The 144,179-nt window shown below is 36.0% G+C and overlaps 1 protein-coding gene and 2 non-coding genes across 10 annotated transcripts; 1 reads left to right on the forward strand and 2 right to left on the reverse strand.

Annotated features, from left to right (window-relative positions):
- The first annotated feature begins 3,217 nt into the window (after positions 1–3,217).
- On the forward strand, positions 3,218–113,282 carry Yap1 (Yes1 associated transcriptional regulator). 8 transcript variants are annotated; one of them, XM_078046918.1, is made up of 9 exons: positions 3,218–4,325; positions 7,610–7,860; positions 51,123–51,238; positions 73,421–73,540; positions 90,296–90,489; positions 93,331–93,378; positions 103,413–103,543; positions 107,502–107,614; positions 109,469–113,282. In XM_078046918.1, the coding sequence occupies exons 1-9, from the start codon at positions 4,005–4,007 to the stop codon at positions 109,705–109,707; spliced, it is 1,533 nt and encodes a 510-aa protein (XP_077903044.1). In that variant the 5' UTR covers positions 3,218–4,004; the 3' UTR covers positions 109,708–113,282. The 8 variants fall into 8 exon arrangements, with proteins under 8 accessions (XP_077903044.1, XP_077903046.1, XP_077903048.1 ...); XM_078046920.1 differs by having other exon boundaries at positions 3,219–4,325; positions 90,296–90,477; XM_078046919.1 differs by having other exon boundaries at positions 3,220–4,325; positions 73,421–73,534.
- Positions 78,028–78,139, reverse strand: LOC120890222 (U5 spliceosomal RNA). Its single transcript, XR_005734463.1, has one exon. It is a non-coding gene; the product is annotated as a U5 spliceosomal RNA (small nuclear RNA).
- A 5,491-nt stretch (positions 113,283–118,773) lies between the features above and the next one.
- On the reverse strand, positions 118,774–118,846 carry Trnav-cac (transfer RNA valine (anticodon CAC)). Its single transcript has one exon. It is a non-coding gene; the product is annotated as a tRNA-Val (tRNA).
- Positions 118,847–144,179: the final 25,333 nt, after the last annotated feature.

Consider the following 144,179-nt stretch of genomic DNA (forward strand, 5'->3'; position numbering starts at 1 on the left):
TTGGGTAAGCATTGCTGTCATGGGGACAAAGAAATGGGAGACACTGTTGCAGAAGCACTCAGAGGAATGTTGAGGAACCAGACACATATATAAATACTTAAAAAAAAACCGGTAGTAGATTCCATGATAGAGGCAATGGCCAGATTCTGTTAGAGCCCAGAGAGGAAGCCTGTTGACTACTATGAGGTGGCAATCTCTGAAAAGGGGACTACCAAGGAGGGCTTCCTATTAGAAGTTAAGTCTTGAAGTTTGAGTACCGAGGAAAACCAGGTGAAAGGTAAGAGAGACACAAACAGCTGTAATTACATCTGCAGAGGGAAAACAGCTTGTTCAAGGAAACACAAGTGACTCAGTATGCCTGGAAAACAAAACAAACAGATGTGTGGTAAAAGACTGAGGAGAAAAGCAAGGACTAGGATGGTTAGAGGCCTCCATGCCATACTGTGGGGGTTAACCCAAATTTGTTCTAAATGGTACCAAACCATGAACAAACTTGCATGTTGGAAAAATCGTGCTGACATCAGAATAGAAGTTTGATGGAGCCAAATTACACTAGAAACAAGAATATGATTTTGCAGGTGCTGCAAAAAGTGACAGGAGATATAATAGACCTCTTTTATAAAGGCCTTAATCACATTCATGAGGGAAGAGCTTTCATGACCTAATCACCACCAAAAGGCGTCATTTCTCAATACTAATGCATTAGAAATTAACTTGTTTTGTCCTATTGTCTCAGATGTGAAACACCTATAAAAACGTAAGTATGGCATATAGTATATGATTATATAATATGTAATATATAATAAGCATATATAGTACTTATATTAGCTAATATAACATTATATATAAATTTTTAGATTTATATATAATGATTAGATTACAACTTCCAACCTATTTAAAATTTTTAGATTTATCTATTGATTAGATTACAATTTCCAATCTATTTTATCGCACCTGTGTCAATTTCATTTACATATTCACATAATTGAAAACTTGGGACTTAATAGGTTAAATCGAAACTTGAATTTTTGGGGACACAAACATTCAAACCACAGCAGAATGAAAAGAGGAGGGAATGATAAATTGTACAAAAGGGAAAGAGAGAATTTAATAATAAATGAGGTTGAGTAATAAAACAACAGAATTCAATGGCTATTAAGAGAATGTTTTAACAGTCTGATTTAACAACTGGAGTAGTTCTGGATGATGACAGGGACTAGATTTAGAAGCAGGTAGCTAAAGTGAAGTAAAGATGAGGGTCCACTGTAGTTGAGAGGTTGAGGAATTTTCTAAGAATAATGTTTTGAGATAATAATCTCCATAGATTTAGATAATGATCCAGGATAAAGGTGTACCTTTTTTATGAATAAGATGACTCTCCATTTCAAGGTGCCTTAAACGGTAATTACCCCAAATGGGGAGAGGGGAGAAAGAAAGAGGACAAAGAATCACATAATATTGTCTTTATCCCTTGTATGTGACTGAAATTTTATAGACAAGGAACAGTAAATTACAAAATCTTGGTTGATGATACAGAGGCACTTATAGAAGATAAAAATCACTCCCAAATGCTTTCAATCCACTTATCAAAGTAATTTAGTTCTCAATTTAATGTCAGATGAAACAATATTGAACAAAGCAAACTCTTGCTGTATCTTAAGCCCTTTAATTATAGTGTTCATAGTAGTAAATGCTCTAGTTAAGGGACAGCTTCCATTACAACCTCATCATTTTAATTATTGAAGTTTTCTTTTAGTTGAAGTGTTTAATGTATACTTTTCCAGCAAAGGTTTTGTTTGAATTGATCACTGGAAGGGAGTGCATACAGGGTTCCTGAGACTGCATTAGAAAGGGCTGCAAAGGAGGAGCTGTGTCATTACTTGTGAAGTAACCTATAAACAAGGGACAATGATGATAGCTGACATTTACTCAGAACTCACCATATGTCAAAAACTGGGCTAAGCACTTTATATCCATTGACTCATTTAATGCCTCAACAATGTATGAGGTAGGTGTTGTTACCCCTGACGCCCATATTAAAGAACAGGAAATAAGTAACTTGTCCAGTGTCTTACAAGTAGTAAATGCTAGAACTGGAAAACAAGCTCAAAACTCTAGCTCCAGAATCTGCAAATTTGTGGTTAAATACACTTGACATTTGGGGGCTGGTGGCAATGAAACCAAGAAGCAATCATGGGGGTGATTTATACCAATTCCTTTCTTCAGAGGGGAAACTGGAGTTCCAGAACAGTTCATAATCTTGCGTGTCTGAAGCCTGTTCACCCAGCTCTACTACACCAAGTGATATGGATTTCTTCTCAGAATTCTCTTGGGCATGTCCTGGCTGGAAGAAGATTATCTTTTTGCTCAGGGGCCCTTTCCTTGCATAATCCTATTTATACCTCTGTTTCACTAGCATTGCAGACAAAATCATTAAAAGCAGCAGCCAGGTTTCTTTAGAAAGGGTTAGATTTAAAATTAGAGTGATATTGCACAATCCTGTGAATGCACTTTTAAAAATGCCCAATTCTGTGAATATACTTAAAAAAAACCCAAAAACTACTAAATTGTTTAAATAGACCAACTGTACGGTAAGTTTTATCTCCGTAAAGTTTCTTTCCCAAAAGAAGTGTATAATTTAAAAAAATAAAATTCCATTGTTTTTGAGATTCCAAATGGACTCCTCGCATGTAAAACACGGTGACCTCCTCACCCATTTATTCTTCTTATTTCACATTAGAAATTCAACTAAGAGGTAGGCTCCCAGCGCCTCCAGGATGAAAGATAAGTACAGAGGAATGTTTGTTCCTGAAGTTAAGCACTGATTTTAGATGTTTGTGTGTTGAGATTTCCAGTGACTACGTTGCAAATTTCACTGCTTAAAAAAGCTGAAGAGATTTTCAACTTAATTTTTTTTTTTAGTAAAATACATTGGGTTATAGACCTACTCCCAAAGTTTTAATTACAGCAATCATTTATTCCAAGTTTTTTTTCCATATTAAAGGTAAGTGAAAAAATTACAAAATTAATGTTTTAAAATGGACTTTTATTAAAGATCGGTGCCTGTTAACGGTATCTATTTTTAACTGGAACCTCTTTGCGGCTTTAAGCGCGGACAGCCACTCCGCCGGGTGCGAGTGAAGTGCCTGTCCACGTTCTCTCCCGATTTCTTTCGGCCTGGGTCAGTTCATTTGTTCCTGCGCGCTCAGAGTCTGTCCTGACCGCTGGCCGGGAAGGGGCCAGGCAGGGTGGGCGGACTTCCTGCGGCCAAAGGCAGCCCAGCCGTCTGCAGAGATCTGGGGGGTCCGAACTAAAAAAAGTTTCTCAAGGAGCCTTACACAGGTCCCTGCTCGGTGAAGCGCTAGGGGAAGACTGGATGGAGGACGAACTGATCACGTGAGGCCGGGAGAGGAGTGGGAGGCCGGGAGTCTGGAGGAATGTAGTAACTTGCAGGGAAAGTTTTCCTCCGAGGCCGGCAGCAGATTCGGCGCGGGCGGGCGCGCAGAGGAAGGAAGAGCCGGGAGGAGGCGGAGCCCGCCAGCGGCTCGGGCGGGCGGTTCTCTCAACTTTAGTTTTGGCGTCTGAGGCGAGTTTCTGTCTCAGTCGGGCGCAGCCGCCGCCGGGAAAAAGAAAGGGAGGAAGGAAGGAACAAGAAAAGGAAATAAAAGAGAAAGGGGGAGGGGAAAGGCAACTGGCTGTCCGGCTTCAGTCAAGGGAGTTGAAGGGAAAAAGTTCTCAGGCGCCGCAGGTCCGAGTTTCTCGCAGCCCCTCCCGAGGCGCAGCCGCCAGACCAGTGGAGCCGGGGCGCAGGGCGGGGGCGGAGGCGCCGGGGCGGGGGATGCGGGGCCACGGCGCAGCCCCCCGGCCCTGAGAGCTAGGATAGCGCCGCTCCCGCCGCCCAGCGCCGCCCTCGCCGATTCTCAGTCTCGGCCCGTCGAGCCGGGGCGTCCGGGCGGAGCCCTCGCCGCCTGGCCAGGGGGTGCGCGTCGCGGGAGGCCGAAGCCATGGATCCCGGGCAGCAGCCGCAGCCCCAGCAGGCCCCCCAGGGCCAAGGGCAGCCGCCCGCACAGCCCCCCCAGGGGCAGGGCCCGACGTCCGGGCCTGGGCAGCCGGCACCCCCGGCGTCCCAGGCTACGCCGCAGGCCCCCCCAGCCGGGCACCAGATCGTACACGTCCGGGGGGACTCGGAGACCGACCTGGAGGCACTTTTCAACGCCGTCATGAACCCCAAGACGGCCAACGTGCCCCAGACCGTGCCCATGAGGCTCCGGAAACTGCCTGACTCCTTCTTCAAGCCGCCGGAGCCCAAATCTCACTCCCGACAGGTAACCTCGTCGCCCTTCTCCCTCCTTCCCGGGCGGGCGGGCCCCAGGCTAGGGGGGGCGCTCGGGAGCCGCGGTTTCAAGCTCGGGCCTGGGGAGGGGGTTCCGGAGCTCCAGCGGGGGATGGGGGGGTGTCTCGTGGTGAAGTGGAAAAACTGGAGGCTCCCAGCCACGGTTGCGGGCCACTCCTCCCAGAGTCCCAAGCCGAGATTTGTTTTTCCCTTTGGAGTTTCTGTGGTTGCAGCCCCCCCCCCCCACGGGGGGGGCGTGCTTTCCCCCTTCTTCCTTTCTTTCTTCCCGGGGTTCCCGGGAGGTTGGCGGGAGTGGAGGGGGATGTGGGGGAGGAAGGAAGGGGGTGGGGAGAGTCGGGCCCCGGCCGCGGTGGGCTTGCACAATGCGCGCGCCTCCGCGCGCTCTGCACCTTCTCTCCCGCCGGGGCCGGGCCGGGGAGGGGGGAGGGGGACCTCTGGCATTTGTGTGTGGGTGAGTTGCCAGCGGCGGCGGAGTTTGTGAAGTTGAGCCCTGGGCCCCCTTTTCCTTCGGGGCCTCTCGGTCCACTTCAGTCTCCTGGGGAGTCAAATAATTGTTCTCTTGTTTTCCAGTGTTGATTAGGGGTGGGGGTTGAACCGGTCCATTTAGTTTCTTGCTCCTTCTCTCCCTCCCCTCCGCCTCCAGCTCCCGAAAGCATTTATTTCCCTCGCGGCCCAGGCGCTTTCAAAATACAGTATTCGGGCTTCCCCTGCCCAGACTTTCCTGGAAGTTGTTTTTGGAGTTTTTTTTTTTTTTTTCCTCTTTTAAATCCCTGCGTTTCCCTTATGCGTTGGAACTCTAGCAGGCTCGCCCTTATCAAACTTAGTAAGTTCACGTGTTAGTTTTCCTAATTGTAGACTATTATTTACAGTCTGCCGAAATGCTTTTTAAATTAGCCACATCTGTACGTTGCGCAGGAACTGAGTTGCGCATTACAATACGGAGGTTTTAACACAAGCCTTTGATAATACACTGCAGGTTGACTCATAGTCCGAGTCCTGCCTAGTTCAACTGTGATTAAAAGTTAATGTTTGGGAAGCGATGACTAATTCTAGGATCGCCATTGCTTTTTAATTCCTATTGAGGATATGAACATGGCTGCTTTTCTACACTCACATCGTTCGATTATTTTGCCAACTTGATTCAACATTGAAATGAAACGATTAAAATTCCGATAGGCCCTAGTAGACTTATTCAGTGTAGGGTTTTCTTTCTTTCTTTTTTTAAGAACTCGCTTCAGGCTAAACTAGCAAGGAACTTTGCCCAAGAGTTAATTGGTTTTCCAAGCCCACTCGGGCTGTAACTTGAGTGGAAAGAAGAGGTACCGCCCCCACTCCTATTCCCCTCCTTTTTGCAGGCCTGTTGTATTTTCTGTTGTAGACCAAGGGATTTTTGGAATAGAGAAAAGCTCACTAAACCTGATGACAAAAACTTGGGTTAAGGAGGAGGAAGGAAAAATTATTTAGTTGCTTGCCTAAACAATTTGTTAGATGTAGACTTGGATAGGCTTTTTTTCTATACCCCTGGAAGAGGGTTTCTGGACTCATTATGGGTAAATGTATATTGGCATGCACACTATAGACAACGCAGTGAAGTTGTTAGTTACATAATAGCCGTTGAAAATATATACAGGAGATTTCACTATTCGTTTTGTGGAGTCTGTAACCCAAAAAAGAAATGCAACTGAAACATGAAAAGTGTACTTGCACTTACAGTACATGGTGTCACAAGAATTTATATGCAGAAATTTGCAGATACATGTTATAATGCCCTGTAGTTTGTTTAATTTTTTAAAACACTTAAGTGTTGTGCATCTGAAAAATTATTTCTGCTAATGATTTCCTCATTAAAATTTAATCTGGTGGGCACGGTGGCGAATACCTGTAATCCCAGCTGCTTCGGAGGCTGAGGCAGGACGATTGCTAGTTCAAAGCCTACCTCACCAAGCAAGTTAGTGAAACCTTGTCTGTAAAGAAAACACAAAATAGGGCTGGGGATGTGGCTCAGTGGTTGAGTGCCCCTGAGTTCAATCTCTGGTACCCCCAACCCCCCAAAAAATTTTTGATGGGAAAGTCAGAAATATATATGACTTTGCCTTAAGGTGTAAATGCGTGCTGATTCCTTCAGGTTTTCTTTTCCTTGCCTATATGAATCTCGGAAATCCTAAGTTTTTGATGACCAAGCCCTAATTCTAATAAAGAAATTTTAAAAATATACAATATATGCTATGAATCTGGGTTGCAAATATTGTCCACAAATTAGGAACTATAAATTCTCATATCTTCATTTTCCTATTACAGAAAAAGACTATTTTACAAAAGAGAAAACAGATTCACAGAGGTTATGATATTTGTTCAGTGTCACATTATCCCACTTGGACTTGGAATTCACATCTTTGGGATTTTGAGTGCAGAATTTTCCTGCTGTTGCATAGTTGTAAATATGCATGTACATTCTTAGATCTGCTAGGTACAAAGAGGGTTTTTTTTTTATTCCATTCATTTTTGGACAGTTTTGAATCTTCTGAACTCATATAATGTTTGATGACTGATTGGTTCATCAGTAAATCAGCATTTGCTCATAGTGAAAAGTATGAACTTGTTCACAGTGATTTGTTTTTTTCTAGACCTAGGAAGAAACAGTAACTTTAAAGCCTAGTGAAAGAATACTTAGTAGTTCTTTGGGTTGTGCTTATACCTGGAATATTTTAGAACTTGGAAAAGCAGTGCTCTGCTGAGCACTGAGCTACACCTTCAGTCTTTGCCTTGTCCTTTTAGAAATTAGGTTTTAAAATTTAGTATTTACTATCTAGGAATCTTTCATTCTGTACTCGTTGTCTCTAAAAGATGTAGAAGCCATGTTTTATTTGTAGCAGGTAAAAATTCATTTAGATGAACTGCTCATCCATAAAATTATGTTTATAGAGCATATTAAAATTGCATCATTTGAGTGTTTTAAGAGAAGGTCTCAACTGTATTGCCTAGGCTAATTCCTGGGCTTAAGTGATCGATCATCTCATTTCTGCCTTTAGTAGTAGCTAGACATACAGGCATGGACCACCACAGCTGGTTTAAAGTTACATAATTTTATAGTATTTATTTGAACACCTGTGTTTCTTAGTGTTAGATATTAAATGTTGAAATTTACCTTTGCTATTTAGATATTTGGTTGCAATAAAATTTCTATCTAGGAAATTTGAAATTTTTTTTCTAAATTTTATTTTGTTTTTTAAATTTTCATTTTAATATTCCTAATAGGCCAGTACTGATGCAGGCACTGCAGGAGCCCTGACTCCACAGCACGTTCGAGCTCATTCCTCTCCAGCTTCCCTGCAGCTAGGAGCAGTTTCTCCTGGGACACTGACCCCCACTGGAGTAGTCTCTGGCCCAGCAGCTACACCTACAGCTCAACATCTTCGGCAGTCTTCTTTTGAGATACCTGATGATGTACCTCTGCCAGCAGGCTGGGAGATGGCCAAGACATCTTCTGGTCAGAGATACTTCTTAAAGTAAGTGAAAATAATAATAATAAAAGCATGTATTAGAAAACATACTAAAGAGTCAAGATACCGAATATTATTTTTAATATTTTATTTAATATTTATGTCAAGCTCAATGTCTTCTATAATGTTTTCTTTCTAGTTTGGTATGAAATACCAAATCCTGTATACCTTCTTTAGCATGGTTAATATTATCGAATGCTTGCTTGATTCTTGGTTCAGAGCCTTTTTACAGCCTCTTTTGGCAGTGTGGATAGTCTCATTTTGAGTTTTTGCCAAACGTGTTAATTAGTCTAGCAGAAAATAATTCTGAGAGTTAAAAGACTGTCATAGTCATGAAATGTGTATGGTATTATTTATATAATTATTCTATTTTTATTCTTTGGTTCTGGGGATTGAACCTAGAGCCTTGCAAATGTCAAACACACACTACTACTTAGCTGTATCCCAAGCTATCTATATTTTATAAAATATGTTATTGTTAGAGAAGAATTATAAGTAGGAATTTTGGAGGAGTCTATTTGTACAGTATTTTCAACTATCTTATGACAAACATTTTAGCTGTAGTTTGATGTGATTTACCAGTTTTTCCCCAAAATGTGAAGAGGAATATAAATTTTTAGGTTTGATATACACTCAGTGGCAAGCTTCTTTCAAGGTCATCAAAACAGAACCTCTCCTGGGAAAACAAGGCCACCTATTTGTTTTTATCAGTCTTTCTGTCTTTAACGAAATAGCAAAATTATATTAGACTGAAAAGACCTAAGTAGAATTTCATCCTCTCTAATTTTGAAATTATTGGTAAAACTTTAATTTTGTCTGGTTTGTTTGGATCTAGTGTACACATAATATTGTCTAAAACTCGTTGTTTTGAGGCTGAAATTACTCTTTAAAAATTCTTTTTAAATAATGAGATTGAGATAATAAAGTGAAAATTCATGTTTTGATTCAGATTTATCTTGATAGTCTACTCCCAGCAAATGTAAGATATATTTATTAGATCAAATAATGCAGTTAATGATATTCTTTTAATGTGTGTCTTAAAATGTGTTTTATATTGACTCTTTTGTTGTAGGTTGCTACTTTGCATCGTAAAATATAGAGTTCTATGACAGGCTTTTTAATAGCACCAGAGGAAAAGGTTTGATTTTTGAAAAGTTTCTACCAATTTTTTTATTTCTTTTCCTGCAACTTTTTCTTCTTTTTAAAAATTTGTTTTCTGGTATCCTGGTATCTATTTTAAACGGTTAGGTTTCAACCAGAAAAATAAAGGGCCTGAGACTGGAAAGTACACACAAGTCTGGCAAACTCATCTGCATGAGCAAGATCATTTGTTCTCAAGCAGACATCCAAAGTAAATGATTGAAAGAGCTGCTAGCTGAGAGGGATGTGTCTTGAAGGAGAGACAGTGGAAACAAACCAGGTTGTTAGGAAGAAAAAGAAAAAGCTATACTTTTTGAACCTCTCCCTGCTGGGTCACATGTTGACCTGGGGAGATTTTTAAACAGCCTAATAGCCTGTTTGCCTTCTTTCTTTCTTTGATGCTGTGGCTGAAAGTATAAGGTTAAAAGAGCAACATTTACATTCTTTGTTTTTTTTATCTTACCATAATTGTAGGCGACATCTGCCTATATTTTCATTATTTTGAATGGTCTTTTTTTTTTTTTTAGCTGAAATAGACTCTAGATATTTGTTTTTAAAATTTTCCAATAGGTCTTCCTTTGAAAAGAAATGTTTCTCTTAAAGATATTAATATGTAGATGAAATAATTAAGGGTGTACACATTTTCCCTGCTCATCTCATTTCATCCCTTCCCAGACGGCCTTAAAGACCAGGCCAAAGTCAGAGTTATGCTCTTTGCAAGATTGGGGAAAGCTTCCTCCAGAAAGAAAAAACTGGCAAGTGGAGAGGTTAGACAAAATGTTCTTTCCATATTTTTGAGAGAGACTCATGTGAAAGTAAGATTAGGCTTATTATAATATGAGAAGGTTTGATTCTGTAAAACTTTCTTGTATCACTTTTCAGAAATAGAATGCTTTTCCCTGAGAAGTAAATCTTGGTCAGTAAAAGCAGGTGAGATGAATTAGTTGATACCTTTTGGGATTGTATATAAAGAGGGCCTCTAAGCATTGTATGTGGAAGACAGATTGTGGGCTTATAAAATTTCATATTTTGGGGGCTGGGGATATAGCTCAGTTGGTAGAGTGCTTGCCTCACATACACAAGGCCCTGGGTTCAATCCCCAGCACAATAAAAAAGAAAAGAAAAAAAATTAATAGTTTTCAAAGTTATCTGCCCTATGAAAATATGCAGTTTGAAGAAATGTTAAGATTAGCTTACCTTCTCAAGTTATTTTTGTGTATACTAAACAGCTAAATGGAATTAATATCCTCCCTGAATAAAAGATGATGATAACCTAAACTTCAAATTCATTTTTGTCTTAGTTTTAATGTCTTAGATCAGAATCTCATACTGGGTATATGGCGAATGCCTGTAATACCAGCTACCCCGGAGGCTGAGGCAGGAGGATTGAAAGTTTGAGGCAACCTGGGCAATTTAATGAGACCCTGTCCCTCAAAATAAAATAGAAAAAGGGGCTAGGGATGCAATTCTGGAGAGCACTTACTTGCTTTGCATGTGTAAGGCCCCAGATTCAGTCCCCAGTACTACCAACCAAAAAAAAAAAAAGTTCCTTTTGCAATGTTTCTTATGTATTTTGTGTCTGAAGATTATTGTTAGCAGCTGGAGATAGACTAAAGTTTTAAACTTGTTGTATGCCTATATTTGAACAGTGAAAATTTTATCTTACTATGCATTATTTTAAATATTTGATGGAGCTTTTAAGTTACAAAGTATAGCATTTATTGAGATTTATGCTCGGCAGGTAAATGGCCCAAACATGCAAGGTGATGTAATTTGAGAGAACACCTAGAAATGTTGACTTTGGAAACACTAATTATTAACTTTGACTGTAGATAAATGTATTTTTAAGTCATTTGGCCAACACTCTATTTTGAAGGCAGTATACTGAAGAATTACAGCCATCATTAGTATTTTTAAAGCCCTCCCTGGGTCAGTGAGACCTTCTGGAGAAGACTTGACCCTTGTCTTGGCAAGTGATATAATGGAAATATGGTACTAGGACAGTTATCAATCGTAACATTTTCAAGCTCTGAGAAGATTATGATATATGTGAAAAGGACTAGTCATTTTATACTACATATAATACTTTTTCTACTGAACTTCCTGTTTGAAACTAATTTCTTCAACATAGTACCTTGAGATTTATTTTAAAAGAATTAATTCTCTTTACAACTCAGTTACTGCCTTCTTCAGCTGTCCTTATAGTTTTCCTACAGGAAATAGTTTTTCAAGTAGTTGGTCAACAACTTCCTATTTCTTTATAAGCTGCTGAATAACTTCCTGAATTGGTATTCTATAATATCTTTGGTTACTAAGAGTGTTTTTACCTCTCAGATTTATTTTACTGACTCTAATACCTTGTTAACCATTACCACATACAGTGAACTTTTTGTACATACTGTACTGTTATAATTCAATTTAAAGAATGTGATCCAGTGATTTTACAAGCTTGTATATTTGCATTGTTTTAATATTGCTGTTCTAATAATTTTTAAAAGATAGTTTTATTTCATTTTTATTTATCATTTTCTGAACAGTGGTGTTAGTGTTTTTACTTCTTTGAAGATTCAAGATTTCTTGTGGTTGGGATTCACTTAAAAGTTATACTGAGTGGGGCTGGGGATGTGGCTCAGTGGTAGAGTGCTCGCCTATTGTGCATGAGGTACTGGGTTTGATCTTCACCACATAAATATAAAATAAAGATATGTGTCCATCTAGGGGCTGGGGTTGTGGCTCCGGTAGAGTGCTCACCTAGCATACATGAGGCACTGGGTTCGATCCTCAGCACCACATAAATATAAAATAAAGATACTGTATCCATCTAAAATTAAAAAATAAATATTTTTTTTTAAAAAAATCATACTGAGTATCTTTGTGTGTGTGTATAGTTGTTGTTGATGATGAACCTTTTTTGGGGGGATACTGGGGATTGAATTTAGGGGCACTGAACCATTGAGTCACACCCCTAGCCCTATTTTGTATTTTATTTAGAGACAGGTCATTGAGTTGGTTAGCACCTCGTTTTTGCTGAGGCTGGCTTTGAATCTCAACTTCCCAAGCCACTGGGATTACAGGTGTGCGCCACCACGCCCTGCTTATTCTTATTTTTGTGTGGCTCTAAGAACCCAGTGCCTCATACATGCTAGGCAAGCACTCTACCACTGAGCCACAATTCTGGCTTGAATATTCTGAGTATCTTGATCTACAGTTTAAAAGGGTATTTTTTTCAGAGTCGTTTTTTTTTTTTTTCCTTTGACACTGTGCAGGATATAATTTAGGCATATACCATCATTAAATAAAACTTGCCTGGAGGATCCAATTGATGCTACAACTATTTTAGAAACAAATGTTCCACTGCCCTAATTAAAGCTTTCATGATCACCATTGTTTCAGTTAAAGGAAACAAACTGCTTTTTTGTTATAATTTGATCATACTTTCTCTTCTCAAATATTTGCCCAATGGAAAATCATAAACACATATGGTGCGTACTATCAGAATAAAGATTAAATTATTTTTAAAAAGGAACAGTTTCATAAAGAATATAAGACTATGCTGTTTGTTTTAACTGTAGCTAATATAATTCAAATGACTTTCATTTAAAAATGAAAAGCTCTTAACTTTGCCTTTAAACATTAGTTAAGCTACATACACATATCACAACAAAATACAACAAAAACATTTCAAATTGCAATCAAAGTATTTCCCTGTCTGAGGGGAGGGTCAGTCTCTGCCTGTTTGTCTTGCTATTGAAACTGAGTGGAGAGAGAAGATGAAAGTATGCCTTAGCTCTCAGAAAAAAAAGTGCTTGCTTATGCTCAGTGGGTGGGCATCCCTGGGAAGAATGGCCCCCACTGGCACATTGATTTAGGGAGAAAAACTCAGGAGGAAATGTATTCACCAGTGGCAGAAGAAAAACAGTTGGAAGATAGTGGATGTGACAGAGTAAATAGAACATAAAGATTAACTGATTTCCTGGGGAAAATAGTACTTCTGAGGTGATCTTAAAAAAAAAATATTTAATTAAGAAACCAGATATTTAATACCACAACCTATTGTTGCAAGATGGTAGGCTGATTTTCTTTGAAATATAACATTCAAAACTACCCCCAAGCCTCTTATTAACCACTTTTAAAATAATTAAAAACTAGATAGTATTTGAGTAAATTTAAAAAAAAAAAAAAAGCCCAGAAAACTTTTTGATTCCCTAAGATCAGTTCTTCAATAATATAAAGAAATATATTTTTCTTTATAGTTGGGGAAAAAAATGTAAATTAGCAACCTAACATAGTAATGAGGTCATGATTCTGAATTGCCTTTTACCTTAATGCTTTTGGGGAGAAGTGAACTCTAAACTTATATAACCTTTTAGTTATCAGAATGTATGTTGGAATTTAGATTTAGAAAAAAAAAAAAGAACAAAATGAAGTCATTTTAGAAATCAGCTAAGATTTAAAATTATTCAAAATTAATTTATTCTCTATTGTAATAGCATAATTTAGTCATTAATTAATGGCTTGAAAGTTTAATGACTTGAGTAGCATTGTACTCTTAAAAAACTGTTGTATAGCTGTGGTTACTAAGTGATAAAGTTCTTACAAAAAGAGCTTTTGATTCTAGGATTAATCAGAACTTTAAGCCATGAAAGGGACATTGCTATTTTTATGAAGAAGAATTGCTTCATGATTCTGGTTGCTCAAGTACCATAGCACCAAAATTCCCAGGAATAAGTAATGCCACTCGGGAAGCACTTTATTTATGTAGGGCTTGACCCCTCCTAAAAGAAAACAAAGAAGTTAGTATTAATTACAACAGTCCTTCTTTCCCCCCTTCATATTCAAGATGAGGAAAAGTAGTAAATAGTTTAATTTTTATTTGGCTCTTAGCATGAGAAGGATAATACTCTATATTAAATGACAAGTTATTATTTTTCATAAAATGTTGCAAATTAATAAAATAATGGAAATGGAAGTGTTGATTAAAATACCAGGTTTTGCTGGGCCTTGGTGTAGACCTGCAATCCTAGCTACTCAGATGGCTGAAGCAGAAGGATCACAAGTTGGAGGATAGCCTGGACAATTTGTAGATCCTGTCTCAAAAGGGGTGAAGGTGTAGCTCAGTGGTGGAATACTTGCTTAGCACTGCATTCAATTCCCAGAACCAGACATATAAAAACCTCAAAACCAAAAAAAAAAAAAAAAAACCAGGTTCTCAAATCAAATATTTTCAGTGCTTTATTTGTGTTTAATGCTTTTATCACTTCATTTGTCTTATGTGCTTCTCTTTCTCTTTGTGGAATAATTTTAGTAAACTTACTAAATTATTCTTCAACTGAGTCCTGATTTAGTGGGGATAGGTGAGGGGACATTTTATTAAAAGCTTATTCCTACTCCTCCTCATAATTGTTTATTTAACTTGAGGAGGATTGAACCCATTGCCTCATGGGTGCTAGGTGAGCACTATACCACTGAGTCATAACCTTAGCCCGAGGAGGGTTATTTGTTTGTTAACCAGGGGCTTTATTTGGCCAACAAATATATTTAGAGAGATGTGCTTTTTGATAAATGCATGAAAACTTACTACAGAATATTTATTAGGGGTTTAGAGTAAAGATAACCTCTTTTGGAGTGCTAGTATATGCTTTGACAAAATCAAATATAGATTAGAAAGTTGTTTGAACTCATATATCCCAATTCACTTATAATATGGAATAGGTTCTTGGGAAGTAGGCCCTCCAATCTAGGAGATGTGAGCTATTTATTTATTTTTAATTTTTTTTAGTTGTTGATGGACCTTTAATTAATTAATTAATTAATTTATACGTGGTACTGAGAATCAAACCTATTACCTCATGAATGCTAGGCGAATGCTATACCACTGAGCCACAACCCCAGCCCAGATGTGGATTATTGTTTTGTATAAGACATGAATGTGGGGTTCTTTTGTTTTTTATTTATAAAACTATCCTTCCTCACTTTCCTTCTTCATTAATCTGATTTTGTGGATTTTTTTTTTTATTAGTTGCTCAAGACAATACAATGATCTTGACATATCATACATTTGATTCAAATGGGGTATGAATTCTCATTTTTTGTGTGTGGATTTTTTTTAAAATAAAAGCTTGTTTTTTATTATAGAAGTATCACTTTCATTAGAATATTAGAAAATTCTAGAAAGGAGAAAGGAGAAGAAGCAGCTGGATCCTACCAATGAAGGGTGTTTGGAAATACTTGCTTCATCATTTCATTTACAAACATATACTTTGAAATTTAATTTTAAGGGAGTAATGTATATTGATGTAGAAAATTGCTTGATATTATGAGGGTTTTTGTTTATCGTTTTATCCGGTACTGGCCATTGGCCTAGAGCCTGTACCTATGCTAGGCAAGCACTGTATCACTGAGCTACATTCTCAAATCAATACCGTTAAGACTTTTATTTAATAATTTTTTTTTTTTTTTTGGTATATGGATTGAACCCAGGGAAGCTTTACCACTAAGCCACTTCATCAATCCTTTTTATTTTGAAACAGGGTCTTGCTGAGTTGCTGAGGCTCTCACTAAGTTGCTGAGGTTCTCCTCATACTTGCAGACTTCCTGCCTCAGCCACCCAAATTACTAGGATTATAGGCATGTGCCACCATGCCTGGCTATATAAGATTTTTAAAGACAACAGTGATCTCTTTTTAATCTTTGGCTTTCAGTCTCCAGAAGCAAATACTTTTTCAGTCCTTTCAGATTTCCCCCTCCTTGATACTTTTTAAAATTCCATGCTTTTTATAAAATTATTAATATTTTCTATATGCTTATTCATTATTTCTTTATTTTCTTCATCCCTTACAATTCTCATTTCCTTAATCTTCCCAGTAGAATTACTAGAATTTGGGAGGGGGTTATTTTTGTGTTTTTATGATGATTTAAGTTTTTCCTCCACCTGAGCTGTATATATACTATGATTTTCTTGAATACTTTTATATTTTCTTGGAATTATTAATTGCATTTTCATTTGCATATCTGTAGCTTTTTTGCCTCCCCGCTACCCTCCCCATTTACCTAAGAATCCTTAGTGTTTTTTGCTCTGGGTTACCTAGATTTGTTGCTTCAGAGTTGTCCCATTAGGATGTCCTTTGGTGCTCATCCTGAGAATTCCTGCATCGCTTTTCTTGGTTGAAGACTCTGTTTTTCTCTTTCTGGATTTGTTCACACTTAGAATTTGTTTGTCCCGGGCTGGGGATGTGGCTCAAGTGGTAGTGGGCTTGCCTGACATGCGTGTGGCCCGGGTTCAATCCTCAGCACCACATACAAACAAAGATGTTGTGTCCGTCGAAAACTAAAAAATAATATTAAAAAATTCTCTCTCTCTCTCTCTCTCTCCTCTCTCTTTCTCTCTCTCTCTCTTAAAAAAAAAAGCATTGTTTTTTTTTTTTTTTTTTTTTTTTTAAAAAAAGAATTTGCTCGTCCCTCAGAAATTTGCTGAGACTGATACAGGTTATGTTTCCAAAGTCATGTAGTTTGGATAGGCTCCAAATGATGTAAGAAGATTTTTTGGGAGGTTAACTGTGTTGAGTTCTTTTGTGTCTAAAAATATCTTTATTATCTTTATTTGTTAACTTTTGATGGGCAGTTTGGTTATAGAGTTCAAAGTTACTTATCCCTGGAATTTTGAAGGATATGTTCCCTTCTTTCCAATTTTCTTATTGAGCAGTTAAACCCAGTTTGCTTTCCTTGGGGATTGTATTCATCTTTGGGGTTCTGAAAATTCATCTGCCATGGTATAGACCTTTAAAATTCATTGTAAAGAATGCATGGTGTGGAAATTTGGTCTTCAGTGTGTATGATGCTCCTTAAAGTTTTGTAGTGTAGTTTCCCCAAATGTCCTTTAGTCTTATAAAAACATTTATAAGTTCCTAGATAATTTCTTTTAGTCTGTTTTATCTGTTCTCTTTTTCTGTAATTCCTGCTTGTCAAAATAATTCTGATATTCTTTTTTTTTTTAAATATTTATTTATTTTTTTAGTTATCGGCAGACACAACATCTTTGTTGGTATGTGGTGCTGAGGATTGAACCCGGGCCGCACGCATGCCAGACGAGCGTGCTACCGCTTGAGCCACATCCCCAGCCCAATTCTGATATTCTTATCCCTACCCCACCCCCACCGCAATATTCCTTCACTTAGGTTTTTGCTCTGCTTTCTGGGAGATCTCTTCAACTTTGACTTTTTAATGTTTTATTTTATTTTTTTTTTCAAAAAGCTATTTATCGTTCTTAATTTTCAGTGGTTTCTTTTTTGAGCTCATTGTTCATTTGTTAGTTTTAATAATATTCTGTTCTTATTTGATCCATGTAGTATCTCTCTGGCGATATTATATAGGGAGTTTCTTTTTAGATTTTCTTCTTTGGGCTTCACTGGTGAGTAATGTATTATGGGACCAAGCCCTGAAGTTGTTGGGAGCTCTAAATATCAGCATCTTAGTTATTTCTTCTTATATTTGCCAGTCTCTCTATAAAAATCTACCATTCTCTGAGAGGATATCCCAGGGACTGTGGGTGTGCTAGGTGACTGTATCTAGAACCTCCTGGTCCATTTGTCTGGCACACGTACATCCCATATCTTGCTTGAGCTGGGCAGTTGTATATAAGCTGAATGGATCCCATTTATCAGGTTGACTACATAACGTTGCCAGTTTAATAAACCATTCTGTGGTTATGTAAGCATTTTTAGAGTGCTAGAATTTCAGGAAGACTGGATTTAGGTTAAAATAAGTTCAAGTAATCTCTTTTCTTTTTAGGTAAAAATCTGTTATATATGGAAAACTACTAGTGGAAAAAAAAGAAAGCAAACCTTTGCAAACCTGGATAAAATCTTTAGTGAACAAAACCAGACCAGAGCACTAAATAGCAATTGCTTAAGAGGGTTAAACATCCCCTCCCCCAAAAGTGGATATTTCTAAGTTCTAAAATGTATTAAAATATTGAATAATGTAGGGAAGAAAGGAATAGAATCCATACATTTTAGTTAAACATATAGAACAAGGAAATGTGTTAAAAGTAGTAGTAGTTTAAGGTTATAAATGAGCTAAATAAATGGAGATTTCTCAGACCCTGCCTGGAAATAATACAGTTTAAATTTACCAAGCTCTCCTGGATAACTCTTTTAAGATTAAAAAACAAACTAGTGAAGAGTTATCCAAATACAGATGTTTCTGTTTTTCTTTTACACATGTTCAGACTGATACAGGTTATGTTTCCAAAGTCATGTAGTTTGGATAGGCTCCAAATGATGTAATAGGATCACTTTTAACCCCTTCTAGCTGGAGGGTGTGTGGACTTTCCTGTTAGGACTGATTACAGATCTCTTATGAGTGGGAAAATAATCATTATTTCTTCACATCGATATCTAAATATCATTGTCATCTATATTTGAGGACAAAGCATGCTCTTTGTTTACCTGTCGATAGATAGGTAAGTTTTCAGTTAGTGCCTATGATACTACAGACAAGAATTTGTGCAGCTTGGGCTTGAGATGTAGCTCGGTGGTAGAGTAGTGCATGCCTAGTATGTTTGAGGCCTTGGGTTTGATCATCTCTAGCAATCCAAAAGAAAAAATAAAAACAAAAAATACACAGCAATCCTGGTGACTCAAGTTCGAGGCTAGGCTCAGCAATCTAAAAGTCTGTCTCAAAAAGGACTGGAGATATAACTCAAAGGTATAGTACTTCTGGGTTCAATCCTCAGTGTAAGTGTGTGTGTGTGTGTGTGTGTGTGTGTGTGTGTGTGTGTGTGTATTACTGCTGAATAGGTGTAGTGATGATGCATGCCTATAATCTCAGCTACTTGGAAGGCTGAGATGGTAGGATATAAAAGTTTGAAGCTAGCGTTGGCAACTTAGTGAGGTCCATCTTAAAGTACCACTGAGATGAAGCGCAGTGGTAGGGCCCTTGCCTGGCATGTGTGAGGCCTTGAATTTAATCCCTAGAACTGAGAGAGAGAGAGAGAGAGACAGACAGACAGACACACAGACACACACACACACACACACACACACACCCATGATACTTCTTGATATAAATTAACAGTAGTTCTACCAAGTTACAAGTCATGTGCACAGTATCTGACTACTTTAAATTAAATAAAAAGAATTATTTTAATCCCAGCAGCTCCCGAGGCTGAGGCAGGAGGATTACAAGTTCAAAGCCAGCCTTAGCAAAAGCGAGGTGCTAAGCAACTCATTGAGACCCTGTCTCTAAATAAAATATAAAATAGGACTGGATATGTGGCTCAGTGGCCAAATGCCCATGAGTTCAATCTCTGATACACCCCCCTGGCCAATTATTTTAAATTGACACATAAGAAATGCATATATTTGGGGTTACGGTGTGATAATTTAATACATGTATACGGTGTCTGTTGATTGAATCAAGATAATTAACATTTCTGTCAGAAATGTGAAGACACAGTGCAAAGGTGAAGTAATGAGGCAATAACAATGAGACCTATGCAAACAGGTAGTACTCATATCAGGCTTATAGGAGTTAACATTTTCAATTCAAGGAATGTGGGGATAGACAAGGTAGAGAGTTGAAGACAGAGCTGCAGACAGGTTTTCTGGTAAAAACAAAGGGCTTGCTCTGATGAGGTACTGTGTCATAAGAGAATTCTTTTGTATTTTAAGAGATTGGGGCTTGATGTACTGTCCAGGATGGCTCAGAATTCCTGGGCTCAAGCTGTCTTCCTGCCTCAACCTACCAAGTAGCTAGGACTGTACTCAAATGTTACCATGCCCAACTGAGAGTCCTCTCTGATGTTGTTGATTATGGTTAACTGTGCTCTGACTTTGGCATTTTTTTCATTTTTTTTCAACAGTTCTTTTGATATCAAAATACTTAAGGGGAAAACCCCACTAAATTACCTCGTTTTATTCACATGTTGAAACAAATTGTATAAAAATGAGAAACATGAATTACAGAACATTGTCAAATATAATTGTATCCTGTTCACATTTTTAAAATTTATTTAAATTTATTTTTTTAGTACTGGCAATTGAACCCAAGCATGCTCTACACTGAGCTATATGCCAGACCTTTATTTTTTTTAATTTTTATTACTATTTTTTTAAGTAATAGTTGGGCACAATACCTTTATCTCACTTATTTATTTTTACGTGGTGCTGAGGATTGAACCCAGGGTCACGCATGTGAGAGGTGAGTGCTCTACCACCGAGCCACAATCCTAGCTCTATGCCAGACCTTTTTATTTTTTCTTTTTACTAGTTTGCCAAAGCTGGCCTCAACCTTGGGACCCTCCTGCTTCAGCCTCCTGAAAAGCTAGGATTATAGTTGTATGCCACTGTAACTGACTCCTAGTATTTTAAATTTATTAATACAATTTTAATTTATAATAAAACTGTGGAACATATAGCAGTCAGAATTCTTTTTCTAAACTATTTAGGTCAGCTATTCAAAAGGGCCAGCTATTTAGGTAGTATATTAAGGGTCTCTAACTTTTTTCTTGGCATTGACTTACTAGGGAAACCTTTTACTTTTTCACTTGGAGGTACCAGACTAGCAACTTACTGCCATACTTATATATTACTGCTCCTGATTTAACAAGGTATTATAAACAAAGTATACATTATGTGTAAATGTGTGGTGTGAGAATTCAGTTTTTTACACTATAGTATTTCTTTGTATATTACCTAACGGTACATACTATGTGCTGATATGGTATGCTCCTTTTATTTATTTTATGAAAAACTTGAGATATATGGGGAGAAGAACGTATAAAACATACTTACATGTTTAAGATGCAAATACTTACATAAGCACTGTCTAAGTTAATAAGAGTACTGCTAATTTCTTAGAAACCTTCTATGCTGCTCTTTAATTATCTCTCTTTCCATTCAGAGAGGTACACAGTTCTGACTTTTACTTTACTTTTTTAAAAAATGTTTTTTAGCTGTAGATGTACACAATACCTTTGTTTTATTTATTTATTTTTTTATTTGGTGCTGAGAATTGAACCCAGTGCCTTACATGTGCCAAGCAATTGCTCTACCACTGAGCCACAACCCTAACCCCTTGGTTTACTTTTTAGTTTACTCTCTACATCTACATCCCTTTCAGTTAGCTGCTATTGAATAATAAACTACCCTAAAACAAATTATCTTATAATTAAAACAAATTATATCTTATAATTTTGTGAATCAGAAATTCATTCAAGACACAACAGAGTGATTCTTTTTTATCTTGTACTAATGGAGGTCATGTAGCTGCTGGACTATGTCATTCCTAGGGTTTGGGCTTGGGTGTAGATGGAAGGCCGACTTAGCTGGGTCTATTGACATGAATTCCTTCATGTGGCCTTTCTAGTGTTCCAGTCTCAAGGTGGTTGTGTTTCTTAAATGGCAACTGAAAATTCCTGGAGAGGAGACCAACATGCTCAGGCCAAAGTTTCAAGCTTCTTAGAGTCTAATCTTGTACATCCCATTCTGTTGGTTAGGCCAGTTGGTCAATAAAGCAAGTCAAAGGAATTAGACTTGTTTCTTCTTTTCTTTTTCTTTTCCAGTGCTAAAGATAGACTTCATTCATTAAGACTTGGTGGTGGTTATTAATTTGCCTCAGTCCTTAAATCAGTTTTCCCAATTTTTAACTTTCTATAAATAAAATAATCCTGCAAATATTTTTATAATGTGTTGCTTTTTTTGTGTGGCTGAGGGAACTGGGATAGTACTGGGGATTGAACCCAGGGCCTCCTGATGCTTGACAAGTATTCTACCACTGAGCTACTCACACAATCTATTTTGTTTTGAAACAAGATTTTGCTTAATTGCCTAGGCTTGCCTCCAGTTTTGTAATCCTATCTACAAATGGTAGAACTCCATTTTTTTTTCTCAAATGGAGATCTAATTTGTGATTGTCCTGCCTCAGCCTTCCAAGTAGCTGGGATTACAAGCATGCACCTATAATATGCAGCTTTTTATCAACTTTGTGAGACTCATGAATGTTGGTATAGATTTTTTTTCATAGCTGTATGGCCATTTTATATGATTGGACCAGTTTTAACACATTCTGTTGTTGAGATTGGGTTAAGTAACTGATATTTGATGAACATTCATATTCTTATGTAAAGGTTTTTTAGCTTATATGTACAATAGTTTTTCTAGGTTGTATGTAAAGAATTGAATTGCCATATGTTATAGGTTAAACGTATCTTCAAATTACAAATATTCCTGTGCTTGGGCAGGGATGTAGCTCAATGAAAGAACACTTCTCTATCATACATGAGGCCCTGGGTTCTATGCCCAGCCTTGCAAAAAGAGGAAGAAGAAACGAATTCCAATGCTTAGTACCTTTGCTAGTTTTCTGTGTTTTATTGGTATCCCATTGTACATTTTTTTTTTTTTTGTACTAGGGAATGAACCCAGGGGCACTTAACCCCTAGCTGTTTTTTTATAATTTATTTTGAAACTCTCACTAAGTTCCTTAGGGCATTACTAAATTGCTGAGGCTGGCTTTGAACTTGGGATCCTTCTGCCTCAGCCTCCACTGTATGAGCACCACTGTACTCAGCCCTTTGTGGTTTTAACATCACTTGGATCATCATCAGTGAATCTGAGTATATTTCATTTACTTTTTTGGCCTTTGGCTGTTCTCTTTTCTAAATTTTGTATTTATCTGCTTTTTCTGCATAATTTGTGCTTATTTTCTAATCTTACCATGTCACTAGAACATGAACCTTTTCTCTATATTCAGAACATTTCATATATAGGTTTGTTTAATGCTCTTGGAAGTGATGTTTATGAATAATATGAGGGAAGCGGTTCAGGTTAATTTTTCTCAAAAGCCCACTCCTTTCCTCTAGGACGGATTCCACCTCTGTCCATAATAGCTGCATATCTCTCTTACTCTATCCTGTTGTTGTTTTTTCCCCTAGCCCTGTGCAAGTATCCTTGTCTTAATTACTAGAGCATTAGAATAGTGGAGAAAGCCCATTTATCTTGTCCTGTCTTGACTATTGTCTGTCATATTCAAATGAATTTTAGAATTGATCTATCAAGTTCCACAAAAGACCTCCTGAAATTTTCAGGTTGCCATGAATCAATGGAAAAATTTGAAGAATTGGCATCTTTATACAAGTAATCTTCCAATCTGTGAGGATAGTATGAACACCTCCTTCTTTTTTCCCCCTTACATTACAGTAACCTAAAGGTCTAGATCTAACAGACTAGATGGGATTGAGTACTAGGGATTGAGCCCAGAGGTTCTTTACCTTGAGCTACATCCTCAGTTTTTTTTTTTTTTTTTTTTTTTAAAGGCAGGGTCTCACTAAGTTCCTGAGGCTGATCTCAAACTTGTGATCCTCCTACCTCAGCCTCCTGAACCGCTGGGATTATAGGCATGTGACCACTGTACCCAGCTGGATGCTCAGTTATTATCATTTTTTGATGTTAAAAAAGTTAAGCTTATTGGTGTAACAGGTTCATCATACTGTATATGGTTAGAATTAAGATGATGGGTATATGAATGTATACTGTAAAATTCTTCTAATCTTACTGTATGTTTGAAATGTCTAAAAAAATTTTTTTTTGAGGAAAATAATAGGAAAAATAAAGTGTTTAAAAGAATTTGCTGCGTCTCTTTCCTCCCTTGTGAGGTCACAATAAGGACAAGTTAAATTTTACTTTTTTTAGATGACTTTTTTGGAATACAAGCGTACATATATTTATTTTTTGCCATTTTTGGGATTGAATCTAGGGCCTTACACATGCTAGGCAAGCCCTGTATCACTGAGCTACATTCCCCACCACACATGTATTCTTGTGGGCTGCTGCTATATTTCTAAATATTTTACAAATTATTATAGTCATTGAGCTTTTTTGTTTTTGATTTAGAGTCATGGAGTTTCTTAACCTTATCTTCTTAAAGTGTTTGTAACCCATCTCATAATTATCTTTAGATTTTTGGAGAGGTGAAAGGGTTCACCAAGTTCTTTGCTTAATGTATTAAGTATTATGCAGTAAATTAGTTGCTTAAAACAATGATTCTGCCTTTTGAATTGGGCTCAACTGTACATTTTTTCTACTACTGTTACTTGAGGTCAGTCATATAGCTATATTTAGCAGCTGTATTGGGACTGGAGGGTCTGAGAAAATCTTTTTCAAATGTCTGGGTGTTGGTGCTGGCTCTTGGTTAAGCCTTTGTTTTCACATGGTCTCATGGGTCTACTGGGTTCAATCCCCAGTACCATCCCAGTTCCCCTACCCACACACAAAAGCTGCAGCACATTATATCTGTCACAGTTTCCTTACACATGTTGGTGGGAGCATTCTCAAAGGGTGATAGAGGAAACTTTAAGGCCTCTGAAGATCACTATATAATGTCTCTCCTATATTCTGTTGGTCAAAGCAAATGAGTTAGGCCAATTTCAAGGGGCTGGGGAATGACTCAGCCTGTTGAATTAAGGAACTGTGAAAGATTGTGACCATGTTTTTTAATTGACTGCACTTGGATTAAAAGTTTTATTAAATAATGGTAATGGTAGAGAAATTATCTGGGTTCTAAAAACATCATAGTAGAACGTGGCATCAATGGAAAACAGTTTATACTGTCAAAAATTTCATATCTTGTGAGTTTGATAGGTGTTTCCTTTTGAGGTGCCATCAGATCAGTTAGATTATTTTAGGTATTCATTAGATTGGACAGAATATATTCATAGACTTTTGGCTACAGTTCATTGTGTTCATGAACATGAATTTTAATTGTAATTACCTATAAAACTTGACTCTTGTATTACCAAAAAAAAAAAAGAAAAAAAGAAAAAGGCCCCCCAGACTGTCTCATGTTACTTATCTTTAGATAAATTTAGGCATGAACTCAAATGAAAAACAGCAAAAATGGAACCTGGATTCCTAGTACCTGTGTCATTTAATTGCTTTGAATTACCAGTTCAAATAAGTTGAAAAAGTGTTTATTGTTATTACTGATAGATTAGTCTTTATTAATTTACTGTTCATTGAATTTTTTTGTCATTTTGTAGACTGGTAAATTATTTCAATTATCAAGTTATAGATTTGTATTAAAACAATGTAGGAAGTGAATACTTACAGTGACTTTAGAATGATTACTTAGTTATGTTGTTCCTGCTTCCCCGAAGTACTTTCTGTGATCACACTTGTCCAAGTTTCCAGGTTTCTTATAATGAACCCTTATCTTCCTTCACTGGAAGATAATGAAGACATGCTCATATAATTTTCAAACTAAGCGTATAAATCTATAAAAATGACAGTTTTTTCCTCTTCTTGAATTTGAATCATAAAATTATTCAATTTTTAATTCAATAATTAAAAGACCGATTTTATCCACTGTAATTTTTTGTTATCTAGAAGTTGAATTTAAACAGTGAATCAGATTTTAACAGTATGATTCATACTCCCCAAATGAGTAATGAGTAACATGATTAGTGGGATATCCCTAGTTGTTCCCTTGACTTAAAAAAAAAAAAAAAAAAAAACGTAGTTTGGTGACTCCTCCATTTTTGGTAGTGGAGTTGTATTGGATCTATGAAGAGGCTTTATAAGAAAAAAGAGCAGCTATTTATGGAGCATTTCCTCAGGCCTGCAATTTGAAGCCATTATAGCAAAGTTGCTGAGCAAGTCAGTGATTGCAGGCTAGCAGTCATTGAGGCCTCTACCCTGTAGCTTGTGTGGCGTGAGAGTTTAGAACTACTGCTTTGCAGAGTTTGCCCTCTTCAAGGTTTTTTTTTGGTTGTTGTTTGTTTTGTTTTTTAACTTATTTTTTGAAGAGCAAGAACATCCTAAACCCACTTTGTTAATAGCTAGAGTAAGTGATTATAGGATAGGAGTTAAATTTGGGGTTTTAAGGAAGTCTTTCAGTATCCAAGAATACAGAGATGCTTCTATCCCCTATTCCCTTTTAGTTACTTAAAATTAGTTCATCTTGTCAAATGTAGACCTGTCTACCAATTTTGCTTAAGCTCATAGAAACAGATATTGGACTGTCTATCAAAGGAATTACATCCCTTAGACTTAAAGTTTGTTTTTAGGGAGGAGTTTGTTTAATTTTAGGTAACTCTGTTGCCTACCTATGAAACTTCATTTCTTTGTAGGCTGTTTGTTTTTGTTTCTTAAAATAGTGTACAAAATGAAATCAAATTGGTTTCATTTGTGTTGTCATCAAAGGATAAAATTGGCATATGATATTTGCACATAATAAACTGAAAGTCATCAATCTTGAGTCCGCTCAGAATAAAATTAGTAATGGTTTTATCTTAAACAGGACACTTTTAACCTGTGAATTTTACAACTTATCTGTGGTATCAAACTATTAAAACATAATAAGCTTTTCTATTAAAAATTTGGGGTGTTGTTTCATGGTATTCTCTAGCTCTGTTTAGAAAACAAAATATTTTTTCATTGTTCTGGATTCAGTTTCAGGAGAAATATAAATAACTACTAGAAAGTTTACTTAGCAACAGCTGTAATTTTAATTTCAAGAAAGCATCAGATAAAATCAGGAATTATATAAGATTGAAATTTGCTTTTAATTGACATTCTTTGAAAGTGTTGACATTTGATTAACTATAATAATCTACACAATATTAGAAAATGATGTTTTAGTCCTGTGGGCATTATCTATAAGAGATGAGTATTTCCTTACTGTGATTATTTAATTTTAACCACCCCACTCCAAAAACAAACAAAAAACATAATAGCAAGATTAAAATGAAGAGACGAGTATCATTATTGCATGTCCCCCAAATTACTAGACCTTTTAAAAATGGCACCCTAGATTGCATGAAATATGTGCATGAAATATGTTTTTTTAACCATGGTAGTTATAATTGGGAGAAATTTCCTAGTTCTCTGTCTTAAACAGAAACATTCTAAATCTCAATTTAGCTAAATAGTGCCTTTTTAGTACTGCTCTTTGGACTTTCTGCCTCACTTTTGCTCCACCACCCTTTTTTTCCCTTTCCCCCTCATCTGAATTTTAGCTGCCTGTTTATCTCCACTAGATACTGCAGGACTCGTTCATTGGGTTCACATTGTGTCTCAAGCACTTAGCACAGTATCTGGAATATAATAGATGTTTAATAATGTTGCTTTCTGACTGAGAGGACTGGTTTCCTCATCTGTAAAGTTAGTGGATTGGAATATATGATTTATAAGAATTTTTCTGCTCTGAAATGCTGTGAAAGTCAATGAAAAATTTTCCTGTAAATTACCAGCTATCTATATAAATATCAAAATAAGTGTTTTTGCTGTGATAATATTGTATTTACAGTGCTTTTCATTTAGAATAAAGTAATACTGTTTAATATATAAATTTATCCTTTAACAACAACAACAAAACAAAACAAAAAACCCGAGTAATGTTGGCAAATGGAGTTGTTGTTATAGAAGAGGAGTTTTTCTTGTTCTAATTTAACTTGTGGAGGAAAATGAAAAGTGAAAGCTCTTAAAACAGACATTGCAAGGTCTCGGTAGAAATTAATATGGACTTGATAGGGTTGAGTTAGGAAAGAGAGGGCTGCTCTTTTTGGAGAAAGTCAGCAATATGTTTTGGGTATAGTTTTGCTAAGAATGCAAACTAATTTTAAGAAATACTTATCTGTTTCAGAAAATACTAATATATCACCAATTGTTTATCATCTGTCAAGCTATAAAGAAGAAATAAAATTTGAGATTTAAACTTCTGTTTGGTTTTCATTTCAACCTCTTCTTTTAGCACAAAAATTGAGAGGCAGTCACCATCTCTCAATGCCAGAAAAAGGCTTTTTACAGTATTCTGGGAGAAGAGCTATTCATTCATGTCAGAGCCAGATGCTTTCCATGTCTTTGGGAATCTGTTTTTCATAATCAGTTTTAATTTTGGACTGTTGATTATCAAGTAAAACTTAGTATATCTGAATATGAAGTATTTTCAATTCATTCAACTACTACTTGATAAGAGGATACATATTATCCGAATCACCTGAGGAGCATTTGAACCAATAGTTAACTCATTCTTACTGTTTTTAACTCATTATAGGCAGTCATCAAATTGCTGGTGATTGTTTAGTTGTGTTATTCATTAAGGTGTAGGGAAGAATGTTTGTTTTGTTGAGCAGGTTCATAATTTATTCTGTGATTTAATTTCAAAGAAAAGCACTGCAGTTAATAAAACAATATAATTTTCAGTCTTCAGTATTTGGATGCTAAAGAAACTTTCTTTGCAGTGTGCAAAACTTGTTTTGTGTGCTGCATTTACTATTATTACTTTAGAATGAAAGCAGCCATGTCTTGGATACTTATGTGTATGTGACTGTCTTACCATGCCATATCTCATTGAATTCTCCCCATAGATAAAACTGTTTTATAGATTGGGGATCAGTTTTGGGGGAGTGAAGTTACTTACACAGCTCAGGCCTCTGTCACTGCAAGGCATGAGCCATTTCTACTATTAAAGGTTTTAAATTTTTTTGTTTTTGTCTTGTAAATACTTTCTGAATTAAACTTGTTATGTTTTTTATATACGGGTATTTATCATGTTCTTTATAAGAAATAGTACCAGTAAGAATGAGTTAACTATTGGTTCAAATGCTCCTCAGGTGATTCGGATAATATGTATCCTCTTATCAAGTAGTAGTTGAATGAATTGAAAATACTTCAAATTTAGATATACTTGTTACTCTTTTCTATCATCAGACACATATATCAGACTGTGAGATGGGTAGATACTTATTTGATGCATATAGAAATATTCACAGACTATCCAGCATCCCAACTCTCAAGTGCCGCTGATAGATTTCTGGTTATTATTTTATACACATGTTATGATGAGTGACAGAACTATACAAATGTCCTTTATAGCCTAGTTATGGTTTTTGTTAACAGCAGGTCACACGGTATAGATACTGAAGAAGAGGTTACATAATTATTTGGACAAATTACATATTAGATAAGAATTTGATGAGGATTTCATTTAGGCTTGTGTTGCTCTACTTTTGTATGATAACCAAGAAAAATAGCAAATTCAAATTGAGAGTCACTTATAATTTTCTTAATGGACCTTTTCCTGGTGGAATTTTTCATTTGTGAAGATGGTAAGCAAGAGGGAGTTTTAAATTTTGATTTAGTTTCTTTTTGGGGAGTACTGGGGATTGAACACAGGGGCACTCAACCACTGAATCACATTCCCAGCCCTTTTCTTTTCATATTTTATTTAGAGACAGGGTCTCACTAAGTTGCTTAGAGCCTCTGTAAATTGCTGAGGCTGGCTTTGCACTCGAAATCCTCCTGCCTCAGCCTCCAGAACCACTGAGATTATGGGCATGTGCCACCACACCCTGCTGATTTAATTTTTTATTTTGGTTTTCTTTACCTTTTACAGGATCAGGAATTAAATCCATGAGTGCTGTACCACTGAGCTGCATCCCTAGACCTGTTTGTTTGCTTGTTTGTTTCTGACAGGGTCTTGCTGAATTGTCCAGCTGGTCTTAAACTTGCAGTCTTCCTTCTCTAGCCTCCCTAATCACAGGTGTCACCATGCCCAACTGGAATGATTTCTTTCATAATAGCTGATAAAGTGTCCTTCATATGATGATAGGTAAAGACAATAAATAAATCTGGAGACTGGCCGGTGTATTTGTGGAGGGCAGTCTGCTGTTGGTAAACAAGCCTAAGAAGAGACAGGATGACTTCCAGGTGCCTCCTGGCTTCATGCCCATCATCAAGAGTCCATAACTGAAGTATTTGAACACTGAAAGTAGTGGTTTCAGATTAGCCCATTTTAAATAAGAAGTAAAAAAAAAAAAAAAAAATAATGTACAGTAAAGATTATACCTGCATACAAATCCTATTAATCTTTTCTCAATTATATATGGAATTGACCAAGGTTACATCCCCAGTCTCCCTTTTTTTTTTTTTTTTTTTTGAGATGGTCTCATTGAGTTGCTGAAGCTTGCTTCAAACTTGAGATCCTTCTGCCTCAGCCTTCCAACTTGCTAGAGTTACAGGTATATGCCACTGTGTCTGGCAAGTTGCATAGTTCTTGTTATGATCTTAGGGCTAAATATTTAATCATAATTTTATATAGAGAATATAGTAGTTTATTTAAGGAAACATCATATGATACTTTAGGACCTTTAGATATAATTAAAAATCAGTCACCTATTGTATGAATCTTAAATATGGCTTATTGATTTTACTGGGTGCCTATTTTTAAAGTACAGAATAAGCTTCTGCTTTCAGGAATTCAGCCTAGTATTTCAAATGAGAGCTCATGTATTGCAACATTATTTATCTATTTTTGTAGAGGGCTGTTAATCACTTGGTGCCACCCTGTCTGAGTAGCGTGCTTATGGATTGTCTACATGAAATCACTTCATAAGGTCTCCTGTTTCTGCAAAATTTTTCCTGTCTTTTTAGCCCACCACCATGATATGAAGTTGAAATATTTGTAGATTAGAAGCTTGCTTCTAATATAACAAGTGTAATTCATCTTAAAATAGGACAGTCTTTAAAAACATGTATCAATATAGTTATGAAATATAAAAATTATTTTATCCTACCTTTGGCCAGCAAATACATACACATATACAAACATACACAGTGTCTCCTTAACCATTAACTAGGATTAGTATGTCCAGTTTTTTTCCTATAATTTGCTTAAAGATGTGAAATTTTATGAGATGTTTGGTTTTGTTGGGACTATCATTTAATGCCTCTTGAATTATTCCTCTGGAGTGTTAGCAAGGGTTGTACACTGGAGTTCCTGTGTGAAATATGAGACTGTGACCTCTTGATTGAGAGGCTAGGAGTATTGGCAACTGAACTAAACCCTGCTGTTTCCTAAGAATAGAAGTTCTTTGCTTAATGATTGGAGTTCAACTCAGTGCTTATGGTGTTATCCAGTAATTGGTCAGAATCCCAGATGCATGTGTTTGTTATGTATGTGTTCTGAGTGGATAAGCAAGTCTGTCTTTCTTTATATTGGGATTAAACCCAGAACTTTGCTCATGCTAAGTAAGTGTTCTTCTGGGCTATATCTCTTTCCAGCCCATAAGTTGTTGTTGTTTTAAATGGAGGAGGGAGATAAAATGTGAATTATTTCTTCGAAAAGTTTGTCAACAGGTTCTAGTGCATTAGAAATGCCACCAATACATAGGCCTACGTCTGCCCCTTCCCCCAAAGAAGTTGTTATAAAAGTATGGAAAGAAATGTTCATTTTTATATTAGCCAACTTGAAAAGAAACATGTAAGAAATGAATTATCTAGGTCTCTCATGCATCTGTGAGACATTAAATTTTTGTGAAATGCTGATTATAATATTCAGTCTATTAGTTCGAACTGTTCAAAATTAAAACACAGTAACCCTTACAGTTTTTCTTTTGATGGATACAATTAATAATACTTAATAAATTGAGGGTTCCTATTTTCAGATCCAAGCTGCCTGATCTGTATTTCTACTTTTCCAATTCCATTGCTCCCTCATCTTGTTCTTTGTGCATTTTCTGAATTTCAGTGCCTGAATATTTTGGGAGTCTTTGGGGGACAGTTGGTTATAAAGCCATTGTCTGTCAAGAGAGAATAGAAGAAAAGGCCTCTTACCTGACCCAAGTAGTTAATTAAAATTCAGTTGAGTTAATTAAGTTACTTAAATCAAGAATTAGTTCAGTTAGTTAAATTACTTAACATTGGATATGTAATGTACTTTCATAAGTCAGTAGAACCACTACCTTGGTCCATACATAACCTAGTCCCAGATCATCTTCTATATCTCTTCTCTCAGCCCACCAGACACCACCAGTCAGGTGCACTGAAGGGTCCTTAAATGTTTGCACATTTTTGACTTTGCACATACTTTTACTAGTTGGCTTGCACATGTTCCTACTATTTGGACAGAGAAGGTCTCCCAATCCTCCTCCTATTTTCATTTACCATTTAAGATTTAAGGATTAGCTGTAGCTCAGATGGTGTCATTTTTTTCTATAGCATAATAATATTTGAAGGCATTAACCTTACTTATCTTTTTTTTTTCTATAGCGTTTTAAAAATTCTAACATGTATATTTTTCACACTTTAACCTCTGACATTAGGGTACTTAAAATTCATGTAATCTTAGTTTTGACTAAATAAGATAATCTCTGATCTGGTATATTCTATAGATAATTGAGGTTCTTTCTGTGGTTGCCCCTATTTTGGAACTTTTAAACTCTTTTTTGTCTTTTATTATATCTCAGGCAAATTTCAAGTACATGATTGGTTCTAAAATATTATCAACAATAATAACTAACATTTATTGTTTGCTTATATATGCCAGGTACTAGAATAGGTTCTTTATCTGGAGTAACAGAGTGAATCTTCACACTAACTCTTTTGTTCCCATTTTATTGATGAGGACAACTAGAGCATAATTCAACCAGATTTACATAGCTAATAGGTGGCACAGACTGAATTTTAGCTATGACAGTCTGGCACCAGAGTCCATGCTTATAACCATGTATAATAAGATATATTTGAGTATTTGAGTATTTATTGCATTTCTCATTTAATCTTTCTCATAGCCTCATGAAGATTTATATTGCCATGTTAATACATCACTCCACTAGTCATCTTTCGATATAAATTTTAATACCTATCTAATACTGTAGAGAGATACAGAAGATACAAATAAGTCCATTTATGTGCATCCTGTACATGCTGGGTTATGAAGGTTGGTACGATGAGTCTTTTATGTCTCTCCTGTCTTTTGAAATTACTAACCTTAAGGGAGAAGGACATTGTCTCAGTTTACAGATGTGGAAAGTAAATTCAAATATTTCAAGGAGATGAAATAATTTGACCCACTGATTCAACAAAAAGCTCAAGCAGAGTTCATCTTCAGCATTATATCTTTGCCTTTAGGAATGATTTCTAAACAAGCAAGTCATCTGTGGTGTTATGTTTTTTTTTTTTTGTTGTTGTTGTTGTTGTTGTTTTAATTTTAGGGTATTTAGGAAGTCTTTTTTTTTTCCAGCCAATCTTTTTTTTTTCTAGCATTGAATTATCCTAAAAATAATTTGCTCTCTATTGCCTCTTATGTAACTTGTTGATATTCAACAGCAGTTATCAAAAAGTTCATAATCTTATATCTGTTTATATAAACAGTTATATTTACTGTGAGCCACATTCTTTTCTCTACCAACTATTCTATGGACTTTAAAAAAATTGGTATAGTACCAGAGCAATTAGAATGATAGTCATGAAAAAAAAGGAACAATGTTTACTATGTAGATTTCAGACATTATTTATGTTTAGTATAGAATATCTGTAAAATAAAGCTTTAGAAAGATTTTAAGAGCTGTGAGTGGTATGGTGACTTATATCTATTATTCTAGCTATTCCTGAGCCTAAGGCAAGAAGGTTGTGAATTCAAGGCCAGCCTTAGCAACTTAGTGAGACTCTGCTTCAAAATTAAAAATAAAAAGGAATGGAGATATAGCTCAGTGGTAAAGTGCCCCAGAATTCAATCCCCAGTACCAAAGACCAAAAAAAAAAAAATCTTTGTGACTTTTCGAAGTCTGTATTAATTTTATGACTACCCTTGGTTATTTAGAACAATTAGCACAGTATGGTTTGTATTGTACTTGAACATTGTTACTCTGCTTAAATTCTTGTTCATTTCTGTTTTAAAACTTTTAAATATCCCCCCCACTTTTAAAATAGTGCATTATAGTTGTACAGACTGATGGAATTTGTTTACATATTAGTACATGAACACCTACACAATCTAACAATATAATTTGGCCAATATCACTCCAGGCTCATCTCCTATCTTCTTGTTCACTTTATGACCTCAAATTGATAGCATGTTTAAACTTGGGAAACTGGTGTTTTTTGGTGACTTGGAAAGGAGATTGCAGCTTTGATCTTTTATGCTGGAGTAAACAATGGGTTTAGGGCTTTTGAAACACTTAAGATCATTGATTTGAAAGCTGAAATAAGTATACATTTATAACAGCTTGTGCTTCTGTTGAAGGATAGTGGGTTTGGATTCAGTATCTTGTGTATGACATAATAACTGAAAAATCAAGACCTACAACTAAGACCTACATGGTTCCTTAAGTTCCATAAGTCTTGCATGTTCATGTTGATGGTTTCTGGGTGGTTATAATGTAGCAAATTTAAGAAACTGTGTTAGTGATACTCAGTATTGGTTTCAAATTGAGGGTAACCATATAGCACTGGAACCATTATAATGTATTTGGTCTGTTTTTAAAATAGTATCTTAACTGTTCTCTAGACAGTATGCTCAATGTCTCAGATGCCTTTACTCATCTTCTGTCCATTCTGGTCATTTTATCAATGCACTTTTAAAAATGAATTAAAATTGTATTTTTTATTTCACAGAGGTTTAATGTGGGGAGATTGGGAAACATAGGGAGGCCAAATGAACAAATAAATAATTCACTATCATCAATAATTGATAACATATTGTTTATATATATTTTTTTTCAAACTGTTTGCCTTAAGGTCTGGATATTGCCAAACAACTCTTCAGTAAAGTTATAACTAATTGTCTTCCCATTAGCAGTATATGATAGAGCCTATTACAGTATGACCTTTTTATTCTCTTTGTGGTATTCTAATATATTGTTTTTTACCTCATTATGTCTTACTTTGTAGTTTTTACTTGATTACGTATTAAAGTAAGTGTTCTTTTAGGTTTATTAAAAAATAAACCTAATAGCAAAATGCTATTCTGGAAGATATAGAGGGAAATTTCAGATTGTTTTATAAAGAAACAAATTAAAAGTATTTTAATGCTATATAGTCCTAGCACATTAGATAGGAGATTACCAGCCAGTGGAGTCAGTTTGAACAAGATATATTTTGTAGCCAGAATAGGATAAGGAAAAGAAGAGGCATAGTTTGTTCAAGGAGAAGGAACAAATGAATGTGACCTTTGTGCTGAATAAGAAGTTAATAGCATATCTACAAGAGGGTAACAAACTGGTGAAATAGAGTGTTCAAAGTGAGTGTTAAGCCAGAGGATGGTTGAAAGGGAACACTGGAAAGTTTATTCCCTTGAATCCCTTGTTGTGTTGAAAGTTTGGACTCTTGTTAGGAACTGGATCTCCCTTATTCTATACCTCATATTACCTCACATGATGACTTTGCCCATAATAGATATTCAGGACCATTCACTAATTACATAAATGAAAGGATATATATTATTGGAGGATACGTTTCAGTTCCTCTAGTATAATTTGCTAAGAGATTGTGATCAGTGCACTATTTTTTTCTTACTTTCTGTTTCCTTTCCTCTCCTCTCCTTTTTCCCTCCTCTTTCTCCTTCCTTCCTTTCTTTGTGGTACTGGGGATCAAACCCAGGGTCTCAGGCATGCTAAGTATGTGCTGTACACCTAAGCTATACCCCTAGCCCTGTACTCACTTCTTACAGAAATGAGGGGTATCGTTTTAGAATCCCTCACATTTTGTATTAAGTCTCTGAAAGTTTTGATCTTTAGCCAACTGAAGTATTGCCATTTAGTATTATGGAAGCTTTTAAAATGATAGTACTCAGCTGGCATAGTACTCAGCTGTCTGGCATAGCAAGTTGATGAAATATAAAATTTAATGGGAAATAGCTTTATTTGTTAAGCCTTAGTTGTATAATTTATTTGGTTAGCTAATAGTTACACTCAAATCTTTGTCTCTTTTTGGGTGGCATCCTAAAGAGGGTCAGTTTACAACTTATTTTGTTACAATCATACTTTGTATTATTTTTTAGTTTCTATGATGTCTATAGAATTGTCATGGCCTATAGTAATTTAAAAATATGTGTATACTGGTTTAATTTTTATGCTGTAATTCTTAAAATGTTTTTTATTTCACAGATAAGATTAAGAATAGTAATAGAGGGCTGGGGTTGTAGCTCAGTGGTAGAGCACTTGTCTAGCATGTTGGAGGCACGGTTCAATCCTTAGCACAACATTAAAAAAAATAAAATAAATATATTGTGCCCATCTACAATTAAAAATTTTTAAAAACAATAGTAGTAGAACTGTAAACAATGAAAAATTCATAGACTTGTAAATATTTTTTTTTCTGTCTGCATTTCCCTAGAAAAATGTATGTGTAACCGAATAGCATTTTACTTACTACATAGTAACTATGGTGTTGTAAAATTTTATTTTCTTTACCTTAATGAAATTATCAAACTTTAATTCATGTATAGTTGGTTTCTGTCACTTTTAATGGCTTAGGTTCCATTTTGAAGTGGAAAAAAAATTCACTTACTTGATTTTTCTTTTTGATAGGGGAGGTGCTAGACCTTGAGGGTGATGCTCTTCTACTGAGCTACACTTAGCCCCTTATTTATTTAATTTTAATGATTGTGTAAGAGTGTCATCGGACATGTACCCAGTCTTCCATCCAGCACACCTTAATATTCTACTTGACTTATACCATTATTTCCAGAGTCAATTAAGATTTTGCCTTTTGGAATATGAAATAAGCCAGAACCCTTTACCTAAACAGAGTGTATATATCCCATTATTGATTGTTTGCAAGGCTGGTCTGCTTGTCATTCTAGGTTTGTGACTAGAGCTCATTGGTTATGGCCCTGCCTTAGTTCCTTAGGTGTTTCTCCTGCCTCGATTGTTATAAATGTTTATAGCTGCCAAAGCCCAGATCGTCCAGTGGAGTCAGATGAATTTATGAAGTCAGTAGAAATTGTACAGAAATCTTGATTTTCTTTGAATATTCCCTATACCTACAGGCAATAACTTGCTTTGAATTCCATTTGGTTGCAATTCTTGGAAGACAGATTTTTTTAATTTTTTAAATTTAACTTAATTTTTTTAATTGGTTGTTCAAAACATTACATAACTCATGACATATCATCTTTCATACATTTGATTCAAGTGGGTTATGAACTCCCATTTTTACCCCAAATACAAGTTGCAGAATCACATCGGTTACACATCCACATTTTTCCATAATGCCATATTAGTGACTGTTGTATTCTGCTACCTTTCCTAACCCCTACTATCCTCCCTCCCCTTCCCTCCCATCTTCCCTCTCTACCCCATCAGCTGTTGTTCAATTCTCTCCCTTGTTTTTTTTTTCCCCTTTCCCCTCACCATCTCTTATATGTAATTATGTGTAACAATGAGGGTCTCCTTCCATTTCCATACAGTTTCCCTTCTCTCTCCCTTTCCCTCCCACCACTCGTTTTTTTTAAAATTGTGAATACATTAATTAATCACTTTAAAGTATACAATTCAGTAGCATTAAGTACATTCAGTGTTATACAACCATTGTCAATATCCATCTCCAGAAGTTATTTATCATTCCAAATATAAAGGGTTCACTTATTTTATTAAATAATAATTCCTCATTCTTCCTTTTTCCCTAGCCCCTAATAACTTTTTTTCTACTTTTATTAATTTTTCTAACCAGGTATCTTACATAAGAAGAATTAACACAGTATTTTTCCTTTGCTGTAGTACACTTTAATTCCTTTCATAATTGCTGAATTCCATTATACTTGTATATCACATTTTGTTTATCCATTTATTTATTGACTGATCCTTGGTTGGTTTCTATTTTTGGCTGTTGTGAATAATGGTGTATAAGTGTCTGAGTCCCTGCTGTTAGTTCTTTGGGGTGATACTTACAAGTGAAATTGCTGGATCATGTGATGATATTTCTTTTCTTTCTCTCTCTCTTTCTTTCTTTCTTTCTTTTTTTTTAAGCAAAGTGTTTTTCACAGTGCTATATTATTTTACATTCCAGCAATGCACAAAGGTTACAATGGCTTCATATCTTTGACAACACTTATTTTCCATAGTTTTTGATAGTAGGTATCACAATGGTGTGAAGTTGTATCTTCTGGGATGTTTTCTGGCTTTCCTTTTGTTTTTAATGTATAGTGGTAGGAATTTAACCCAGGGTGTCTCACACATTTTGGTAAGCACTCTGCCATTGAGGTACGCCCCAGCTCTACCTTGTGTTTTTCGATTGCATTTCTCCAGTGGCCAGTGATGTTGAACATCTTTTTATGTGTATATTGGCCACTTCTTCCTTACTTGTTTAAACCAAATTTAGTATTCACTATGAAAATTTTGAACTCTTGTGTTTTTCCCTGTGATATATGAAGAGTTTAGAACCTATACATATTCTTCAGGAAGTGCCCTTATATCTTAAACATCTGTATAGATATATGAGTTACACTTTACTGTACATTAGGATAGACTAGGTTATGCAGGATAACAATGCAATAAAAGCCTTGAGTAGTTAAACACTTTTTTTCTCACAAATTTTTTTTGTATTGTTGGCTCCTCAGGGTGTTCCTCCCTTAGTGGGGATTTATGCGTCGGGAATGTGTCTCCCCTGTGACTGCCTTTTTACCATGTTACCATTGTTGTCATTACACAAAAAGCTAATTGACAGAGACTTGGAATTCTAGTTGTAGCTCAGCTACCCACTAATGTCATGACCTCAGGCATGGTTGAATGACCATCATGTGCACCTCTTCAAGAGAGAGAGAGATGGAGGATTGGGTTACATGGTAGAGAAGAGCACTCAACCTGGAGCAGTGTATCACAGTCCACTTAACTGAGACCAGACAACTTTACTGAACACAGCTTTGTGTCGAGGACTAAACAGAAGAGGCCTCAGTGTAATTGCTGGATGTTTCCCCATAATTTAAGAAAACAGATCAGAAACATTAGTAAACACCAAGCAGTGGGCATCCAAATGGAGAGGTCCCGTCATTTGTGAAGGAATTTTGGGGGTATATTTTCTTTTCTCTTTTTTTTTTTTTTTAACTGATGAACTGGATAAGTAAAATATTCCATTTGGTTTGCATATAGTCTTCAGTAAGCATTTCTCACTGCACTAATGAAAAACTAGCTTTAAGATGCTAATGAGTCATTAACATTGAAGTAGTTGTAGATGGCATCTGCCAGTAACCTTGGTATTACAGTTGAGCAAGTGACAGGAAGTACCCTTGCACTTTTCATTCTGGTCTCTATATACCAGAATCAGATTTGAGATGCCACTCTGGGTTTTGCGTAAGGAAAGCCATGCTACTCAATCAGAAAATGTGTGTTAACAGTCTCATTGCAAGCATTTAGTTAAATGACTAAATTATTTCCTCATCTTCTAGTTCTAACATCATATGGTTTGTACTTTGATTTTAGAAATTCTTTTATTCCTATTGGCTTAATCACCAAATTAAGCCATTCAATGATTTAGAAGATTCAAATTATGCCTAGGGAATAATTGAGTAATCCAAATATATTTTAGGGTCTTCATCAATTAGTAGAAGTAAGTTGTGTTGTCTCTGGGTAATTAAAGAGAAACATTAACAGCCCATTTTGGAAATAACAGTAGTGTTCTCTTATCTGCAGGAATACATTCCAGGACTGTGAGTGAATGCCTGAAACTGCGAATAATACTTAAATCATACACACACACACACACATGCACACTATTTTTTCCTATACTTATGTACAAAAGAGATTAATACTAACATATTAGAATAATTACAACTATACTTTTATTATAGTATGTAATGCACTCATAAATATAAGGTGAATATGGTCTCTTTCAAGACTGTACTGAATTCATCTTTGAGATGATGATACAGTGCTAACATGATGGGATGAAGTAAGATGAATGATGTAGACATTGTGATGGAATATTGTCCTACTGATGTTGTCCCCTTTCCTAGTGGTTTTGCTGTTTTCTCTCTCTCTCTCTCTCTCTCTCTCTCTCTCTCTTTAGTTTTGCTTTTTGCTGGTTCAGTTATCTATGATAAACCTGTGGTCCAAAATTATTAAATGGAAATTCCAGAATTTCATCAGTTTTCAATTTTAAGCTGTTCTGAGTAGTGTGATGAAATCTCTTGCTGTCCCGTTCCTTCATGCCCTAGATATCAGTTGTTATCTTTTTCCAGCATATCCATGCTGTATATGCTATTTGTCACATAATAGCCATGTCAGTATCAGACCATCACAGTATCACAGTAACCCTTACTTTATTTAATAATATTCCAGCATGCTAGAGTAGTGATGTCAGCAATTCAGATATGCCAAAGAGAATCTATAAAGTACTTCTTATAAGTGAAAAGATAAAAATTCTTAATAAGGAAAAAAAAGTATATGCTAAGATTGCTAAGACCAATTGTAAGAATAAGTCTTTTGAAATCTGTGAAATGTGAGGAAAGAATTTCCAGCTAGTTTTGCTATTACGCCTCAAACAATTTATAGCCAGTGTGTATAATAAGTGCTCAAATTAACGTGAAAAAGACACTGAAATGTAGGATCAAGTTTTATCTGTGGTTTGGGGTACTCACTGGGGGTTGAGTAATATATTCCCCTCTGCAGAGGGGAGCTATATACCTAAAAAGGACCTGACCATACATCAAAGGAAGATGATTGAGCCAGGCTAATGCTTGAATAACTGAATTCCTGCAAAAGCAAAACCTCTGGATAGGATTTTAACTACTTGTATGCATATTCTGGGGTTGTTTTCCCCCTCCCTTCCTGTTTAACCAATGGCTTGAGTTTGCTATTCTGTGCCTTGCCATAGTGTAAAAGAAAAGAAAGTGAAATTTATTGATGAAGGATGATGGTGAGATAAGCCATAACAAACAGTTGCCTCATAGTAGACTTAGAATCTTTCAAAACTGAAATATTTCCACTCATTTTTGTTTTCCCTGTACCCAATTCTATGCGTAGTATTAGGAAATTGAATGTTTGAATGACAAATAATACACTATAACTACCATAATTATTTTGGAAAAGTCATTAATAAATAAAGTCATTAAGAAAGTTTTATTAGTTGGGTCTAAACAGATTATTGCTTCCTATGTTGATGATTTCTTCATAGCTTTTACATGGTTTTGGAGGTTGCCGGAATTAGTAGGGGTTTTTTGTTTGTTTGTTTTGTTCCCTCCCCCCCTTTTTTTCGTTTACTACTATCCCTTCTTCAGAAACAGAAACTTATTTGTCATGAAAATTATTTGAGTATTTTCAATTGTTCAAGAAAAAGTCAGTTTTGTTTGTTATTTTCCTAATTCTTTTTTTTTTAAGTAGATCTTTATAACGTTATATAGTAGTTGGGTTCATCCCAACAGACTTGCACATGCATGAAGTACAATTACAGTTTATGCTCCCCCCTTTTCTCTCCTTTCTTTCTACCTGTGCATAAAAATGAAGTTCCCTGTGGTATATTTATATACACACATAGCATGATTTTTAAAATTTTTTATTAAATTGTTGATGGACCTTTATTTATTTATATGTTGTATTGAGAATCAAACCCAGTACCTCACACATGCTAGGCAAGTGCTCTGCACTGAACCACGACCCCAGCCCCCAGGCAAGCCTTCTTAAGAGTGGACATTGAGGTGGCTTTGTAGACTTTTGAGAGGAGAGGAGTGGAGAAGGAAAGGAATTGAAGAGATACTGTGTTAACAAAGGCATAGAGACATGAAATAGTGATTAATAGTTGAAGTTTTCCTTGAGGTGCGATGTGTTTTTCATATTTTAAGAATTTTAGAATACTAGAATCTTACCTTTCCTCTACTTGGGCTTCAGTTTTTTTTTTTTTTTAACCACAAGACAAGACTGAATTTATTAGGTACAAATGTTCTGGAGATTCAGAGGAGGAAGACAACTAAAGTTTTAAACTGTAATGGCAGAGTTAAACAATGCTATAATCAACTTTCTGTGGCTACATCAGTCACCAGTATTCACAAAGTTGAATATTTTGTATCTGGCTTTACAGAAAATGTTAGTTAGCTCCTTATCTAAGGTGCCATTATCTAATGCTATTTTTTATATATGTATATATTATTTTTATTTGCAAAATTAAAAAGTGCTAACAAACACTGCAGATAATATGCACATCAGGCAAACCATTTAAAAAAAAATCTGCAGTAGTTCTGTGTATAAAAATTATTTATTTATTATTTTTCACTAGTAACTTTTAATTAACCTAAGATTCCATCACCTATTGCACATTAATTTGTTACTTATTTGTAACTTGTTAAGCCCGGATGTATTGATAATTTGAATGTAGCCATAAATATGCAATGGATGTGGTTCCAAGTTTATAACTAAATATGAGCCAAAAGACTGAACAATGTTGACTTCAGATACTACTTTACTAAACAATGGTTGCATGGATAAAATGCTTCCTTTTAGCACAGCAAGCAATCTCTTAAGTGAGGTATTCTTGTTTAACATAAGCCTATCACATATCACAGCTGCTAAAACTGAGGTCCAAGAAAGTCAATGAACTTGACAGATTGGATAACTTATTTCTCAGGTAAATCTCTTGCCTTTCCACCAGTGTCCTGTTTTCCTTTCTGACTGTGGAACTTCTGAAGATGTTGTCAAAATTTTAAAGTTACCCAAATAATTTCCCTTAAAGTTATAACTAATAATGAAACATAAATAAAATAAATTTTATATACCATCTGAGTATATAAACAAGTAGTTAAAAGATCCAGTAAGACTATGCTTGGTATTTACTTATATAGAAGCAATCTCATGGATTGATATACATGTATCTTTTCATCCTAAAAAATGTGGCATTGAATATTTAAGGTTGTCAGGTTACTCTGTAAGTTACTTTGCTATCTTGGATATAAATTTTTTTTTAGATGATTAAAGACATTTTATAGTGTTAACCGACTATTGTTGAAAGTAAGTAGTAAAGAAAATATCTAGGATTCTTTCACTGTTTGTATTATTTTCATCAAAATGGCCTGATATGGGGAAGGGTGTCAGCAGCCGTTTATGTTAAAAATTCCATACATGCTTTAGCTTGGTGAAGGCCTTTTTCCTCCTTTTCTCAGAAGTGTTTGGTATAGATTTTCTTGACTGTCTTTCTGGTGATTACCATTTGCTAAAATGTTTTCCAGGCTATCAGACTGATCCTGTATTAGTAGTTGTAGCTTGAAGACATGTTGTATTGATAAAAATTGAAAACTTGATTGTAGCCATAAATATATAATAAATGTGGTTCCTTCACAGTAGACATGAGCTAGAAAACTGAACAAATCCTTATTTGAAGCCACTGGTGACTGATGTAGCCACACAAAGTTGATTATAGCATTGTTTGACTGCCTAAACCTGTCTTCCTTCCTGTTCCTTTATTGAAGGCCTTAGGCCTAAGTCATGTCATGGCCAATTTGGTCAGAGTTGGTACTCAACACAGTTGTTTCCTTGTCTTCACAGGGTTTACAACCCTTAGATAGACCATTATAAAATGAGAGGATGATACTGCCAAGGTCTTTAGTTTGTAATAAAAAAAATTCACTTCTTTTTGACATTTGACATGTAGTGATTTCATTTAAACAGTATTTGCTTAGGAATATCAGTTTAAGCAAAACAATGGATTATGAGAACCATCTTTTGAAGTAGTAGAATTCCTAATATGACTCTTGGGTTAATAAATGCCTTTTTGTATCTAAGGGTCTCAGATTGTGAGTGAACATTTAAAATTGTTAGCTTGATTATTCTTAATTTTTACTATTCTTCAAAGCACTCATGAGCTAATTAATGTCTTCCAGGTAATTGAGGGTGTGGAGGGGTGCTGGGGATCAAAGCCTATGCTTCATGATTGCTAGGCAGGTGCTCTACTGTTAAGCTACATTCCTAGCCCCTCCCAGGGAATTCTGTAGGTTGATTGAGGACCACATTTGAATAACATGTTATGGTAGACTTTCTGACACTTAAAAATTTTCAGAGCTGTTTCTTGTAGTTCTGGCATTTCTTTGTTCTTTTTCCTCTGAGGTGACTTACAGAAAGAGCTATATAGACATTATTCTGGAAAATCAAGAAAGTGTTGATTTCTGGTTTCTGTTCTCATTCCTATTATAGTAACCGCTATAATTTTCTGTATCATAGAAGGACAAATACAGTTTTTGAACTTTTGGGAGAAATTATTTCAGTCATGGCATTATGAAGAGAACATTATTGAATATAACTTCAGATAAAAGTCATTTGGGTTCAAGCTGAAGACAACTGTGTGTGTGTTTCAGGAAGTCTCCACTTGAGTTTTGGCATTATATTCATGACTTCTCTATCATCATTCCTTCTTTAGGGAAAAATCATTCCCAAGGGGAGATGTATATAAGCCTGCCACTCTTAAATGGCAACATGTTTAAATTATGATTTTAACTTGATTTTTAGATAGTGAGTGAATATTAATTTTATTCAATCTAAGGCTTTAAAGTCAATGTGTATAATTTGCAGAGTATAATCAGTTGTCACATTTGTTTTTAATGTTTTGGCCACACTTGTTTCTAATTTTAGCTCATTTTTAAGCATTTAGCAATAGCCTACTCATTTAAATTTCAATTTAAAATTTTGATTTTTGGTGACATGAAAACTGTTGTCATAGAGGCAAAGTGTTAAAAAGTTATCTCATCCTTATCAAGGAGTTATAATGTATATACATCTGAACTTTTTGAGGGTTCTAAAAATAGTCCATAATAGACATATACAAATATAAAAAGCATATGGTTGTGGCTTAGGAACTGTAGCTTGTAGAACGATTAGATTGAACAATGCATCATTGTTCATAGAGTTAATTAAGCGTGTATGGTTAGCTGGTTTGGGAACAGTCTCTAGCATGTGACTCTATAAATAACACTTGCACAACAAACATGGGCTTGATAAGTGAGCAGTAAATCTGGGCTGACTGCCCACTCCCAGTACTGCTATCATAGTATTTTGAGGGCCAGACAGAATAATAGAAGTTTAAAATTAAAACATTTTTCACACCCATTTTGTATTCTTAGTTTTCCAGTTTTAATATTGTTTTCCTGAAAGTCAGATAAACTTTTCTTAATAATAAAAAAAAAAATCTTCAGTTTGGTCACTTGATTTCTCATTAGCTAGTTGAGTTTTGTGGTCTCAAATAAATTTAAGTCTAAACTTTCCCACGTTTTTCTGGGTGAAGATGATTTAGTTGCCTCGAGTCTCTGGCATAAAAGCAGAGCACATTTATTTTATCTTTATCTTATTGGAAACAGATAGACATTTCAAATAGTGCCCATTAGACAGCCAAAATTACCAGTTTAGGCAGCAAAAATGAGTTCACAAAGGTATATTTAACATGGTGTCTGAACTTGTTCTTGCCAGAGTGTTTGGTTTTGGTTTCAGTTTGATTTTTCCTCTAGCAGTACAATGAAGAAAGTCTTAAAGGTGTGTTAGGAGCTTCAGTTCTTGATAGCTGCATTTTAAGAATGTTTCTGTTCATAAAGTTCATAGGTGATAATTACTGAATTCTTATCAGACATCACAGAATCTTAGCAGAATTGGCTTAAAGGTAGCTGTGCACGGGTACAAATAATATAAAATTATGTTTCTGGGATTTTGTGAAAATAGACTTTGCAAGTTTTATTGTTTAGAAAACATTTTCAAAAGTGAACTATGGAAAGGGGATAAAATATCCAATGTAATTAGGTTTATATTTATAACAGCATCATTTTACTGATATTAGTTCTGGATTTTAACCAACTTTGGGTCATTTTGAGATTGAGAGTTTGAGAGGATCCTTTTTAAGTTGTTGGTTCTGCCCTTTTTATGTCTACTATATAAACCATATAGTTCTTTTTAAAAAAAATTTTTGTTTTAATTAGTTGTACATGACAGTAGAATGCATTTATGCACTTTGATATCCATAGATGGGGTATAATTTCTCATTTTTCTGAGTGCACATGTTGTAGAATCATTGGTCAATGCACTCACAAAATACATAAAGTAATGTCTATTTTGTTCTACTATTCTTCCTATCCCCACAACCCTTCTCTCCCCTCCCTGTACTTCCTCCTACCTAATCTAAGGTAACTATTCTTCTCTAGTGCCCTGTCTGTTCCTTTTTTTTTTAAGTGAATTAGCATCTGTATATTAGAAAAAACATTCAGCCTTTGGCTTTTTGGGATTGGCTTATTTCACTTAGTGTGATATTCTCGAACTCAATCCATTTACTGGCAAATGCCATAATTTCATTCTTTTTTAAAGCTGAGTAATGTTCCATTGAATATATATACTACATTTTCTTTATCCATTCATCTATTGGGGGACACCTAGGTTGGTTCCATAGTTTAGCTCTTGTGAATTGAGCTGCTGTAAACATTGATGAGACTGCATTAGTGTAGTATGATGATTTTAAGTCCTTTGGGTATAAACTGAGGAGTGGGATATCTGGGTCAAATGGTGGTTCCATTCAAAGTTTTCTGAGGAATCTCCTCCATACTGCTTTCCGTAGTGGTTGTACTAATTTGCAGTCCCACCAGCAATGTATGAGTATACCTTTTTCCTCACATCCTTGCCAACATTTATTGTTGCCCGTATTCTTGATAATTGCCATTCAGACTGAAGTGTGTAGTGTTTATAATTCATAAATTTTTCACCCTTTTAAAAAAAACCAGTTGAGCAAGTCTCAAAAGAGTCTCTAAGGCAGTACTTCTTATTCTTTAAGATTGCCTGTGAATCTTATTAAACTGCAGATCTTCATCAGTAGATTGAAATGGAGCCTGATGTTCTGTGGTTCTGACCAGCTCTCAGGTGTTATTAGTGTTGCTGGTCCTAGGAAGAGGGCTATAATACATTCTTTGAGATTCACAACCTTTATCACACTATTAGAATCAATATTAATCACTAACTTTTATTTTGCTAACTTTACCTTAATTCTGTGGTACTTTCACAAATTAGCAACATAAAATTAATCCTAAAATTTGAGGGTACATGTAAGAAAATCTCAGCATTTTCCTATTACTATAAAGCCCATTTTCCATTATGTTAACTAGTGTCCTGTAGATAATAAGATTCAGTACTTGAAAATAAAATAGCCAAGAATTTGAAGTTTTAGAACTTATTGGGATGATCTATAGCTGGTACTTAGAAATGTTGCTTGTTCTCTACCTCAGTTTAAATTGACAGGGTTGATCATCTTCTAGCTTAAGTTAAGAAATATATGTACAGAGAAGTTTCCAACAATTATATCTTGACATTTGGTTATAGGAATGAAATTTTTCTTTTATTCTCAACTTACTTTATAGTTCTTCTTCTAGGAAGTAGTATGTCTTCATTTGCTGGATTCCTTTTCTAGTTCATTCCTAATTCTAACCTGATGTCTTTGTGTAGATTGAACTAATCATTTAGAAACACTTTGTTCTGTTTCCTGCATCAAAATCTAATGTGTCTACTTAAGGCATCTTTTTATCATCTACCAGATGAAAACCAAATTCCTTTTAAAGCTCTTAAAGCCCTAGATCTCTCATCCTCCCTTGAATGAACTCTTAAACATATTTTTGGCCCATTCACCACAGTTTTTCCTATTCTAAATGTCAAGCTAGCAAAGGAATGAAGCCAGGAAAACTGTTTGAGGGACTTTTGTATACCAGGAGCCATAGTCCTAGTTGGTTTTATAAATGTTACTGAATTTAATCCTCATAACCCTAGGAAGTAAGGAAATAATGTGAGGCCTCCCCCTTCTTTTTCCTTTGGTACTGGGGATTGAACCCAGGGGCACTTTACCATGGAGCTGTACCTCTAGTCCTTTTGGGTTTTATTTTGAGACAGTGTCTTGCTAAATTGCTTAGATTGACCTCAGACTTGGTAATCTTCCTGCCTTAGCCTCCCAAGTTGCTGGGATTTCAGTGTACACCAACACATTCAGCGAAATCAGTCCCATCATACTGAAGATGAAGCAGATTAATAAAACTTGCCTGCACAATCTAGATTGTCATTGACAGAGCTGGAGTTTTAATATATGTCTGCCTTACTTTTCCACAAAAGGTAGCCACGTGGGTCTTTAAAAAGTCAAATAGTTCTTTGTGGGTCAGTTGGGGAAAGATTACATGAGGAGCTTCAAGAAGTAATAGCAGATCTTTCCAAAGTATCAGTGATTGGTATTAAGTATATATAGTTGACAACACTGTTGATTTACATAAAGGATTTTTTTTTAAAGCAACATAGGTTGTCTAAGCCCACTCCAGGTACTTGTCTTATAAATCAGTATTTTCAGAGTTAAAAATAGAAAATAATTAGAATGATTAATTTATCTTGTTTCTAAGAATAGTCTAATTGATCAATGTGAAATTCTACATTCTTTTCAAGATATGTAAATAAATTATTCTCCGCAACTATTTTTGGAAAGAAAAGGCCATTGGATATATGACCAAGTTAAACCCTGTCATCTCACTCTATCTGGGAAACAATAAAACTGACTGATAAAACTCACACAGCTATACTTGGACCAAGGTCTGTGTCCCTACTGATTTTTGTATCTTTCACATTGTATAATTTGGTCTTTCATATTGGAAGACTTAGCAAAATGTAGGAACCCCCAAAGGCAGAAATTCTTAATAAGTCATTCAAACAATGACTTTGCATGATCCCACTAGTTAATTAAGGATACAGTATATAGAAATATTTAAAAAGAGTTTATTATCCTTCTATGAGATGTAAGTCTTGTAAAACTCAAACCTGGACCTTCAACACATAGGAGTTCTGATCTTAGGAAAGGTGACAGTTTTGTCATTGCCATCAAATTGGTGGGGAAGCCATTAAATGCTACCTGAAATCTTACTTCTCTAGGACTAGAGTTCAATAGTGAGGATGATGATGTGTCATTCTGAGTCTCTCAGAAGGATTGAAAAAAAAAATCACTTAAAGAGAGGATGGAGGGGGGCTGGGGATGTGGCTCAAGCGGTAGCGCGCTCGCCTAGCATGTGTGCGGCCCGGGTTCGATCCTCAGCAGCACCACATACCAACAAAGATGTTGTGTCCGCCAAGAACTAAGAAAAAATGAATAAATGTTAAAATTCTCTCTCTCTCTCTCTCTCTCTCTCTCTCTCTCTCTCTCTCTCTCTCTCTCTGTCCCCCTCTGTCTCTCACTCTCTCTTTAAAAAAAAAAAAAAAAAAAAAAAAAAAAAAAAAAAAAAAAAAAAAAAAAGAGAGGATGGAGCCTGTGGGTTTAGCTCAGGGGTAGAGCTTAACTAGCATACACAAGGCCTTAGGTTTGCTCTCCATTTCTGAAGCAAAAAAAGTTCCTAAAATTAAGTGACTTGGCTCACATGGAAGATTGAAAGGGAAGAGGAACAAACCTTTACTGAGCTTGATGAAAACTTGGTCTTTTAGAATAAAGTGTTTAGATAACAAAACTTGAATAAAGTATGTCCTGTATTGTCTAGACCTGAACAAAAGCTAGTACTGCTGCTATAGAAAAGATACAGACACTGAAAAAAAGAGGTGCTGGGAGGAGACATTGCATACTTCGATAAATAAATAAATATTTTTTCTTAACATTTACAGTTCTGTAATAGCCTTAAAGTGGCAGGTACCATTGTCATCCCTAAGTATATTGACCCTTCCTAATTCATCCCTTTTCTGCTTGCTAAGAAGCTAAAAGAACTCTTCTCCAAATCTAAAGCCTATTCTGAGTAAATGACCCTTTATTACTATGCTAATGATAAGGTAGAATTCCAGTTGTCATTTCTTAAGGATTTTCTTGGTTATTTGTCATGGGATGACTCAAGAAGTAAGAACTCAGATTTAAAATTTTAATAACTACAAATGATTTTGAGATTTCCTTTTGGAAAATGACTCGGTTTCTCTCTCCCATTTTAAAAATAATGAGTTCGTAATTATTTAATAATAGAGAACCCTAGCAAAGCAAAGTGGTCTATTTTCTACTTAATTTTGTTTTTGCTGTGCCACCTATTGAATGCGGGACTTCGCACATGCTAGGCAACACTCTACTGCTGACCTACACCTCCAGCATAGCAGAATTGTAATATGATTTTATTATTGAAAATAAACACTGATAAAACATTTTAATGTTTTTTTTCTATATGCTTTAACTATGTACATGTACTCTTTGGTTTTTTTTTTTCATATGCATGTATTCTGCGTATTCTTTTTAGCAATTAGCTTTATGTTTTACATACTATATATAACCTTTTAAAAACTGAATTATGAATGTTTTTCATGCTGTTAAATATTCTAAAATATTAATAGCTGCACAGTAGTCATCATATGTAAATATTTATTTAACTGATCTCCTATCATTGGACATTTACTGGCCTCCAAATTTTTGCTATTGAAAATGTGTTTCTTTTTCTTTTTTTTTTTTAATATTTTTTTAGGTGTAGGTAGACACAACACAATGCCTTTTTTTTTTTTTTTTTTAAATGTGGTACTGAGGATGGGACCTGGGTCCCTGCCCATGCTAGTTGAGCGCTCTACTGCTGAGCCACAACCCCAGCCCCAGAAAATGTGTTTCTAAAGAGAAGTTCACGCATGCACTCTTCTGGCTATTATTTGGAATAAATTTTTAGGTAGTTTTATTTATATAGTATTTGTAGTTTTATTTCACTGAAACAATGAACCTTTGCTGAAAAATAAAACTAATATTTATTGAAAGTCCATATACCAGTCACTCTGCTAGATGTCTTGTAGTTTTTATCTTTCATAGACTTTAGCTGTTTTCATCCCCAATTTTATGGGGATACATATATTTTACAGTAAGTTCTCAATATGGAGGAAATGTTTAGCAAGTAACAAAAATTTTGTGTAGACATACGTAGTTACTCAAATCATAGGAGAAAATTAAAACCTATAGATGAAGTTTTCAGTTATGTTTTAAAACTGGAGTATTTATTATAATTTGACTTTCAGGGTTTTGTTTTTGTTGTGTTGTACTTTTAAAAAGGGGTTTTAGGCCTAAAAATGATATGTTATTTGACATTCTTAGATCTAGGAGAAAAAAATGGGCAAGTCTCTTGTGAATCTTGAATTTTAGTTATATGATTACTGTTTTAGATGCTTAATTTACAAACTGCATTTTAATCTTTAAGTTAGAAGTGAGAAATAATTGTCTACTAGGTGGGAATTATTTTTCTTCACTTAAAATTCCAGGCATAACTTTTTCAAATCTTACACTTAAAAAAATTTAAGAGGCAAATTTTGATGAAGAAACGTTGCAAAGGAAGAGTGAGAGCAGTGAGATAATTAGTTATTAGTCCTCATATCTACTCTGTTTTGATAGGGGATTTGTTGGGTTTAGGGCATTGTATTTGTTAATCTAATGCAGTGATTTGTTTTGTCTCAGTCACATTGATCAGACTACAACATGGCAAGACCCCAGGAAGGCCATGCTATCTCAGATGAATGTTCCAGCCCCAACCAGTCCACCAGTGCAGCAGAATTTGATGAACACGCCCTCAGGTGAGGAGACACTTTAATTAGAGCACAAAGAGTAATGTTTATACATTGGTAAAATGTGATCTTGAAAATAATCCTTATTCTTTTAAGGAAACTGGAGCATCATGATGTTAATTTCTATTCAGTTTCATTTAGAGACATTTTATTTCAAAACGTGTGTTGTATGATGGCCTCTTTTAGGCATTAATCCATAAGGAGGCCAGTAACTGTAAGCCAGTAGTTACTAAAGTTTTGGTTCTCAAGTGAGTATCTCAGATTTCTAGTTTTGTTAATCATGACATGATTGTATTTTATTCTGCTAAGACAGATGTCTGGGGTCTTAATAAGCTATGGTATTCCTTTTTTTAAAAAAGGCCAGGGGAGAACACAAAATTTATTATACATGGCCAACCTCATGGGAATATTAGACTCCACACTATGGTGTTCTTAACCTACCTTTTAATAGATATTTATTCTACCCTGAAAATACCTAGGAGAAAGTAAATTATGGAACACGCTCCCCACCACCACCAAGAAAAATCGTTCTTACTCCAGGTCTGGCATGTGTTATTCAACACATCTCTACCTTTTTCACAAAAGATGGACCTGAGAAAAACTCAGATTCAGTTATTTGGTAATTTACTTGAATCTGCAGGTTTTTTTTTCCTTCTTATTTTGCAGTTTAGTTGAATCTGCAGTTTTTCTCATACAAATTATGGGGAATAATAATGCCCCTTATGATAGAGAAGAAGGTATTAAAGGAAATAATCTAATAATACTTTTTTTGGTACCAAGAATATTACTAAGTATAGAATAGGTACTAAGTGGAAGTTAATTTCTTTACCTTCCCCAATCAGGTACTGTCCGGCAGCCTCTTTTTACTTTTTACTTTTTTTTAGGTCCAAAACCACAAGCTAGCTTATTATGCACCTTTGTATGTAATAGGGAAAAGTGTTTCTTCCTCTGGCCTGGATTTCTGATCATTTTTTTGTCCCCCACACTTATCTCCATGCTGGGTACTTGGATCAGGACATAGGTAGCAATAACCAGTGGTTAAGTTGACTTTCTCCTTTATAATCTAGCCATTTTTTCTATCCAAAAATTGGCTCTAATTCTACCAATAATAGCAACTGCAGTGTAGATTTTTCTCAAACAACCACCTTTGGAAAAGGACTGCTAAGTGTGGGAGAGTAGTCCTATTGGTTGCTGGGGAAGATTCTTTGAGTAGTAGTGCTCATAGAATTAATAGTGGCTTTTTACTCAGTGCCAGTTTGTGGGAATATTTCTGCTGTTCCATACTTCTTTTAGTTTGGGTGGATTGAAAACTTGAATTCTGAAAGTTAAAAGCTAAAAATGAACAAGGCAAAATTTGTGATTAAAATTTTCTTGTCACAAATTTATTCCTTATTCCTTAATAAAAATTCCTTAAGCCTTTAGTTACTATATAAATATATTTATTTATTCTCAGAATCTGTTTTATATGTGGCATTTAATTTAGCTCTTAAAATTTTTAGAGGCAAATTTATGCAAGTATTTTTGGTTTTACTTTGTAATTTTTTTTAATCACCAAATTTTCAAATAAAAGTTGTAACATTTGCTTTGTATTTATGATCAAAAAGATGATTCACAAATATTCCTTTAAAAGTATACCATCTAAAATTATACTGAGGAAATTAGTAAAAGATAAAACATTCTGTGTCTTAACAGGGTTTTGATTTTTTTTTTTAGAACATTGATTTATTTTCTTGTTACATTTTCTGATGTAATAGTATAAGAAAATGGGAGTCTTTACATTCGAAGTTATGTTTTAATCGAGGGTATGTGGGTGTTAAAATAATTATGTATATTTTATTTCAACTGTGTTATTTTAAAAATGTTTTGTACTCTGCATATAAATTAGTTGACATGCTTACTAAAAGCTGTATTTAGTAAGGAGACAACTTTGCTGGAAATAGTTTTACAAAGTGGTAAGAAACATAACTGTGGGGCTAGGATTGTGGCTTAGTGATGGAGAACTTGCCTAGCCACGTGTGAGGCACTGGATTTGATCCTCAGCACCATGTAAAAATAAATAAATAAAATAAAGGTATTGTGTCCATCTACAACGATAACAAAAAAAAAATTTAAAAAGAAGTACAACTGGAGGGTTAGAAATGACAGGGAAAAAGCATGAAAAGAAGGCTATGGGTAAGGAAAGAATTGAAATGCAAAAAGCCACCTCCATAGACTTGAGCATGTTTAAATAAATGGTGATAAGAGGTATTTATTAATAGTAATGATAGTAACAAGTTCTATTTCTGTGCCAGGCATTCTGCAAAAGTCACATCGCACTATCTCATTTAGTCCTCATGATGGCTATTTATTAGGTGGTGGTATCACTCACACTTTTGTATATTAGAAAACTTGAGCCTAGGTGTGGAAGTGCTTACCTGTAATCACAGTGACATGGGAGACTGAAGCAGGAGGATTGTAAATTCAAGGCCAGCCTCAACAATTTAGCAAGACCCTAAACAACTTAGTGAGACTTTGTCTCAAACTAAAAAGTCCTGGGAATATGGCTTAGTGGTTAAGTGGTACCTGGTTCAATCCTGCTACAAAAAAGAAAAGAAAAAGAAATAATAACAACAAAAAACCTTGAATAATGTTCTCCAAATCACACAAGTTTTAAATAACAGAAGCCAGATTCAGATTTTAGTAATGGGCTTCCTGATCCTATGTTCCTTATCTCTGCATCTGAACCATGGATAGGATAAGTAAACCCTTCAGAGAAAGTAGAAGGGGATAGGACCTCATTTGTTAGAGGCACTGTTTAAAAATACTAGTAGATGTACTAGGGAAACACTTCTTCAGAAGGTGGGGGAATGTGGGCATGATGTTTACTTAAGAAGGTTGTTTCTAATAAAAAAACACTGTCCTTTAAAGAGGGGAAAATATTTGAAGAGAACACTTGAGGTCATTGCCTTTAATGGAGATGGTCAGACAGCACAGTGAGTTAGGAAAGGAAGAGACTAATTAACATGTTGTGTACCTAACCTAAATAGTGAAAAAAAAAAAGGCCTAAAAAGACAAAGGAGTCACCAAAAGTTTTGCAATGAAAACGAGGTATTATATTGGATATACATACAGTCATACCTTGTCATTCCTGAGTGATTGGTTCCAAGACCCCTCCCACCTTCCTACCTCATGGATATCAAAATCTGCAGATGTTCAAGTACAACCTAGGCATATCACCTCTTGTATACTTTAAATCGTACCTAGATTACTTATGCCTAGTACAGTGAAAATAGTTGCTAAACTATTGGTTATTAAATAATGACAAGGAAAAAAAATTATACACTTTTAGTACAAATGCATTTTTTTTCCCTCAAAAATTTTCCATCCATGGCTGCTTGAATCCATAGATGCAGAACTCATGGATAATGGGGCCAACCATATCTGAAAATTCCCAGAATCAGACAAATTTAAGTCAGTATTATTTTGAGTTTTGTCACAAAAATACAAATGGAGGCATAGCTGTCAAATCAAGTGCTTAGGCTATTGATATATCTGTGTAGTGTAGGCTTTCTCAGAATTATAAAAACTTCTATTCTTCCATTTCAGTGGATTTTTAAGAATAATGAGGTCCTATGTATGGTATTTGTACACTTTGGAATGAGTGTCACAGAAATTATAGTTTTTCCTTAGTGCCAGGGATTGAACCCAGAGCCTTATATATAATAACGTGTGCTCTGCCACTGAGTTATAACCCCCAGCCTCATGGTAGTTGTAATTTAGATATATCTCAAATTATATAAAATTATAATCATGGCATTTTGATAAGATTTCAATCTAGGAACTTCTGTTTATCTAGAAAGCAGCCCTGAGGTGTGGTGGATGTGTCCTCTCTAGTGAAGCACACAACAGTTTCCTAAATAGTTTTAAAAAACAAATGATTTTACTCTTGTTCAAGAATTGAGCGCCCGGCTGGGGATGTGGCTCAAGCGGTAGCGCGCTCGCTCGCCTGGCATGCGTGCGGCCCGGGTTCGATCCTCAGCACCACATACAAACAAAGATGTTGTGTCCGCCAAAAACTAAAAAATAAATATTAAAAATTCTCTCTGTCTCTCTCTCTCACCTCTCTTTTTAAAACAAACAAACAAAAAAAAAAAATAAAAGAATTGAGCACCTTTTGAGATAGGATCTAGCCAAGTTGCTGAGGCCAGCTTTAAACTTGAAATCATCCTGCCTCTTCACATTTTTATCACTACGTAATTTAACCAAAACTGCCTAGTTTTGCTCTTTTTTTTTATATGACAGCAGAGTGCATTACGATTCATATTATACACATAGAGCACAAGTTTTTCATATCTCTGGTTGTATACAAAGTATATTTACATCATTTGTGTCTTCATACATGTACTTAGGGTAATGATGTCCATCTCATTTCACTATCCTTTTTACCCCTCTGCCCCCTCCCTTCCCCAGCCTCCCTCCCCTTTGTCCTATCTAGAATTCATCTTATCTCCCATGCATCCCCTCCCAGCACCACTATGAATCAGCCTCCTTATATCAGAGAAATCATTCAACCTTTGTTTTGGGGGGGATTGGCTTATTTCACTTAAACCAAGTTTCCAGTTCGCACCCATTTACTGGCAAATGCCATCATTTCATTTTCTTTATGGCTGTGTAATATGTAATATTTCTTTTGTGTGTGTGTGTGTGTGTGTGTGTGTGTGTGTAGAGATCACATTCTCTTTATCCATTCATCTGTTTCGAGGCACCTAGGTTGGTTCCATAGCTTAGCTGTTGTGACTTGAACTGCTGTAAACATTGATGTGGGCCATTGACTCTTATCAAAGTAGTGGGTTTCTCTTCTGGCTTTCAGAATCATTTATTTTCTTTCTGGTATAGGCAGTATAGTATTAAATAAATAGATTTCTTTTAACTTAGTCAGAAATTTTCGGATTCTTCTGAAAGTTCTTGGTTATTATAAGACGAAACTTCTAAATCCATATATTATAATAATATATGGAACAAGACTACACCAAAGTGAAATCAAATAGACATGAAAAAACAAAGCCAGTTCAGTAAAGAGACTGAGACTGTATCCTATTATTTTTCACCTCCTATCTCAAATATCTGTAATGTTTTTTTGAACAACCCCCTCCCCCAATTCTGGAAATTCACATAAAATAAGAAAAGATGGTAAGTGGGTAGCTCAGTGGTAGAGTTCTTGCCTAACATGTGAGAGTTTAATCCCAACACTGAGAGAAATGAGGGAAGGGAGAAGGAAAATAATAAAAGCTAAATAATAATTGAGAATCAGTATAACCAGTCCTATAAAAACTTGATTCACTTGCATTTGATTTATTTGATAATTGAGTTCCTGGAAGATGGTTGGTAATAAAGGAACAGCCATCATTTTTCCTATTTAAAAATGTAGGTCAGTCCATCCCCCCCCCCCCTTTTTTTTTTGATACTGGGAATTGAACTTTGGGGCACTCGACCACTGAGCCACATCCCCAGACCTGTTTTGTATTTTACTTAGAGACAGGGTCTGAGTTGCTTAGTTAGTTGCCTCACTTTTGTTAAAGCTGGCTTTGAACTCTTTATCCTCCTGTCTCAGCCTCCCGAGCTGCTGGGATCATATTTCATTTTAATAAAAGTCCAAACAGTAATATACAGAGAATAAGAAGATTTTTTTAAAAAATCTTTTTGTAAAATAGGAAAAGCAATATAGTGATAATGCCCAATCAAGTTGCTGATGGCATTAGATTTTCTCTAGTATAGGAATTCTGAAGTCTTTGTTGGCCAGTGATGGCCAACCGATGATACTTTGAAATCACGGGTCTTGATTAAGTACATAATGAAGCATGCCACTCATGTCGGAGTAGCTGGTATCTTCTAGTTTATTCTGGTGACAGGAGCTTTTAAATCTCTCTCCTGGGGATCACTCTTTATGTTACCTGATTCCAGGTATTTTTAGAGTATTAATTTCTTTCTTCCTTCTTTAAAGAAACCCAAATTAGTTGAGAGGTGGGTGTATATAGAATAATCAGTAATTTTTTACAGTGTTGCATTTTTTTAAAAGATCACTTTAATTTGAGAATCATGACATCCAAAATAACTAACACTCAAGTGTTTGGGGAATACTATGTTTGTATGCTGAATTAGATACTTAAATATTTCAGGTAAGGTGATTCTTTCCTTTCTGCTTTCTTTTAGAAATTAGCTTCTAAAGCAAGAGGAAAAAAAGAGAAACTCAATATTACTGGTGTCTTGACCTGTTCTTGGAGCACATATACTTAGTATTTTTTTATGTAGTGGAAGTCTTTAAAAGTTTATTATTATTCTGAAAGTTATTAAGTTTTTAGTATAAGCACTGAGTCTAATAAGAAATATATTAACATCTGCTAATTTTACCAGGAAAACTAATTTAGAAGAGTAAGAGGATGCGCTGTATAAGGTAAAAATTTTAGATATATGAATGTCATTGCTACTAAATAATTCTCTTAGTAAAATGAGTTAATAGGACTTAAAAATACAAATGTATATGTTCAACTTTTCTTCAGTGATTATTTGTATATTTTTTGAAACTTTGCTCAGTTTTACAGTGAGTGAAAAAGATTAAATTATTTACATTTAAGAGCAAGATCAAATTCCTGTTTTATTTCTTCTCTTGATAAGTGTTAGACTATTATTTTTGTCTTTCCCACTGATTTCTAAATCCTGGTTACTCAATTGCTACAATAATTTTGTGACTCATAGGAGGAATATTTGTGTGAAAGATTGAGATGCTAATTCTTTTAAAATGATGTCCATATACTACCATATATAGGCAGCATAAGTGAAATGGAGTAAATCCTGCAACAACAATAGACTATTCTAAAATAATACTTTCTTTTAGTGTTAAAGAGGCTGATAAGGCAGTGAAACTTGCTTTTTAAGTTAAGATTTTAATGAAAGATGATTGTTGTATTTGAGCAGTCTAAACAGGCTGTTTGATTTTGCTTCAGTAAAACTTTAGAGAAACTAATTTTACTAAATAAGCTTACTAAAACTCTAAGCTATTTCTTCAAGTTAAAATATAATAGACTTGAGTTGCCTGCTTTTCTGAGCTTATACTTTATCTTTTAGTAAGTTCATCTAAGATGATATGACAAAGAGGAATGGTTTTTAATTGTCTCACAGTTTTGAGACATTGTATTTTTTCCTTCTGAAAAGATTCATTAAACAAATATCAAATGTTATACTTTCTGCTAGGCACTGTGATGGCTACTGAGATTGTATAGTAACAACAGACTTTTTATGTATGACAGTGAATGTCATGGCAGATGTGTGCACTGAATGCTAAGAAAGTATGAGAAACAAATGAATCAGTAGTGGGGTAGGAAACCTGAGAAGACTTCTTTAATGGATAATTATGAATATAATACATTCCACTATTGTCATGTATATAAGAAATAAATAAATTTTTAAAAGAAAGAAAGCAAAGGTGTCTATTCCTTCAGCCTACACTGAATATTTGGTACATGCTGAACTATTCTAAATCATGAGAATGCAGATTATAAACAAATACATAAGAGTTTTATGAGTTAGTGATTGGCTGATGATGGAGTTGGTATTTTAGATAGCATCTCTGTTGTAGGCCCCTGTAATTGAGGTCTTTGGAGCATCTGAAGGCACTGAGGGGGAAGCCTTGTGCATATCTTGGGAAAAGGAATGGAATATTCCATACATAGAACAACAGGCCCATCTGTTGGTCTGGTGAAAGGTAATGAGGAATCCATATTATTACACAGATCATGTAAGTTTTGAATCAGGGGTAATGGGAACTAAGTAAGTTTGTAAGCCACTCTTGTATTTGTTTGCCTGAAGCAGATTTTTATCAGTGTATTTACAGTATTTTTAGTTTTAAGCTTTTAGGCCTATACACAAAAATGATACTGTTCATGAGGTTGAGGCCACTGTATCTATCCCTCAAGGCCAAGATGGGGAACATAGCTAGATACTCCAAACCCCATCTCAACAACAACAAAAAAAGACAGTCTCTGGGTTTATGACTTAAAGCTGCATGCTTCAGGTCAGTTTTCACTTGGGGGTGCGGTGGGGAAAGAGTTACTCTGGAACTCAAGAGAAAAAGCTCCTTTGACTAAAACTTGATTTATAAACTGCTCTTACTTCAGTAAGTGCATTTATTGCCCCATGTTTGACTTATTGAAACCACAAAAAAGGTAGTGATAATATTTATAAAGTTCTTCAAATTTGTATATGACAGTTTCTTCCATTATGTCTGCCTCATAACTTTAGTAGTATGGACAGAACTTTATGCGGAATTGTTTAGGGCTTACATGGTAAAGCACATGAATTTCAGATATTTATGTTTGTGGAAGACTTTTGTAAACAAAACCCCAGAAGAATCAGGTGATTATAATTTTAGTCCCCTTTGAAAGTCACAACTCTACACATCCCAAGGTATTATAAACTGACTTGGCTGTAGTTTTGATAAATGTTGCCATCTTTGTCCTGAGCAACTGTGCAAAAATTTGAATACCCACTGGGGAGTGTGAAAAAAGACAAATTTGGGGGGGGGTCGGGGAGGGGGTGGGGAGGTGGGAGGATAAGGTATTGAACTGAGGGACGCTTAACCACTGAGCCATATCCCAGCCCTTTTTATGTCTTGAGGCAGGGTCTTGCTAATTTGCTTAAAGCCTTGCTAAGTTGCAGAGACTGGCTTTAAACTCAAGATCCTCCTTCCTCAGCCTATTGAGCCACTGTGATTACAGGTATGGACCACAGCGCCTGGCTGAAAAGACAAATTCTGCTGTATTCTAGGGCAGAATGATAAATTGTTCCTGTAATACTACTTCATGACCTCTAGTTAAACTCACTGTAGAAGAGTTAGCATAAGGGCTGGGGATGTGGCTCAAGCGGTAGTGTGCTCGCCTGGCATGCGTGCGTCCCGGGTTCGATCCTCAGCACCACATATAAACACAGATGTTGTGTCCGCTGAATACTAAAAAATAAATATTAAAAAATTCTCTCTCTCTCACTTACTCTCTCTTTGGAAAAAAAAAAAAGAAGAGTTAGCATAAGACAATATATAATAAGAACCCAAGAAATCAAAGCAAATGAAGTTTCAGTTCACAGTTGGGGAAGAGCCTTACTAGTAGGACAGAATTGAGAAAAACTTCACCAAAATACAATAGAGAATAGAGTAGAATTTCAGGGAATGAAGAACGTTGGAGGCCAGGAGGAGGGGGTATATTAATGACACTGGTAAGTGCTGGAAAGACGGGAGTAAACAAACTATGTTGCTGGAAGGACTGAGGCTGAATGATGACTAAATAGCTAAAGTGATGGAATCATCTTACCAAAGAGAAGGTACCTGATGCAGAAGGAGAGGGAACTATGTCAACCAGGTTAATGAGGAGTAAGTGGCAGTCACACCAGCAAGGGATGAATAGGTATTAATTAAGCAAAAAAACCTGCTTATTGAAAGTCCAGGAGGGAAGAGAGGAGAAATTTGTCTAACTGAAAGAAGACTGAGTGAGGATGGATGTAAAATGATAATGGAGGAATAGAATCTGGACTGTTGGATGTTTTCAGTATTTATACAGTGTGATAAAGACTATAAACGATAAACAACTTAAGATTTGAGAATTTTTCCTTTGAAAGTTTTATTTGAAGGACAAATGTAATTGGTGTTTTAAGTAAAACTCAAAATATTAGAATGTATTTTGTGAAAGTGTCAGTATCTAGTTGGTGGAAAGGCCTAGTGTTGACCCTGTGAGAGGTCTTTTAAAAATAAGGGAATCATCTATATAAATATGATAGAAGCCATGGGATTTTATGAAACTTTAGGAAAAGGACATGCTTAAACAATTTATTTTTTGGTACTGGGGATTGAACCCAGGGACGCTTAAGTACTGAGCCCATTCTCTAATCCTTCTTATTTTTTGAGACAGGGTCTCGCTAAGTTGCTTAGAGCTTGTAGATTGCTGAGGCTGGCCTTGCTCTTGTGATCCTCCTGTCTTAGCCTCCCGAGTCACTAGAATTACAGGCATGTGCTACCATGCCTGGCTGGGGGGGGGGGGACCCAAAAAACAACTTTTGGTTGCTGTTTATCATACAGTGTTCTGGAGAGCTAGACTGTCAAGTTTTGAATCCCAGCTCTGCCACTTACTAACTTACTGAGTGATCTTGGGCAAGCTAATTTTTTGCCTTAGTTTCCTCATCTGTAAAGTCGGGATGATAATTGTACCTATGTCATGTGGTTGTTAAATGAGTTACTATTTGCTAACAAAGAATTTAGATAAGTGTCTTGTGTATTGTAAGAACAGTCTGTGACTCATCAAAAATACAAGAGACTAGAATTGCAAGAATTTTAGGATTAGGTTCCTTTAAAGGATCACAAAATCTACTTTCTAAGGAAACAACTATATGATAGCCCTATACTTTGAACTATTCATCATTAGTGTCCTGGGTGACTTCTTTATTCCTGAATTGTGGAGCAGTCATAAGGAGAGGTTGATCATTTAACTTGTGGTAGAGTTAATCAAGACTTCCTTGTTTGGTTAGATATTACAAATGGTTTCAGTAATTCATTACTAATGCAAGAGAATCCTTAGGCGAGAGCAGGAAGTTAATATTGAGTCATCAGCAATATAATGACAGTATTTTATTTGTTTTTAAAATATTACAGGAAGTAGTATTTGTTACGGTAGATAAGTTACTAATCAAGCAGTACTAGTAAATCTCACATAAAAATTTTATTTTCCCCCAGGATAAATAATTCTAATTTTATATTATTCTAATATGCCACAGTCTGTCTGGGCACAATTCAGAAGCCACTTGTCAAAAGAAACTAACTTTATTTTTAGAACTATGAACGCCAAACAAAACAGCTCCTCAGGAAAAAAACCCTCAGAGCCCAACTGCTACCACGGGCTTCCACAAGCCTCTCACCCACACAAACCTCACCACCTCCCACAATCCTCCTGCTCTTGAGGCAGATTGGCTGGGTCGCGTGGGCGGAGCCAAAGAAGTCCCCCAATGAGCAGCTCCGTGGTCTGAAAGGGCAGGGAAACAGCCCAATGAGCAGCTCCTTGGAGGAGCCAATCAGCTAGATGTTGCTGGGGCCGCTGTGAGCCAATCATCAGCTGGCAGTCTGAAGGGCAGGGAAACAGCCCAATGAACATCACCGCAGAGGAGCCAATCAGCTAGATGTTGCTGGGGCTGCTGTGAGCCAATCATCAGCCGGCAGCTGGAAGTTTGCTGGGGCCCCTTTGGCTGTGGCTCTCAACACTTTTAAAAAAATTTTTTTTGTAGATGGACAGCATGCCTTTAATTAATTTTTATATGGTGCTAAGGATCAAACCCATTGCCTCACCCATGCTAGGCAAGTTCTCTGCCATTGAGCTACAGCCCCAGCCCATCTAATGTCTTTGTTTATCCTAATTCAGATTTCCTATCCTTTTTACATCTCATGAAAATGTTGGCCTCTTTTCCCCTCCCCTCCAGATATAAGACTTATTTTTTTTTTACCTTCTTCCCCAAAAGGCTTGGTAGCCTAGCCTTAACTTCCATCTTTTCCATGTCTAAAGACCTAGTTATAAAGTATGTACAAGTGAATTGGGATGAAAATATTGATTGCCTCTTCTGTCTTATCTGGAGGTTGTCCATGAATTTGAGGGAATTGTTATTAACCTTTAGTAGTACTAATCCTCCTTAAATATTACCTATTCAACCCTTTATTGGTTGAAATGATGAAAAATTTTCTAGCCTATTTTCTTTAATATATATATTTTTAGTTGCAGATGGATATAATATCTTTGTGTGGTTCTGAGGAATAAAACCCAGTGCCTCACACGTGAGCTACAACCCCAGCCCTCTAGTCATCATGCATACTAAGTGATACACTGTATCTTACTTGTTGCTTATTTTGTCCCCTTCACACACACTGTCCTCCTGAATGTGTGTGTCCCCTACCTGGAATGTTCATGACCCAGATCATTCTGTTTTGAATTTGCATTGCATTCAGAGTAAAGCTTAAAGATCACCTGCTCATTGCTGCTCATCCTGTTCTGCATTTCTAAAACATGTATGTTGTGTCCACCCACATTTATGCTGCCTTTCTTTTTTTTCCCTTTCCTGTGCTTATCATTTGTTAACATTGTACTATATGTTGTAGAATGTGTTTTCTTGGCTAGAACAGAAAATCGGGACAATTTTGTTTATTTCTGTTATCACTGGGGAATGGAACAATGCTTGATTATATAGTAGAAGCTTAATAAATAGTTTTTATATTAAAGGATTTGCTATATCCCTATACCTTTGGTTTTATTGACACCACATAATAGAGAAATTGGAATTAGAAAAATAAAACAGAGTATCTTGTTCCACATAAATAAAGGATTTTAACTGAATTTCATTTTGATTATGTTCATGTCAGCCATCATTCCCATTCTTTCTAAGTAATACTCACTATACTGGATAAGATGGAAAAATGCATGTGTATACTTTTGTGTTCAAGAATTTCAATCACGAGGGGGAAAAAACTCCACATATAATGAAATAATACTGTATGATAAATGCTATGACCTTGCATAAAGAAAGTGATCTCCTAACAAAAAGAAAGGGCTCTTTGCTTTACATTGAGAAAGTAGAGTTCTTAATTAAAAATTATTTGAATTTAAGTGGCCAGTAATAATTCCCGTGGGTCATGTCAGTTCTTAGGTTCAGATGCCTACTTCTCGTTTCTATCTGGTCACTAGAGGACAGATGAGAAATTAATTTGGGTCTCCTCCTCCACAGTTCTACTTTGGGTCATTCTAATATTTAAAAAAGAAAATCACAATGACCCCTCTAAATTGCCTTCTGATAAGTTGGAAGCCATTTGCCTCCTATAACTCTAGCAGACTTGGCTATGTGCTGCCCATGGTGCCTAACAATGAACAGATGTAATTGTATATAAGTTGAATAGATTCAAGAAGCAGTTATGTTCAAGCTAAAGAATGCTAAGCAGTTATTTTAAGTCAGTAGTTATCATAGTGTGTTTCCTAGACCAGCAGCATCACCATCATCTGGGAATTTTCAGGTCCAATCCCTATAGTTTCTGATCAGTGATCCAACCCACTGATCAGAAACTATAGGAGTGAGACTCAGCAGCATGTGTTTTAGTGAAGTGTCCAGTGATCCTGATACATAGTAATGCTTGAAGGCCATTGTTTTAGATCATCTTTTTTGTAAATAAAATTTTGCCACTTAAATTTACTTCATTTTATATATTGCATATTGGAAAAGTGGTAATATTTATAGCACACTAAAATCCAAATATAAAATTGAACTTAAAGTCATCTTTATTTATTTTGATCTATCCCTGTCGTCTTCTAGAAACTTATTATTGGGGGAAGCCCAGATTTCTTAGACTTGTTGTCCTTATTCCATTCTATCTAGCCCAGACAGATGCTTGAACTAGTAGCCTAGTTTAATGGTATTTAACAGCTTAGTTTAATGGGATGACTTGGAATCTGCATTGAATTTCTTCACAAGACCACTTGATAAAAAGTTTTTCTATTTGAATTATATGTTTTTTAATTGACATTTAAGCTTTGAAGATTTTTCTTTTCAATTTTCCATTTTAATTCTTCTACTAAATACTCAATTGTGGTGCAAAACTATTTAAAGGTTATCTTTTCTAATCTACACCTTGCCTTTTACCAGAGATGTTTCTTTAATATAAAGAAAGTGCTATGCAAATGAACCAAACAGACATTTCTCACAAAAGAAATACAATGACCAACAAATACATGAAAAAATATTCAAAATCCTTAGGGATCAAGGGAATGCAAATAAAAAACTATACTGAGATTCATCTCATTCCAGTTAGAAAGGCTGTTATCAAGAATACAAATGATAAATGCTGGTGAGGATTTGGGGGAAAGGAACACTCATACATTGTTGGTGAGTCTGCAAATTAGTATAGCCACTTTGGAAGGCAGTCTGGAAATTCCTCCAAAGACTAGGAATGGAACCATTATATGACCTAGCTATCCCACTCCTTGATATTTATCTAGAAGAGCTAAAATCACCATAATATAGTGATACATACATACACTGCTTACCGCAAACAATTCATAGAAGGCAGGTTATGGAACCAGCTGTAGGTACCTGTCAACAAATAGATAAAGAAAATATAAATATAGTATATGTATACAATAAAATTTTACTTAGCCATAAAGAAAGAAAGTATAACATTTACTGATAAATGGGTACTATCTGAAAAAAGCCAGACTCAGTCAAAGGTCAAATGTTTTCTGTCATGCAAAGAGAGAGAGAAATAAGGATTTTTTTAAACAAGGGGGAATCTCATGAAAATAGAAGGAAGAACAGTGGAGGGGGTCAAGGGAAAGAGAAGGAGAAGGGTGGGAAAAGATAGGACCTCTAGAGTGATGTTGACCAAACAGTGCTATATATGCATTTATGAATATATCCATGATGAGTTCCACTTTTACCTTTAACTATATTGCACCATTAAAAAAAAAAAAACTAAATAGAAGCAAGACTAACGGTAATGGAAAGAGATGGGGAGAGAAGAGGAGAGGGCAATGGGATGTACCAGGGTTTGAAAAGAAGCAAATTATGTTATGCATTTACGAATATGTCAAAATGAATCTGATTTTTTATAAAAATTATGTACCAATGAAAACATTCTTTTTAAAAAACACCCCATCTTGGGCCTCCTCTTTCTACATAACATTCTGTTTTTATCCAGAAAGTTTTAAAGATATAAATAGACATAAGTGATTATATGAAGTGTTCTTTTCTGCATGCCATGCACATATTGTGTGTGTGTGTATATGTGTGTTTCATGGTAGTAGGAATTGAATCCAGAACCTTATGCATGGTAGGCAAGTGCCTTGCCACTGAGCTATATCCCCTGCCCTTAGCACACATATTTTGATATACATTTGAGTGCTTATGAAGTGATTAGTATAACTATTCTAATTGATATGCTCATTATTTAATTCTTTAATACAAAATATAGAGAGAAAATAGACAATAGTGATTACACTGTTGATTTTCCTAGGATTGCCTCCTTTATAGGTTCAAAATTTTTTCATTTAGATTATTCTTGATTATTTACATTATACTCTTCAAGAATAGTATTTGTGTATTTCCTGAATTTAACTTTTTAATTCTACCATGTTTAGTGGGATTTTAAAAATTTTTATTTATTTTTATTTTTCGGTTTTTGAACTTGGGCACTCAACTACTAAGTGATGTCCCCATCCTATTTTGTATTATATTTAGAGACAGGGTTTCACTGAGTTGCTTAACGCCTCACTGTTCCTGAGGCTGGTTTTGAACTTGAAGGTTTCCTGCCTCAGTCTCCTGAGCCACTGGGATTACAGGTGTGCACCACTACCCGGCTTTTTAGAATTTCTGTGTGTGTGTGTGTTAGGCAACAAACCCAGGGCTTTATACATGGGGGGCAAGCACTTTGCCACTGAGTCACATCGCCAGCCCTCGTTTTTATTGAAATTAATACTTAATGATTAAAACTTGGGAGTAAATGGGATAAATTCACTCTTTTACTTTTAGAGTTTAATTTTAGAAGGAAACACTAGCATAAAATAAATTTGGGGGGAATATATTTATATCTTTAGGACAGTACATTGTATAGGTTAAAAATAAATTGAGACTATTTCAGATCTCAGTATGTTCATCTGTATAAAGGGACAAAAACAGAACCTAATAAATCTGGATTTTTTTTTACATGTTATAATTAAAACCATATAATACTGACAAAATACTAGGCAAAACAGTAGAACACAATAGAAAGCCCAGAAACAAACTCAAATGAGGGCAAGAATTTGGTATATGATTCTTTCTTTTTAATTTCCCCCCCATAGCTTTATTGAGGTAAAATTGAAGTACAAGAAAATGAACATTTAAAAAAAAAAACAAAACTATTTTTTAGTTGTAGTTGGACACAATACTGCTATTTATTTATTTATTTTTTATGTGGTGCTGAGGATTGAACCCAGGACCTCACACGTTCTAGGCAAGTGCTCTACCACTAAGCCACAACCCCAGCCCTAAAATGCATCTATTTGAAGTATGCACTCTGATTAATTTTGACATGTATGTAACCAATACAGTCAATATAAAAAGAATTCCCATTACTTTTTTTAAAATTTGAAATCATGCAGACTGTTTCCTGCATGGTTTATTACATTAGATATCAATCACCTTCAGATACATAGAACCCCGCCCCCACATTTCAAAATTAAATGGTATACTTATAAATATCTCAAGCCAAGGAAGAAAGTACAAGAAACGTAAATAAAAAGTGCTTTGAACTAGTGATAATATAAGCTTAAAATATCAGCAACTCCGGGATGAAACAGTACTAGATGAACATTTGTAACTTAAAGTACTTGTATCAGAAAGAAGCTAGAATAAAAAATTACTTTCAAGTTATATAGTAGGAAGGAGAAAATAAGCATAGGAGCAGATATATATGAAATAGAGAAGAAATAATACAGCTAAAATTTAATAAAAATCAAATGAGTCTAATCAAGAAAAAAGAAGGAAAACAAATATTAATATCAATGGAAAAAGAGATCTAAATAACCCTACAGATGCTAAAAATATATTAAGGTAATATTATAATTGTATGCCAACATATATGATAGCTTACATAACATGGTCTGTATTAGAGAAAGATCCCTGTGCTATTGAGAAGAAAGTGTATTCAGTCATTTTGGATGAAATATTCTATATGTTTGTTAAGTCCAAATTATCAATTGTATTTTTTACTTCTGTAGCTTCTTTGGTTTTTGTTTGGAGGATCTAACCAGTATTGACAGTCATATTAAAGTTACCTAATATTATTGTGTGTGGTCTATTTGATTCTTGAAATTGAGAGGGTTTATTTGATTTGTGTAGATACTCCATTGTTTGAGGCATAAATATTTACGATTGTTATGTCTTGTTGATGTGTAATTTCTTTAAGCAGTATGAAATGGCCTTCTTGATCCCTTCTGATTAACTTTGGCTTAAAGTCCTGTTTATCTGATATAAGGATAGAAATCCCTGCTCATTTATGCAATCCATATGAGTGGTATGTTTTTTCCCATCCTTTTACCTTCAGTCTGTGGACATCTTTGCCTATGAGGTAAGTCTTCTTGGAGATAGCATATGTATTGTTGGGTCTTGTTTTTCAATCCAATCTGCCAGTCTGTGTCTTTTGATTGATGGTTTTAGGCCATTAATATTCAAGGTTATTATTGAGATATGATTTATATTCTCAGTCATTTGGGTTTATTTCTAGTTTTAAATTTGAATTAGTTTCTGCTTTGATTGACTATTTCTTTAGTGTAGTTCCTCCCTTTGCTGGTTTTCATTTTTTTTTCATTTCATATTTATGGAATATTTTGTTGAATATTCTGAGATAAAGGCTTTCCAGTTGTAAATTCTTCTAACTTTTGTTTATCATAGAAGGTTTACATTTCATCTTCGAATATGAAGCATAATTTTGCTGGATGAGATTCTTGATTGGCATTCATTTTCTTTCAGAGCTTGATATACTATTCCAGGACCACCTAGCTTTGAGGGTTGCCGCAGTCTTGGCTGGGCACAGAATCACGAGCCACTCACGCCTTGTAGATTCAAACAGCAATCCTTTATTCTGAACTCACACCGGCCTCGTACAAACACGTTCTGGAGAAATCCAAGTTCTGCCGCGCAATACACGTCCCAAATACTTTCTCAATTCCAGGAGAACTCAACGGGAACTCAGGCAGCAGGATACGCCCTATTCCCAGCAGGAATAATCTTAAACTGGGAATGCCCTAAACTTGTCTTAAACCAGGAACGCCTTAAACCCAAGGAGCCAGATACTTCCTAAAACCTGCAGGATACACCCTAAACCTGGATCCACCCTGGTCCTTGAGCAGGGTCACTTTTCTCAAACACACATGCAATGTCACAGCGAATTTCCAAGGCAAATCCATTTAACATGGGGTACGCTGGCAAGGAAATTTCGATGCGTCATTCCTACTTGGCAGTGGCCCTCAGCAGAGGGTCTGGGTTGAGAAAACAGCTGAGATCCTAATTGGTTATTCCCTATAGGTAATGTGATATTTTTCTCTTACACCCTTTAAAATTCTATCCTTATTCTGTATGTTAGGCATTTTCATTATAATGTGCCTTGTTGGGGGTCTGTTGTAATTTTGTACATTTGGTTCCCGTAAGTCTCTTGTATTTGGTTTTCCATTTCATTCTTTAGGTTTGGGAAATTTCATGATGCTATTTCATTAAAAAGATTGTGCATTCCTTTGGTTTGTATCTCTGCCTTCATCTGTCCTGATAAATGTTAAATTTGGTCTTTTCATGTATCCTGTAGTTCTTGTAAGTTCTGTATGTGGTTTCTTAATATCTTCTCTCCATGGTCAATTCTGTTTTCAGTATTATATATTTTGTCTTCATTGCCTGAGGTTCTGTCTTTCTAGTGGTCTGGTCTGTTGGTGATGCTTTCCATTGAATTTTTAATTTGGTTACTTGTTTCCTTCATTTCAAGGTTTTCCACTTAATCTCTGCCTTTTTATTGAAGTGATTTACTTCCTGTATTTTCTCTCTAATTTTATTTCTTATACCATCCTTAATTTGCACATCAGCTTAACTATGTACATTTTGAACTCTTGACATTTCTTTTTTTTTAACACTTTTTTTTTTATTGGTTGTTCACAACATTACAAAGCTCTTGACATATCATATTTCATACATTAGATTGAAGTGGGTTATGAACTCCCAGTTTTACCCCAAATGCAGATTGCGGAATCATGTCGGTTACACATCCACAATTTTACATAATGCCCTATTAGTATTTGTTGTATTCTGCTACCTTTCCTATCCCCTACTATCTCCCCTCCCCAACTCCTGACATTTCTAATGCTATGGTGTCAATATATTATGTTATTGGAGTACATTGGTTAGTTTGGGGCAGTTTGTTTCCTTGCTTTTTCATGTTATTTTTGTGTCTACCTATCTGAGTGTATGGATCTAAGGTAATAGAGTTTCTGCCCTGTGGACTTAAAGTATCCCTTAAGGTTTCCACTACCTTGCTGTTTAGGGGGAGACAAAATAATAATAACCACTAATGCAAACACTATACAGCATTAAACCAAATAATTATTATTTGGTTTAATTATCACAACAGATAGAAATGATGCGATAAGCTATTGCCTACAATAAAAATAACAAGATTGCAAAAGGGTTTATAGTTTCAAATGGTAGGCGGGGGCAGGGGGAACAGAAGTGATATAAGATGTGATGATTTTAAGGGAAGAAGAGAGAAGTAAAAAGTTAAAGGAAGAGTGAAAGAGAACAATAGAGAATGGCTGTTAGCAGAAGAAAAGAGAATTAAGGGAAACAGGAAGAAAATATACATATATATATTATAAAAAGTAAAAATTTAAAAAAAATAAAAGAGGGACTGGGGATATAGCTCAGTTGGTAGAATGCCTGCCTTACATAACAAGGCCCTGGGTTCAATCCCCAGCACCACAAAAACAAACAAACAAATAAACCTAAAATATACTCATCAAACATCCTAGTTCACAAAAAACTTATCCAGAAAAAAATAACTTGCTTCAAAGATGTCAGAAATTAGAAAAAAATATGAATATGTATAAATGCCCATGTACCATTAAGGCCACAATTAAACAAAGAAAAAAAGTAAGAAAAAATAAATGATCTTGATGAATTTAAGAATTCTTTCTGTTGGAGTTTAAAAGATTCTCAGTAGTTTTAGGTGGGGTCATCTGGAGGGTTATGCTTCATCCTCTGGATTGCTGGAGTGAGTGAGGTAATTCCTTAGGTGGAATATATGGAGGCAGGGTTCAGGCTTATGTAGGTTCAAGACTCTTACTGAATGCCAGTTGGTCTGGAGATTTTAAATCATCACGCTTCTCAGTGCCCATACTTGCTGGTCCACACCGGACTGTACACCAGGGATCTCCCCTGGTTTCCACTCGTGTGGTGAGAGACCCAGTTCTTAGTCCCCTAAATCACCTTCAAATTCCACATTTCCAGGTCTTAGGTTCAGTCTCCAAATAATCTCTCCCACCCACCGCCCTTCAGAGTTCTGGGCAGATCACAGATCTGTGGATTTAAATGTGTAATTTCATCATCTTGTACTGGTGATGATGAAACTATTAGTGGTGGAGGTGCTATTGCTATCAGCTCTCTCACAATGTACTCTTGTTAATAATAGCATAAATCAATAAATGTATACAAAGAAGAACTTCATGAAAAGTTGAGAAAATTGGGAGAGTGAAGCCAATTTAAGAAATAAATCCAGCTGGATGCAAGGTTGTATGCCTGTAATCCCAGTGACTCAGGAAGCTGAGGAAGGAACATGGGAAGTTTCTAGCTTCAGCAACTTAATGAGACCTGCAACACCTTAGTAAGACCTTGTCTCAAAATAAGAGATAAAAAGGGCCATGGATAAAGCTGAGTGGCAAAGAGCTCCTAGGTTAAATCCCCAGTACCAGAAAAGAAGAAGAAGAATGAGGTGGCACACATCTGTAATTCCAGCTGCTGGGGAAGCTGACGTAGGAAGATCACAAATTCAAGGCCAGCCTGAGCAACTTAGTGAGACCCTGCTTAAAGATGTAGTTCATTCGTAGAGCCCTTGCCTAGTGTACATGCGGTCCTGGGTTCAATCCTCAGTACTGAAAAATAGAAAGAAAAAAAGAAAGCAGTCCAGTTGGTGTAGGATTTGGGCATTTTCCTTTTGATAGTAGAGAGCAATGGAAATACTTTTAGTGAGAGAAGGAGTGACATATAAAAGTTGATTAGAAAGGACTTTAAGAATGTGGTTCAGAAATAGAGCACTTACCTATCATTTGCCAGCCCCTTGTTTGTCCCCAGACTCTAACCCACCCCACAAAAAGAAAGAATTTTAAGAAAACCCTGGTGGCTGTTTGACACAAAGTAGTTGAGTAAAAGAGATGAGAAGTCAGACACCAAGGAAGGAAGCTCTGACAGTTAAGAAAAAGAGATGGTAAATATTGATGTCTGAGCTCTTAGAGACCAACTAGGGGAGATAAATCAGAATGAAATTGGAATGTCCAGGATGAAATGGATGGAGCAGGTAGGAAAAGTTTTGTTTGTATCTAAGATACGTCTTGTAGTTCTAACTCGGATAACTAAGGGGAAGAGTAATGCTACTGAGAAGTGATATAGAGTCACACTGGAAATATAGTGTGGTGGTAGCATGCACAAGACCCTGGTACTGCAAAAGAAAGAATCTGCATAGTTAAGCTTCTAATGAAAGTTTCTTGTGGTTGTTGAAACTCTCAAAGGCATTCATTGACTATTGTTGGACTTGTTTATCCAAGTTATCCAAGGACTATTACCTCCCCAAAGCAATTGTCTGGCTACCCTCATTAAAACAAAAGTCTTAGAGTATTCTGTAGTCCTATCTCCCAGATGTTGTTTCTTCATTCTGTAGCTTTGAAATGTTTCATCTTCCTCCTTTTCTTCTTGAGAAATTTGCTTTCTAACAGCATTAGCATTCCTAACATTTAACTCTGCCCCTCTTCCAAGCTTTTAGCAAACTTCCAACTACCCATCCCCACCTGGACTTTTTAAAAATGTGCTTTTTGGACAGTAGTTTTCTAAATTATAGTTTTCTTGGTGTAAGCCAGTCAAATAAATAATGGAAATAAATGGAGCTTGGCAGTTCTTGCTAAAAGTGTGCACTGTATTAAATAAAATGTTTATAATATTTTAGATGTTCTAAAAACACCTGCATGTATTTCTTATTACAGAACCTTGAAGTCCCTAATAAGGTACTGTCACAAAACTGATTGGGCTGGGAACTAAGTCCCTGTACTATAGCACTTCCATGACTTGTATTAACAGTAATAATTTTTTGGGTTATGACTTCCAAAAGGATTTTTTTCCCTGTCATTTGTGTCTTTGGGGATGTCAATATTATTATTTGGTAGTTTCTTTTTAGTTGAGAAAAATTAGGTACAAGGTTTAACTTTCTTCTCTGAACACAGACTTTTAATCTGTTTTAATGAATTGTTTTATGTTAAGATGTGTTTTCTCTTTAAAATAGCATTCTTCCCACTTTTTTTTCCCCTTAGGTGCACCAAATTGAAACCAATCCTGATTTATTTATTTATTTATTCTTCTGTGTTATAGGTCCTCTTCCTGATGGATGGGAGCAAGCCATGACTCAGGATGGAGAAATTTACTATATAAACCATAAGAACAAGACCACCTCTTGGCTAGACCCAAGGCTTGACCCTCGTTTTGGTAAAGGTTCATCTCAAAACCTTTTTAGATATTTTTGATTACTTTTTTAATGTGTGAATTTAGGAAAGCACATTTAAAACTGCATTGCTTCATAGTATTAAAAATGACTGCTCACTGAACTTTTCCCATTATTGTTTTTTTACCTTTTCATTTTCAATTTTAGAGGTTTAGGTCTAACTTGACTTTTTAGTCTGGATTGGATGAGAGAATAGTATAGTCACTTACTAATCAGAATTACTGTTACTTACTTACTAACCAGAATTCATGTTTTGGGGAAACAAATCCACCTTGTTGATAATGGTCTCTCTCTATCTGATTGCTGTCAGATAACACTGAAATAATTAGGCTATCAGATAACACTGAAAATCTGGAGTACAAGCTTTTGTAAGTGACCTGGTGTCTGCTTATGTTTAACTTCAGAGAGTGATGGGCACCATCCCATGCTTGGGTGTTATTCTAAGTGGTAGTGATTGGGGGGACCTGTAGCCCTAGAAATGGTCTAATGAAAGCATTTTCCCCTCTTTTGCCCATTTTTCTTTTTTGTAAATAAAAATACTTCTCTTTGTTTTTTATATAAGAAGCAAAAGGCATGCCATATTTCCCTCCAGATGACATAGATAAATCACCAGTGCTCAGAGGAACTCTTCCCTTTCAAATGTGCACATTGTGATAAGAGTATACGAGTTGTTTAGTGCCCTTTTATCCATATTTTCCCACTGTTTTTAGTTTCTTCAGTTGAGTTTCTGAGATATTTTTCCAAAGCCATGGAAAAATGAGTCTAAAAAGAAGCAGATAATTGTGGTTTTGAAGCTCTCATCATGGACTAGATGCAGTTTAATGAAAACAACGTGCAGATCACGGAGTATGTCAGACTGAAGGGAAGCGGAACCTTTGAAGCTGTACAGGGGTTGACCTAACAACAACTGTGAGGCCCTTACAGGAAAGAAGAATTAACTCTGTGAATGCCATCAAAACACAACTCTAGGAGGAGAAAGAAAAAGAAAATTATTGGGAGTTGGTTGGATAAAACAACTTCCCTGTCAGGAACATTATGAACAAGTTCTCCTGTGTCTTAGATATGCTTTAAAAACAAACAGAATTCAGTTTTACCTCAGATTGCCTGACTATTTGGCTTTATTGACTGACCGAAACCTCTATTCAAAGTAAAGTCAAAGGTGCGATCAAGGCAAAGACTGTGACTTTGACAGAGATCCGGTTTGTCTTAAATGCCAGGCTTTTGAGCTTTAAGACTTCTTTGGGTGTTAAACAAAACAGTGTGTCACGTTAATAATTTGTGCTTCAGATTTTATTTAATATTTGAATAAGCCTGTGGTTGAAGTAGGAAATCAAGTAAGGTGGAAAATATAATAAATTTGTATGGAATGGAATGACAATGGACATGTTTCCTTAAATCATATTTATTGGAATGAATTGAACTTGTCCACATTTTGGAAAATTCAAAGAATAGTGTTATGAGTAAAATACCCCCCAAATCCTTAAATTATGAAAGATGATAATTAACTCATAATTAACTTCAGAGATCAGGAATCAAAGCTTTTTTAAGAATATTTTCACTTAAGGGCTAGGGTTGTGGGTCAGTGGTAGAGCACTTGCCTCTGGGTTCAATTATCCGCACCGCATATAAATAAAAAAGAAAGGTCTTTCAGCAACTAACTAAATAAAATATATTCTTTATTCTTTTTTTTTTTAAATGAATAATTTTACTTAAAAAGCTAAGTAAAATAACTTTGCTGTGAGATTAAATACATTCACTGATTATACCCATCACTTAGTCTTTTGTTTTAATCATGGGAAGATATTTTTTAAAAAGTACTTCTTTCTATCCCATACACACACACACACACACACACACGCATACAATTAGATATGCCAAAAAAAAGTTTCATGAAATTCTCCTATTGCATTTAGTTTCCCTTTTTGGGCCCACTGTGTATGTGTATTCCAGACAGGCTTGACAACATGCCAGAGCTTTTTATTTTGTGGCCGACTTTTAATCTGTTCCAGACCTTTTCAGTCAGAGAGCTCAAGTGTAACAGAAGGGGGGGCAAGAAAGAAAAAAAACATGTGGGTTTCTCTGATCTAGAGTGACAGCAAATAGAGACAAGCTGTTAGCTGCTGGATTTGAAGTTTTCCCTGAAATCTGAAGTTCTGTATAAAGGATTATGTTTTATCTCTGCCAAAGAAATATAAACTATTCTCTTATTTCTGACCTTTGAGCCATGAAAACACAAGCAAATGGTATAGGTCATTGCTTTCATGGTTGGGAAGTTCACTTTCCTATATATTCTAAATCTGTATTAAAGTATTGGCCAGTTTTTAGCTAAGTCAAATGGACCTGTCTTTTAACATCTTAGATTGAAAGATAACACACACTGTAAGCTTAATTTTCTTATCAGATTCTTTAATTTAGAATTTAAAAATAATTTGCCACTTTTTTGCATCCTCTATGATGTTAGTAAGATACCGATATAATACTAGAAAATTAAATACTAATTTGTTGGGGATTGGTTCCTTTTTTGTCTGATTTTTTTTTGTTTTAACATTTAATACCTGTATGTCTTTATATTGTTTAGATAATTTATTAGTAATTTATAACAAATCAAATAGTAGTATGGATGTACTGATATTTGTTAAGCTTTTAAAAAGAAGGCTTTTATGTTTATATTTTAAGGAATCATTAAGAATGATTTTATTCTGTAAAAAGAATATGGATCCTTGAGTATTATGCAGACCATTAAATTATTCCATAAAATATGTTAGGTATATTTTTTGTTGCCAGAAATTTTATGCCAGTAAACATGAAGAATCTCAAGTTTAAATATTACCTTGTATATTGTACAATTATGTTTTATATAACATAGTCATCTGAATGTTTTCCTGAGAAAGCCTTAATGAAAACACACTAACATTAGTTTCTGTTCATCAAAATGAAAAAGGGACTCTAAACACTTAAAAAGCCAGTGAAATGATCTTGTATAATATTATCGTCCTTTTTACATAAAAGATCTATTAAAATAATGTTAGTGCTCTGTATTCTTAGACATAAGTACTGATGGTACTACTGAAATAAAACAGGTATAAACAAATTATTGAAGCCAGATATTTGGGGAAAAAGGTATTCCTTTGAATTTTAAAGGAAGTAATGAACAATCTATTGTGGTAAAAGCAGAATACCCTTTAATTCCTAGCTACAATTCTGTGCCAGAAGTGTTAAAAGTAATTAAAATTCAGATGTTGATTTTAGCCCCTTGTTTCCAGGTTTTCCAAAACTTACTATATGTGTGTGCAATGTTTCTTGATGTAAGAAAAAATTTGCCTAAAAATAAAATGATAAGTAAATTACACACATATGTATAATTATTTAAAATTGGCCCCTAAAGCCAAAAATTCTTTAGCACATCTTTCATTTTAAAATTAAATTATATGTGCCATGTACTGTGGTATAATCTACAGAACACCTATAATCACAGTCAGGATGGTGAGACAGGACGATCATAAGTTCAAGTCCAGTCTGGGCAATTTAACAAAATCCTGTCTGAAAATAAAATAGAAGTGAGACTGGGAATATAGCTCAGTGGTACACCCTTTGCCTAGCATTTGTGAGGTCCTGGGTTCAATCTCCAGTACTGCCATCAGTCAATTTAATCAATAAATATAATTTGTATTGATAATTAAATATCTATTTTAATTACAATTGTTGACATTCATTAACCTTCTTCTCTTAAGACTGAATATTTCTGGTTGCTGTTATAAGTAATATTTTTCTTTTGATTAAAAAGTCACAATTTAATGGCCCACTAAATACCTAAGAGTCTGTCCAATCTGTCCAATTTAGTGATAAGGGGGGGAAAACACTAAATAGGCTTAGAAACTAAAAGTGTAAATTAATTAATAATGTCATGGTTACAATGTTGACACCAAATTATTTGAGTTTATTGAAGGGTAATTCTCTTGACATCTATACATTAAAAACAAGAGATTTTGTTGTTGTTTTTTTTTTTTTTTTTTTTACCAACTCTATTAAATTTGTCCTGGTAATCCTAGATAATCAATATTTGGTTGTGTTCTACACTAACTACTTAGGATAGAAAAATATGATGTTTCATTGTGTTTTAGTTACTAGCTAAAATGTTAACAATTACTAGCTAAAAATGTTAACAATTTCACAGAATTTGACCTGAAAAGAAATTTGTGATTCTTTCATCAGCATTTCTCAGTGAAAGGAATGTCATTTGGGGCACTGAAGGATACTCAGCATCCCTGGACCAATAAATGCTATAGAGTCACCCAGTTATTTTGATTCTCCAGATAACAAACACATATTTTAAAATACATTATTAAAAAATAATGATGATGGAAAAAGTAGGGAATATTTCTTCAGCTTGAGCTTCTCCGAGGTCTAGGGAAATGGTAATCTATTCAAGGTTGTATAGTTAAGCAATAGAACTAAAATCTAAACATTTTTTTTTCCTAGCCCTGCCTAAACAAGGCCTCAAAAGTTAGTTGAAAAACTTGGAATTGTTTCTATGGAAATATATAGTAAAAGGCAAAAGATTTATATGATCTGAAGAGAAAACAGAGTATCTAGATTTCTGTTGATACCAGGAATCCATAAGATCTTTAGATTGCTTACCAATATCTTTCAAACACACTTCTAATATACCTGTTCTAATATATATAGGGCTTTCAGAGGGAGGAAGCACAGTAGTTAGTGTACTTGTGTCCTATATTGTGATTCATCTTGAGCAAATTACCCAAAGCTAATGAGTTTCTTAGAAGAGAATTATAATATCTCTAATTGGATCAGACTTTGAAGCCATCTAGTTGAATTGTCTAGGCAGTTCATTCCTCACCTCTGAAATTCTTAAGAGACTGTCTTCCAGTCTGAGCTTGACCTTTTCCTTGACAGGTTTACTGAATTTTACAGCAATCCATTCTATTTAATGAAAATCCTAGTGATCAGAAAGTTTGTGTCCCTTTATTACTTAGAAATTACTTCCATTTTTCTCTTCTGTGGTTTCCCCAGTTTTTCATGTTTTGAGAGTTCTCTGTTAATAGTTCAATCACTTCTTTTTGATGCCTTTCATTTTAGTATTGCCTCTTTAAATGTGTTAGTCCGTGATGTTTTATATGTACATTATCCAATAAGAAGAATGGTTATGGCATTGACCTGACCTGGCATTTCCTGTGACCTCTGCCAGACCACTTTTCAAATCTGCAGTAAAGGCTAGCATCCTCTATTGCATAAGACAGTTGTATAATGTACTAGATTTAATTAAATTGTCATGTAGAAAAAATTACCTCCTCAATTGGGAATCAAGAGATCCAAGTGGTTATGATATCAGAAAGTGAACCATCTGATTCAGAAAGATATCTGACTTCTCTTGACTTAATTTGACTCATGTAAATATGACTGGATTAAATTGGATGCTCTTAAGAATGTTTCCACTCTTTAATTAACTGAATATAGTATGCTACATTTTTAATTCTTCAATAACTCCTTTGGACCCTTGTGGAAGGTTAATTCTCAATCGACTTAAGTTGAGTGCTTTGAGATTTCAGAGGTGAAGAGCTATTTGTTGTATCATTTAAGTTTATCTGGTCACAGGAATTACTATTGAAGAGGAGACAGTGAAATTCTGAACCTTTAATTTAAACATAAGCTATATCACATAAGGATACTGAGACAGACAAATCTGATGGGGGATAGAAAGTGATGATGGGTGGAATAGTGAAGCTGTATCCATACTCTCAAACTTGCAGTTATTAACAGGTGCAGCTTTACTACCTTAAAGATAGTTCATTGTTGGTGTACTATGTTTTTAAAATTTAGAATACCCATAATGTTGCAATGATAGAAAATCTAATATGAGTGAATTTGGGGATTAGTTCCAGGCTATGTGCTTATTGAAGCCTGATTTAAGGCATTCTCTTAGAGATTGATACTGTTGACCTTTTTTTTTTTTGTACCAGGAATTGACCCACTGAGTCACATCCCCAGCCTGTTTTGTTTTTTCTTTTTGAACAGAGTCTTGCTAAGTTGCTCAGGGTCTCACTAAGTTTCTGAGACTGGCTTTGAACTCAGCCTCCCAAACTGCTGGGATAATAGGTGTCTCCCACTGTGCCCAGCTGTTGCCCTCTTTCTGACTTTAAAAATAAAGTTTGCTGACATGAATATTTTAATACATAAATTATTAAATATAAAAATTAGCTCAGTACTTTACTTTTTTTGTTTGTTTTAATATATGGCAAATTCAGTAGAATAGTGCCAAAATAATTTCTTTAGGCAGTGCTAGGGATTGTACTCAGGGCCTTGTGCATGCTAGGCAATAAACCCCTCTACCACTGAGCTATATACCCAGACTTAATATGTAGTTTCTACTTGATGTATAGTTCAGCTATAGATAATTATAGCTAAGAAAATGCTTGTTTTTGAAGTTACTCATACAAGATTTTTAAAAAATAAAAGTTTATATTATAGTCACTATGATAATTTAAATTAGTAGCCTATTTGTGTTATTAAAGCCCATTATGTCAAACACACACATACATAAACTATGCTTTGTTTCTGAGAATGTTTCGACTTATATTTGTATTAACTCTGCATTAAACACAGGTATCTTATAAAATATGATGGTGTTGCTTATCACTTTTTGTACCAACCCAGAGATTCTGATAAGAGTAAAGAAAAGGAAATTATAAAGATCCTGTAATCTCAGCTACTTGAGAGGTTGAGTCAAGAGGATTGCAAGTTAAAGGCCAGACTAAGCAATGTAGGGAGGATACCCTGTCTAAAAATAAAAAGGGATGGGGATTTAACTCAGGGGTAGAGTGCATGTCTAGCATGCGTAAGACCCAGAGTTCAATCCCCAGTACCAGATAAATAGAGGTGGGAGAGATTGATTAAAGCATTCCCAAGGGAAAAGTCAAATCTTATGAAATAAACTAGAATGCTTTAGGACAAGAGTGGTTCACAATTCTTATTTTGTTTTATACTCATTTTGTCCTACTATCCCAGTTGCTGAGGTCATTTCAGTACTCATTCTGAACTTGCTTCAATTTAGAGATTTCTCCTATGCATTACAAACAGCATCCTTCTAACTAGGGATAGGAATTGTTTCAGGATTTATATATTCATTCAGCAAATGTTTGGGTAGAGTTATATGCCAGGCCCTGTGTGAGCCATTGGGAAGCGGTACAAGCTACTAAAGAAATAAATAAATCATTGTATTATGTTCTGTGCGAATGAAGAGCAATAAACATGGTGTGAATAAAGGAAATAGGTAGCATTTCTGGGTGGTTAAGGAAGGCTTTTTTGAAGGAGTCTTGATGAGAAGACGACAAACTTTTAAGGTATAAATTTCTCCAGTGAAAGAAATTCATGGTAATTATGTGAAATTAGAAATATAGTATAATTAATGGGCCTGTTTACTCCTTAATCTAACATGAATTTCATGGTAGCAGATATATTTTAAACTGTGGTAACCCTTCTCTTTAGAGCAGTAGTCTCATGATCTGAACTTGTGTTCCAAATTAGACTTAAAGCTTTATTTTTATAGTATGGGAGTAATGTGGTTGTGCTCTGGAGGCAGAGAGCTGAAAGCCCAGTTAGCCCAGTTAGAACACTTTCTCCAACTCATTTAGCAAACCCTATGTCCTACCTCACAAGTGCTTAATGAGGCCGTAAGGAGAAATTGTTCTGTTCAATGTGGTTTTTTTAGCTCCATCCAAATTTTTTTTAAAAAAACAACCACTATAATAAATTTTATGCCAATCTTTTGATAGAAGATTGAAGGAAGAAATTGGATTGCCCTGAATATTAATATTTGTTATCAATTGGGTAGTTATAGATGTGAGCACTTGGCCTGGTGTAGTGGTGTACTCCTGTAATCCCAATGACTCAGGAGGCTGAGGCAGGAGGACCACAAGTTCAAAGCCAGCCTAGCAATTTAAAGAGGCCTAAGCAACTTATTGAAACTCTGTCTCAAAATAAAAATTAAAAAGGGCTGAGGATGTGGCTCAGTGGTTAAGTGTCCCTGGGTTCAATTACTGGTGCCCCCCCCAAAAAAAAAAAGATGTGAGTATTTTAACCCAGCTTTGGGGGGCTTGAGAAGGGATAAAAGTGCAAAATAAAAAAAAAAAACATTAGTTTGCCTTTGAAAAGACTTAGGGAGGGTCTCAGAGCTACTACATACTTGTCATTAGAAAAATGCAAATCAAAACCCCAGAGATTTCGAAATACTCAATTTACTCTCATTAGGATGCCTCCCCCAACCCTGAACCAAAGAAAAAAGGACAATAATAAGTGTGTTGACCAGAATGTGGAGAAATTGGAACCCTCAGACATTGCTGGTGGGATTTAAAAATGATGCAGCCACTTTAGAAAATAGTTGGCAATTTCTCAAGAAGTTAACTATAGCATTCCCATATGACAGGCAATTTCATTCCTAGGTATATATGCAGAATTGAAAACATGTGTGTGTACACACACACACACACAAAAAAAAATCCCTTGACCTTGAATGTTTATAGCAGTATTATTCATAATAGCCAAAAAATGAAAATTCAGTGTCCATCAGGTGATGAACTAACCAAATATGGTATCTCCAAATATGGAATATTATTTGGCAATAAAAAAGGGTGCAGTGTTGATACATAAAACAACATGGATGAATCTTAAAAACATATGGTTAAATGAAAGCAGGATACATGGTATTTGGTTTTATTTGTGTGAAATGTCCAGAATAGGTAAATCCATAGAAACCGAAAGGGGATGAGTAATGGCCAAATACTAGGGGGAGGAGCATTGGGCAGTGATCTATTGATAGATATAGCGTTTGATTTTGAAGTGATAGAAATGTTTTTAAATTAGTGGTGATGATTGTACAGTTCTACAGATGAAAACTACTGAATTGTACATGTTAAATGGGTGACTTTGCATGTGAATTATCTTAGTAAAAAGTGATTCCTAGGTGTGGTATTATCATTTGTGTACAAAGCTTATTGGGAATAATTCTTTGGGAAAGAAATATTGGGAAACATTCTTTGTGTGTTGACAATAAAAATATTTATTCATTCCTTAGGTTAGGCCTGATATTTTGTTTCTTTTTTGAGAGAACTTTTTATGGTGAATCATATAGTAATTGCATGTGTTCACTTGCTCACTCTCCCTTTCTGTCTCCCCTTCCAGCTTTCATAACCTGGGCAGTTTTCTTCTGCTGTGGCCTTCCACCATTTTTCTTCCTTGGAGGCTGACCATAGACTGAACTTATAAAACCATGAACCAAAATTAAAATCTTTATTGCTTTAAAAATAATATTAATTATAAAAAATTTTTACTGAAAAACTGGCATTTTAAAATGCTAGATAAGTAGATAAATTATTGTGACAATTTATATAGATAATTCAGTCCAATTGGTCAAGTAGTAAACACTTAGAGCTGCCAGCAGGTGTTTTTACTGTTTGAAGACCAACAGATAGTATGTATATTTAGTTTGTAGTATTAGAAAAACATTCATTTCTTTTAATAAGTGTTAGAGAAAGTAAAGAAGTGCTTTTATTCTCTTACTGTGGGAGATTTGGTTTATAGTAATGTTTTAGTGGTTTAAAAATATTTGTGTTTTTGAATATCTGAAGTTTGAAAATTCAGATGATTGGAATGAAACTCTGAGGGAGTTGGGGAGAGACCTATGGTGATGACCCCCCCCCCGCCTTTTTTTTTTTCTTTTTTTTTTTCAGGAATTATAGTAAAGTTGTCAGGACTGATTTGTTAAGTAAAACCTGAAGCAAGTTACTATTTCATATTCCAAACAGTACAGACTCTGAATTTTAAAATATGGCATACTATAATTTTTTAAATTCAGACATTTGTAGAGTCTATTATCTTTAACTTTTAGAAATTTTATTAAAACTAGAAACATTGGGATTCCAATAGTTCATCATGGGGGAAGAAGTTGGTAATGCTATTCTTTTCTAGCTGCCCTGCCCCCTTTCCCTGGAAACAAAGCCTGTTTTGTTTCTTTCCTGCTTGTGAGGTCTCTGCTGCACTCCATGTGGGTACACTGCTCTGTGCTTTGTTGAAATGCTTAAGATAATCAGAAGGTGAAGAACAAGATGGTTCTGGAGAGGAATAAATCCCAGCTTCGGTAGATAAACAAGGTTGTTTGAATTGGTCATTTAAAAGAGCTCTTTATATGGAAACCTTGTAGTGCTCCTTGTATCCACAGGTAACAACACTTAGATAAACACAGCCAGAAGTGCTCAGCATAGTCACTAGACTTTCTGCTAGATATTTTGTGCAAGTTTCTGTTTAATTTGGGAACACATTCTTCCTCCATCTTTTGATATCCTGTGTCACCCTATTCTGTGGTTTTGAATAGTCAGATAAGCCTAGATTTGAAAAGGACCTTCCCAGCCAGTTCAGTTGGCCATAAGCCATGGCTTTTATCATTAATGAATGATTTCTGCTTTTGATATCAAATGCTGGTAAACTGGTGAAAAGCAAAGGATATTTACTTTTTTATTTTCATGCAATTTTGTTATTTTTCAGCTTGTTTTCACCAAGTATATATTACTTTATATCTTATTAAATGTTAGATTAATACAATTTGTAGAAAGCTCAAGCTTTTCCTAATGTTTTTTAATAGAAGAAATATTTAAGAGCCTTGGAATCTGATGGAGGTTGGTTTGATTTTGCTTTCTTTTGCCTTTCTCTGCTTTCATTTTTTTTCACCCATTTTATTAGTGCCTTGCATGATTACACTAACAGTGGAATTTGTTGTTTTGTGTATGCATAAAATATAATAGTATAGTTTGGTCATTTTGGTCCTCAATACCTCCCCATTACCTCCCTCCACCTTCTCCTTGGTTCTCATCATCTTCTCTACTGGTCTGTCTTCATAAGGCCCCCCACTTTATTTTCCCCTTTTTTTCTCTCTAGTTTCCACATGTGAGAGAAAAAAATAACAACCCTAGACTTTCTGAGTTTTGCTTATTTCACTCAGCATAATGTACTCTATTTCTATTCATTTACCACCAAATAATATAATTTCAGTTTTCTTGATGGCTGAATAAATCACACTTTTTGTGTATACATAGCACATTTTCTTTATCCATTCACCCATTGACAACACATAAGTTGGCTCTATAATTTGGCTGTTATAAATTGTGCTGCTATAAACATGAGTATGCATGTATTCTTTACAATGAATACCAAGGAGTGCTATAGCTGGAGGGGTACTGGTTGTTGAACTCAGGGACACTCAACCACTGAGCCACATCCCCAGGCCTATTTTGCATTTATTAATTAATAAAATAGAGACAGGGTCTCACTGAGTTGCTTAGCGCCTCTCTTGCTGAGGCTGGCTTTGAACCTGCAGTTCAACTGCCTGAGCCTCCCAAACCTCTGGGATTACAGGCATGTGCCACTGTACCTGGCTAGTCTTTTTTTTTTTTAAGATACTGAGGATTTAACCCAGGGGGCACCTTATCACTGAGCTACATCCCAACCCTTTTAATTTTTTATTTTGAGGCAGAGTGTTGCTAAGTTGCTTAGGGCCTCATGAAGTTGCTGAGACTGGACTGGAATTTGGAATCCTCCTGCCTCAGCCTCCCCAGTTGCTGGGATTGTAGGCATGTGCCACTGCACCCAATCATTCCTAGTCTTTAGAGGAACTTCCATACTGATTTCCATAGAGGTTGTACAGAAGCTATTTTGAAATCAGTTGCTTTATAATTCCAGCACTTCTGAACTTACTAACAGACCGTTTTCTAGCCTTTTTTTAAAAAATTATTTGAAGCTGAAAATACCCCCCCCCCAAACTCCCAATAGTCATTTGCTGAAGGGCTCAGTTTACAGCATGTTCACTATACCTAATGGATCTCGATGAATCCTCCATTCATATTTAAGTCAATACTATTGAACCTGACATAGCTCAATGCATAAAATGTATCTCTATGAGTGTTCTCTTAGAATGTCAGGAACATGATTCACCAAAAAGAAGGAAGGATCCCCTCAGTTTAATCTCTATCACTCATCTTTTTCCATTTAGGTCTTGTAGGAAAGATAAACATGCATGTCTCTGTGAGTCATAGATGTACTTAGAAACAGTAAATGTCGTGGTGAAATGATAGGAGGTTTGTTTCTGTGGAAGAGGAGGGAGAAATAGGATGATTATCAGTAGAAGAGGTAATCTTAAAGCCTAGAACTATTCTGGAAGTGGGGGGGGGGACTAACATTTATGGAGCACCTACTCTTCCAGATCTGCAAAATAATACTTAGTCTCCATGGTAATTCCAGAAGGAGACTTCAGTACCCCCAGAAACAGTTCAGGAAACTAACTGATGATTAAATGAATTACTGAATTGATGTGCCCAACTCTGATCCAGGTTTGTTTTGACTTTATAGGCTATTTAAAAATATCATACCATGGTACCTATAAATCATATTTATGTTGGTGACAGAAATTATTAATATAAAGAAATCAAGATTGTTGATGCCTGACAAATCTTGGCTCCCAAAAATGGCTAGCTTATTTTCTATCTATTCCCCTATAATATTAAACTATAAGCCATAATATGAAAGTTCTAATCATTTATCCTTTGGTAAACATTTCATAAGTCAGTATTATTTATTTTTGTCATGAAAGAGGTTTAAAGGGCTTTGAATAAGATTGAGCAATCCATTGTTTTGCAATATCCCTTCTCTGTTCTTCCAGACAAAATATTAAAATAAGATAACCAAAAAGACATAACTGGGATTGTAGATTTGTAAAGGTCAGAAAACAAAACTACACAAAGCAGTGAAGAAAGTCCTGGAACCTGCCAGCTTTGAGGGCTTTCAGCTCCTGGGGTTATCAGAGTATAAGTATAAGAATAAGGAAGGTGATTCAAAAATAGGCTGCATGGTAAAAGCCAGACATACAGTTGACCTGGCCCTAATGTAGTACAGACACTTAGAAGGATTGACCAAATGTCAAGTCAGAAAGAAGTCACAAACTTTCTGTGGAGTCAGTATACAGAGCATGTTCCTATTTATCTACAGTGCAATTAAATTAGAATCCCATAATTTAAAGTTCACCAAAAAGTTATGACTTGCCCTTACAAAGCTTGATTAAAACATTAATGTTGCACTGATGGGCATACATGCTTTATAAAATAACTTCTAGACCAACAGTTTTCAAAAATCCACAAATAAAATAACAAGATATGGACACTTGGTCTGTGATAAAGATCATTGAGAATTCTAGTGTAAGAGGAGTTAAATTAGCAATAAAAATATCCAGATATAAAATAACAAAATATGGAAACAGACTGTGATACAGATTATTGGGGCAAAAATATACTTGTACATGAGTAGTATTGGGACTAATGAATAGTCATACCACTTGATTGGATTAAATTGTCAGGTAAAGCAGAGCTACATAGGATTTTTTGTTATTGTTTTGGTACTAGGGTTGAACCCAGGGGCACATAGCCACTGATCCACATCCCCCACCACCACCACCAGGCAGGGTCACACTGAGTTGCTCATGACCTCTCTTAAGTTACTGAGGCTGGCCTTGAACTTGAAATCTTCCTGCTTCAGCCTTCTGAGCCACTGGGATTAGAAAATGAATTTCTGTCATTTGCAAGTAAGGAAAACAACTCAAATTTCAGAAGAGATTAATAAATTTGGCTGTTTAAGAAAGCAAAGCTCATGTAGAAAAAAGTATAAAGATGAAAAACAGGGGAAGTCATTTCTAACATCATAGACAAAAGTTTCCTATCCTGTATAAAATAGAAAAGGTAAACATCAATAGCCCTAATGAAAATGATTTGTGAAAAAATTCAAATAGCCTTTAAAATAATGATAACTTTTTTAAGTAAGATATAACTAAAATGATATCAGACTCTAGATACTATTTGTCATCTTTTCATAATAGCAAAAATCCAAGAATTCAGCAAGAGTTTGGTGAAAGGAGGCCCTCTCATCACATGAAGAAACAACAAAGTACAGTCCTTCTTGGGATGGGCAGATTTGGCAATATCTTACAAAATTACTTATGCTTTTAACAACTAAGAGATCTATGTTTGAGCTTATTGTACAACATTCTTAAGTAGTAGTGAAAAACCTAAAAGAAAATGGATTGAATAAAATAGGAATCAGCTATTACCAAAAAATGGGGGGAAAGCTGCTGCTTTGGAGTCATGTCAAGGTTATATTAAATGGGTGGGGGGAGCAAAATGGAGGAAAAAAATTCATAGCATGTAGCATGGTTTTCTGTTACCTGTTGGAGGGTAGGGTAGGAAGATAAGGAAATCAGGTTCCTAAATTCAAGAGCAAAATCTCACAAGTAAATCTTTATATTGAATTGTTGGCCTAATCATATAAGGAGGAATTCTTTCAGGCAACTTTAAACCACAAAGATTTCACTGTATATACCTAATAATATATAAAGTTTGCAAAGAGATCTAATACTTCTTAGTAATCATTTGTTCATAGTTTTTATTTAGATGATTACATATATATGGAAGTATAATATTAATGTTAAAATCAACTTTTCATCATGAGATAAAAGTAATTGTTTTAAGATCACGTAGCTAGACATGACGATACACACCTGTAATCCTAGCAACTTGGGAAACAGGCAAAAGGATCTCAAATTCAAGGCCAGCCTCAAACTTAGTATGAGACCCTTCCTGTCTCAAAGTAAAAAAATAAAAAGAGCTAGGGATGTGGCTTAGTAGCAGAGCATTCCTGGGTTGGGTCCCCAGTATGGGCTAGGGGCAGATAATCTTAAGTAAAAACTGAGTCCTAAATTTGAATTAGAAATACAAATTTTCTGAAGGAAGCAACCACCTAGAATCAGTGACCAAAGAATCAACAAAATAATAGGTACCCTGATTCCACAGATTAATGTTAAATAACATTTTCTATTAAAAGAAACGAGGGCTTCTTGGGGAAAAAAGTGAACTAAAATCTGGGGGCAGGGAAAAGTTACAAGATGAACCTGGAAAAAGCAAGCAGGGGAAATAATCAAGCCCACTGTAACCATAGTAAAAGGATCCAATTTAAAGGTCTTCCACTGGCCAAAATGGTGCTTTTTGAACATTAGTCAAGACAACTCTGTTGGATTAAAATGTATCATAAAAATATTTAAAAATCTGTGATTTTATAACTTTTAAAATAAAATAATGCTTGTTGGGTACCATGGAACTACATTTTAGCTCATCCTAAAAAATGTAGACATTATCTGGGTATAGCACCACATGCCTGTAATTCCAGCAACTTGGGAGACTTGAGGCAGGAGGATCACAAGTTCAAGACTAGCCTCAGTAATTTGATGGTATCCTCTCTCAAAATAAAAAATTAAAAGGGGAGGGGATATGGCTTAGTAGTTAAGTGCTCCTGGGTTCAATCCCCAGTACAGGGGGGACGGTTTCAGGGGACGACGACGCTGAGGAAGGAGAAGCCAAAATTGGGAATATAAGATCAAATCTACCTAGGAAACTTAGCAAGACCCTATCTTAAAATAAAAAGGGCTGAGATGCAGCTCAGTATTAGCGTATTTCTGGATTAAATTTCTAGAACACTCCCCATCCAAAAAAAAAATTTTGTGCATTCAAGGAATGATTTTTTTTACCTTAAAATTTTTACCTTAGGGCTGGGGCGGGGGCTCAGCTATAGTGTACTTGCCTGGCATGTGTGAGGCACTGGGTTCAATTCTCAGCACCACATATAAATACAATAAAGGTCTATCAACAACTAAAAAAATAAAATAATTTTTTTTACCTTAACTTTCTGCCTCAGTGAATAAATGCTCAATTTAGAAATAGTTTTTTCAGGCATGAGGATTTGTAAATAAATAGGATGTTTCCCCCACTAACAATATCCTCCTTATACAAGTATAAACAAAAAAAAAATTAGAATTCAGTGAGAAATGTCAATAGGCAAAGTGGGAACATTCTGAGACAGTGTCTAAAGAGAAAAGGATTCTTCTTTCTTTTTTGTATAACAGTCCAAGAAGTTTTTTATTTTTGGTTGAGGGTGGGGAGAGAACAGGGAACAAACCCAGGTGTGTTTTACCACTAAGCTATATCCCAACTTTCTCACCCAAGTTGCTGTGGCTGGCCTCAAATTTAGGATTCTCCTGCCTCAGTCTCCCGAGTCTTTGGGATTAAAGGCATGCACCACCAAATCAAGCCTCAAGAAGACTTTTTAATGTTGGACTCTGGGAAACATTCCTGTGTTTGCACCAAATCGGGTGGTGTTTACCATGTGGCCAACTATTCTACCCTACAGGACACATGAAAGTCACCACAAGAAGTCTGATCTGTGCCTGGGAGGCCAGTAATTTAAAAAAAAAAAAAAAAAGCCAGTTATTTGAGAGTTTTTAGCAAGGATTATGATAGAGAATGGCCTGTCACCTTGATTTCTTTTAATGTCATTGTATCAAAAGTTATAAAAAGTCCCTCTCACTCAGTGTGCCACCTTCAGAGTTGACAGATGTTAATTTGCTTCTTGACTATTCTTCAGTTTATATTTTATGGAGCTATCTCATGTTTCTTTCCTCTTATTACTGCTTTGCATCCCATAAAAACGATGAATGACAAGTTATGTAACCATTATACTATTGACATATTTTTAGGTTATTTCTAGTTATACTACAAAAACAATACATTAAATATTCCCAGTTGCTTTTGAATAACTAAGTCATCCTTTAACTAAATTTTTAGAACAAATCTTTTGTTTTATTTCAGCCATGAACCAGAGAATCAGTCAGAGTGCTCCAGTGAAACAACCACCACCTTTGGCTCCCCAGAGCCCACAAGGAGGTGTTATGGGTAGTGGCAACTCCAACCAGCAGCAACAGATGAGGCTGCAACAATTGCAGATGGAGAAAGAGAGACTGCGATTGAAACAGCAAGAACTGCTTCGGCAGGTGAGGCCACAGGTTAGAAACCAGCCTTTCAATTTTGGGAGTTCTTACATGAATGAAATTGGGCAAATTTCATTTTATCATTTATTAGTTACTGGGGAATGTTGTTTCAGTGAAATCATTAACAGAGAATTATTCTGTCCAGTTCTGATTTTGTTTTCTTTCTTAAATGGCCTTTGATCATATGGGATATTATAAACTGTATCATAAAGAGATATTTTGGCCATGGTTATTGCAATTGAGCAAAAATTGAAGAAAATGAGGATGTTTTCTCAAATGTACATGATATTTTGGATTACTGTGTTTCTGAGGATGTTATTAATGAAGAAACTGTGGAATATCACTTGGGAAAACATCTTTAAATCTAGTGTGTGTCTGTGTGTATTTAAATGACAGATGTGTTTCAGTATTACTAAATCTAAGAATTTTTACTTAAAACATAATGCCAATTACTCCCAAATTTATAATATCTTGATATTTCTTAAAATTACCCATTTATGGAACTGGGTTTTTAGCTCAGTGGTAGAACATTTTTTTAGCATGCACAGGGGCCTGGGTTCAATCATCAGTACTTATAGGTGTTTTTTCATAGTGAGAAAGATGGGACCTGATAGTAGAGAGCTTGAAATTCTTTTTCACCAATTTCTTTCAAAAAGTACTACTGGTCTTTATGTTGCAAAAGAACAGATAATCCCTCGTGTCAAAATTAATTTTTACTTTATCTTGTTTGAGAAAATTTAAGATAAAAGAGATGTGATCTTATGTTAAGTAATACAGATTTTAAAATTCGTTTTATGAACATGTTTTGAATAGCTAGTTCAAACGTGGTATAACTGAATCAGATAAAATTATATTCCACGCTTTTATAATTATGTCAAAATGAACCCTAATATTACGTATAACTAAAGAAACAATAAAAAAATCTTTCTGTAAAATAAACGATATAGCAGGAAAAGTATATGAAAGGTGAATATACACTAGAAATAAAATTTCCTTTTCCCTATTTCCCTGGTTCTTTCCTCTGGAGGTAAAGTAAATATGTTGGTTTTTGTTTTTTTCTGAGATATTGTTGACAAACAAAAAATACATGTACCTATACTGTGTCCTTTTGAAAATAACATGCTAAGGGTAGACCTTTAAAAATCAATTATACATGGGCTGAGGATATAACTCAGTTGGTAGAGTGCATGTCCTGTATGCACAAGGTCCTGGGTTCAATCCCTAGCACCACTACCACCAAAAAAAAAAAAAAAAAAAAAATCAATTATACAGCCAATTGTGGTGGCACATGCCTGTAATCTTAGTGACTCAGGAGGCTGAAGCAAGAGGATCTCAGTTTGGAGGCCAGCCTCAGCAACTTAGGTCGTAAGCAATTTAACAAGACCCTGTCTCCAAATAGAAAATAAAGAGGGAGACATGGCCCAGTGGTTGAGTGCCCCCTGGGTTCAGTCCATGGTACCAAAATAAAAAAGGGTTAAAAATCAATTATACTCTACATTTTTATTGGCAAGATATTTATATTTAAAGATGCTTTTTTTTAAAGGGCTAGTTTTTTAAAGTACCACTTCAGTATTATCTAATACGTGAAGTTAAGTTTTCTGAACCCTGAACTCTGATTTGGGATGTAAGGAACGACTAGTACCTAAAGGAATTGATTATATTATGTAGTCATGGAATCTCAGACAGACTTACCTTTAAACTGTTGTGCTCTGTCAGTAATCTGTCAATGTAGTTCTAGTGTGGTTGGCCTTAAAGGTGATTCCTCAGAGAGAGTAAGAGAGTTTGTGCTAGCATATGATGTCAGGAATTGGTCTTAAAAGAAATTTCACCATAAGGAAGATGGAGAGAGGACACACAGTAACAGTTTATTGTTCCTCTTACTGACTTTCTAGCAAATTAAAGAAAAAGATATTTTTCTCATTTATATGAAACTGTGTTGTCAGAACAAGGTAGGACTGAGAATTTTAATTACATGATTGTTAGAAGAAATAAAGAAGTTTAAAAGCTGTTTGTATGATTTGCTTTTTATTTTGTTGTGCCTGAGTCCTAGTCGGTCTAAGTAAACACAAGTGTCAATTTCACATGAATGAGAACTATTAAAATCAAGAAACCTTAATGAGAAAAAAGTTGCTAGTAATGTCAAAGTCTTCGCTGTTCTTAATTTTTAAAGTCTAGAAATGAGCCAGTCATCATTTTGTTGTGTGCCATAGATCAGTTTAGTTTTTGGTTTTTGGTGGGCAAAATGTTGCTACTTATAAAACTCTTTCTTTGAAGAATTTTTCTAAATCTTGTACTCATTCTTACTTTGGGTGATGGGTCCTGGACAGAATAGCTTCACTTCTTTTAAAGGTAACATCTTTGTTCTTCTTTACTACCTACTGTGTTGTCTTTCTTATGTTGAAGTGACCAATCTGCTCTGACTCATACTAATAGTCTATTTTTTAGAATTTTTTTGTTTTTGCTTTAGCAATCAATATAAATTCAGTATATCTTAAGTCATCTGGCTTCCTGCAAACTTCTTCCATTGACAGTATCTCATCACTGAAACATCAAAAATATTTTACCTGCTTCATCTAATACTTAGAAGGAAAGAACCTACCTGACTGTTACCAAATTTTATTTAGTCCTGACATTTGAAGTCTTGCTGTCCTATCCTCAATGCTGTTAAAAAACTTCTGAAGTTTCAGTTGTTACGTGGTGACTCCATTGGCTCCTGTCTTCCTCAGCCTGCTGCTCTTTGGGTAGCTTGGGAATTCTGTGCTATGGTGATATGTCTGGATACAATTTGTAAGAGCCTACACAGCCAAACCATGTGGCTTAAAAGTAATCTTTATCCGTCTTATTTTTCACTCTTAGGCAATGCGGAATATCAATCCCAGCACAGCAAATTCTCCAAAATGTCAGGTAGGCTCTTATATGATGTTATAGCCTTGGAAAAAAAAAAAAAAAGGTATCACTTCAGGAACAAGAGAAACTTATATTCCAGGGTCCTGTCCTCACTGAAGATTAGCCAGAGCATAACTTTGAGTTATTTTTCTACCAAAACACTTAACATTACTTTTCCAAGAAAATCTGTACTATCTACTCCCTTCCCAATCCTCCCTTCTAGTATTCATTTTGATTCCACAGAGGTCTTTTTATTCCACATTTGATACGTATTATGTCTCATTTATACATGCTGTCAGCCTCAAAGTATGTCGAATTTTTGAGTAGTTTATAGATACTTTTAATGTTTTAAAGGAATTAATAATTGAACAATAGCAAAAGGTAGTACAGATTATTTGCTTGTGTAGGCTGGGGTTTTTGAAATGTTACTAAGAATCATAATACTCTGAGGAAAAGAAAATTTCTTTCTAGTAGACATTCCAAAGGAAGAATATCCTATCAGAAGAGAGAAGGCTTTGCCTGGTCATGTCTCAGGTTTCTTTGGCTTTTGTCAGCATTTCTCTCTGATTTACCCCAGGGAGCCCTGTTATAAAGGCATTAGATATAGATGGAAAGATTGTGGTCATTTTTTCTTTCTAACAGATTCCTCTGACTTATTGGAAGAATCTCCTTGAAACCAGAGAGATTCTGTATGTTCCACAAGATTTGAAGAAATTAGGAACTAAAGGATCATTGTGCTTCTCTTGGATGGGCAAAAGTAACCATAAAATACCTCATATTCTATGTTGGTCTTTTTGCACTGGGCTAAATGAGTGCACTGTTTTAGAATCAGCTGTAGAAGTGGGAACTGTTAACTTGTCCGTTGGAACATCATATTGACAAAGTTAGATACAGTCCTCATAGAAACAGTTAACTTTGTAAAAGAGTGAAGCCTGTTCTATCTGATCTATTTTATAAATGCTTCCATTTAATCAAAAGACCAAGTAAGGGAATAACTCATAACAAGTCATCTTTACTAAATTAGAACATAGACATTCTTGTGATGAGGGGTACTCCTACCACATTTGACTGGAAGAATAGCATAGCATCGAAACTTCATAAAGTAAAGACATTTTTTTCTTTGCATTTTCTCTGAAGTATTTCTCAAAGGAAGCTTTTATTAATAGTAAGTGAAGTGGAAATCAATATAGGAGCAGAAATTAACTCAAATGAGGATTGGATTCAAGTAAAAAGTCCTTCAAGCCAAAGTGGGTGTTGAAATTGTTTCTTCTTTTGTTCCTACTTAGACTTTAAACCCTAAATTTGACAAATAAATTAAATACTTTTAGGTCTTTATTTTATAGTCAAAGAGAAGATAGTTGATATAATTAAAATTATTAGGAATTCTTAGATAATTTTTAAAAACGGTGAAGTTTTGGAAAAGTTAAGGTTTGGCCTGGGGGGTGTAGGTCAGTGGTATATTTGCTTGGCATGCACAGGCCTAGAGTTTAATCCCTGGCACCACAAAGAAAAAAGAAAAAAAAAAGGCCAGACTTATAAATAATAAAAATTCTAAGATAGTAAGACTGCATTAGATTTTTGGAGGCCAGAGGAAACAATCTAAAAGAGATAGGTTTTAAAAATTCACTTTGCACATGCCAGAGATTAAAATACTTGATTTTTTAATGTTTTTTAGTTGTCAGCATATTTATCTGACACAATTTTGAAAAAGTCAGTAAATGTATGAAATTTCAGATAGGGTTAAATTTACAATAGCTCAAATACCCAGAATCTGGTGGTATTTGGAAGCATTTATATGTGTTTTTCTTATCCTATATATTTTCTACAAGACCTTAAAAGGTTCATGTTAGATGCAAAAGTGCAGCAACCTTGCTCAACTATCATAATGTCAAAGCCAGCACTCCTGTAACAAAACAGAGTGTGACGAGAGAAAAGCATAATAAATTACCTAACAAAGTTTTATGTAACGCAGGAGACTTAAGAAAAGAAAACCCAAAGATATAGGGAAAACTGTTTTTTGCTGAGGTTCAAAATGGACAGCCCTTTAGAAATCTTGACAAAACTGTTTTTCCTGCTGGTGATAGTCTGAGAGAGGAAGGCCTCTTTAGATTCAGCTTGGCATCTCTGTGCAGCATTCCTTCTGGATTGAGGTATTATGATCTATCAGATGAGGTAGGTCAAAGAAATCGAATGACTGATTGGTTGATTGTGTTTCCAGAGTTTGAACTCAGGGGTGCTTAACCACTGAACCACGTGCCCAGCCCTTTTTACTTTTTATGTGGAGACAAGGTCTCACTAAGTTACTTAGGGCCTCGCTGAGTTGCTGAGGCTAATCTCAGGCTTAGAATCCTCCTGCATCAGCCTCCCAAATCCACTGAAATTACAACTCAACTTGAGGAAAAGGAATTCTAGTTTCTACGGCCTTTCTTTAGGGAGAAAGGGAAAATAAGAGAAAGAAGGGGAGGAGAAGGTTAGAAAGAGACTTGACCTCTATGACCCTTTCAGTGTCTTTCATTTCAAAGTAATCAACATGTCAAATCACGATGCTATGGGGTATTACTTTCTAAGTTCCAACAATATCAGGAAAGTTTTCACAAAGAAGAGTCATATTTTAAGTAAAGATGGCTTTAAATGGGATTTACCAGCATAATCCAGAAAGCTGTAAAGCACTTTCTAGTCTCAGCAGAATATATTAAAGGTGTAACTCAAGTTGTGAATATCAGGCATTATTTAAAGTTTTTGTTTATTTGCTTGTTTTAAGTTACATACTTCACATGCTTTGTAATGTGAGAACGTGCCAAACTTCAAAACTTCAAAATGTTTTGGAATTTCCATTCTCTTCTTCTTTTATTTTTTTTTAGGCCATCTCATTAGTTGCCCAGGCTGGCCTTGAACTTGAGATCCTTCTGAGTTCCTGGGATTATAGGCATGCACTACTGGGCCTGGAAAAATTTTGTTCATGTAGAGCTTAATATTTTAGTTTCATTATTCAATTACTCCTTGTTTTAATGTTCCAAAAGCAATTTCTATTAGAAGAAACTTTTTAAAAATATTTTTATTTGTTTATAATAATTTATTTATATATGGTGCTGAGGATAGATAGAACTCAGTGCCTCACACATGCCAGGCAAATGCTCTGCCATTGAGCTACACTCCCAGCCCCTAGAAGAAAATTTTGAAACCATTTAATGCTCAAGTTTGTTTGTCATATCTCTTCCTCACATGTCACTGCTTATTTGTAAATGAAAGAGACCTTTTTAGAGAAGGAGTAAGATAAAGTCTAAACTCTCAACAATCAAGATCAGTCACAATTTCAGTGAATGATAAACCCACAAGTATTACTATTAAGGATATTTTACTTTACCTCTCTGTGGTAAAAAGGTTCAGATGTTCACAGTTTTAGTCAGATATAACAAGTAGTACCACTGTTCAGAGCCATGTGAAAACAGTTGTTAGAGATCTTTTTTTCCCCTAAATTAATAATAGAAAACAATTTGGCTTTTCCCCCCTCCAACTCTCTGTTACGTTAGCAGGATCTAGGAAGGCTATTTCAAGATCCTTTAAACAGTTTTTTCATCATTATCTCTTTTCTCTTTGAAGACCTAATTTTGAATAAATTACATATTTGTTTAGGTATTTTGCATTATATAAATTTTATTTTTGGTGGGTGGGTTGAAAACTTTGTATAAAAAGGGAAGGGGAAGATTTAGCATCACATCCTGGACACTGTAATGTTGCCTCCTGTTTGTTATTTGAACAATGCCATAATAACCTCCTTTCTTTGAGACACAGATTACAAAAGACTTAATTCCAGAAATCTGTCAGAAACATGTTTACCTCAAGATAATGCTGGGTACACTATATAGCACCTCTGTTTTAGATGTTACTTTTCAGAGTGTAGGAGTATTATTTAGTTCTCATAATTGCCCCAAAATCTATGCATGTTTTTTTTTTCAGTTAAAAAAAATAGTCCTAAAGTTGAATTTGGTAAATGATACAAAATTTAATAGGGCTAGGTGTATAACTTAGTGATAGACCCTTACCTAGCATGTTGGGGTCCTGGGTTCAATCCCTAGCATTGGGGTACAAAAATAAAAGAAACAGAATCATTCTAAGTATTGGCTAAGTGTTTTAATAACTCTAGAAATAATGAAATATTCCATGACTATTAAAAACTATGTTTAAAAATGGGATATGGCAAGGCCCCTATATTGAACAGTTGGAAGAAATGGCTTTTTCCCTCTCATCAGCATTGTTGATATAAGCCACAAAGACAGACTCTTTATGTCTTTAAATTTAATACATATTATTATATTAGCTTTAGAGTTATATATCTGTAATATATGTTATACATATATATTTTTAGAAAAAAATTGCTTTAAGAAAATAATTAAGATTGACTTGGTAGTCCCCTCCAACAATTTAGGAATTGCTTCCATAGGCAGTTTAGGAAGACTGTCTGAAAATGAAAAGAGATGTAAATACATAGGTCAGTGGTTGGGTTTAATCCCCAATACCACTTCTGTATCTGTATATACCTATGTAGACAATGCCTATTCTGTTATACTAAAGAGATTTTATGGATATGAACATTATTTTGTAATTGGTTAAATCTGGAATAATTGTTTTAAAAATAAGCTTTGGGACATAATTAGATTGTCTTCATAGCTGATTTAAGTTGAAACATTTTATACAAAATATAAGTTACATCGATTATATCTGTCTCTCAAGAGTAAGAGATTGTTTTATACTGAACACAGTAACTAAACTTAGAATACTGAGCTAAAAATACTAATTGGTTAAACTTCTCTTTTCCCAAAGGTAGAATAGTTTGATGATCTTTCAAAAATGGGAAAATAAGCAAGTAATAGGAAATTCAGCCAAAACTTGGTCATGTTTCTATTCTGTATTTCAAAGGTCAAATAGTTAGTCTAGAGCATTTGACTTTTTATAACTGAAGTAAGTATTTTTAGCTCATTTTCTCCTGTAATAATATAAAAATATAGTAGCTTTTCCCATTGAGCTTATAAATCTTAGCTAATGTGGGACCCATTTAGAGTCAGAGTTCTTTGTACTTCAAGTAAAACCAGTGGTCTCATCTTGGTCTGGAAGGAACTTCCTAGAGTGGTTCACAAAGAAAAACAAGGTTGCCTACTTCATATAGTGGACTTTTATGGATCCAGAACCAAAGTAAACCATTGGCCCTTCTGTTTCCTCCTATCATTTGAAATAACAATATAATTTCCCATAGAGTAAAAAAGACTTTTAACAATCGGGGATATAGCTTGGGGTTTGATCCCCAACATCTCACCCACTCCCCGCCTGCCACACACACACACACAAAAAAAAAAAAAACTTGAAAAGACAGGTGTGGTACTCTATGTCTATAGATCTAGTTACTCACAAGGCTGAGCAGGAGGATTACAGGTTTAAGGCCAATCTCAGCAACATAGTGAAACCCTGTCTCAAAAAACAAAATAAGACAAAAACAAAAACTTTTAAGACAATATATACCATATTTAGGCTTGCTATAAAATTGATGCATATTATTTAGAAAAATAACAAGGCAGTAGAATTGGTCAGAAGTTTGGAGACCCTAGAATATTTCTAAGTTTTTAGATTTCTAAGATGTTCAAGAGAAATGAAAGCTCGTATCTCCACAAAGCCAAAATTTAAAAACAACCAAAATGTTCTATCAGCAGGTGAATAAATGATAGTAGTATATCCCTACAGTAGTGTTAGCAATTGAACTATGTAATTATAATATGAATCTCAAAATATGCTAAATTTAAGTGAGTACATGCTGTATGGTTCCATTTATAAAAATTTTATAAAATAACAACTAGTCTATAATGGGAAAAAAAGCATATCATTAGTTTCTGAGGGTAAAATTGGGATAAGAAAAAGTAGGGGAAAATTGGGGGTGGGTATCTTGATTGTAATGGAAGTTTCAGAGGTGTGTACATATTTCAAAATTCATCAAATTGAGCACTTTATGTACAGTTTATTACACATCAATTATGTCTCAGTAAATTCGTTAAAAAATTACTTAAGATATCTAATCAATTCTGGTAGGTTTGCTGTCACTAGAAGAAATTCTCATACCCTGCACCCATAAATAAAGTAGCCTTCTTTCATTAATCCTTCCAAATACAGTTCAGATGAATTCTTGCTCATGGCTTACATATAGGTTTGATGGAGAAGATATTTCCATATTTCTTCTGGAGTCTGATTATCTCTTTAGGTAGCTTGGCATTATTTGCCTTCTTAACCACATCTCTAAGCTGCCTTTATTTATGATTGGGAGAGTTGGTTCTGTGGTGCCTGCTGACAGTAGAAATTCAGTTGTTAAATGAAGCAAAAAGTAAACATTAGCTTTGAACAAGCATAGGGTCAAAATTCAAAGCAGCAAAACCATGGACGGTCTAATCCGCACATAACTATTAGTTTTAACCTCATAAAATAATCTTGAAAAATGAGAACTTTATGAAAAGCTAAAATAAAAAGTTATGAAAATCATAGCCAATTCAGTTTTTTCAATAATAATTTACAGGGTAGTGTCATGTACTTTGTGATGAAAGAAGTTCAAAACTAGGCAAACAAACATAAAATGCAAAATAAAGAACTGTGGATATAGCTTCATCCATGGCAGATCTTTTGCCAAGTATGTATAAGGCCCTGGGTTCAATCACTAGCACCACAAAAAAAAAAATTGTAAAAGCAAATGATCTTCACGATCCCCTCAATGCTTACATATTTTTAAATATGTAAGCATTTGCATCAGCCTCTTATACTCTAGTAAAGCGATTCATCTTACCTTTAGAGGTCATAGAGGAAATTCCGTATCATAAGAAGTTCTGTAAATGTTTTACATATGCTCAGGATGTTAAAGACTTGGCATCTTTGTGTTCAGTCCAATCTTAATGGAGATGGAATCATCTTGGGGAGTTACCTAGAGAACTTGGTATCCCTATAAGGTTTTACATAAAAGGGAAGAAAGAAAAGTGTTCTGTGCAAGAACAGTATGTAGAAAGATGTGATACTGAGAAACTGTCTTCTTATAGGTCTGTAAGAGTGTGCTATCATTTGGGGTTGTTTTATTTTGATTCTGAGATTGGGTCTCACAATGTTGCCCAGGCTGGCCTTGGCAATCCTTTCACCTCAGTCTCAGTAGTTAGGATTACAAAGTATGCTGAACCTCTGCTTTACTATCATTGTTATAAAGTTACTTTTCACTTTGGAAGATGAGAATAGGAGGGATCAAAGATAGAGGATACAAAGAAAAGAAATAGAAGGGATCTCTAGAAGCACTGAGAGTGGGTTAGTCTTCAATAAACTCATTTTCTGAAAGTGGAAGAAAGATTATAAAGATGGTGCAAATGAAGATACCTTTGAGGGGAGCAGGAAGAGATGGCAGGAGCAGTCAGAAGATCCCAGATTGGACCTCGCAATCTCAGTGTTGTTTAAATTAGAAAGAGATGGAAATGGACTTGACCCATTAGGGGCTTAAGACATTAAGCCATGTTAGAATATTTGATCATGAGAATATGAGAAAGAACTGAGCAAGGACTATCTCACTCCTCCAAAATCAGTAAATGGTACTAAGGGCCAAGGCCTAAGACCATTAATTTGTCATTATTCCATTCTGCATAGTTGTATGATTTTTTTCCCTGTGGCATTTCTCAGGAATCTCAGTATAAAAACTAAACAAGCACATTTTAGCATTGACTCAGGTTGGGATTTGCTGGAGTCTGGATTGCTGGTAGAGTAGAGGAGGAAACTGGATAGGAAGAAAAATACGGTCAGAAAGAAGGAAAAGTGTACATAGTTTTCTAGGAGAGAAATTTCTAAGCCAGTTCCAGGGTGTTACTGAGGGAGTTTTATGCTTGAAATACAATAGTGAAGCAGTCAGCATCATTGCATTTTCAACAATGGGTTATCATGAGTTTTGTATGTGGTTATCGACAGTTCCAGGATGATAGATGTAATTGGGAAGAAGTGAAACACAGATCCTTATTCCAAAGGATTGGGATTTTAGGGATAGCTTGATTTCAAAAACAAGATCTTGGCCGCTGTACACGTGGGTAATTGAGGTAGGTAGAAATGAAGGTCGTTGGATTCTAGAAGGTAAACTTGAGGCATGTTAAGAATCATGGAGTCTACTTGGCAAGAGTCCCTGAGCCAGCCTTTGAAATTATATTATACCTAAGCTAGAATAGCTTGAGTTCAGTAAATCGTGTACAAGAAGCAGTTAGCCTTGTCAAAGAGTACATGGTACTTTGGCATTCAGCTGAACCCATGGATCCATTCTCAGAACGTTGGGCTTTTTTAAGTATATAGGAAGGATGATAATCTACAGGATTATTTTTAAAAGGGAATTTCATTGATAGTTATCAAAATATTAAATAAAAAACTGTGATATAAAATTTTCTTGTAATATTGAGAATAGAATCTAAGGGTGCTCTACCACTGAGCTACCTCCCAGCCCTTTTTATTTTTTGAGACAGAGTCTTATTTAGTTGCCTATGCTGGCCTTGAACGTGGAATCGTCTTGCCTCTGCCTCCCAAGTTGCTGGGATTACAGGTGTGTCTCCTGGCAACACACAATTCTTTTTGATGTATAAATTATCAAGATCTAGAAATATGTCTTACCCCTACTGTAGCATTGAAATAGTAATAAGTCTAAATGGTATTTTAAGATGTTTTCAGCAATTACAATGTATTATGAAAGTATCTTTGTCTTATAATAATGATACATCAGAAATACCATGACTACTGTTGTATTTCCTATATTCATAAATGAAGAAAACACAAATTTTAAGTTAGAATCTAACAAAAATTAAGGTATACATTTTTTTCCTCAACCAAGGTCACAAACCTCAGACTTCTTTCAAAGTCTTCTGGTTAAGAAACCCATGTCTAAAGGATGGTATATCCAGAGGCATAAATCTGAACAAAAAGTGGGTTTTACATGGGAGAAATCATCATCTATAAGGGACAGTGAAGAGCTAGGAGGTTATTTCCACACTTCCTAACCTTTTGGGGAATGTGGTGATGATGGTGCCTGGGGGTGATGGGGTTTTTTGCAGGGAGCAGACTTGGCTCTGAAAGCTGCTGGGTGGAGAAGAGCAGGGTGCTTTGTATTTAAGAAAAATAAATAAAACTATATTTATGAGAATAAAGAACAATGAATGAGTAAAAAGGAGAGAAAAAGGTCAAGGATACTAATGAAGAGGGAAGGAGTCCCTCCGAATGAGATGAACTAGCCTGGACCATACATAACTGAAGCCCAGGATGAGGTGGGCCTTGGGGAACCATTAATGTAGTAGCCAATAGCATTTGCTCAGATTTTCAGGTAAAATTCTGCTGAGCAAAATTGTTGGATATTCCTGAAGAAATTTTAAATATCATGGTTCTGGTGGAGAAACTTTGGGTTTGTGTTTTAATTCCTTGTGTCTTTTTTTTCCCTTCCTCTGTCCCTGCTAGAGGATAGAACATACACTACCTAGCTCAAGATAGAAAAATCTGAAGTTAAAGGAGACATGTGATAACAGTGGTGGAGGTGGGGTGAAGGGGAAGATTACTGTCTTTATATTATCAAATGTTCTTTCTAGTTTATTTTTATTGCTGGTCCCAAACACACACACACACACACACACACACACACAAAAAAAAAAAAAAAAAAAAAACCACATGAGCACTTAAGAATTAATTTTTTAAAGACCAGACTTATAATTCTGTCCCAAAAGGGAGGATTTGAGAGTATCAGCTAGAGTAAGGAAAATTGCAAAATCAAATTAATTAGCAAACTGTGCTTTGTTGTTAATATTACTAGATAAACTTTCAATTTATATAATTTGCAATCACTTGAAGTGTAAAGAAGAATTTGGTTGTTCTTACTAGGTAACATATCAATTTAAAATAAATACTTTATGTGTACCCAAGTATTCTAATGTGAATTTAATTTCTTTTAAATCTAACAATACTTTTGCTAATTGGTAAATTAATTATCTTTATACTTGTTTTTTTTGTTGTTGTTGTTGTTGTTTAAGGAATTAGCTCTTCGTAGCCAATTACCAACACTGGAGCAGGATGGTGGGACTCAAAATCCGGTGTCTTCTCCTGGGATGTCTCAGGAATTGAGAACAATGACGACCAATAGCTCAGATCCCTTTCTTAACAGGTTGGTAAGAGTGCTAATAGCTAATATCTGAAAAAGATACGTTTAAATTTATTCTGCCTAGTACTTAGAGTGGTCTGTTTTGAACACACATGCAGGCCAAAAACCATAGCTGTAAATAAATCTCCACATATGGTAAGTACAATAAAAATTGAGGATAAAACATGTCTCTTTTAAGAGGAAGTAAGCTGTTCAGACTTGTAGAAGGGATACTTATTCAATTACAATGTGTTTGCTTCTACCTATACTGTTGACTAACAGTCACTTAAAATTAATAGAATCATGAAGGAACATGTAAGTGCCTTTCTGTGAGAGCAAATGAACTGCATCTTAAACCTACTTAGGGTTACATTGTAAGAATCATTGGCAGGAATTTTCCACATAGCTGTGCAACCTGAGTGGCTCCATCCCAAAGCATTGTCAATGCCTCATGTTCTTAAAAGTCTGTGTAGTTCAAGGAGATAAAGTATAAGGTTGTGACTCTTTAAAAAGAAAGAAAAAATTCATTAAGCTGGGTGTGTTATGCACACCTGAAATTCCAACAACTTAAAGGCTGAGGATTGCAAGTTTGAGACCAGCCTGAGCAACTTAGTGAGAACTTGTCTCAAAATAAAAAAGAAAAAGAAAAAGGATTGGGAATGTGGGGTGCAATGGTACATGCTTATTATCCCAGTGGCTTGGGAGGCTAAAGCAGGAGGATCACAGGTTCAAAGCCAACCTCAACAATTTAGCAAGACCCTGTCTCTAAAGAAAGTATAAAAAAGGGCTATGGATGTGGGTCAGTGGTTAAGCACCTCTGGGTTCAATCCCTGGTACCCCACCACCAAAAAGAAATGCATTAGGATTGGTGACTGTATTTGAAATAACAGAGCTTGAAGGATGCTTCTTAGTGACTTACCATAATTCTTAAGTTTCAGGCAGATTTTTTTTTTTTAACCTCAAAAGCCATTTAAAATTGATACTTGACTAAAATTTGTTTAGGTTATAAAATAACTTTAGAATTTTATTTTTAAAAAGTGCAAATATCTTGTGGGTTGTTTTTTTTTTAAAACCTCCTAACCAATTTTAAGTAACATACTTTAAAAAAAAATTTAAAGGTATATTGATTTAGGAAAGCTATTATGCTACCTCTTAATTTCTCACCAGTTGAATTAAAAACTTCATGATTGTAGAAAAAAAATTTTTATTCTAAAAATATTTAGAACAATGGAATTCCCCATTGTTCTGTCTGTCTTAAGATTGTACTATGACCTGGTTAGGTTTGATTTATTTTGCTTTGCAGTGCTGAGGATTGAACCCAGAGTCTTGCACATGCTAGGCAAGTGCTCTACTACTGAGCTACATCCCCAACCCAGGAGCTTTGATTTTAGAGGCTAAAACATGTTTTAAGTACAACTTGTATTTTATACCAGTTTACATATTTGAATTTAAACTGAGGCTAATGAGGAATAGTCTTAGGCACAAAACTTCTTTTTTTCTTCCACAAGGAAAATCTCAGATCAGTATTATTGATAAAACAGTACCAGTTTTACCAACAACCTTTGGTTCAGGGATAAAATTAAACTTTTTTTTTTTTTTCTTTAAATAATGGAGTCATCCATAGTGGCACATGGCTAAAATCTGAGCTATGCGGGAAGAAACCTATGCAGGAAAAGGACTAGGGATAACTCAGTGAGAGAGTACTTACCTAGTTATGAGGTTAGTCCCCAGTAGTGAAAGGGGGTGGAGGGAAATGGACAGGCTGCATATCTCTCTGGCAGTTATTGGTGAAAATTGTTAAAACTTGATGAGAATTGAGCTGCCATTTCAGATTCTCTTCCTGGTAAGATCACAGAGTAACAGATAGTTGATGTGATTAATCTAAGGGCAGAATCTCATATTCATTCTCTGTAGTATGCCCTAGTTTCTGAAGTACACATCTGTTATGTTTTTTCTTGAAACTTCACCTTCTGAAGTTTCTGTGTTGCTTGCTAGTTGGTTTATGCTTGTTCCTTAAGCTCTAAACAATTTGATTCCCCTCACTTGCCATGGAATAGACTAGTGGTATATAGTATCCCCTTACCTCTCTCTTGTTCTAAGATCCTTTGAAGCAAGTTCAGGTATCTCCCTCCATGAAAACTTTTCCCTTTTACAAATTTTCAAGCTCACTTCTCTGTTTGTCCTGAAAGAACCTTACTTACATAGTTCATGTAGCCCTTAATTCATTAGTGTATTTGTTCACGTCTCTTGGTGCATTTGTGAGCTTTTAAAAAAGCGTCACTTGGGCTGAGAATGGTGGTGCACACCTGTAATCCCAGCAACTTGGGAGGCCAAGGTACAAGTATCACAAGTTCAAAGTGAGCCTTAGCAACTTCATGAGACCCTAAACAACTTGGCAAGACCCTGTCTCAAAATAAAATTGAAGAGGACTAGGGATGTGATTAAGCATCCCTGTGTTCAATCCCTGTTACCAAAAAGAAAAAGAAGAAAAAAAATGTGTCATTTGGCATGCCAAAGCCCAGGGTTTGATACCTAGCACTTCACGGGAAATTGGCAATATTTGTAATTTATTGTTGTTAACTTCTATCCTCAGAGCCTAATCTAATGCTTGTGGTATAATAGCAAATGTTCAGTGAACATTTATTGAATGGGACCTGCAGATGGTGGGATTGTGCAGAGAGCTGTTCCTAGGAGGAAAATCTTCTAAGGAATACCCATGTACTCCCCTGTGGTTTAGAATGAACTGTTTAACTCTGTAAATTCATCTATTTTGTAATGGACTGTAACATTGATGAGGCCCTTGTCCCAGATCAGGGCATTCAAAATAAAAACAAACCACACATCCTGAGGTCTTTTCATATATGGCTGTAGGGTCTACAAATAGTCTTAGAGACAAATTTGTATTTTCTTAGATTGGTGTGAGGCTCTGAATCTTGCCAAAATCTGGCAGAAGCATTGAGCCCAGTGTAAGCCTGGTTGGGGTGTGTGTGTGTGTGTGTGTGTATGTATGAAGTTGCTTTTTTGTTTTTAAAACAGTTGCTTAAATGTCAAGATGTGGGGAAATTTAAAGCACACATTTATGTATTTATGTTGAGAAACATTAATAGCAATTGCCTATGATTTTCTAGTATTAGGGACTCACAATTTTACAGTCAATACCAGTTGATGTCTTTGTGCTACTAGCTTAGAAAAAATATTTATGAAATAATATTCTGAGGATTTTTGCAATTTCTTTATGTAAATCTGGGAAACTTTTCATTTAGCCTAAAGTAAAAAATCTGACTTGGCTCATGTTTTTCCTCAAGGGATGTGTCTTGTACTATTTTCTTTTGTTCTTTCCTACAATTGGAGCTATAAGGCCTTATGCTAAGGTATTTGAGTTTTTCCCTCCTCTAAGCAGAAGCAAGGAAATCAAACTACAGGAATTCTTTTCTTATCAGCAGTGACTCATATTTTGGCCCCAGTTCAAAAAGAAATTCTGATATTTTATTTTGGGTTCATTTTTTCTTGGTTTAAGTTCTCTGCACAAGAGCTAAGAAGTTAACATGAGTCCCATCGACTTAGTATTTGGGTTTTGACCCCTCTGCCTTTGCTACTACCACCTGGATAATTGAAACCTTGGAACCATTGAGCTGTGTGGAGTGTGCGCCCCTACCGCCCAACTTTATTCCTGTATTCAGGTGGTGTCCAGACAGAATACCTGTGCAGAGAATTTTTTTTTTCTTTCATTACCATCATAGTCAGTTCCTTAGGAAAGATCTGGTCCTTTAGAGCTGCCAGCTTCAATTAGGATTAACTTGTTTATTACAAGTTTATAGGACAAGGGTTATGTATGCCCATGAAGGTGGATCCTTGTTTCATGTATTTCAGGTCAAGAATTTTCACTAATCTTTGAGAATTATTTTGACTTTTTTGTTGTTGTTATTTATTTTTGCTTTGTATAAAAAAATTTGCATCAGTCTTCAACTATCTTTTTTTATAGTGGCACCTATCACTCTCGAGATGAGAGTACAGACAGTGGACTAAGCATGAGCAGCTACAGTGTCCCTCGAACCCCAGATGACTTCCTGAACAGTGTTGATGAAATGGATACAGGTTAGTATTCTTCATTCCTCTGAGAAATCTGACTGGCCTGGTGGTGCATGCCTTTAATCCCAGCAGCTGGGGAGGCTAAGGTAGGAGGATCTCTAGTTCAAAGCCAGCCTCGGCAACTTAGCAAGGCGATAAGCAACTCAGTGAGACCCTGTCTCCAAATAAAATACAAAAATGGGCTTGGGATGAGGCTCAGTGCCCCTGAATTCAATCTCCAGTACCCCCCCCCTTCCCCGGAAAAAAAAGAAAGAAATCTGTTAGTCACAGATAATCATATCATCACCAGATCTAATAAGCTATCATGAGCAAAGAGTATTCAGAGGAAAACCATTTAAAATCCTTTAAACTTTCATTTGAGCCTGCCTTTTTTTATTCCTATGAGATGAATTATGATTTCAAGTATGTTTCTGATATTTAAATGTCATGAAATGGATATCTTAGCTCCATTTGAATAAAACTGATAACATGATTTATTTTAACATGTCTATTGGCAAGGTAATTGAGGACCCTATTGGAAGTGTCTCCTATTATAGATTTGTGTTTTTAATTTTGGTGAGAGTTTTCTATATGCAGTTCATTGTTTGCTTCTTTCTTTTTTTCTGGGGTTTTTTTTGATTCAACTTAGGTGTAATGGGACCAGGAAACTGGGTGGAAAAGACTTGGTATTGGAGCCTATCTACTTAGGGTTAGAATAGTTAGTAGAGGTCTTTCAGAAGTTAAGAAATTGCTGCTTCACAGAGACAGTTAAGGTACTGTTTCTCCCATAGCTTACCTGGTGACCATTGTCCTGGATTTGACAACTGTAGAGTATAGGAATTTGCAGAGAAGAGAAATAAAGCAGCTCCTTAGCTAGCCAACTCTTTAGTTACCAACTTCTCTAAAAGTGTTTGGCAAGTCTTTTGTGCTGATGCTTACTTATCTAGCTCATGACTATGATACTTTCTAGAATCCACACTACCCTTTTCTCTTTGCTTATCTAGATCTTAAGCCGTATTTAGTAGCCATTTCAAACCCAATTCATGAACTGTCCTTCCTCCTTTTATCATTTTTTTTTTCTTTAGACCCCTATAGCACTTAATGGATTATGTTTTTTCAAAAGTATATATTGTTTAAACTCTGAGGAATGTTAATATGTCTATGAAAAAAAAAAAGGTTCTGTGACCAGGTTAAGTTTGGGAATCCTAGAAGCTAGACTAAAAATTTATTTATGCAAAGACTTTTGGGAAGCTTGTTTTGCTTTTATGAATGTGGAGTAGAGTACTCATGTAGTCCTTTGATTTTATGTTCCTCATATGTAAGAGAGGGCTGGAGTTGTACCTCAGTGGTAGAATGCTTGCCTAGCACATGTGAAGCACTGGGTTCAAGCCTCAGCACCACATTAAATAAATAAATAAATAAAGGTATCGTGTCCATCGACAACTACAAATATTTTTTTAAAATCTCTTTTAAAAGAAAAATATATGTAAGAGAAAGGCAGGTCTATACCATTCATTTTATATTTAATCTTATTATGGTGGTAAATATCTGGAAAACAATAGGCAGCTATACTGTCATGTGGTGTGCTTCTTCTTTCTTCCTTTGCCACATAAAATTTTTCAAGGGATTTTTGCTTTTTCATCCCTTTCTGTGCTCAGTCCTTAGTGGTAAGCATTCAAGCTATACATTGGATATCTGAACAAATGCTGAAACACAGATAAACTTGACATTGTAATTTTGTTATCTCTGTGGTGTCTTCTAGAATAAATTCAGGCCAGTCAGGAATGCTTTTCCATTACTATGCATTTCTGTACACTCATAAGATACAGCTTTGACGTAAGCTTTTCTAAAAGGATTTGTCTCTCCCTTTGATACAACTAGGTGATACTATCAACCAAAGCACCCTGCCCTCACAGCAGAACCGTTTCCCAGACTACCTTGAAGCCATTCCTGGGACAAATGTGGACCTTGGAACACTGGAAGGAGATGGAATGAACATAGAAGGAGAAGAGTTGATGCCCAGTCTTCAGGAAGCTCTGAGTTCTGACATCCTTAATGACATGGAATCTGTTTTGGCTGCCACCAAGCTAGATAAAGAAAGCTTTCTTACATGGCTATAAAGCCCTCAGGTAGACTGAATTCTAAATCTGTGAAGGATCTAAGGAGATGAGACGTGTGCCTGAAATTTCCAAATAAGCCAGCTGCAATTTTATGGCTAATAACAAACAAAAAAAATATATATATGAACAAACAAACGTCCAGCAAGATTCTTTCATCCACTATTTTGCTCTTTCTTGTCCATTGCTGCTGTTAATATATTGCTGACCTCTTTCACAGTTGGCCCTAAAGAATCAAAAAAAAAAAAAACCCAAAACAACAAAAAAATTCTTTGCTATAATAACTACTGTTTATTTGGGGGGCTGGGGGAAGTGAGCCTGTTTGGATGATGGATGTCATTCCTTTTGCCCAGTTAGATATTTGACTCAGACTTGGAAATCAGATGCTTCGTGTCACAGCGTTTAGTTTGTTCACAACTAGGTGATACTATCAACCAAAAGCTTCTTCAGCTGCATTTGGCCAGTGGAAAAACATGTCTTACTGGTCTAACAAGCCAAAAATGTTGTATCCGATATTAAGTACTTAATGCTAATTTGAAGAAGTAGCTGAAACCAAGGCTGAAGACTTATTTTCAGTGTTTTGTTTTTTCCTCCTAGTGCTATCATTAGTCACATAGTGACCTTGATTTTATTTAGGAGCTTAAGGCATGAGACAATTTCCATAGAAATATATTAATTATTGCCACATACTCTAGTATAGGTTTGGGTGGATATTTTTGTGGATGTTTTGGGTTTTCTGGTGTTTTTTTTTTTGTTTGTGTTGGTTGGTTGGTTTTGTTGAAACTTAGGCAAGTTACTTTATTAGTAAATCTGCTTAATCTGTTTATAGTTGTAGTTTGGGACATTTATTGTAGTTCTTTTGATAAAATTTACATTTCCTGAGTTTTTTGCCATCTTATTTAAATCTTGATTATCTGCTCTCTAAACACACACACATACACAGTGTTTATAATAGTGTGATAGCAGAATGTACTTTTTTTTTTTTTAAAGTTTCCCTACTTTCCAATTCATTTTTAAAATGGTAGCTTTGAATGTATACATTTATAATACATGACTAGTAGTGCATATCTCACAAGCAGTTTTAATCTGGTTGGGGCAATCTGCAGATGTTTGAGATAGTTTTGTCTTCTAAAAGGGCTATTACTAAGGATAGTGCCTAAAAGAATACTCTTTGCTCTCTGGGCACAAGATAAATACCTGATGAATTGGAAAGGAGCAGACTAGAAATGGTTTTATTTTCTCCCTTGAACAAGTTTGAGTCTTAGAAATCACTGAGTAGGTTTATGATGTAAGTGACAAAAGTGAGCTTTACAGCAACTCACCTTCCTTCAGCTTTGGAAATTTACACTCGCCTTAGTTTTGGAAGTAAACTCTGGTACTTCAGTTCTCATTTATAATGAGTACATTGAAGACTAGATTAAAATATTTTCTATAAAATTGTTCTTGTAAACAGAGTAGACAACCCTCCTGAAGCCACACCTCCACCCACCCCACCCCAAGTGCTGGGGCTCGAATCTGAGGCCTTGCTTGTGCTAGGCAAGTGCTTGAGCTACATCCTCAGCCCCTACAGGATTGTTCTTAACAAAACTTGCTCCTACTTTCACATGCTGAAAATTAAACCTCTAGGTAGTATGTAGACTAGTATAAGGTCATGAGTTAGCTGGTAAAGTGGTCAGATTAATAAATGTATATTGGTTGTTGAATTTAGCAAAGTAGTAGAGATAATCATGGTTATACCTTTATTTTTACAGGAAGAGATATAACTAGAGTATGTGTCTACAGAAGTAATAATGGTTTCCAAAGACTATTTTTTAATGAACAAAGTAAGCATGAATTTACTCTTCAATATATAAGCTATAAAGTAGTGGTTATGAATTAGAGTGGTACCAGCTAGTATCTCTGTGATTTAAGGGTCTTTCAGTGCTTCTAGCATAAGCCCTTATTTTCAAGGGTTTATAACAGACAGAATCTGTTTTCCTGGGTTCAGCTACTATGAAAAAGCTTCAGCTCTGGAATATAGATTTTTTTTTTCCTTTTTCCAATTACAAAATCCAAGCATTTTGACCCTTCAATTTGGAGGAGTGCAAAAGTGGAAGTAACAAGTTTTATTTTAAGTACTTTTCAGTGCTCAAGAAAAATGCAATCACTGTATTATATATAATGATTCATGGGTTGTTGTTCATAATAGTTTGACTCAGCTTTTATTTTAAAAACAGCAGAAAGATTCAGTATTGAATCAAGTTGGGGTGGGGATGGCCAGTGTGCAAATGCATTGAGTTTTAGAACAATAATGAAATTCTACCTAGAATGCATAATTGAGCATTTGGATGAGATAGCATGTTGTTTTTAATGTGCAGATCAGAGCTACTTAGTGCCTATAATTTGCCAGTAAGTCACAAATTAAAATCATATCTTATATATCAGCAGAGTAGCTTTAGCTTAGGGGGAGGGTGGGAAGGTGGGAGTGGGTTGTGAAGAGTTAGTGGGACCTTGATAGAAAACTTTATAAACTTTCTCTTCAATAAAGACTTATCTTGCATCTTGCTATCATTAAAGGCAGTTGTTCCTAAAATTTCAATCACTTAAGAACACCCACAAAGCAAAAATACATAGTCTTCGTTTCCTCCCAAATTTAATTTGCCCAGTTATACCTCAGTGTTGTAGCAGTGCTGTGTACCTGATATAGTGCTTTGATCTTATCATACCCTTGTAGTGACCTGGAAGAGATTTAAGAGTCCTTTCTCTTTTTGAGTTTGAATCATAGCTTTGATGTGGTCTTTCTTGTTTTATGTTCTTATTCCTAATGTAAAAGTGTTTAATGCTTTTTGGTTGTATTGGGTAGTATGGGGATAAGGTTTTAACTGGTTATTCTTGAATTGCTTTTACAATAAACCAATTTTATAATCTTTAAATCCATCAACTTTTTATATATTTTTTTAAGTTACGGCTTCTTAAATCTACTTATGATTGATGGAACACATTGATTTGGAATTTCAGATCTTCCAAAGCACTATTTGTTGTAATATTATTTTTTAAATATAGTGCCTTTTAAAAAAATAACATAAGGAAGTGACTGTGATACAAATAATGTTAATGTTTTAAGTTCTACTCATTTTAGGTAGATGCATTCTATATAGAACATGGCAGAAAGATGAAAAACAGTAATTGTGTATTCAGAATTCATACCAATCAGTGTTGAAACTTAGTACAAAAGCAGGAGGCAATATCCATTGATTAATGATTTCATAGCTTTTGTATATCTGAGAAATGAGTGCTCAGATGAATTTTATCTTTGCAAGCATGTTTTTGTAAGAATTGTGGGTGTGCCTATCTTAACATTTATTTTCTGTATTTTGAAATCAAGTATTCTCCACGTTTTAAATGTTTTATATTAGAGATTTCTTTAATGCACACTTGTCAGATATATATATATAGTACCAATGTACCAATGTTACCTTTTGTTTTTAGATGTTAAGCGCATGCTCATGTTAGGTACTTACAAAAATTGTTACATTATTTTTTCTTATGTAATTCCTTTTTTGTTTGTTTATGTTGTCCAAATATATTCTTTCCTTAAACTCTTCCTTGTTGTTTTTAATAGTTTATAATACTTAAAACTCTTTGGCTTAATAGTCTTTCAGTAGAAGTAGTACTAAAAATTAAAGGTTAGTATAGTAGTAACTGGTAGAGAGATGAAGCCAGGTTAAGTTTAAAATTAGTTTGCTCCCCGAAGTTAGGCATGGCATTTGGAACTTTAAAAATTTAGGTAAAGGGGTGGGTTTGTGGCTCAGTGGTAGAGTGCTTGCCTAGCACATGCGAGGTGCTGGGTTTGATCCTCAGCACCACATAAAAATAAATAAAATAAAGATATTGTGTCCATCTACAACTAATATATAAAATTAGGTAGAGTTCTTTGAACTCTTTTCTATATTCTTCATATGTATCATCCCCATCGTCAGTGGCAGGGTATACGCAGAATTCTGTCTACTTCATTCTAAAATGACCTGACTACATGTAACAGCACAGAGGAAATTGAGATGAACATGACACTATTTTTCAAAATGGCCTTTGGTTTTCTTTCTCCAGAGTATTCTCTTATTGTCTCCAAAACAGAACACTTACGTTAGTGAAAAGTATAACTTATTGATTTGTAAATAAGTGTTCACAAATTCACGTGGTAAGTCCCAAACTTTGAATAAGAAGATTTGAGAGGGAAGAAAAAGGAGATTTGATTGTGTTTAAAAATGACTTATTTTTATAAAATGTGTTATGTGTAATATCTCCCATTATCGGTATGTCAGTTTGGTGAGGCAGGTCTGAAAATTTTTTATTTTTCTACGCATAATTTCTTTACATTGGTAGAATGTTCATTTTGTGGAGCTTGAAGTCATTTCTCTTATTTAGTACAAAATATAGTGATCATACATCTTAGGTCAAAGCCACACCTTGAAACTAGTGGTGTAGCTCAGTGATGGAGCATGTGCATAGCATGTGTAAAGCCCTAGGTTTAGTCCCCAGCACTACAGAAGAAAACGGTGGGACTGGAGCAGGGTAACATTCCACCTCTTATTAGTTGCTCCAATGGGCAGTGCACTTTGGCTGTGTACATGGCGACAACAACTAATAATAAAAGGAAACCAAGGTAATTGGTAGATGGTGCATTATGTTTGATTCCCTTTAGTTTTCATTTTTAGACAGCTGGGGTTGCAAAAGAAGAGCAACCTCAAAAAAACAGTCACATTTTCTCACCTTCCCTAATAGCAACCACAGTCTCCCTGGCTCGGAACTGTCATTTATACTGATAACCTGTCTTTATTGTGGGTAAATTCATGTTCGGTTCTCTTTGGCTCCAGGTGGCCACATACACTAATGCTGAAGGAATCAACAGTAACCTTAACAGAGTGTCTACCATTTTATATCCCTATTCCACTTTTTAAATTGTTGACTTTGGTCTATAGTTTAATCATGAGAAATTTTGATAAACAGTCTTTTCTGATTTGAAAGTTTACTGAATTTAGAATCAGATGTGGCAGTGGCATGTACTCATTTTCTCAGCTACTTGGGAGGCTGAAGTAGAAGACTGTTTGAACCCAGGAGTTTGCAATCAGCCTGGGTAACAGAACAACCCTGTCACATACACAGATACACACACACCAAAAAAAAAAAAAAAAAAAAAAGAATTATGACTTAGTACTGTAGGTTTCCAAGTCACATGTGGAATATCTTTTGCTATATTACTTAAATATAGACAGCTGTGGTATAAAGCTGAGGATGCAGCTCAGTGGTACAGCATGTACATGTAGCATGTGTAGAACCCTGAGTAGGATCAGGATCTCCATTATCACACACACACAACCTGTGATTCAAGTAAAATGGATAACTTCTTAAACATGAACATAGTATATTGTGTATATATATATATATATATGTATATATACAATATATATTATATATATGTATATATTTAATACTGCCACAGATTAAAAAGTCACAAAATTAAGACACTGGGAAAACAAGATGATATTGAAAAGATGTTCAGAATTTTTAAACTGTTGTATTTTAACAAATCTCCCAAAGTAAATGATCTGACTTATAAGCTGTTCTGATACTGTTAAAAAGTAAAAACAGCAACATACCAACATTTTTCTGTGCTGAATTTAAAGCAAAATTTGGAGAACTCTGAGCAGAATTTATTGTTATAAAATTCCTAAACATCTGTTCTAGTACTTAAAACTATTGGGTACAATGGTGCACAACTTTAATCCCAGCTACTTAGGAGTTTGAGGCAGGAGGATCAAAAGTTTGAGGACACCCTCCACAATTTAGCAAGACTTTGTCTCAAAATAAAAAGGGCTGGGATGTAGCTCAGTGATAAACTCCCCTGAATTTAGTTCCTAGTACCAAAAAAAAAAATAGTAATCCACAAGTTGTGGCACATGCCTGTAGTCCCAAATACTCTGCAGGCTGAAGCAGAAGGATCAGGAACCCAGGAGTTCAGGGCCAGCCTGGGCAATACAGCAAGATGTCCTCCACCAAAAAAGAAACTTTTAATAACTAGGATTACTGCAACTTTGTGAAATTGTTACCAACTTACATTCAAAATGTGTAGATGCACAGAGCTTGATTGTTAGTAACTTTTTAAAACTGTAAGTTTGGGGTTAGGGAAATGGCTCAATAGTAGAGCATTTGCCTGCCTAGCATGCATGAGGCCCTAGGTTCAATCTCCCAACACCTAAAAAAAAAAAAAACTTCTTAAAGTTATTATATACTTTTCCCTGTGTGTCCTTATTCTAAGTATGTATCATACAATTCCCATGAAGTAGTCTATAATTTAAACATCTCTTTTTGGGTGTTAATTTTCATTGTGAGGTGTTATTAGAAGCCATCTCTCAGTTCTTTTTAAATCAGGTACTTATGTTACAGTGTATTTCCTAATGACTTCTGGCCAGTGTGAATTAATTTTCTCAAAGACATGGATTCAGTGTCAAAATCTGAGAAAAAGCACTACTGCATTTTTCCATGAGCCACCAACAATGATATAGCCACTGGCAAACCTGGCAGAAGATTATTTCTCCCCGTTCAGGGAATGTAGCAACTTTTAAACTTCTATCTAATGATGAAGAGGTAAGCACATCTGCTGCAGAGTACAACAGAAGCATTCTCAGTGATGGCTGAGAATCACTGATCTCTGGGGTGACCCTGAATTAAGACCTGAGTTTTTTTTTGGAGATGCAAAGTCTCATGTTCAGGAGTAGCCAGATCACGAGGAATCCTGAAGTCAAACTGCAAAAACCACATGTGCATTATCTTGGATGGAGGCTATTGGCTGAGGTGTTTTCTCTCTGAGCACCAGTAAATCTCTTGAGCCCTACAAAATCTCACTGGGACTGCACAGAGAAGAATGTGGACTAAAGATTTAGTTGTTCTTTTATAATCCAAAACAATATACAATTTAGCTCTTCAATATTGTAAGCCAGACAAGTTTCTATGGAATCCTGCTATGAGGTTTTCAGAAGATCAGCATGAGCCCATGTACTGTCCATTCAAAAAACAGCTGATGCTATGTTGGGATATGTATATTACAAATAGTTCAGAACTCTCCTTTGAAGGGACTATATTGATCTGGAATGAAGTGGCAAGCACTGGTAAATTCAGGATATTGTTTAGTTTATTTAACACTGATTTGATCTGAAAATTTAATGACCAAAATCCCTGTCAGTCTTCCAAAGTCACTGAAGTAAAATTCCTGAACATTTCCAGTTATTTCTGTCTGGCTAAATATACCAAATTTGGAAAGAAAATTACTCCAATCAAGTTGATGTTTCACTGCCATCAATTACTATAGAAGCTGAAGTCTATGAGACTTTTTTCCCCATTAATGGGTAAATGGAAAATATTGCAATTTATTTCATCTCAGATACTGGTTATAAGGACAAAAGCAAAATGTTATAAGAGCAACTGGTGAACTGTTAAATTTCTCCCCCTCCCCCAAACTGGGTTTTGAACCCAAAGGCACTTTACCACCTACCTATCCACAGCACCCTTCACCCCTTTTAAGATGGTCTCAAAAATTTGTGAGGGTCTCACTAAATGGCTGAGTCTGACCTTGAACCTGTGATCGTCCTGCTTAAACCTCCCAAGTCACTAGGATTATAGGCATGCACCATTGTGCCCAGCTGAACTGTTAACATTTAAAAAGCAATATTTTAAAAGTGAGCATGATCTTTCTCAGTATCCTCTTAGAGAATTATGTTGTTGAATAATTCTAATTCTTTTATCCTGAGTAGGTCTACTCAATATATCTGCATAGGTACTTGAAACTCTGCTTTTCTCTGTCATTAATATGCACACCAAAGTACATGTATAAGGACACAAATTGGTGTGAATATACTTTGTATACAACCAGAGATATGAAAAATTGTGCTCTATGTGTAATAAGAATTGTAATGCATTCCACTGTCATATATAAATTTAAAAAATAATTTTAAAAGAAGAAAAAAATATGCACACCAAAAAACACCCCTCCCCAGTTTTCTATGCTATTTGTTTTTCAATAAATAATTTTAAATGCTGTAATTAGCAAACCACTACATCTTATTTGATCATACCCAAATATGAGTATCACTATTCCTATATACCTCAAATCTCACGGTGGCCGTGAAATGACTAGTGAAAATTTGATGATTCAGCACGTAACTGGGTAGTATGTTCTGTGTACAAGGTTAACCGTGTTCACTGGGACTCAAAATTGTCTTTAATTGATTGTGAGCTTTCCTAATCCACTGTAGGTAGAAAACTTCTTCACACAGAGGGAATCCTATGAAGTTTCCATAATAAGACAATGCTCTAAAAATTCAAAACAAAATTAAATACTCTAATGGGTTATTATATCTTATGTCAATTTTTTAAAATCCAGTGTATATTTGTCCAACAGACACTGTCAGGCAGTATTCTAGACTTGCATAATCAGTGGTGTGGTAACTTACTCAAGGAACTTCTCAAATTAGCATAAATAAGACTGCTGCATGCTGAAGGGTAGTTAACACAATGTACTGAGAAAGCATAGTCTAGGAAAGGTACTTCCTCCTGGGATTATGAGGATAAGCCTCAGGTGCTATTTAAATTGAACAGTGAGTGGTTATGACTAACCCAAGAGAAGTGGTTTGTGGAGAGGAAAGAGGGAGGACAAGGCAGAAAAACTAAGACTATTTGGGAAAGCGAAGTTTTTCAGCTTGGCTGAGCTGTAAATATATAATAGATTAATTCATTCAACAATTTGAGTGTCTGTATTAAGCACTACTCTGGGAATACAATAATGAACACAATAATTCTGTCCTCATGGAGTTGATGTTCTTGACAGACCAGAATAGATGAGGATAGTTAATATGAACTGAGTACTTACCATATACCAGGCTCTTTCCCAAGCACTTTCCATTTATTAATTCACTTAATTCTCAACAACAACTCAATGAGATAGGGACTATTCCAATTTGGCAGGTTAAAAATACTGACACATCTGTGTAGTGGATTAAAGGTGACTTCACTGTTTTTTGGTTTTTGTTTTGTTTTTGGTGGTACTGGGGATTGAACCCAGGGCCTTGTGCGTGTGAGGCAAGCGTTTTACCAACTGAGCTATACCCCCAACCCTTTATTTTTTCTTTAAATAAAAAAATTAAAAATAAATGCAATAAGGTAATGTTGGCAGTGTTACATCATGCCTCCCAGAAAGTGACCTCATTTGTTCTTTTTAAAATTGACCAAAATGCCACATGTGTTTGATTGGCACTTTACACCTTATTTACCATATGCAGAGGGACTGTGTTGGCATCTGTCCAGCTGTCCCTGATGAGTTACCACTCTGAGAAACTTCCCTTCTATAAGACAGCTGGGGCAAAGACCAGACTGATTGAATGAAAAGTCAGATTGTCATGTTTGTTTGTTTGTTTGTTTTTAGTGAGGGAGAAACCCCCCAAAGCCTGAGCTAGATTCCTAGAGATCCCATTATTCTCCAGAACCAGCAACAAGGAAAGAGGAGGCTTGTTTATGGTGCTACCCATTGGCTACAGTGAAGTGATTTTCCTTTGGCTAAGGTGTAAATGGCAATGGTTTCCAAAAACACACATGGCTGCAGAACTACTCAGTGCTGGTATTAACTGTCCTACACCATCCCAGGAATGGGGAGAGTATTTGATGTAGATGGATATTGGAGGCCTGGAGCCTTGGCACCCAACCCTGGTCAATGGTGAGACCCACACTGTCATGACCATAAGCCTGACTCACAAGGTCACAAAGAAACAAGGGAGCTCAGCCAGGTTTTAAATTCAGAGAATTAACTCAAAGGAGAAAGATGAGACCCAGAGTGTCAAAGTGACTTTCTTAAAGCCATACAACTAATAAGGGGCTAAGCCAAGGACAGAACCTTAGACTTTCCATCCCTGGTGAATTTATCCTGTAACTACATTGATGAAAATCACAAAAAGTCAAAACTGCTCTCAAATCCTCTTTCATTGCCTATGTAGAGTACAGTAAAAGGTTCACGCACTGGAAGGTACTCCAAGGACTAAGACTGATGGAAAGAAGGGCAGGTCCAATCACCACTTCTGTTTTATACTGGGGCCTGTGCTTATTGAGTGGAAGATAAGTAGAATTTCCCAGGCTTTGAAAAACATTATTCCTCTATTGTTTTCTCCCTTCTCTTCAGCATATGTAGTTTAATTTATGAAAGTTAAAGGGGCCAAGCATGGTGGTGCTCAAGTAATCCCAGCAACTCAGGAAGCTGAGGCAGAAAAATCATAAATTCAAGTCCAGTCTTAGCAACTTAGTGAGGCCCTATCTCAAAAAGCATTCTGGAAGTAGCCCAAAATGAGAGCACCTTGGGTTCCATCCCAGTACTGAGGAAGGGAAGGGAAGGGGAAGGGCGGGGAGGTGGGGAGGGATGGGATAGTGGGTATCTACTATAGTTCACTTTCTCAGTGTCTTTCTTTTGGTTTGTTGACCCTTGTTGCTAAAATATTTTTCTGGAAATATTATTTTTAAATGCTTTAACTTTAAAAACCTGATTATGATGGTTCTTCGGGGGTTTTTTGCCTCGTAATAAGAAGAACATTTTGTTTTATTATTTTCTTTTTAATTTTTTGTTTGTTTTTGATTCATCCCAGGGGTACTCTACCGCTGAGCTACATCCCCAGACCTTTTTTTTTTTTTTTTTTTGAGAATGAAGTCACTTTTTCTAGACACAGTTGCCATTTTAATGAAATATCTAAGGAGTTAGCTGAAACTTTGAAAGACTTGAGGGTCTTTTTTTCATCCAACACATCTCAAACAACATTAGATTATTGATTTTTTTTTCTTGAAATAATCCACTTATTTCTGTTCTCCAAATAAAATATTTGCTTTATTTTGCACAAATCAAATGCAGCCCCTGGGGGATGCTGGAGGCAGTTCAATTGTAGAGTACTTGTCTAGCATGTGTGAGGCCCTTGATTTAATCCCCAGCACCACCAAAAAAAAAAAAACACCTCCTGAGATTTGCATATTCAGAAGATACTGCAAGTGCAAGTGTGGTTCCTTCTTTTTGGGGAGGTGGGTGGTTGGTGATTTGTTTTGGTTTATTTTATTTTATTTATTTATTTATTGGCAGGACTGGAGAAGGAATCAAGAAGTGCTTTGCCACTAGACTACATCTCCAGCCCTTTTTTATTTTGAGGCAGAGGCTTAGTACATTGCTAAGGCTGGCCTGGAACTTGTGATCCTCCTGCCTCAGCTTCCCCAAATTGTGAAATTACAATTGTGCACCATTGTTTTCAGCTAAACTATGGTTCACTATAATATTATTTTGCTTTGTTCTCCCACAGAAGACTTATGTATATGATTTATAAAATGCAAATAAGGAAAAGTATCCACATTTGTTATCTCTTTGTTTTTAACATTGTATTGGTAAGTCCTTGAATCCCTAATTATAAACATTTTTACTACTTATACTAGAATTAACAATAAAAATAGTATAAAAACTAAACTATTAAGAAATAACAATGAGCCACGCTTGGTGGCACATGCCTGAGATCCCAATAACTCAGGAGGCTGAACCAGGATGATCACAGGTTTGCAGCCAGCCTAGACTACATAGCACAACCCTGTCAAAAAAAAAAAAAAAGGTCTGTAGATGCAGCCCAGGGTTCAATCCCTAGTACTGCAAAAGTAAAAGGAAGATGAGGAAGGGAAGGGGGAGAAAGAAGAGGAAGGAGTCATAGAAAAATGACTATGTCATTTGAGGACAGTTATAAACTGGTGAGCTGGTTGCAAACTGGAGAGGATGCAATTCAAGTGGTTTCCATCTTTACACAGGCAGTACTGTAGAATAAAATGGTCTGTCCTTTTTATATTTTATTTAGAGTCAGGGTGTTGCTAAGTTTCTTATGGCCTTGCTAAGTTACTGAGAAGTTGCTGAGGCTGGTTTTGAACTCGTGATTCTCTTGCCTCAGCCCCCCAAGCCCCTGGGATTACAGGGGTGCAGCACCATACCAGGCTCCCAAGTCCAATGTTAAACTGAGCAAGAGAGAGCTACAGGAAAAACAAATCAGAAGGAGATTCCAGGCAGAAGGGAAATGCAAGTAAAGACAGAACAGGGTGAAACAGTATGACTTATTTGAAGAACCTCAATTTTCCTGGACTATCAGGCTAGAAGCAGCAATATAGATGGAGATAAAAGAGGGCCTCATACCTCAGGACGGAGTACAGAATTTCTCAAAGTTCTGGGGAGGCTCAGAAAGGTTTGCAGGAGATGAGGGAGTTGGTCACAGCTAGGTATGCAATTTAGATGGAGCGCTCAGTTTTCAGAGAGCAAGTTAACTTGAAGAAGGGTCAAGTTTGGAAGCAGATTAGTTAAAAGGTCATTGTATATACCAAGAGAGGAATAATAAGGGCCCAAGTGAGTCAGTGATAGTAGAGATGGTGAAAAGGACTTTGGTATCTAGAAGTCATTAGTAGGCAGAATTCACACAACTGGTGATTGATTGGAAATGGAAGATAAAGGAGATATTGTCTAGAATGATTCTGGTTTTCAATGAGTAGAGAAAACAGATTTCATAACATAAGAATAACAAACATAACATAATAATATAACATCATAACATAAGAATAATACATTTTACAACATAAGGGAAATAGATTAAACATTGAGTGTTCTTTTTAGATCACAAACATGATTGTGTCACTTTCCTGCCTTTAGCAGCTCCTAGTTATTTTTAAGACTTAACCCAAAATCCTTCATGATTATGGGGCTTTGAAAAATCTTGTCCCTCCCTTCACTCCTTTCAAACATGCTTTCTTCTCAGTTCCTGGAACATGCAAACTCCTTCCCACCTCAGGACCTTTCCTCCTCCTGTTCCTCTTCCAGGAAAACTCTCCTCCCAGTTCCACTAATCCTTCAGTTCTTAGCTGAAATGTTGTTCTTCAGGGAGCCTTCGCTGAACCCCAGTGTACACCAGATCCCTGGTATGTACTCTTATATGCATTGGTACTCTCTGTTATGTTTTTCCTTTTAAAAAAATATATTTTTATTGTTACTATTATTTTTAGAAATAGGGTCTTACTGTGTTCTGCAAGTTGGCCTAGAACTCTTGGGTTGAAGTATATAGGTATTTGTTTAATGTCTGTCTTTCTTTTTGAGGGCAGACTCTGTGTTTGCTTTGTTTACTGACATGTTTCCAGAATCTGGAAGGGCCATACACGGATAGTGTTATGGTTTGGATGTGAGGTATCCCCCAAAAGCATGTGTGAGACAACGCAGGAAGGTTCAGAGGAGAAATGATTGGGTTGTGAGAGTCTTAATCCAATCAGTGAATTAATCCCCTGATAGAGATTAACTGAGTGGTAACTGAAGTGTTGGGATGTAGCTGGAGGAGGTGGGAATTGGGGCGTAGCTTTGGGTTATATATTTGTATCTGGCGAGTGGAGACCTCTCTCTCCTTTCTGATCATCATGTGAGCTGCTTTCCTCCGCCACACTCTTCTGCCTTGAGCCCTGAAGAATGGAGTTGACCTTGTATGGACTGTGACCTCTGAAACCATGAGCTCTTAAATAAACCTTTCCTTCTTTATAGTTGTTCTGGTCCTGTGTCCTTTAGTCACAACGGCAGAAAAGCTGAGTAACAAAAACAGATGGAATGGAGGGAAGGAGCAGTCCGAAGGCAAAAAAAGAACCAGGAGAAAGTGATGTCAAAGATATTGGCAAGGAGGATGGTGAATCAGCAGTTTAAAATAAGGCCAACAGGTCAAGTAGCATGAAGGCTGAAGACTGTCCACTATGTTTTTGCAATTAGGAAATCACTGAAAACTTTGTTAAAAGCAGTTTTGTGAGGGCTGGGGTTGTGGCTCAGTGGTATAGCGCTTGCCTAGTACATGCGAGGCCCTGGGTTCAATGCTCAGCACCACCTAAAAATAAATAAATAAAATAAAGGTATTGACAACTACAACTAAAAAAATAGATATTAAAAAAAAAGAAAGCAGTTTTACTGTGGGTGGAAGCCAGATTGCAGGGGGTTGAATAGTGAATGGAAAGTGAGAAATCTGAAGAATAAAACTCAACTGCTGTCTCTGACTCTGTAAGAGGAGGGGGAGGGAGGAACATGAGTCTCCAGCCTTTGTCCTGACTCTGCCTACTTCCTTTTGTGCTAAATGCCACTGAATCCTTCACTTTCTAATGCTGGCAATGATGGGGAGATGTCATGACCAAAATGAACTGTTCAGTGGAAATAATCCCTCTGGAGTTATTGGTGACACTAGGTAAGACCCCAAAGAGTCTCTCCTAATTTCTAAAGAAATGGAGATTTTAAATACAAATGCCACCTTCTTTTTCTTATGCAATAACAATGCACACCGCCCCCCTCTTTTAGTAATTTTCTTGTTCTTTTTTTTTCTATTTTTGCCATGTTAAGAAACCCAGAACCTTGTGCATGCTTCATGTTAGGCAAGCATTCTATAACTGACTTAAACCACCAGCCTGATATTTTCTTTTAATTGAAACAGTTTTAACAAATGTTGCACAGACTCCATCTGCCTGGGTAGTACCCAGCCACTCTGGAAGTGGAAAGGAATAATAAGATAATTTGTGATTTTTAAGGGGTGGGGTGGGGGTCGCGTCAATAAATAACACCTCTTTTTCCCAATTCAGTTTTGAAAAAACTAATAAGACAAGGGAGTTGTATGAAAGCCAAAATATCCCCCTCGTTTCCACTAAAGGCTAAGTTGAAGAACATAACATTGAGAGAAAGAGAGACAAACAGGCTTTACTGGCCTAATCACACTGACTTCCACACCCAGCTAGAGGTGGCTCTGGGCCAAGGCACACTTCATCATGAAGGGGCCTCTCAAGGTAGGACTTGGGCTTATAGAGTACAGATGGAAAGCACAGAGAAAGTTAGCCAGGCTTGCAGGCCCAGTTTGTTCTTCCCTGATGAGTGGATAACAAATACCACCACCTCCTAGTAATCAGGACTGGGAATTTTTCCCACCTAACTTTCCCCAGCTTTTGGTTCTAACACTGTAGGTTTTACCATTCACAGAAGTGAGGCTCTAGGGACTACTCACCCCAAACAACATTTGTCTGTCCTGGAATTCACTGAAAAGTCAGCCATGTAAATGTTACCCCTAAGGACACTAAAAGGAGCCCAAATGGCCCAAGTTCACTAAGTTCACTCCTAAGGCTAAAAATTCACTCCAAAATACACCCAGCCATGTTGTAAAACATAGTATTTTAGAAGTTAATGCAACGAGGGACTGGACTTGTAGGTCAGTGGTAGAATCCTGCCTCACATGTGTGAAGGCCTGGGTTCCATCTCCAGCACTGCAAATAAATAAAGTTCACCCAATGACATTATATTTTGAAATGAAGATTCTCAGATAGTACTATGCATAAAAGGCCCAAAATATTAAAAAATATCCCAAATATGTATGTAAAACTTCTCTCAATATGAAATCCCCAAGGAAATAAATAATAAAGTCTAAAAATCAAATTCCCTTGCGTGCTAACATTCAATAGCATTAAAATCCAAAGAAATTTAAAAGTCTAAAACAAATGATGACTTAAATGTTCAAATGCTTGTTAATCTCGGTTACAGGCTTCTCAATGTCTGGGTGGGAATTGAGTTTTTTTCAATCTTCGAGAGCCTAAACTGCCTCTTTTTTTTTTTTTTTTAAGAGAGAGAGAGAGAGAGAGAAAGAGAGAGAATTTTTTAATATTTATTTTTTAATTTTTGGCGGACACAACATCTTTGTTTGTATGTGGTGCTGAGGATCCAACCCGGGCTTGAGCCACATCCCCAGCCCCTAAACTGCCTCTTTAGTGCATTATACTTTCACCTTAGAAGATGCATTAGTTTAGTACCACCAAGTCTTTTTTTTAAATATGTTTTCTTTAGTTGTAGATGGACACAGTACATTTACTTTATTTTTATATGGTGCTGAGGATCGAACCCAGGGCCTCATGCATGCCAGTCATGCGCTGTACCACTGAGCCACAACCCCAGCCCATAGCACCAAGTCTTTTTTTTTTTCCTTTTTAGATATACATGACAGTAGAGTGTACTTTGGTATATTATACATACATGGAGTATAACTTAGTTAGGATCCCATTTTTGTGGTTGTACATGATATGGAGTTTCACTGGTTGTATATTCATACATGTACATAGGAAAGTTATGTCCAATACATTCTACTATCTTTCCTAATCCCATCCCCAATCCCTTCCCTTCATTCTCCTTTGTCTAAACCAATGAACTTCTATTCTTCCCTTGACTCCTTCTACCTTCTTTTGTATCAGAATCCACATGAGAGAATGTTTGGACTTTGGTGTTTTGGGATTGCCTTATTTCACTTACCATGATAGTCTCCAGGTCCATCCATTTATCGGCAAATACCATAGTTGCATTCTTCTTTATAGCTGAGTAATATTCCATTGTGTATATATACCACATTTTCTTTATCCATTTATCTGTTGAAGGGCACCTTGTTTAGTTCCATAGCTTAATTATTATGAAGTGAGCTGCTATAAACATTAATGTGGCTGTGTAACTGTAGTATGCTGATTTTAAGTCTTTTGAGTATATACCAAGGAGTGGGATACCTGGGTCAAATGGTGCTTCCATTCTAAGTTTTCTGAGGAATCTCTATACTGCTTTCCAGAATGGTTGTGCCAATTTGCATTCTCACCAGCAATGTATGAGTGTACCATTTTCCCCACATCCTTGCCAACATTTGTTGTTACTTGTATTCTTGATAATTGTCATTCTGACTGGAGTGAGATCAAATCTCAGTGTAGTTTTGATTTATGTTTCTCCAATTGCTAGAGATGTTGAACTTTTTTTATATATTTGTTGACCATTTGTATTCTTTTCTATGAAGTGCCTGTTTCATTCCTTTGCCCATTTATTGGTTGGGTTATTTGTTTTTTGGATGTTAAGTTTTTGAGTTCTTTGTATATCCTAGAGATTAATGCTCTATCTGAGGTGTGTATGGTAAAGATTTTCTCCCATTCTCTATACTCTCTCTTCACATTCCTGATTGTTCTCTTTGCTGTAATGAAGATTTTTGGTTTAATACTGTCCCATTTATTGATTCCTTTTTTTTTTTTTTTTTTTTTGGCACTTGTTATTGAACTCCGGGGCACTCAATCACTGAGCCAAATCCCAGTCCTTTTTTGTATTCTATCTAGAGACAGGGTCTCACTGAGTTCCTTAGGGCCTTGCTAAATTGCTGAGGCTGGATTTGAACTCACGATCCTCCTGCCTCAGCCTCCTGAGCCACTGGGATTACAGGGATGCACCACCACACCTGGCTCTGGGAAGCATTTTTTCCCTTAGTCCATCATCTGAGTGGGTGCAAGGGATCATTGTTCTTCACACTCTTCATTAGCCTGTCTCCTCCTGCAGAGTTTTTCCTAAGGGCTCACAGTTTCCCTCAGTACAATGCCTTGAACCCATTTGAAATGACTGTGCATACAATGAAACTTACCTAGTAATTTCTCAAGTATGTTACACTGATCTCCTTAATCTTTTGCTCTCAAATCTGTCTAAACATTCTGCACCTTTTAATGTGGCTGCTTTAGTAATTAAAGGGTAATATTTCAATTACAATGATTCCTTCTCTAATTTTTAGGAGATCACTTAATTCATTCCCTGGTTGTTGGCCCACTCTGGGAGAATTTTCCAGGCTACTCTCTGATACCCTTTTTTCTCTGTTAAACTTCTTTAGGTCGAAGTCATTATCTTTGACCTAGTAATCACTAGGCATCTTTACCTTTTCTGATGCTTTCTGTAAAAGAGTTTAGATATGAGAACATCTCCAATTCCCTTTTACATGCACCTGTGCTGGCTGTTAAGACCTATAGTTTCAGGGTCAGGCATGGTGGTGTATGCCTATAATCCCAGCAGTTCAGGAGGCTGAGGCAGGAAGATTGCAAGTTCAAAGCTAGCCTCAGCAACTTAGCAAGGCCTTGAGCAACTTAGTAAGATATGTCTCAAAATATAAAATAAAAAGGGTTGGGGATATGGCTCAGTGGTTAAGCATCCCTGGGTTCAATCTCCAGTACAAAAAACAAACAAACAAACAAAAAAACTATCATTCCATATGCCTGTATAGTCTGCCTACTACAGTGAATTGACAGAGGAATAAGCATGTGGCAGAGTGAGAAATGGTGGAAGTCTGACTTATCTATGTAACTTGCTCAGGCTTTCAGGGCCTGCTCATGCCTGGTCTTATGTAGGCTACTTCCTCTTAATGATGGAATCTTACTGGACATGTCCAACCACATGTCTTAGCAGGTCAGATCCTTTTATTTTTTATTTTGAGACAGACAGAGTCTTCTTGAATTGTCATTATTGATCTCAAATTTATAATCCCCCTCGCTCAGCTACCAAGTCACTGGGATTCTAGTGCATCATTGTGCTGGCAGAGAGTACCCATTTTCTGTTGAACAGCTCATGTTCCTAGTATTCTGTGATATGGCATTTATTTACCCAGTAGTTTTAAAAAAAAAAAGTATGTTTCTCAAAAGAAACATACTTTTTTTTGTTGTTGTTGTTGAAAAGAATATGTCTTTGCTAGGGCTCTTCTCCGTGAATCACCTGTTGTGACTTATAGATTCCTGATGGGTCATAGACATTCTGAGCACCATTGGATCCACTGGCTCAAAAGGACCCAGTGGCAGATCTGGCTTGCACACCAACCTGAACAAGCTGAGACTGTTGATACTTGGCTTTTCAGATCCCTCAGCATGACCAAGGCTGCTGTGGCCATCCCAAAATGTCCATTCTCTCTTTTTTCCATAGTATTTTAAATCTGAATTTAAAACTTAAAATTCTAGCTAGGCACATGACTACCCAGCCTATCATGCTAAATAAATCACATGAGCAAGAACAATATCTCAGGCGTGGCAGAGCAACATGATAGATAGAACTTGGGTCCCTGGATACTCTCTGCAGCAGAGCTGTCCTGACAGGCTTGGGCTACTTACCATTGGGATGTCTTGTGAGGATGAAACACATTTATAACTTGCTTAAGGCATTGATAATTTGACTTATCTGTTTCACAACCAAATCAACAATCTACTATATTCAGTGCAAATGGATTGGAGGAAAACAAACAAACAAACACATTTACCTCCCTTCCTTTCATTTCCCTTCCTTTTTGGTACTAGGAATATGAACCCTATCGATCACTGAGCTACATCCTATGTTCTTTTTATTTTTCATTTTGAGATAGACTCTCACTAAGTTTCTGAAGGTCTCACTAACTGAAAGAGTAAGGCACAGAAAAGTATATAAAATATTATATTATTTGTTAAGGAAGATGGAAAGGATAAGAATATTTGTTTATATTTGTTTTTATTTCTATAAAGGAACTTCCAAAAGATACCAAGGATGCTTATATGTGGAAAATGGAACATGATAGAGGAGGACATGTGAAAGAGAGTGAGCAAAAAAAAACTTTGCAGGGGGCAAAGTTTGAGGCTCTTTGTCCATTGGAAGTAACATTAAGTGAGAGGTTTGGCTCGTTGTGATGGAGCATGCCTTTAATCCCAGAGATGTGGGAGGCTGAGGCAGAAAGATCTCAAATTTAAGCCCATCCTGGGAATGTTAGTGAGTCCCTGTCTCAAAATAAAAAGGTCTTGGGATGTTGCTCTGAGGTAGAACACCCATCAGCTCAATACCCAGTACTGAAAAGAAAGAAAGAAAGAAGGAAGGCAGGCAATAAATGTTATCTTTCTTAGTAGTTTTAACTTGCATGTCATTTACAATGAAGCAAGTTAAGCATCTTTCATATATTTGGAATTTTAGTACTTTACCACTAGGCTGCATCCCCAGCCCCATATATATACATATGGATGCAGCCCCATAAAATATATATTACGTATTATTTATAAATAATACATAATATTATATATATATTATTTATTTATTTAAGACAGTATCTTGCTAACTTGCTCAGGCTGGCTTCAAATGTGAAATCTTTTTGCTTCAATCTCCTGGGTAATCGGAATGTTAGGCATATATTAATGTACTACTGCAACAGGCCTAAGATTTTTTTTTTTTTTTGTACCAGGGATTGAACCCAGGGGCACTTAATCACCAAGTCACACCCCCATTCCAGCCCTTTTTATGTTTTATTTTGAGTTGCTTAGGGCCTAAGTGCTGAGCCTCACTTTGAACTGGTGATCTTCCTCAGCATTCCAAGCCACTCAGTCACAGGTGTGCATCACAACATCCAGCAAGATACCATTTCTTATCAAAGTTCTTTCTTACCAATGAAAGTTTATATTTCTTTTACCATGAATTATCCATCCTGGTCATTTCCCCACTTTACTGTTGAGTTGCTGGATTTACTCATAAATATAAAGAAGGTCTTTATGGGAGAGTAGCCTCTAACTGAAGTACTAGTTATAGATATTTTGTTGACAGATGAATTTTTGTTGTTTGTTTTGTGGGGGGTGAGGGGGTTCCTGGAGATTTAACCTAGAGGCACTTTACACTGATCTACATCCCCATCCCTTTTTGTTTTTTAGTTTGAGATAGGGTCTCACTGAATTGCTTGGGGCCTTGCTAAATTGCTGAGGCTAGCCTTGAGCTTGTTATCTCCTGCCTCAGCCTCCTGAGCCACTGGGATTATGGGTATGCACCACCACACCTGGCAACAGATAAATTCTTTTTAATAGTTTCAGTTATCAGTCAGTCATTATAACCTTTATTTAGAAAATAATATCTCAACCAACTCTAGAAGCATCTTGTGGTGTTTGTGGGACTTACTTTCCCTTCTAGGATGCAGGTGTGTACTAAGTCATCTTGTTCATTTACTGTTTCCTGCTCGCCAGGTCTTATCAGTTCTGAATCTATAAATCACCATCAAGGAGACTCAACTAGAGCCTTTCTATTCACTAATCCTAGAGATTCTCTTGTTTTGTTTTTTTATTATCATATAGAATAAGGAGGATCTTCATGGGCTGCCCTATAATTTGTTTGTACAGAACCCATAATTGTTCAGTCACTGCCAGGTCCTGCAAGTTCAGTTCATTATGAAAATAACTCTAACCTTGATGCCTTTATTTATAATGACATCTACCTTGTCACCTAACCTCCCGCCACCCCTGGATCAAGGGTTTTATCCCCTTAGAAATCAGAGCATGCATTTCAGTTGGGCATATTTCCCAACAGCCATTTCCTGATAGCTTTTGCCAAGATGCTGCTTTTCCCAGTGTTTCTGAAGATTTCAGTAAACAGCATCTTCTAGTCCTAGAAGGGGTTCACTCATTACAAATCTGCTTCAACATTCCTATTTCCCCTAAGCTTTTGAGTTATTTTCTTTACATTACACCTAGGAATTTCTGGCATATGAACTTCAATTAGCATGGATAAGCTAGAGCAAACCAGAAAGGGCTCACCCATGTTTGTGTGTTGGTGAGAATGACAAGTCAAGGCTTAGTTAAGACCTCTCTCATTTGGTTTTACAATTGCTTCAAAATAGTCACATATAAGAGAGGATACACGTTGGTATGAGTAAAGCACCTGAGGATCTCCAGAGGTGTACCCTAAGTTTGGTGGTCTCAACAGCCCTCAGAGAATGGTACGTTCTTCAGGTCAGTGAAATTCAGAAACACAACTGGGTGCCTTCAGTATCACTTCAGGCTGAAAGAAGGAAAGTTTTATCATCGTTCAAGAGCCCAGAATAATAAAAAATGGAGCATACAAGTAGATTTACTCCAGCTATTTAATCTAGCTCAGTGATTTCAGAATCTCTGATAATTTCACTCATATTGACAATTTTAATCTAATCTAAAATTTTAATCTTTTCTACTCGATCTAGCACCTGTGGAGTACCACCACTTTTATGTATTCTTCTCTTTTTTTTTTCCCCATATAAATAGGCAAAACGATCCTGCCTCAATCTTACTTTGTAATAAGCATGCAGGGTTCTGATTCTGGTTATGACTTAGGAACAATGGATAGGAGGGCAAGTGAAGAAAGAACTTCTCCTTTCAAGCAGGTCAAGATGTTTGTTGGAAGTTCTTCAAGTAAGACAAGGTAGAAATCACATGAAGGGAAGTAGGGCAGCTTCCACTCACAAGCACGGGGAGGTTCAGAACACACACGGGGGTTTCAGATATGATCTAATCAAGTCTCTGGGAAACTTTTTTGCCAGCCAGGTCCTAATTTTCACTTTTTATAGCTGAGGAAGTTTTGAGCTTAACTAATATTATATTTTCGCTGTCAATAAGATCCAATGTTGAGTTTGGTTTCATCTACTTTAGGTCACACTCTGTGAGCAATAAATTTTCCTTTAAGTGCAATCATAGAAGGTCTTTTCTGTTTTTAGCTGATCGTTGGCCAAAAATTTAGGACTCTAAACTGGCCATTCTAGTTTTTTAACTGCCTACACTTCAAGTTTTCAATTCTTGTGGCTTTTCTGTGGTTCTATATCAGTCTCCACCAGGGGTTTTCTCCAAAGCTTTGCCTTTAAGGAGAACCCTAAATGCTCTTTTGGTTAGCCTGGTGGCATGGACTCTTTTAATACTTCATGGATCTGGAGTCATAAGAAGTCCAGACAACCCCAGATTATTTCCTGAGAGGTTGTTGCCTGTAGTTACTCCTGTCATTGATTTCTATATGAACTGAGGTTTTTGTTATGAGCAATAGAAATTAACTCAAGCCATTTTAAGCAGAAAACAAATTCATACCCCCAGCCCTATTTTATTTTTAAAATCCTCGTATCCTCTACTAACATGTGTGCACACTCACACACACACACACACACACACACACACACACACACACACACATAGATCACAGACTTGTCAGGAGGCTAGAGAATCAGATTTAGAGGCCACAGAGGATCTGGGAACTAGATCCAAACTTGTGCTACACAGGGAGTCCTCTGGGCATACACAATGCCACGTGCATCACTTCCAACATCAGTCTCTGTCAAGGGCAGGAAAAGTCTGTTCTCATTGCCTCTGGGAGGTGGTGACCAGAGCTACCACAGTAACCACCTCTGCCAGAAGAGAGTCAGTATGTCTCTGCTTCTTTGAATCAGTGGCTCCCAATTCAATAAGAGGTGTATCTTACAGAGGGGAACCTTGGTGACATGCTTTTGCTCTAGATGGAAAGTAACCTGGGAAGGCAACTATCCAGCATTTCCAGCTTCTGTAGTGAAGCTGTGAGCTTTTTCAAATGTAGGAAGTAGTGGCTGGATGCTGGAAAGACAAAAAGAATGACAAATGTCCTCTTTGGGTCATAAGATAAATTGATATTCACAAAAATAAGAAATATAATGTTTGAACTCACCAACAATAAAAAAAAAGGGCATTTGAGATCTCCATTTTATTATTTTATTGACTGGAATAGAGTGTATTTTTGCTCCTCTTCCCATATTTGTATCAAGTAGGTTAATAGAGGATACGAGGATTTTAAAAATAAAATAGGGCTGGGGGTATAGCTCAGTAGTAGAACACTTCTCTAGCATGTGTGAAGCTCTGGGTTGCAGCTCCAGCACCACACACACACACACACACACACACAAAAAAAAAAGACAATAAAAATCAAATAGTTATATTTTGTTTTGTCTTTGTATTTCATTAATATATACTGAACCTATCCAATTTTAAAGTGTTAGATTTATATATACATATTAATTATAAAAGTTTATCTTCCATGATGAAATGTTTGAAAAATAGCAGAGAAATTCAATAACATAATTTTAAAAAACAATATTTTAAAAACTTTCTTTTTGATCTAGAGATTGATTGAACCCAATGTTCAGTGCACACTAAGCAAATGCTCTATTACTGAGCTATACCCCTTGTCCCAGGGTTTTAGTCTCTTTCTTCCTTTCTTTCCTTCCTTCCTTCCTCTCTTCCTTCCTTCCTCCTGCTTTTCTTCCTTTCTTCCCTCTTTTCTTTCTTTTTTCTATTCTTTCCTTCCACCTCCCTCCCTCCCTCTCTTTTTTTCTTTCTTGTATTATGGATAAAAACACTGAGCTGTATACTCAGCCCTTTTAATATTTATTTTGAGTTGGGCATGGTGACACACACCTATCATTCTAGCAGCTCAGGAGGCTGAGGCAGGAGGATAGAAAATTTAAACCCAGCCTTGGTAACTTAGTGAGAACCTATCACAAAATAAAAAAATAAAAAGAACTGAGGATGCGGCTTGGTGGATGAGGACCTCTGGGTTCAATCCCTGGAACCCCCCCCCAAAAAAAAATTTTTTTTTGAGACAGGGTCTTGATAGGTTGCCTAGAACGGCCTCAAACTCATGATCCTCCTGGTCTTTGAGCCCTGAGTAGCTGAGATCACAGGAGTGCACCACCATACCAAGCTTATTCTTTTTTTTTTTTTTTTTTTTTGGTACTGGGGATTGAACTCAGGGGCACTCAACCACTGAGCCGCATCCCCAGCCCTATTTTGTATTTCATTTAGAGACAGAGTCTTAATGAGTTGCTTAGCATCTCACTTTTGCAGAGGCTGGCTTTGAACTTGTGATGCTCCTGCCTCAACCTCCTGAGCCGGTGGCATTACAGGCATGTGCCACCACACCTGGCCCAAGTTTATTCTTGATGTTGGTCAAATGTACTAAAACGCCCTGCATTCATTTTACTTTGTCTTAAGTAGAACCAATGATGTTTCCAACTCTATGCGGGAAATCAGTTTCAGTGAAGGGCAGCTGCAGCCACATAGCAAATCCTGAAGTGGCAGTCCATTTCTAACACAGAGTCTCTAGTCGTCATGCTAATCCTGGCAAGATGAGAGAGCACACAAGATCAAAGCCCATTGGAAAAAAGAAAGAAAACATTTCCAAACTGCTCCTTTGATGTCACATTAGGCCATATTAATATACATCACATCCGTCTAATTTGAAACTTCTGCCCAGTGCTGGTATGAGTTAATCACACACCTCTCAAGACCCAGCATTAAGTTACCATTTGCTTGTATAGGAAATATAATTTGTGCTATAGTTAATAACAGGGTTTAGAATCAAGTCCATATTCACACGTTCTCTGTCCTCTCTACCAACCTGTTCGCATGTTTCTCATAAATAATAATATCTTCAGTGGATGAGGGGGTATAAATCTGTTCCAAAGTTGAGTCTCTTCACCCTGTCCTGCTCTTTCTGGATTTGGCCTTTTGATTCCCTAGAGCATAATGAGAAGTCTGTAAATAAGTGTCTTTCCTTCTCTCTCAGCTGGCTATAATCATTTCCTTCCTGTCTGGCTCTAACTCATTGGCTAGAAGGTGCGGGGAGGGAGTGTTGTTAGGTTGTTAACAGTATCTTTAAAGTAAATCCATCATTCAGAATATTACCTTTATTCATTTTCCAAGCATTTTTGAGCATGCTTTTTTGATTTTAGAAAGTTATATTTTAGAGATTTTATTCAAGTATTGTACAAAACTGGAGAATTGGAAATAATGGGACATAATTAAAGACACAAGTTTATAAATTACATAAAATGGAATAATCAACAATGCTTACCTTTAGTCAATGTGAAAAAAAGCAACACTGGCATGTCAGATTTGGGCAGGAAACATCTCCTACATTTACCTCTTGTCTCGATTGTAAAGTAGGCAGACAAATTGGAAGGAGTAACTGCACAGGGAGTTGAGCCATGTGTACAGAGGCATGGATACAGAGTGGCAGAAACTGGGATAAATGTTGGGAATTAGAACCCTCAGAAAAAGAACCATCAATTTGAGAAAAGCAGCATAGTCTAAGACCATAGGCTTAATGCAAAATACCTAAATATATGAGATAATTGAAAAAACAAAATAGAAAGCCTGGCAAAGTCCTGCACACCTGGAATACCAGTGACTTGGGAGCCTGAGGCAGGAGGATTATAAACTGGAAGTCAGTTTAGGCAAATTAGTGAGGCTCTGTCTCAAAATAAAATAAAATGGACCAGGATGTAACTGAGTGGTGAGACATCTCTGGGTTCAATCTCTAGGACTGTAGGGGAAAAGAAATGCTTATAACAGTTGGTACTCTTCTTGCAGTCCTCAAATGTAGTTTAAAAAAGGAGGTGATCGGGCTGGGGTTTGTGGCTCAATGGTAGAGTGTTAGCCTATGACATGTGAGGCACTGAGTTTGATCCTTAGCACCACATAAAAAAATAAATGAAATAATAAAGGTGTCCAAAAAATTTTTTTAAAAAAGGTGATCTTTGTTTTATTATATTTTTAAAAATTTTAGTTGACACAATGATTATATATTTATAATTAATATATAATTACACATTATATAATTATATAAATATTTACATTATATAATGTGCCCTATTATATATTTATGGGGTACAGTGTGATATTTTAATACATGCATACAATGTATGTTTATATTAGGGTAAATAACATATCCATTATATTAAACAGTGATAATTTCTTTTTGTTTATTTATTTTATTAGAGCATTATAGTTAAGATATAGTAGCTGGGCTCATCCTGACAAAATCCTACATGCGTGGAATCTGACCCACTCCATTTCAGTTACCATTCCTCTCCAGCTCCTCCCTCCCTCCTCCTATACCTGGTCCATTGCACTGATCATCCCTTTAGTCATTCATTTATCCATCCATGATTGGTGCTTCCACATACATAAAGGTGAAATTCCCTATGGTATATTTATCTATGCACATGGCATGATTTTGTTAAATTAATTCCTCATTTTTCCCCTTTCTTTCCTTCCTCCCTCCTTCTTCTACTCTGCTCATCTTCCCTATTACAATGATCATTTCTTTGGGGACATTCAAATAATGAATAATTGCATATTTTGAAATATGCAATTATTCATTATTAACCATAGATATTCTTCTGTGCTACAAAATATTGGAAATTATTCCACTTTGAAATATACAATCATTGTTATCAATCATAGTTATCTTTCTGTGCTATAGAAATTACTCTGTGAGGCCCTGAGTTTGATTCCCAGTACCACAATAAAAGAAAGAAAAACTGCACTTCTACACTCATTAACCATCCTCTCTCTGCCCAACCTCCACTCTTCCCAGACTCTTGTAACCACTATTGTACCTTTTATTCTATTAGACCAACTCCTCCTCCCCACTCCCCCATTTCTACCCCTTTACTCCTGGGGATGGAACCCACGGTCTCACACATGAGTGGTCTTTCACTGAGCTATAATCCCTGCCTAAGAGATCAAATACCTCATGTTCTCATGAGCTACATGAGAACATGAGGTATTTGTCTTTCTGTTTCTGATATCTCATCTAACACATCAGGATTTCTCCTTTAAAAGGTAAAACAAGGACTATTATTATTATTATTTTTCTATTATTATTTCTCTTTTAAAAGGTAATACAAGCTTAAGTTGAACAAATTTTGGAGTTAGCAGACCTGGGAGTCGGGAGGCGGAGGGAGGACGACTAGAATGAAACAGACCAAAACAGAGCCAATGCCAACTTTTGCTAGCTTTCCTAAGTTACATAGTGAACTCTGGCTAATGTCAATGTATAAAGTTAGAAATATCTTGAACTTCCCTCATCCTTAAGAAAAGGAAAGTGAATACATATCTTGGAGGTTGGAGTGCGAGTTGAAGAAATGATGTTGGTGCTGCAAAGTTTTTTTCTTCATATATATATATCCCCAATATTGGGAATGGAACCCAGGGACATTTTACCACTGAGCTCCATTGCCAGTCTTTTTTTTTTTTTTAAGTTATTGATGGATGCCAGTCTTTTTTTTAAGTTATTGATGGATCTTTAGTAAATTTCTTTATATGTGGTGGTGAGAATCGAACCCAGTGCCTCACACAGGATAGGCAATCTTTCTACCATTGAGCTACAACCCCAGCCCCCACCTTTTTTTTTAAATCATTGTGAGACAGTCTCTCTAAATTGCTGAGGGTTTCGCTGAATTTCTGAGGCAAGACTTGAATTCTCAATCCTCCTGCCTCAGCCTCTCAAGTCTGGGATTACAGGCATGTGCCATGGCACCCAACATAATGTCATTTGTAATATAAAATGTTTTAGGCTAATCACCATTCAACAAAACTGATCCTCCAAGAAAAAAATTTACGATTTTGCAGTCTATAGCCCACTTCCATGGATTTTTTTTTTTCTCAGTACCAGGAGTAGAACTTGGGACCTTGAACATGGTAGGTAAGCACTCTTCCACTGAGCTACATTCCAGTTCTTTTTATTTTGAGACAAAGTCTCACCAAATTTCCTAGGCTGGCCTCAAACTTGTGATCTCCTGCCTCAGACTCCTGAGTAACTGAGGCATTATAGTTGGGATTATAGGCATGACACTGTGCCTGGCTGGATGGAAATCTGCAAATGGGCTGAATAGCAATTAGTACATTTCCAAATGTTGTATCTGAAAATACTGTAAGTTTTGATTACATGTACTCATTCAGCCACTTAACCAAATATTTTAAGAATCTGTAGAATCCTGAGGAATATAATTTTATTTTTTATATTTTAAAAAATTTATTCTTTTTAGTTGTATATGACAGTAGAATGTATTTTGGCAAATTATACATACATAAGGTATAACTTATTCTATTTAGGATCCCATTCTCATGGTTGTATACCATGCAGAGTTGCCCTGGTTGTATATTCAAGGGAATATAATTTTAAATTTGGCCTGTTCTGTTTTCAGTTGAGCAAATGAAGCTTTGCATGATTCCTTCCTGCAGGAGATGTTTAGTTCAATCAGAAGCATTGCTCATTCTAAAAATTTGGCCAAATCTAGAGTTAGTGTTAAATGACACCATGTGTTTCCTCTGGTTAAATAAGGTCAATAAATTGTATTCCTTTTTGTTTCAGAAAATGAAGATATTTTAGTCAGATCATACTGAAAGAACAATAATTGTGAATTTTAAAAACTCAGGAGGGGAAAGCAGAGTAGGGAATGTAAGGCTACATTTGGCATGACTACTTATCTTACCTTCAGAATTCTGGGGTATTTGAGATGTTATGATTTTAAAAAATCTGCTTTTCTTTTTTTTTGGGGGGGGCAGTACTGAGGATTTAACCCCGATCAACTTACAAGCTCTAATTTTTAAAAATCTAAAAATAAAATTATATTCCTTAGGATTGTAAAGATTATTAAAATATTTGGTTAAGTGGCTGAATACACATGAAGGAAACTCACAATATTTTCAGATATAACATTTGGAAATTGATTGCTTTCAACTCGTTCTCAAGTGGACAATTCAGCCCATATACAACTACATCCCTAGTTCACTTTATTTATTTATTTATCTATTTATTTATTTTTATTTATTTATTATTTTGAGACAGGGTCTCACTAAATTGCTGAGGTTGGCCTTTAACTTGTGATCCTCCTGTCTCAGCCTCTGGGGCCACTGGGATCACATGCCTGTGCCACCATGCCCAGACAAATCTGTTTTTCTTATAGCCTAGAATATGTTAAAAATGTTTTGAGAAATGGCAGGCAGCATTATTAGATAAACATATAACAAGCACAGGCAGCACTCAATTAAATCTTAAAATCATCACTAACTGAATGTCAGAGATGAAGCTAAGCATGAATTCCTTCCTTTGAAAAGTGAAAAGGCATATGCACAACTGTTTGATCACTAAAAGTAATTCCTATTCTACTCAATATTTATTCTACATGGAAATAAGTAGAGGAGGGTTAAGATAAAGGTCTTTTAATTGAATAAACAATTTAGCAGTTCCAGTTTCCAGAGTAAATTGTATCTACATATGTGTGGTGAGAACTGAGGGGAGATGGTGGGTGTGAAACGCAGTAATGTGTTATTTGCCTCAAAATCTAACTGCCAATCAAATTTTTTAAATAATACCAACTTGTTTCGATTGCCTGAATTGGCCTTCTAGATTGGCATTCTGTAGCAGCCCTCCATAGGCCAGGTAACAATTCACAATCTTGGGAAGTGTTCCTTCATTTACTGCTAACTGAGCCTATTCATTCCATCACCACATCTCAGTGTCAGGTATTGATAGAATGCCTTTGACTTAGGAGTTCATAATCTAGTTTGGGAGACTGACAAACAGATAAATTTAAATATGGTGAGGTCTCTCTTCCAGGCCGATATGCAGGTGTCTTGGAACAGAGCAGACGCAAAATCAAGGACTTGCGTTCAAAATGCCCACGGAGGCAGGGCATGGTGGTGCACACCTATAATCCCAGCAACTTGGGAAGGCAGGAGAATTGCAAGTTCCAGACCAGACTTAGCAATTTAGGGAGGCCCTAAGCAAATTAGCGAGACCCTGTCTCAAAAAATAAAAAGGGCCGGAGATGTAGCTCAGTGGTAAAGCATCCTTGGGTTCAATCCCCAGTACAAAAAAAAAAAAAAAAAAAATCCCCAGATGGGTAGCCAGGTCAGACTTGCTCTCCTTTGGGCAAATATCTGCCTAACCACGGATCACTGTCAATCCAGAGGAATGAGAAAAGGTGGTGAAGCATAAAGTGCAGCTTCCACCAGATTACTGAAATGTGTCTCCAGTGCTGTGGAAAAGATGCAGTTCTGGCAATTCACTTTAAAAAAGTCTCTTCCAAGCTCTTCCTATTCCACTGCAACTTCAGCCTGGCAAAATTGGAATAGTCTGGGGGAAGAAACAAAAACAAAACCTTGCTGTGATGGTTAGAGTTTATAATCACCCTCGATCTAAAAAGACAGAGGCGGGTTTTGAGAAGCTTTCAGCACAGGGGCCTGACTGGTAACCGCGGAGGTGGATGGGAACGGTGATTCCTAGATTTGTGGGCGACCGCTTTGCAGGGAACAGCCCTCTCACATTCTGGCCTGCCAGGCCCCTGGGACACCTATAAGTGCGTTGTTTTCCTCTGCGTTTCCGGAGTGCCGGGGCATGCCCGGTCAAGCCTCCGGGTTCCTTGCACAAGCGCGGGGCGTGGGGTGGGCGGGGCATCCGGGTGGACCGCGAGGTGTCTGGGACAGTCTGGCGCGAGCAGGGCGTGAGGGGGCGGGGCATCCTGGCTGGAGTGGGCGGGGCGCGTGGAGTAGGCACTAAGAGACCTGGGGCCAGTGTTGGATCGCTGCCCAGTGGACCCAGGTGGCCCCGGTGAGCCCCGCAGGCAGGAAGCTCCGCTGCTCCGCTACGAAGGAGGGCCTAATACCGGCCTGCAGACGGTTTTGTACGAGGGCCAGCCGTGTACCTTGCTCCAGTGACTTGAGAACTCCAGAAGATTGAATTTCCTTATCCACAAGATGGGGTTAATGATCCTTACCTTTTACAGCTATTCAATGATTAAAAGAATGATTGGTCTATTTTGTACCCAGCCTCGAACAATACTCATTATGTTAGTTTCCTTTTCCTTCCCAAATTCAGTTTGATTCAGCAGATAGCTGATGAGGGCCTACTAGTTACGTTTCTCGCACTGAGGAATGGAAAAGTAACTCGAGAAGTTTGCTGTGTACTAACGAAAAACAAGTAATCCGGTAGTGGGAATTTCTGCCACGGCAGCGTTGCTTGGTGCTCTGGAAGCACCCGAGAGAGGTCCCTAAGGTGCTCCCAAGATGTCAGGGGAGGCCTCCTGTCAGAGTCCGAAGGTGATGGCCAAGCAGAGGGCGCTATGGAGGGAGAGAAAGATGCAGTCAGAGATCAGAAATCAGAGACCAAGGACCAGCAAGGAAGCTAGAAATAGTATCGTCTGGCTGGAAAAGTCATGTTGTAAAAATTAGGGCCAGATCATGGAATTCCCAAAATTATAAAATTTTAGTGGCTATAGATTTTTTATTTTATTTATTTATTTATTTATTTATTTATTTATTTATTTATTTATTTATTTATTTATATTTTGCAGTATTGGAGATCGGGAAATGAACCCAGAGGAACTCTACCACTGAGCTAAATCCCCAGACTTTTTTTTATTTTTAATTTTGAGACAGGGACTTGCCTAATTGCAGAGTCTGGCCTCAAACTTGGAGTGCTTCTGCCTCTGGCTTCTGAGTAGCTGTGATTACAGGCACACACCCTGTGCCTGCCTTTTTTTTTTTTTTTTTTTTTTGGTGTTGGGGATTGAACCCAGGGCCTTGTGCATGAGCATGCGAAGTACTTTCTACCACTAAGCTACACCCTAGCCCCCAGATTTTTATCTTTAAGCAGAGAGAAACCATTGAAGCATTTTAAGCAAAAGAATGACATGATCTGATTAGGATTTTAGATAGAAGTCATAGATGCAAGGCACATTTAAGTTCCTCACCATTACAACTTCATTTGAGGATCAAATGAAGAATTCCTCTGGAATCTAAAAAACACTTGGGAATTTTTCTGGTTAGGCCATATAATTCTGAATTATCAGAAATTATTAGACTAATCTGTTAGTTTTTTCCCTACAACTAGGATTAAGTTAGGTTTTACATATCACCTCTATGAACTAAGCTTAATTCCAAAACAAATTTTAGTACTCAGTTGAAAAAACAAAAAACTTTTGTACTTTAACTACTTAACTGCCTCTTTGTAAACTTGCTCTCTCATTCACCTCTGCATGTCTTGCTGCTTAGATCTAGAAGCCAGGAAGCAATGAAAAGTGTTATCAGACTTGCATAACACCAGCCTCTCCCTAAAGATGTTCCAGAGAGGAAGCCAAATAAGGTGGAGTTGGGCAAGACTGAGGCTTCAGGCTCAGGCTTGCAGGCTGGTTTGGGGATTAGAGGCCCTAAACTAGTTAGTGGAGCTGGTCCTCTCCCTTTGTTTCCTGTCAGGTGATAGGTGAGTTGATTATGCTCTTATTTCAGTGATTTCCCCCTAAACATTCCTTTGAAACAGAAGTTTGCAGCATTAGCTAATAACCATGCTGTCATCCCTATTTAAACTCAATGATCAGTGGTATAATCTCTGAGGTGCTCAGTGCAGGCTTCGGGTTTCAGCCTTGCATAGAGGATGACTGGGTGTTGAGTTGGTTGGTTCCTTCTCAGAGTTCTTCCAGGTTGGAAAATTAAGAGATTGAGTCTTTCCCACACCAATTCTTTCTTTTCTTCTTTCCTTCCTTTGTTCTTCCTTCTCTTCCTTTCTTTGACTATAAGGGACAGAGTGCAGATATGGAATTTGGCTCAAGCTGCTCCTAGTTTGCTCAGTCATCTGGGATTACTCTTTTCATTCTCTAAAGATTAGTTATAAAATGAGAGGATGTGGAGAGCAGGTTGTGTCCTGCTATGTTACTCCATGAAGTATATAACAGTATTTTACAGGCTGTGCCTAGCTCTGTGCTACTTCATTTTATAAGCAGTAGTTTGCCATGAGTCACTCCATTTTCAGTACAAGTGCCAAGGTAAAATGACTCTACACCTTATTGTACATGTAGACAACCATTGTCTGCCTAGCAGGACCATAAGGCAAAAATTGATAAATAACTTATTTGTGCTAACTAAAACTAAATCAGGAGCCTCTGGACATGTGGATATCCCAAATCAAATCAGAAATACCAGACACATGGACTGGGTGTGGTGCCATAGGTCTGTGATCCCAGCAACTAAGGAGGCAAAAGCAGAAGGATCACAGGTTTGAGGCCAGCTTCAGCCACTTAGCGAAGCTCCAAGCAACTTAGTGAGACCCTATCTCAAAAAAGAAAGGAAGAGCTGGGGATATAGTTCACTTGGTAGAGTGTTTTCCTCATACACACAAGTGCCTGGATTCAATCCCCAGTGCTACCACTACCACCCCCCCCCCAAAAAAGGGATGGGGATATAGCTCAGTGTTAAAACGCCCCTGGTTCAATCTCCAGTACCAAAGGAAAAAGAAATACCACACACAAGATTTTTATCTCCCTCACCAGATGTAACCCCCTCATTTAAAACCCATAAAAGGATGAATTCCCCAAGACTGGACACAACCGCACCTTGACCCCATCACCTGCTCACTTATCACAAGCCTTGTCTAGGAAAATCGCCACAGTAATGAATCTCCCATTCTGTCCCCTGCACTGCTGTTGTTTCTCCTGCCTGTGATGACAACACAGTGCTCATTCCAAACTGATACCTCAAGCTGACACTTAGAGTTGGTCTTCCAAAACTGTTGTCTGCTCTACGCTCTGCCTTGACAACTCTGGGGAACTGGTCCATTAAAACCTTTATCTTAGCACCTACAGTGACTCTTTGTATCTTTTGTATCTGCTCTTTGCCTGTGCTCTTGGCACAGCATCTTATGACCCTGCAGTGCTTTCTTAGTCTTTCTGTGACTTATACATAGCATTGTATGAGGCAGGATGTGTGACTTGAATGTTACAGATATTCAAGATTAAGGTTGGAAAGAAATAAAAGAAATCATGATAGCCTGATTTATGTCTATCAGATGACCCATGAATATTTGGTGAATTGCAACTGCTGATATAAAATATATTTATTATGTATCTCTCTCTCTGTCTTTTCTTTCTTTTTTTTTTTTTTTTTTTGGTGCTGGGGGTGGAACCCAAGGCCTCATGCATGCCAGGCAAGTGCTGTACCACCAAGCACATCCCCAGCCCACCTCTGAGTTTATT

This window comes from Ictidomys tridecemlineatus, chromosome 4, assembly GCF_052094955.1.
Source record: "Ictidomys tridecemlineatus isolate mIctTri1 chromosome 4, mIctTri1.hap1, whole genome shotgun sequence".
NCBI lineage: Eukaryota > Metazoa > Chordata > Mammalia > Rodentia > Sciuridae > Ictidomys > Ictidomys tridecemlineatus.

Bases quoted from the DNA above. Each gene is read 5' to 3' on its own strand.
- Yap1 (XM_078046918.1), top strand. From the start codon at position 4,005: ATGGATCCCGGGCAGCAGCCGCAGCCCCAGCAGGCCCCCCAGGGCCAA. The intron at 51,239-73,420 runs GTGAGGAGACAC...TCTGTGTTATAG, and splicing joins TTTGATGAACACGCCCTCAG to GTCCTCTTCCTGATGGATGG. The intron at 93,379-103,412 runs GTAGGCTCTTAT...TTGTTGTTTAAG, and splicing joins CAAATTCTCCAAAATGTCAG to GAATTAGCTCTTCGTAGCCA.